Source organism: Podarcis raffonei, chromosome 8 (assembly GCF_027172205.1).
Source record: "Podarcis raffonei isolate rPodRaf1 chromosome 8, rPodRaf1.pri, whole genome shotgun sequence".
NCBI classification, from domain to species: domain Eukaryota; kingdom Metazoa; phylum Chordata; class Lepidosauria; order Squamata; family Lacertidae; genus Podarcis; species Podarcis raffonei.
This window is the reverse complement of record NC_070609.1, coordinates 13074956-13219134: the sequence shown is the minus strand read 5'-3', so window position 1 is coordinate 13219134 and position 144179 is coordinate 13074956. Positions and strand designations below refer to the sequence as shown.

General features: G+C 42.8%; 3 protein-coding genes across 3 annotated transcripts; all 3 read right to left on the bottom strand.

Annotated features, from left to right (window-relative positions):
* Window positions 1-48408: 48408 nt before the first annotated feature.
* On the bottom strand, window positions 48409-68647 carry LOC128420376 (phospholipase A2 inhibitor and Ly6/PLAUR domain-containing protein-like). The gene is made up of 6 exons (XM_053401977.1): window positions 68599-68647; window positions 67106-67204; window positions 65217-65303; window positions 60155-60301; window positions 49177-49308; window positions 48409-48902 (listed from the first exon to the last, which is right to left on the bottom strand). Exons 1-6 carry the CDS (start codon window positions 68645-68647, stop codon window positions 48745-48747), a joined length of 672 nt encoding a protein of 223 aa, XP_053257952.1. The 3' UTR covers window positions 48409-48744.
* A 16786-nt stretch (window positions 68648-85433) lies between these two features.
* On the bottom strand, window positions 85434-101942 carry LOC128420375 (phospholipase A2 inhibitor and Ly6/PLAUR domain-containing protein-like). The gene is made up of 6 exons (XM_053401976.1): window positions 101723-101942; window positions 100237-100335; window positions 99330-99416; window positions 91671-91817; window positions 86318-86449; window positions 85434-85736 (listed from the first exon to the last, which is right to left on the bottom strand). Exons 1-6 carry the CDS (start codon window positions 101769-101771, stop codon window positions 85579-85581), a joined length of 672 nt encoding a protein of 223 aa, XP_053257951.1. The 5' UTR covers window positions 101772-101942; the 3' UTR covers window positions 85434-85578.
* Window positions 101943-124530: 22588 nt separating this feature from the next.
* Window positions 124531-136750, bottom strand: LOC128419146 (phospholipase A2 inhibitor and Ly6/PLAUR domain-containing protein-like). Its single transcript, XM_053399534.1, has 6 exons — window positions 136702-136750; window positions 135232-135318; window positions 133375-133470; window positions 128766-128912; window positions 125458-125589; window positions 124531-124892 (listed from the first exon to the last, which is right to left on the bottom strand). Exons 1-6 carry the CDS (start codon window positions 136748-136750, stop codon window positions 124735-124737), a joined length of 669 nt encoding a protein of 222 aa, XP_053255509.1. The 3' UTR covers window positions 124531-124734.
* Between the last annotated feature and the right edge of the window lie 7429 nt (window positions 136751-144179).

Sequence of the window (144179 nt, the reverse complement as noted above, 5' to 3'; positions counted from 1 at the left end):
GAGCTTGTTTTTGTTCACGGTGAGTAGCACTGCCAGTCAATGAGTAGGAGGGATGGAATGGCTTGCCTGGTTCATACTCTCTCACATTTCTCAGATGAAAATAGTGGCTGGGGAAACTCAGCCAGATGGGCGGGGTATAAATAATAAATAATTATTATTATTATTATTATTATTATTATTATTATTATTATGTTCTTTTCTACATCAGGAATCTTCTCCCATGTTTGATCTCGCTGCACACAAATAAGTCATTACAAATATACGTCTATCACCTTAAGACTTTAACCAATTAGAACCTCTCCGTCTAACCTACCTCACGGGATTGTTGTAAAAATGTGCAAGGAAAAGGAGAATGTACACCTTCCACAGATAAATGGAATCAAACAAGATTTTAAATGTAAGCTGCCTTGAGCCCCTGTCAGAGAAAAAGTTGGATGATAATGATGATGATGATAGTAATAATAATAATAATAATAATAATAATAATAATAATAATAATAATATAATAATAGAACTGTGAGAATGATTAGAAACATACCAGAGAGTAAATCCTATTGAACCAAGTGGGACTTACATTTGAGTAAAAATTCTTAGGGCTGCAGTGTAAGACTGCCCAATCTTTACCCATTTACGTGGGAGTAAGCTCCATTTAATACAGTGGGCCTTATTTCTTAATAGACAATGTAAGACTCCATTTAAAATAAAGGAATAAACACCCCATGCTTTTCCTAAAAAGTGCCTGGCTGTTGAAGAATCTAAAGTAGATTGGTGACATTTTCCTTCAAAATGATAGGAAGGGCTTTGAATGCCAACTTCACCATTTTCTTCATTTGGTGCAGGTATTATATATTCAGTATAAACAGGACTCCATTTCTGCACTTAGACCCACCCACATAGAGAGAGCTCTTTTAATTATTGTCTGATATGCAGAGTGGAGGAAAAAGGAAAACTGGGGCATTCTGGGATCAAATCAGAAAGCGAGATAGCTTCTGTAATTCTGGGGCTGTCTGTGGCAGATTGGGACACTCAGAGGTTATGCAGGTTGGGTGTATGACGAAAGACCGAGGAGGAGTGCTGGGCCAGCCTCCTGTCCAAAAATAGACTGTGTGTATATTGGAGGTTGGGAAGCTTTTCCCCTCCTGTGAAAATATTACTATGTCAAAATCCCCTTTGTGATCAATGTATATAGATGAAGCTATGGGTTTCTGGAGGTGGTGTATGAGAAGACAGAGATGAATGATATAATGGTTAAATTACGTGAAAACTGTTTTTAAAATCGTATTTTAACTAGCCTTCTGAAGAAATCTAAGCAGCCATGGAGCCCAGAACTGAATGCAAAATTTGTGAGCATTGGGGCCCCTTCCCATTTTAAAAAAATGGATTTCTCCCCTAAATTTAACCTTCTGTGTCATATTCATTTCACGGTGTGTTTCTGACATGCTTTCTATCCTTGCATGATACAGTTAAAATATCTCTCGAGAGTTCACACACAAATGCACACCCATTACCACCCAGGTGCTCATATGACCATGACTCTTTCTCTTTTCTAGATAACCCTTCAGTTCCTGCTGATCTCATCAAAGGCTGTGCAACACCAGATTTTTGTGCGTTGGCCATGAAATCAGGCCACAGTGATAATTTTTCAGGCACTTTAACACAAGCAAAATGCCATGATCCTCTGCTTTCTCAGAGCAGCTCAACTTTGAAGGGCATTTAGGAGAGAACAATGTGTTCTTCCTTTGGGATCCCACTATTTTCAGCATCAGTGGAGGTGGAGGTTGCTTGCCTGATGGTGGGAGTGCAGAGTGAATGGGATTCACAGGACTCTTGAGTCCTCTATTTAACATTTAGTGGATGGTGAATGGGATGCAGGGGATAGAGAAGCTAATCTAGAAATGTGGGACTTGGGGACTCTAGCTCATGATAATATGGTATATGGGTTGTCCTTTGTTCATAATCAGAATAAATTGGTGTGGCAAATAAAAACTCTGTTCTGGGTTGATCTTTGTCAAATATAGAATATATTACACTCATAACCACCACCCCCGCCCCCTCCCCCGCCCCCAAAATATATTGGAAGCTATCTGTGTAACTACAAACTTGATCCAAGTACACTCCAGGTCTTTCAAAAGAGTGCAGTATGCAATCCACAATTCCTTCTGCAGATTCATTGGGATGTTCCAGCAAAGCAATCATTTTGTTCATCACTTCACTTTCAGGTGTAAAGCACTGCACTGCAAGGGGAAATATTTTTCTCTTTCCCTTGTTAAAGGCTTCAGTTTGAATAGAAAAAAATGGAGGTCTTTCAGATGTCAAGATTTTTGCTAAGTTCTCTGGTTCTTTTCTCCCACAACAAATTTTCTTGGCAATGTTTGAGTCAAACTCCTCCCGGACCCACCCACCCACTGTTCAATTACCACAATAAGTCTTGATCTCGCTTTACTCCACCTATGGACCAACTCTCTGTCTGCAGAAGTTCCTTCTCAACCCTCTCTCTCTCTCTCTCTCTCTCTCTCCTGTTTAATTTTACTTATATTTTTCAAAACCACACTCACATTTCCCCATACATATATTTCTGTAAATAAGCCAATAATTTATGACTTCCCTTCTTCGCCTTCCCTGGTTCCTTTAATTTCCCCACCTATCCCTCTATGATGGACAGCAGAGCCAGACCAGAGTCTTGGTGATGCAGTTCCTCAGAAACTCCACCAGAGCGCTGGAGCCTCTCTCTGATTTGCTACCTAGACGGCTAGCCAGAGGAGGGTGGAGCAGCACTTTGGGAGAGAGAATAAAAGGGGCAGTTTCTGAGGGAAAGTGTTAGATTGGGCTGGATTTGAGAAGAGATATGGCTTGACTTAAGAGGAGAGATAGGGAGTAGGATAGGATCTGACTGAGGGAGAACTGGTTCTGAGTTAAGTTAGATAGCCACACTGAGGAGACTATCCATAGTAAGAGGACAGAGCCTTGCAGCTTGGATAGGGGGAACCTGTTGAGGGTCTGGGAAAGATACTGTATATAGACAGGAGTGTTCTGAGAGGGTTGTGACTGAACCAGGAGAGGTAGAATCTGTGGGAATGCAGGCTACCTTGGTCTCAGTATAGCCAGGAGGGAAGAGTTATTTTAGGTGCATAAGACTCCCAACCCAGTAAACAAGGGGTGAGGGGATCCCCTGGGTCTGTTATACTATTTGGAGTGTGTGATTGCTGAGAGAGTGGGCAATTGATTTTGAGTAAAGAGAGGTTAAAAGAAGCTGTGACCATAACACTGTGTTTAAGCCTAAGACATCTTATAGTTAGTTAAAATAAATAAGTTAACTTCAACCTGAAAGAACACCTTTCCCGACCCACTTTGTTTCATAAAGTTCTCATTGTTTTCTTGTTTGTTTAATCAACTCCTGCCTGAGACTCTAATCACTAAGTTTTCCCTCACACAACTCCCCCACATGATAGCCCATGTCAATTGTAAAACTTGGTGTAATTGGCACACATTGAAGTGTGGGCTCTATGTTTAATAAGGGGGCAGTTAGTGGGGTGAGTCCACCGCATTATTAATTGGTGGCTAGCAGTGGGATCCACTACATATTAATTGGTGGCAGTGCCGTGATCCAAAATGAAAACCCATAAGGAAAATCATTTACCACAACATGTTCATATTTTGTGAGAGATTCCCGCCCCCCTAAAACTCCTGAAGTGAGTGGTGATAGTAAGGCAGAAGCGCAAACTGAGAGAAAAACTTCTACGGGGATTCCTAGTCATGAGATAGAAATGCTGAAGTTAAAAAATGTACTCGTGAAAATAAAGGTGGATACAGAAAAGGAAATTCAGTTAGTTAGAATTCAGGCAAAAGAAATGGAAAGAGAAAAAGAAGCTAGAATCAGGGTGAAAGAAAGCAAACAAGAAAAAGAAATGTTACTTCTCAAACTGAGGAAGATGCAGCTTGGGGCAGAGTTGCCCACACTACAGAGAAGTGAGGAATTTTCCTCAGTGGAACAGAGGGATAAAGACATAGAACACTTTTTTTGTTGGTTTGAAAGGATTTATTGCCCAAAAGTAGAGAGAATTGAAATCACGTCACTGACTAAAAATGCTAAGTTGGTTAAAGAAGAAAAATCTGTCAGAAATCATGTCCCAAACCCTGAATCAATTGAACACAACCCTGTGCGCTGGCTCCTCAGAAAGAGAAAGGGTTGGGTTTAAGGGTTTAAGTTGAAGAATGACAATGGGAGAGTGTGGTAGATCACTGCCAGTTTTCGATACTGGATAGTCATGGTTTAGTCATGCTGGCCACATGACCCGGAAAACTGTCTGGGGCCAAACGCTGGATCCCTCAGCCTGAAAGCGAGATGAGCCTTTGACTGGACCTAACCGTCCAGGGGTCCTTTACCTTTACCTATACATATATAGTTAGTTCCTTTATTTATTTGGGGTTTCCTTTTCCCCTCAGGCTTCCCTAAATGTAATACATAAATTCAAAGATTTCTGTGCTTTTGTGTTTCCTGTAATAACATTTGTACTTGACCAGGAGAAAATTCTCAAGCAATGGGATAGCTCAGTTGGTAGAACATGAGACTCTTATAATCTCACAGTAGTGCATACCACTCAACTGTCCCAAACTGAGCAGGACTTCGCAGATGAACAGATGCCCCCTGCTTCTGTTTAAATGACCCGCTTCTGCTACCTCACCTCCTTCTTCTTCTCGTGGGTGGCCAGGGCAGCTGCAGCCATGACCTCCTCACGAGAAGGCCTATGGCCAAGGCCTAGCCATGGAGGAGGTGATGGCGGAGAGACAGCTGGTGAAGGTAAGGTGGCGGGTGGTGGTGGTGGCTGCGAAGGATTAGGGTGGGGCAGGGGTGAAAAAACGTGCAATTTAGGGCAATTTAGGGCAGCGGGGGGCTGGGAGAAAGAGCAAGGATATCAGGTGATGGGGTGCAAGGTGTATTTGTCCCGCTTTCCCACCCAGAAACATTGGATGGTACAGAAAAAGAAGTAAAAAAGTGAGTGAGAAGAAAAAAAAGGAAAAGGAAAAATACTGTAACATTACCCTGTGTTAATATACAAATGTGTATATTTTCATTATCCTAATGCACATATAATTGTCAGTAGCCTAATATATTCTGTGTAAACTCAATCCAAATATCATTGAATTTATCCAAAGAAAATCTATAAGCTGTCCGTTCATATGTTACCAATGTTGTCATGTTGTCCAGCCATTGATTGAGGGGAATCTATCTCTGCTCTTCTGGAGTATCAGTCTCTTGGCCACCATTAGGGCACATATAATCCTTTTTTAAAAAATGATCTTTATTGGTTTTACAAGTTTTACAAGTTTCACAATCATAATACATATCTTATTTCTTTTAACCTTTATCTATCAAGCTTGTATTTCCCTTCCTCCTTCTTCTGGTTTCTCTATGTTTCCTTTTATCTTTACGCATTTGTTATATTTACATTCTATGTAAACTTAATACTATAGAATAAAACTGTCTAAGTTTTATTAATGTACACCTTCATTGTTGTATTATATTGTTTCAATTCTCAAAGTCCGACCAAATGGTTTTTAATAAACATTATGAGGTCTGTTTCAATCCTGTGAGTGTCTTTATTTGTGTACAGTTCTTCTCTGTGTATGTTATAAATTTCATCCATAGAATCCATTTTTGCTTTCTTGTTTTCAATTTCCATACAATGGGTATATAGTTCAAGAGCACAGTCAACTCTGAAAATCTTAATTTTTTGAGTAGTGTCTTTGGGAGAAAGTGCTTGTGTCCGGCGCTTTCTCCAAAAACTTAGTAAGTTTGGGAAACAGTAAAAGCATGTGTTTCAAAGAAGAATTGTCAATAATACATCTCCAACCAAGAGATACATTAGATAGACTTCTCTTATACAAATGCAAGGGAGACCAATAGATTCTAAGAAGGATTTTCTGTTGTATAATTCTTAGATTAAGATCCATTGATATGATACTGAAGCCAAGAAATTTTCCCACTATCCAGGTAATAGTGAACATTCCAATTCTTTATTCCAATCATTTCTTAAACTCTGCATATCAAACTGAGTTTCAAATTAATTATCCAATTGCTCCAAATTTCAAGTGTCTCAGATGCTGTGAAGGTAGTCAGACCAAACGAAGTTACTAAAATATGTTGTAGCTGCAAGTATTGCCATTGGACCACCTCTGATAGATGGTATTTGATGTATGTATTGTACGTATAGAAGTCTTCCTCATCTATCAGTTGGTCCAAGGTCATGACACCCATTGTCAGCTGCATCCCATTGCTGACAGAGGGGGAGAGCGTGGAGAGACAGGAGGAGGTAATTATGTAGGAATGCAGAACGAGGGAGGAGCAGCCTAGTTGCAGTAGAAGCCTGAGCTCCGAGAACAAGGAGAAGGGGGGAGTTCAAGGGGGAAGACAGTTTAAGCTCGGACTCAGAGGGAGGGCCACCGGAAATAGCCCATCCCATGATGCATAGGTGCACAAGAATTAATGAGAGGCGTGAACAGAAAAGGAAGCGAAAGTGGGGCTTTAAATGTGGGAATAGGAAGGGGCGGAACTCAGACTCAGCAACAGCTAATTTGGAAGCAGACACTGAGTGACTGGGCTCCAGAGTGATTTGTGTGTTTTGACCAATAAACCCGAGTTAATTACTGCCAGAGTTGTCTCGCTTCTATGGGAGAGACCCATTATCACACAGTTTTTCCATATTACCATTCCTCTCCGCACATTATTGAAGTAGGATTTAGCATGTGAAAATGAATTTATTTTTATTAGCTAATATATTCCATATCTTTCTAATTGGCTTGTTTCAAGAGTTGTAGGGACTTCAAATGTTTTGATCCTAATACTATCCACCCAAATAAAAGTGTTATATACTGTGTGTGTATTCTAAGGTTGCCAAACTGAGGAGATTATGACCATCAGCAGGTCTTCAATATTAGAAACTTGTCAATAAATAAGAACGAATGTATAATTCCAGTCTTGGAATTCCAGATTTACGTTATTGAAAGCCACTCAGATTTCTTTGAAATATGGACTGGAATATACATTTCCTAAATCAATAGGATAACTCATAATTACCCATTGTTTTTCATTCTAAAAACAGTGCCCTTCATCACCACTGCCACCAAATATTCTTAATTTGATAAATGCAGACAGTTTTGATTTGCTTCACCAATTTATTTTGATTATGAACAAAGGAATTTTTTACACATATCCCATGTTTTCATGAGCCAAACCCCCACATTTCTACTTTAGTTTTCTATTCCCTGCATCCCATCCACCAAATAGAAGCCTCAGGAGTCCTGAGAATACCAGTTGCTCTGGACTCCCATGTTCAGACAAGCAACCACCACTTCCACTGTTGCAGAAAATAGTGGAATCCAAAAGGAAGAAGACATTGCTCTCTCCTAACTACCCTTAAAAGCTGAGTTGGTTTGGTGAAACTAGAGTTTCACCGCATCGTGCTCGTGTTATCTTGCCTGAAAAGTACTTGTTAAGCACTGATGTCTTGGCCAATTCACAAAAAGCTGGTGATGCACAGCCTCTGACGACCTTATCAGGAACTTCACTGTTGTCTAGTAAAGAAAAAGAGACAAGGTCAGATGAGCATCTTGGTAGCAACCGGTGTTTGTGTGTGTGTGTGTGTGTGTGTGCAAAAGAAAAAATAGGAGCATCTTAATTTTTAACAACTATGTTGAGCAAGTATAGAAAGCATCTGAAAATCACCACATGAAATGAATATGAGAGAGGTGTTTAAAAGTTAGAAAGAAAAAGGTCTATTTTTTCTTCTTCTGGGGCAAGGGCTCATCTTCATTGATACTGCTTTCCAGATCAGGTCTCCATGGCTAATTTTACTTCTTTTAAAGACTGGTGAAAACACTCATTTAATAAATTCTACCTGTAATTTAACAAACAGACTGTTTCTCTCACCTTCTCAAACCCCCACCCCATAAATATACATACTCATCTATATACATACAAAGCAAATGTGATTTGAGGTGAGTTATGTTTTTAGGAAAAAGAAACTTTCCCCCAAATGCACAATAATCTATTTTCTGGAAGGAAGCCACAAACAGAATGAAATAGTAACACACACACACACACACACACACACACACACACACACATGTTTCCCTCCTCCCACTCATTGCAAGGCAGTTCTACTTACCATGAACAAGAACAAATTCAATGCACTGAGTCTCCTCATCGTAACACCTGATGGCATTTGAACCCTTAGGAACTTCTGATTCAGCTACACCAAGGTTTGGGCACTCCTGCCCATTCAAGTTCCTCGGTGGCACTGCCAGAAGTAAATACTAAAGTCAAGACATGATTCCAGCCCATTTATCTTTATTCTAATTCCTAGGCTTCAGTTCTTTAATCCTGTGAGAGGGTTGCAACATCTCTACTTCATTCTGTTTCTGCAATTAATGATATAGATATTTACACCTGAGATGAGCAGACAAGCAGTAGTATTTTTTAGGGGGTGAATTGAGGAGCTTATTGCTGTGAATGTGACTTATTGGCCACTGTTATTTTTGGTGCTTGGTTTATTATATATAGTGTTCAATCACTAACTACATATACTTATGTAGTGCTTATGACTATGAAATAGACTTAGGTATAGAATATTGCTTAAGTATAATATGTTGTATACTTTGTTACTATGTTGGAAACCCTCCTCAGATTAAGGTTACTGTGTAAAGTTTCTAAACAACAGACAAATAAAGAAATAAAGCCTTGGTGTGTATTTGTTTATTTATTAATTATTATTTTATATCTCTTAATACTAAAAAGAGTCTCCTAGTGGTATAGAAAACTCAGAAACTACAATAAAATAAAAATTAATTTTATACCTAAATGCATTACAATGCAATAAAATGTAAAATCTCAAAAAACCAAAAACATCAACATATACTGAAGTGTCTTTAAAGTGAAGGAACCCTTCTGTCTTCAGTGCTCCAATAATAATAAGAAGAAGAAGAAGAAGAAGAAGAAGAAGAAGAAGAAGAGGAAGAAGAAGAATTTATTTATTTTATTATTTCATTATTTATACCCTGCCCATCTGGCTCTGTTCCCCCAGCCACTCTGGGCAGTTTACAGCATTCATAAAGTATCTCCTAACTTACAAAATGTTACAGATCACACTAAGATTCTGCCTCTAATAGCCACAAAGTATAAAGTTATTACCTCTGCAGTTCTAACCCATCAAGACGAGTCCCAGGGTGAGCTGGGCTTTCAGGAAGCAAGGGGGGAAATGTTTTGTACACTTGTTGAGTCATCAAAACTCAGTTTCAATCTAAAATTTTATTTTTTTCTCACGGGCAGGTAGGGTTTCAGCCTGCATACCAGTTGGAGCTGGTAGACAGTTGCTCTGGACACAGAATTCACGTGCACCTCCATGGACAGGTGTGAGTCCAAAATGACTCCCAGGCTGCCCTCCTGGTCTTTCAGAGGCACAGTTACCACATTCAGGACCAGGGAGATCTCCACACCCACCCGCCCCCTGTCCCCCAAGTACAGTACTTCTGTCTTGTCAGGATTCAACCTCAATCTGTTAGCCACCATCCATCCTCCAACCGCCTCCAGACACTCATACAGGACCTTCACAACCTTCACTGGTTCTGATTTAAAAGAGAGGTAGAGTGGGGTGTCATCTGCATACTGATGAACACCCAGCCCAAACCCCCTGATGATCTCTCCCAGCGGCTTCATATAGATATTAAAAAGCATGGGGGAGAGGACGGACCCCTGAGGCATCTCACAAGTGAGAGCCCAGGGGTCTGGTCTGAACACTCATCCCCCTCCCCACCTTCTGAACATGGCCCAGGAGGAAGGAGCAGAACCACTGTATAACAGTGCCCCCAGGTCCCAGCCCCTCTAGACGGTCCAAAACAGAGGTAGGCAACCTAAGGTCCCCAATCACCTTCTCAACCTGGCCCACAGATGGTCCAGGACTCAGCGTGTTTTTACATGAGTAGAATGTGTGCTTTTATTTAAAATGCATCTCTGGGTTATTTGTGGGGCATAGGAATTCGTTCTCCTCCCCCCCCAAAAAAAAATATAGTCCAGCCCACCACATGGGCTGAGGGATGGTGGACCCAGGGGTCTGGTCTGAACACTCATCCCCCCACCACCTTCTGAACATGGCCCAGGAGGAAGGAGCAGAACCACTGTATAGCAGTGCCCCCAGGTCCCAGCCCCTCTAGACAGTCCAAAACAGAGGTAGGCTGGATGTGGCCCAATCACCTTCTCAATCCAGCCCACAGACGGTCCGGGACTCAGTGTGTTTTTACATGAGTAGAATGTGTCCTTTTATTTAAAATGCATCTCTGGGTTATTTGTGGGGCCTGCCCAGTGTTTTTACATGAGTAGAATGTGTGCTTTTATTTAAAATGCATCTCTGGGTTATTTGTGGGGCATAGGAATTCGTTCTCCTCCCCCCCCCCAAAAAAAAATATAGTCCAGCCCACCACATGGTCTGAGGGATGGTGGACCAGTACACAGCTGAAGAAGGTTGCTGACCCCTGGTTCAGGAGGATGTTATGGTCGATGGTATCAAAGGCTGTTGAGAAATCGAGCAGAACTAGGAAACAGCTTTCACCTTTGTCCCTAGCCCACTGGAGATCAACGGCCAGCATGACCAAGGCAGTTTCAGTCCCACCTTTTCATTCAGTATCACTCATCCCATTTTACTCCACAAATGTACACAGATACATCATCCATCCAGTCACCCCAGTCATCTCTCACTCAATCACCAGCAACCATTGCCAGTCACTGCAGTTTAAAAAAGTGAAAATCAGGACACCAAATTTGAAGTTTTTATGCATCCCCCCCATTTTGCTGATTTTCGATAATGCCCCCTGGACACGAGAAAACATCAATGTTTGGCAGACCTACTGCAGAAACCAATGAGAAAGAAAAAATGGTTCACTAATTGAGACATGAAATATAGTAATGGGAGGAACTGAGGGCTACCATATGTCCGCATTTTCCCATCAAGTAGGGTGATTTTTGTTTTTTTAAATGCTTTAAAAATCTCACCCCCCAAAACCCAAAAACTTATTTTTGTCTCCAAATATTTTTGTTCCCAAACAACAACTTTGCCCAAGCAGTGCGACTTTTGTTGTTCTCCAGTTAGATGGCATTCAGCAGCAATAGCCTCTGCAGTTCTGCCCCACCAAGATGAGTCCCAGAGTGAGCAAGAGGGGGCATGTGTTCTTATCTCTCTCTCTGTTTCCCCAATTTATCTGGGGGGGGGGGTTCTCTTCCACACATCCCGTGGTCATTTGAAACTCTTGGGGAGAAAGTGCTTCCCCATGACATACAGATGGTGATGCTGATTCCAAGAATTTTTCATACAAACTAGGTTAGGGCATGTACTGAACAACTCCAAGGAATTTCTGAAGTCCCATTGGGAGCTCAATATTTACTTATTTGTTTATTGGGAATTAAATTTGTATACTGCCCTTCATCCAAAAATCACAGGGCAGTTCACTACATATTTTTTTTGACATATCACAATTCTGTCCCTAATTACTGGCCAGGGAACATTGCACTGGCACCCAATCAATTGATACAACTTTTTTACCTCATGTCATCTAATTTTCTTTTGTCATCTTTTGTACACTTGTTGAGTGATCAAAACTAAGTTTAAATCTAAAATTGTAATTTTTTATCTCATCCCATTTTTGAGTTGTGTGGGTTTGAAATTTCAAAAAGAGAGACAGAAATTTGACCTTGCCAGAGTACACAAAGGCCTTAAAAGCTCAGCCCAGCATTGAGATACAGTGGTAAAGGTAAAGGTAAAGGTACCCCTGCCCGTACGGGCCATTCGTGTCCGACTCTAGGGTTGTGCGCCCATCTCACTTAAGAGGCCGGGGGCCAGCGCTGTCCGCAGACACTTCCGGGTCACGTGGCCAGCGTGACAAAGCTGCATCTGGCGAGCCAGCGCAGCACACGGAAACGCTGTTTACCTTCCCGCCAGTAAGCGGTCCCTATTTATCTACTTGCACCCGGGGGTGCTTTCGAACTGCTAGGTTGGCAGGCGCTGTGACCGAGCAACGGGAGCGCACCCCGCCGCAGGGATTCGAACTGCCGACCTTTCGATCGGCAAGCCCTAGGCACTGAGGCTTTTACCCACAGCGCCACCCGCGTCCCGAGATACAGTGGTACCTAAGGTTAAATACTTAATTCGTTTCGGAGGTCCGTTCTTAACCTGAAACTGTTCTTAACCTGAAGCACCACTTTAGCTAATGGGACCTCCCGCTGCTGCCTCCGCGCCAGAGCCCAATTTCTGTTCTTATCCTGAAGCAAAGTTCTTAACCTGAAGCACTATTTCTAGCTTAGTGGAGTGTGTAACCTGAAGCGTATGTAACCTGAAGCGTATGTAACCTGAGGTACCACTGTACGTCAAAACTAAAAACACAAATCCCTTCAGAACCTGAGCTTCATGATATGTCACATGATGGACTTACTCTAAATCTAAAAATCTAAGTTACCAAATTTTCAATTTTTAAAAAAGGATTAAAAAAAATAATATGATTTAAAAATTCCCAAAAATATTGATTATTTAATATTTCAAAGAGCCACCTGCAAATCTCACATTTTTCAAAATATATTTTGTACATAAATGTCTGCCTTATTGGATTCTATTTGGGATAAATGGGTCTTCTTGGAGTAAAATATAACAGAATAAACAAGATCTCAACTATAATATTAGTTGCTTCAGGCATTTCTTTAGAAAGTTATTCAATTAAAAGGTGTCTGAAAAGCTAGTTAGGCTTTTCTTTTAAAAATGTGTTTTAAAAATAGATAGATATACTTACTTTTAAGCAATGGCTTGTTGCACACATATTCTTGACAGCACTTGTAGAGATGCTTGACGTATTTATTTTCTACTGAAGAGAAGGTGGCATTTACTGAGATGCAATCTTTAGCACAACCCTTATTCCTGTAGGTCTCTACAGAGCCATCTGTTAGAAAGAATTGAAGGAATAGCAAGATATGCAAAAATTCAAATTGATGAACGTACAAATATAAATACATTGGGCAAATGGATGATTTAAGAGAAAATACCTGGCAACAACTGAATTCAGCAAACTAATCCATAAAGTAGTTTCTTTGAAGTATAATTTCTTCTGCAATACCATGTGAATATTCTAGGAACAACTAGACATAAAATATCAACTTGGACACAAATGGGGCTAGATGGACTTGCTTTTCTGCCCATACAAAAGAGCCTAGAATAGTTTGATCCACCACCCATCTCTACCTGATATACAGCTAGCTGATCCAGGGGCCTGACTCATGAAGCTTCCTTATATTATGTACTATATTTCTGAGAGACGGGAGAAGATGGTTTTTCACCTGTTTCCTCTAATTTTCTGATCTCTTAAACTCACTTCTCAATACAAGAAATCTTTTTTCACGCAACCTTCTATGGGGAGAAGCAGTTATATCTGTCTGAGTACGTTTTCCCTCCTTTTCCTTTTTAAAAAATGATTTCTGTGGCTTCATTTATCATCAGAGTATATCAGCATTTGATGCTATGTGCTGTTACTATATGTTGCAGGCCTATTTGGCATCAGCTAATAGTGCAACTAGATAAATAGGTTCCGCTCTGGCAGGAAGGTAAATGGCGTTTCCATGCGCTGCTCTGGTTCACCAGAAGTGGCTTAGTCATGCTGGCCACATGACCTGTACACAGCTCCCGCGGCCAATAAAGCAAGATGAGCGCCGCAACCCCAGAGTCGTCCGTGACTGGACCTAATGGTCAGGGGTCCCTTTACCTTAATTGGAGACTGCTTCTTAAAAGAGAGAGTGGGGTGGTGTTGTTGGGGACAATATTTATAAAATATGGCCTGGATCAGGTAAATTAATTCTGATTGGTCTGAGAATCTCCATTCACCCCTTCCTCCTTTTCAGGAGTGTTGTTTGCACCCAGTGTGACAGTGGATAGGCTGCGCCCCTGGTCATTGCCTGTTCTTGCCCAGGCACCATCCCAAATCTTGCAGACATGCCTGTGTAAGAAAAAAACTTAAAAGTACATGAGAGTGTAAAGCAGGCATGAGCTCAGAAAGACTTGATCGCTAACGGGCTTTGAGGGGAAAGACGCGAAGGCTACGCATCCCCCCAACCCCCAAGAGGGAGTCTTGGGGTCAACATAGAAGCGTTGTTGTCAAAGAGGAGTTTCTCAGTCTCTTCGTCTCTTTGTAAGGAGAGTTTAACAGAGCAGAAAAGGGAAATCTTACAAATGAAATTTAAAATTGAACAAATAAATCTGGCATGAAGAAAGGGGTTAAAAAAAAAGTCCCCTCTTACTTGGTAAAACATACTCTGCCTTGAGTAGTATATGCACCCAATATAATTATAAAGCTGATTTCTATAAACACCTGGAAGAAACAGTGTTAGACTACATGGAGGAGAAAATAATTCTCCTAGGAGATCTGAATGGAGTTGTTTCGAACATGATAGAACTCAGAGAAGTGTGGATAATAAAACAGGACGATTATCTCAAACTTTTTCCAGTTAATAGAAATTTAGTAGACGCTTGGAGGTTTAAACATCCAAGGGCAAAGGAATTCTCATATTATTCTGAGCCGAACCAGTATGCCAGCAGGCAAGATGGAATTTGGATCTCAAAAGAATTAACATTAAGAGTGAGAAAATTTGAAATTGATCCAAAGTCCCTATCAGATCACAATTCAGTGTCTTATTCCTGAAGGAGAAAGAAAGAGGGCAGAAAAGATAGAGGATGAATGAAGCATTACTTATTGATGAAGGAATAATTCAGATAGTTAAGAAAGCTTCCGAAGAATTCTTCAGATTTGATGTGGGAAAGACTATGGACAAAAACAATTAAATTCACTGCATGTATGGCATTAAAAGAAAATTTAATGAAGATGATGTATACCTATTTGACGCCGACTAAACTGCTAAAATTTAGAAGATAAGGTATGTTGGAAATATAAGGAGAAGGAAGGGAATTTCTTTCATATGTGGTGGACGTGTCCTAAGATTAAAGCCTACTGGGATATGATATATAATGAACTGAAAAAGATTTTCAAAATTACCTTAAGTAAAAAGGTATATGAAGGAACATTGTAAACATTTGAAAACACTTGCAGGGTTGATTTAAAATGTTGATAGGTTATGATTTGATACCTGTTTATAAAAATTAGAAGTAAGTCTTTTAAGTATGGAGATAAGATAAATAGGATGATTTAGAAATGCTAAGATAAAAGTGATAACAGATGGAAGTCAGGGGAGGGGGACAGGAGGAAGTCAAAGCTCAATTAGAGCAAAGATATATGTGATGAAGAAATTATATTTGTTTGTTATAAAGGGGGGAAGAAAATACTAATAATAAATATTATATTAAAAATATTTTAAAAATAGAAGAATTCTTCAAATTTAATATAAACAAAGGAACTAATATGAAGACTGTCTGGAAGACAGGGAAAGCACCCATGCGAGGATTTTTCATCCACCAGAATGCAATTCAGAAGAAACTGAAAGAAAAAGAAAGAATGGAAATATTAGAGGAGATGAAAAAAATAATAATAATGAAAAAGAAATAGCTAAGAACCCAAAGAACAAGATGTTAAATCAAACTATTAAAATGCTTCAAACTCAATTATCAGTTATCTTGAATCAGGAAACAGAATGGAAGATAAAAAATGTTAAAACAAATAATCGGACTAGTGTTGGAAATGTAAAGAAGTGGCAGGCAAACATATGTTTATTGGACCTGAAAAAATATGAGGGAATTTTGGGAGGGAATTTATAAATAATTTAAAAAGATGTTTAAAAGCTCATTCCCTAAAAAGCCCGAAGATTCCTCTTAGGGATCATGGGGGATGAAATTCCAAGAAACGTTAAGAAAGTATTTACGTATGCCACCACAGCAGCAAGAGTCTTGAATGCCCAGAATTGGAAAATGGAGACCTTATCAACAAAGAGAGACTAGCTGATCAAATTGATGGAGTATACAGAACTGGACAAGCGGACAGGTCAGATGAAAAGATCAAACAATACAAAAAATTAAAAATGATTGAAATATATTCAAACAGTATTTGAAAGACCATTATGGAGAATACATTTTTTAACCAGTTTAGAGTAATTCATGTAAGAAAAGGAGAAGAAAAAAGTAAAACATAATGGAATTAGGTTATTGAATAAATGGCTGTGTTAGGAGGGGCAGTCAACTAAGTAAAACTGAGGACTGAGGTAAGAAGGGGAGGGAAGTCAAACGGAAATGGATTACAAATCAATCAAATCAATCAATCAATCAATATGTATTTTTGTTCTTTTTTCTTTCATTATGTTTTAAAAATATATGTTTCATTAGAGGAAAATCAAGTTGTTACAATGTGATTTGATGAATGTATGTCTAAAGCAACCAATAAAAATGAATTACAAAAGAGAGAGAGAGTAAAGTGAAGTGACCAATGGACCCAAGTCACAGCAGACTGCTTTGCTTTCAGTGGAAAACATTGCAGGACTCAAGGGAAGAAGACAACAAATGAAGGAGGAGGAGGAGATTGGGTAGTCTGTGTGGGCCAAACACAGTAGGAGGACAAGGAAAATGCGTGTCTGTTGCTCGGTTAGCCCTCTGAATGGAAGAGGCAAGTGTGGAGGGGAACTGTCCATCCCATCTGAGTTAACAAGGACCAAGTAAGATGAACACAGTGACGAATCAAAATGTGCAAGCCCAAGGGGACTTTTTACAGGACAGATTATACACTACTAAGCAGCTGGCTGCAAGACGTGGCTAGTGGATATCCTTAATGGCATGCTGGACTTGTTCCAGGTGTTGTAGGTTTGGTAGTCACCTTCTATGCAACCTTCTATTTCACCACTTTGTGCAGCAGAAGAATCATTGGGCTGGATTGTTAGTGGGAATGGGAGGTGAAGCCCCACCCTGTCAGATGGGATCCCTCTCAGGGATCTTGGAAGAATGCATTCCTTGTCCATACATTCAGCTCAGGGGTTCAGGGGACAGAGCACCCCTTACCGGTGTCTACTTGAGGTTCACAGGATGCTCTTCATGCTGTTGATGAATGCTAATATTGGTCATCCCCAAGAGTCTATCAGTCAGCAGGCAGACTGGTTACATGCCCAGTGTCTGTGTCAAAGCTGTTTATCCCTGTAATCAGTAAAGTTGTGGACTAATCTGAACCCAATACATGTCTCCTTGTGTGCATTCACTTGCTGCGTACCTCATTGCTACATCAATGTGCCTGCACCAACAAAGAGTAGACTCTGATTTGGTTGCTTTCTAAGCAGTTGGGAATTATCATTCCCTGAGGGATTGTCATTTAGGAGTAAAAGGGGAGCTATGAGCCAAATGCCAGAAAAAGATGAGGCCTGAATATTTATGCACAGTTTCTTCACAGTAAGCAGCTGGTAAAAGTCAGAAGGTTACCAGTGGCTCTGTGGATCTATGAGGCTTCCCTGAGTCAAAGTATGAGAGAGTGAGAGGGGTTCCACACTCTGTTAGTTAATGATATGGAAATGGGCCATCTCAGTGGCTCCTTGCTGACTCTGGAACTCCCTTGCTGAGAGAGAGAGAGAGAGAGAGAGAGAGAGAGAGAGAGAGAGAGAGAGAGTTTTCAACATAGAGAGGGATGGATGGGTTTCAACACGAGGTTTGCTTCTTTATTTTATTTTTTGCTTTTATTGTACCTCACTCAAGAATCTAGAGTAAATCCCACCTTGTTGTCATTTTACAAGTGGGTCTCAACAGGTTTTTGGAGAATGTCTGCTTCTACTGAAAGGATTGGGGTTGTGTTGTTTTTATTGTAATTATTGGTACATTTTAAACAGATTTTTAATATAGTTTTAATTCTAATATTTAATTGTTGAAAAAGTTGAGTTCCTCAAGCTTGGTGAGATCAGCATTCTGTTGTTACACTAGATACCCCAGAGACCAAAGGATGCACCCACAAACATAGATTTAATATGACAGATAGGCTTCATACTCACTTAAATAGGTTTCAGTACGCTGATAAAAGCAACTTCCTCCTTCGATAATACAAGGCTTCCCATGGTTTTTTAAACATTGCACTCTTTTCACTGCAGACAGGAGAGGAGAGGAAACATAAGTTGTCCAGTCTTTGAGAAACAGAATATTCCAAGCCAAACACGAGCAATGTTAATGGTCTCGGGATCCACATGTAGTGGTGGGTTAGGGACTGCATGCACACCAACACACACCTCTCCTCCCCCCCATTCTTCATACAGGAACATCTCCAGACACAGAAATGGAAAGACACAAAGCCTTCTTCGTATTTGCTAGTATTTTTTCCTCCACTCCAGGCCTACTTTGCAGCTGCCCAGCTGCATAAAGCTTCATCATAGGTCTTCAATCCCCCCCATGAACTCCGAGTATGCTCCATAAATCCATAATTTGATATATTAATTCTGGCATAAATTTAAATACCCCAGTAACCAATTGGCACCTTCTTGTTCTTTGGTTTGCCTGCATCAATCTCACCTACAATGTCCTTTCCTTTCTTGGGAATTTCCCTATTTAAGTGAGTGAACACAACACAATATTCCCCTTTCCAAATCCTCTCCTTGGTAGTTGGGAGAAGATGGAAACCCAGTGGGGGCTGATGGCTCTGAAAATGGGATGGCGTCACCTAAACCGCATCCAAGGGATCAGGGTGGGGCAGCACTGATGATATAGACCCACCTTCTCCCTTCATTTCCCCTCAGAGCTGGTGGATGCTACTGGATGAAGGGGGGGGCATCAGAGTTATCCATGCAGATCAGGGTGATTGGTCACATCCACAGATCCTGGGCCCCTTTCCTGATTACAAGCATCCAACAAAGTGGCAGATCCCCCTGTATAAAGGGGGAATCCAGTGGAAGCCACAGCCACCACCGGAGGGGAGAAAGGCCACTGAGCTGGACTCCAACCCTGACAAATCCATGTCAATTGGGGATGCCATCCTGGCCAACTCCACTGCTGAGAATAAAATGCCTCACCTTTTGCCATGACTACCTCCTGTGTGCCTTCCACCTCTGGCACTTCCTGCGAAGCAAAACCAGTACTTACTTCCAAGGCATCCAAACCTGTTGAAATTAAATTAACAGCACCTTGGTTAGGATTTTGTGTTTCTTGCTTCTGCCAGCTGACAAGCACTTGAAGTTACAGCTACAGTAGGGCGGCCTTCTGCCTTCTCAGGGCCTCGAGGAACATCAATATAGTCCCCTAGTCTGACTCTTCCTCCACAGAACAGGAGGGGAATGGGATGCCTATGCATGCTCCCTCTGTGGTGCAGATGCTTTTCCTTTGCCCTTAGAGCCCACCTTAGCCTTGCCTTTACCTGGAGCCATGCTAAATGCAGCCCACTCCCCATAATAAGCCTGAGGCTCAAAAAGGCCCTGCAAATGTAAAAATTGCCTCTTGCCCCATTCCATAAGGAAATATAAGCACACTTTCTAAATGGACCCTCAGGACCCAACCACTAAACAAGACTCAATATCAGCTTTGTGGTTGAATGGGGAATTTTGAATCTGATCTCTCTCAGCTCCTGGGCTCAGTACGCTAACCACTACACCACACTACCTACCAAGAAAATATCAAAAATGTTGCCTATCCACAGGAAAATGGCTGGGGAGTTATGAAGAAAACCTCTTCACCCCTCTCTATACCACTCCTCCAGCCCAGGGCCCACAACAGCAGGGGCCATATTCCATCCCCGGTCACTGCTAACTGGCTACTTCCACCTAGGGAGATTTCCCCAAAAAAGTTAATCCCCTACCAGGGATGGTCCATGCACTGGTTTCCTGCTCTTGCAACTTAAAGGGAGGCACCAATTTCTGCCTGACATTGGGGTGCTCATTGTATGCACATGAGACCACAAGTACAACATATTCAAGGAGGTTGCAAGGAAGCACAATGGGGCCCCTCAAGTTTGGGGAATTTTCAGTCCCATCATCACATACTTGGGGAGGCAGAGATGTTCCCAAACCCATAGAGTGGCATCTATGATTAGAGGTCTCTCAGTGCCTCAAAGTACCATTGATCTGTTGCCTCCAGCAAGAGCCAGTTATCTGCAGCAAGCAGCTTACTGCAGGGCTAAAGTTACTCCTTTCCTCTCCACTGGCCTCCTCATGAGTAAATGGAACAGTAAGGAGAACCAGTCCCCTTGCCTCTCTAGACAGTTGGCTCTGCTGCTTTTATCTTCTCCTGCCAGCCTCCCTGCTCTGCTCTCCCTCATCCAGTCCTCTGATTAGCTAGACCTCCTCTCCTTCCTGCAGAGCTCTGTATGGCTGCAAGGCCGTAGGTAGCATCAACTGTGTTGGACTGGTCATGTTGTTCGGATGCCTGATTATTATCTTCCACAACAACTACTTTGCTTCTCCTGCTTCAAAATGTGGCATATGGACACTACTAGCCCCTTGACTGAATGTTCTTGGAGAAAGAATTCAAGATCTCAGGCTCCTACTCACCTGGGCAAAGGATGACCAAGAGGAGACAAGTACTCAGGAAAGTCGTCATAGTGCTGAAGAGATCAAAGTGCTCAGAACAAACAAGCAGGTGAAGGATGGAGGATGAGCCTAGTTTGGAGGGTTTTATAGGCCAAGAAGGGAGCCTGAGGGTTCCAGGTGGAAAGAACTAGTCCAGTAAGGGGGTGGGAAATGATGAAATTAGAGATTGCATGCTTTCCCAGACATGGTGCAATTTTATACTGGAACACAAAGCACAATGTGGAAATTGGATTAACTCTTTTTTGGAAACGGTATGAAATTCTGCCACCTGCAGTTTGCACTCCATCCCATTCTCAGGGTTAAGAGACAGGTATTTTACCTAATTGAATCCTTTTTGAGAACCCCTTTTAATTTCACCAAATAACCCCCTAGTATATCCTACCTCAATTATATCACAATGCTTCTGTGGAAATGCTTCTGTCCATGATCAGATACAGTGATCAGCAATTGGTAAATCACATCTATATTTTATTCACTATATTTTACCCATTATTTATAATGGGTACTATACGAGAATGAATTCCATTACAGTGGATGCTCGGATCGCGAACGTGATCCATGCGGGACGCCCGTTCCCAATCTGCAGCATTCGCAACCTGCAGCGTCGGGATTCAACTTTTCTGAGCATGCGCTAAGAGTGATCTAGTGCTTCTGTGCATGCATGAGACCAAAACCCGGAAGTAACCTGTTCCGGTACTTCCGGATTCGGCCTGGTGTGCAACCCGAAAACGTGCAACACAAAGTGTCTGTAACCCGAGGTATGACTCTATATAGTTGTCTGCACCAACATTGTCATATCAAACTGTGATTTACAAATAATATAACACAGGTTGTTTTAGCTAAAGGTGAGCATGCTGAGCTAGAAATGGATATTGATCAGGGAGAGGTAGTATGCTGACTTCCAGAGGTGGCTGGACTACAACGCTCATCACCTCAAAAGCCAGACATTCCAACTAGGGTTGATGGGAATTGTCTAGAGCACACTATGTTTGCCACCCCTGTCTCCATAATCCATCTCATTCAAGAAAGCTAGAAATTAACCAAATACATGAAGGAAGAAGGGCCGCACAGCCATATCTTTCAAAGCAGCTTTCAAACAGTTGCTGGGGCAACCCAGTCTGATGAGTTGGGTACAAATAATAAAATTATTCTTATTATAGAACCACACCTTCCCTTCTTCAATGAGGCAACAAAAACATCCTGGCCACTCTCTACCTAGGGAGAGATACAGTTAACCAAGATGCACAAAGGTCACGTAGAGAGGCTATCTGTTAAAGCAATGTTTACAAGCTCCGGCTACAACTAAAACTCATACAACTTTAACTTCTGAAAAATAAATCATATACATAGCAATTAAAAAAATATTTTGTTTATAAATATGGACTCATATGATTAACAGGGAAAGTCCCCATGATGTAACTCCCATTTGTTGCTTTTTAAAGTTATTGATGTTTTCAAAAGTTTTAAATACATTTCATTATATTTGAAACTCTATTCTTTTCTGTTGTTTGCTTCCTTACGTTTCTTTGACAGGATGTGTGGGACCAAATAAAAAAATGTTGAAATGCCCCCAAACCCAATACAGTGGTACCTCTGGTTACGTACTTAATTCATTCCGGAGGTCCGTTCTTAACCTGAAACTGTTCTTAACCTGAAGCACCACTTTAGCTAATGGGGCCGATGGAGCACAATTTCTGTTCTCATCCTGAAGCAAAGTTCTTAACCCGAGGTACTATTTCTGGGTTAGCGGAGTCTGTAACCTGAAGCGTATGTAACCTGAAGCGTATGTAACCCGAGGTACCACTGTATTGAGCATTGAGAGACCCCACTTCTGACCCATCTTCATTGAGGATACTGCAGGTTTATACTGCTTCCTATTCTTTACTGACCTTTCCTTGTCTTCCAGGACAGCCAAGCTTACTCAGTAATCTTTCATGTTGAACTTAGGGTTCCCACATCTCAAAAAGTAAAAGCCAGTACACTCAAAACTTGTTTTTTTAAGGAAACCACCAAAAATATTGAGCTTTTTGAAAGGAGAACCCAAAAGTTGTTGAGCTTTTTTCAGAGCTCAATTCCCTGTAATCTCTGGGAAAATCTATATGTTTGCTGGCCCTACATTATAATGTTTTTATCGTCCAATTTTGACTTGTGTGGGAGGAATGGTGGTATAGTAATTGGAGAAGAGAAGAGAAGAGAAGAGAAGAGAAGAGAAGAGAAGAGAAGAGAAGAGAAGAGAAGAGAAGAGACAGGATAAATTGGGATATTCAAATGAAAAACCATTTGACTATCCAGCCAGGGCTCCTTTGGCAAGAATGATGAGATAGAAATTTCATAAATAAAATCGATGATGAATAAGATATTCATTGTGGTGGCCCATATAGATAATAAAGCGGCTGTGCAGCTCTCAAGGTTTCACCTTTTTTGGTTTAGTGAAACTTCAGGTAAAGAGTTATGTGGGTGCTGCATTTGGCTCCCAGGCCAGGAGTTCTCAACCCCTGGAGCATATTAAAAAAGGACTTGATAGTGTCTCAACCTGTTTGCCCTTTTGGCTACCCTCACTCAGCCACATGAGCAGTCAAATTAGATAAAATTATGAAGCCAGACGTCTTCAGCAAGTACATTATGGAACATTGAACTCTGCAGCAGGTACACTGGGTGATCACCACTTGGAAGCAATGAGGAGTTTGGCTGCTGTAAGAAGATTTCCTATAAACTGCAACAGGATAGAACTTACATCAGCCTGTTGAATCAGGCCATCTGCCCATGAAAAGTATTTTTACAGTGGCCAACCACTTGACTGTGCATAGCCTGAAAATAGGACATGAGATAAACGCCACTCTCCCACTACTGTTTCCCAGCAACAGACATTCAGATCCACCTTCCCCCCAACAGCAGAGCTAGAACATAACCATCAAGTTTCTCAATTTCATTGCATGTCCACAGGTTCTCATATTATGAGAGACAGATGAGTACTAGTCACAATAGCTATATTTCCTCCCGTATAAGAGCCAATAAGCCTCTCAGTTAAGGTTCTGGAGATCACAGGTGGGAGAGGCTTCGCACAAGCATCTGTTTCCTAAGAATACTATGCTGGACTATATGAGTTTTTTGTGTGATCCATCAAGGATCTTCTTATATCTCTGACTCCTAAATCCCTCAGTGCATCTTCAGTGGTCTATCAAAGAGTAGTAATTTGCCCTACTTGCCTAGTGTTTTTTATCAGATTTCCAGAAAAGGGGGCATAATAGCCTAAAGTCATTCAAAGTTGATTATTTTATTCAGCCCTGACCACTTTGATAAGCAGATAGGGTGGATAAATTGTTACACTTCTGAACTTTTAACAATTTTAGTAGGGCTTTCCTCAGCTCCCTCTGTTCCCCAACCCCCTAAACCTCTCCCTTCCCATCCAATGCAACCATTAGTCATGAATTTAACCTTCCACTTCCGGTCGGCGCCAGCGATTAATGGCGGGTTCCCTCTGAGCTCCGGAGGGAACCGGCTCCACGAAGTTTGGGTCTGGCCGCTGCGGCGAAGCGGAGACCCGAAGAAATCACAGGCGGTGAAGCCTGTGAGCTTGGAGACTCGGCGGCCTCCATTTGCGCCCCCCCCGACTGCAAAGGAGCCTTTTTAAAGGCTTCTGAACGGAGCGGGGGTGAGCGGCGCGGAGCTGAGAGTCGTCTACCCTCTTCGCGGGGTGAAGCCGCAAGCCATTGTCGGAGAGTGCTGATTCCTTTCTGGACAATTGGGACTGAAAGCAACTACCCGTGAGTAGGAGCAAGAAGCAAAATTTTAAAAAAGAAACGATATAATTTTGGTACCGAAACGGGAGAAGTATAAACAGGAGGTCTGCTTCTCCCGGCTTGTAGATAGAGCAAAGCAAAGAGATTGTAAAGTAGTAACTTTGAAAGACTTTTTTTTAAAGATCTTAAATCCACCACCAAAAAAGAAGTATCCCCCTCCTTCTAGCAGGGGTGGAGGGGAGAGTTTTGGGCATTAACCTCCTGCAAGGACAGTGAGAAGTAAAGGTTTGTCTGCTGCCTCTAAAATCTGGGAACGGACTGCGTTTGACAGCTGTCAAAGTGTTAAGGACAAAGAATATTGATACTTTGTGAAAGGATACAATTGCTTTCAGAACGGATTTGGACTTAAAAGTAACTTTTGATTGAAACTGTGTACATTTAGAGAACAAAGGGGATCTACTAGGACTTTATTTGTTGCAATTGAAATTGGAAATGTGTCCCCCTAGAGGAGAATATGTTGTAGCAAGTACCAAGCTACTAAACAACTGAGCCTGGAAAATTCCTTTCCAAAACAAATTGACTAGGCGTGAGACTGACCTTGGATTGTTTATGGAAGTGCTATGGCAGATGAGAAGGGCAAGATAGAACAGACGCAAGAAAAGACGCTCAGGTCTGGTAGACAATACAAAACAGATATCGCTCAGCAGAGAAGGGCCTCAACATCCGGAGCAGTAAGTTCAGTAGGAGCTGCGGCTTCACAACTAAAGCCAAAGGCTATGTCATCACAAGATCTATTGGCTCAGGCACTTAGTAAAATTAATGCATCTCTGGAAAATCTAGCTAAACAGGTTGCAGAAACAAATAAACAAGTAGCTGAGGCCTCAGCAAAAATTGATTTGAACACTACAAGTATAATTGAACTGGGAAAGAAGGTGAATTCTAATACACAGTCTATTGATAAACTATTGGAGGAATCGGCCTCGACTCGGAAGTTAGCTGAGGAAGCGAAGGAGATTGCAACTGCTGCCCAGGAGAAGATACCACCAGTATACAAGAAACTTGAGGACCATGATTTGACATTGTCTATGATCGAATTGCAAGGGAAAGAGAGGAATTTAAGACTCAGGGCAGTACCGGAAAAGGAGAAGGACAATTTGGTGGACTACCTTACAAAGGAATTTACAGACTTTTGGCAAAAAGACCTGGGGAAGGAAGAATTCAAGATAGTGAGTGCATTTAGGATTGGCAGAAGACAAAGAAAGAATAGAGCAAGGGACTGTCTGATTACTTTAAGAACAAAAGAAGAAAGAGATAAAATTTTGAATCTACAGTATCAAAGAACCCTGGAAATTGAAGATTCTTTTGTGGAGATTTTCAGGGACATACCTAAACTTATACTGGATGTTAGGGCCCACTACAGAGATCTTGCGGGCCTATTGAAAAGAAATAGAATTCTCTTTAGATGGGAATTCCCCCAAGGCCTATCTTTCAAATTTAAAGGAAGGAAAATAAGAATAAGGACAGTGGATGATAAAGACAAATTTTTGAATGACCACGAGGAGGATCTACAGAAGGGGGTGGAAGCTGGAGAGGAGCCAACTGCATCAGAAAAAGGAATTGGGGACATAGCAAACTTATCATTTGGACTTCCTGAACCTGGGAAAGATACACCACCGACAGAAGAAGAACAACAACTTGGTGCAGTTGGTGGGAGGAGCAAATAACCCACTATGGCTCTGCAACTTCTAAGTTGGAATTGTAATGGACCTAATTCCCCTCGAAAGAGAAAAAGTGTTTTTCACATATTAAGAAAAGAACAATTGGATTTGATCTGTCTACAGGAAACACATGTAATGAGGCTACACAGGAAGATACTTATTAACAAGAGATTGGGACAAGAATTTATTTCATCTGATAAGGTCAAAAAAAGAGGAGTTGTGATATATGCAAAGGAGAAACTTTCACCGAAACAAATCTTCAAGGATGAACAAGGAAGATATTTGGCTATTGAAATTCAACTTCAAGGAGAGAAATTTCTGATTGTAGGGGTGTATGCACCGAACGAGGGGAAATCTGAATTTTTTAAGAAATTGCATGAAGTTCTTCTGGACTATATGGACTATAATATAATCTTAATGGGAGATATGAATGGAGTTGTCTCTACAAATATGGACAAGGCACAAAGACAGGTAATCACCAAAGATGGTAGATTACCAAAGACTTTTTTTGAATTGACTGACAATATGGACCTGATTGACATTTGGAGAACTAAGAACCCCCTAGGGAGAGAGGGAACTTTCTTCTCTGAAGCTAAAATGACCTGGACTAGAATTGACCAAATTTGGATTACTAGAGGAATGGCACCAAAGATAAAAAAAGTGGAAATCTGCCCTAAAACTTGCTCAGACCATAATGCAGTAAAGATGGAGATGAAGCAAATGACACCCGGCTCTTTTAGATGGAGGATGAATGACACTCTATTTAGAGACGAAGAAGTATATAAAAAGGCCCAAAAAACCTTGAGAGATTATTTCGAAATAAATATGACTACTAATGTTGAAAAAAGAGTAATCTGGGATGCCAGTAAAGCCGTGATGAGAGGGTTCCTGATTCAACAGAACGCAATAAAGAAGAGAAGCCGAAATGAGAAAAAGGATAAAATTCTGGAGAAAATAAAAGAAGGAGAGAAAAAATTGAGAGTAAAGCCAAAGTCACAGGAGATCTTGAAAGAAATAAAGTTATTTCAGGTACAATACATGGAATTGATGAATCAGGAAGTAGAATGGAAAATTAAACAAATGAGACAGAAGACATTTGAATCAGCGAACAAATGTGGGAAATTACTAGCTTGGCAACTGAAAAAAAGACAAAAATTAATTACTATTACAAATTTGGAAGTAGAAGGAAAAGATATACATAACCCAATTGAGATTAGAAACTGCTTCCAGAAATATTTTAAACAATTATATGCACAAGGGCCACAGAACGAAATGGACATAGACTGATTTTTGAAGATAAATGGATTACAAAAAATTTCACAAGAAAGTAAACTTATGTTGAACTGTAAAATATCTGACCAGGAGATAGAAGGTGCCATTCAAAATATGGAAGTAGGCAAGTCTCCAGGACCGGATGGGTTGACTTCCAGCTATTACAGATCCTTGAAAGAGTGGCTACTACAACCATTGAAGGAAGTCTGCAATGAAATCTTGGAAGGGAAAAGGGCACCAGAATCGTGGAAAGAGGCCTATATTACACTAATACCAAAAACAGAGACTGAAAAGACTCAATTTAGGAACTACCGTCCCATATCCTTATTAAATGTGGATTACAAAATCTTTGCTGACATTTTGGCTTAGAGACTGAAAAAAGTATTGATTGAGGAGATTCATAAGGACCAAGCGGGCTTTCTTCTGGGAAGGCATCTTTCTGATAACTTGAGGAATATAATTGACATTTTGGAAAAGCTAGAAGTGAACATAAATACTAAAGCAGTTTTGATATTTGTGGACGCGGAGAAAGCCTTTGACAATATTTCTTGGAGTTTTATGAAAAAGAACCTACAGGGTATGGGGGTAGGCCATGGTTTTGAGAATGGTATAGGTGCAATATATTCAGAACAAACGGCTAAACTAATTGTAAATAATGTGGTTACAGAACAATTTAAGATAGAAAAAGGGACACGACAGGGATGCCCAATTTCCCCTTTGCTTTTTATATCGGTCCTGGAGGTCTTGCTGAATATGATCAGAAGGGACCGGATGGTTAAAGGTATACAGGTCGGAGCTAAACAGTATAAATTGAGAGCATTTGCAGATGACCTAGTTTTGACACTACAGGAGCCAGAATCTAGCACTAAAAGAGTTTTAGAATTAATTCAAGAATTTGGTCAGGTTGCAGGGTTCAAATTGAACAAGTTAAAAACTAAGGTTCTTGAGAAAAACTTAACACCGATTGAAAGAGAGAAGTTTCAGAATGAAACAGGACTGACTGTGGTTAAGAAAGTGCATATTTGTGGTATGACAAGGTTAAAGCACATAAAGCATTTAAAAACCATTTTGTCAGGAAAGCATTGTTTAATGTTTGGATTAGATATAAGGATTTATTGGAAAATAAAACCCCAAGGTGGTTGTCACCAATGGAGGCTAAGGCCCAGAAAAAACTTAATATGGAGGCCAAATGGCCAAAATATTGGGAAATTTTGGAACAAGAAGGGGACAGACTGAAATTGCAGAGTTTTGAGAAACTGAAAGATAAAGTGCGAGATTGGCTTCATTATTACCAGATAAGGGAGGTTTACAATTTGGACAAGAAGGTTGGTTTCCAGGTGGAAAAATCTAAATTGGAAACAGAATTGCTAGAATCCAAAACTAAGACTTTGTCAAAAATGTATAACTTGCTGCTGAAATGGAATACTCAGGATGAGACGGTTAAATCTGTAATGATTAAATGGGCACAAGACGTTGGACATAATATCATGTTTCCTGACTGGGAACAGTTGTGGACCACCGGGATTAAATTCACGGCATGTAATGCCTTAAGAGAGAATATTATGAAAATGATATACAGGTGGTACATGACCCCAGTCAAGCTTGCAAAAATCTATCATTTGCCCGACAACAAATGTTGGAAATGTAAGGAAAAGGAAGGTACATTCTTTCACCTTTGGTGGACGTGCCCTAGGATTAAGGCTTTCTGGGAAATGATATATAATGAATTGAAAAAGGTACTTAAATATACCTTCTTGAAGAAACCAGAGGCCTTTCTCTTGGGCATGGCCGGCCAAGTGGTGCCAAAGAAGGACAGAACTTTTTTTATGTATGCTACAACAGCAGCAAGAATACTCATCGCAAAGTATTGGAAGACGCAAGATCTACCCACTCTGGAAGAATGGCAGATGAAACTGATTGACTGTATGGGATTGGCAGAAATGACGAGCAGAATACGTGACCAGGGAGAAGAGTCGGCAGAAGAAATTGGGAAAAAAAAATGACTATTTACAGAAATATTGTAAAATTAAGGAATGCTGAATGATGTTGGATTGAAATTGAGTGGTTTCTAGCTGTAATGATATAAAGGAACATGGATGAAAAAAAGGGTTTGGATAGAAAATAAGGAGATATTATAAGCTGTAATACTTTAAGTTAAGGATTTGCTGAACAAAGAATATAAAAGGGAATACAAGAAGGGGAGGTATGAGGAGGTCAGAGAAATATGTTACTGAAATAATTGTATTTTGAACTAGGTATATGTTGTTTTTTAATTTTCTTTTTGTTTGTTTTTTGTTTGTATAAAAAATTGAAATTTTTAATAAATATCTTTTTTAAAAAAAAAATGAATTTAACCTTCCAAACTCCATATCTCAAGCCACTTTTCTCTTCAATCCTGCAATCCTGCTCTCCACCCATTTTCACTTTAAAACCCACGTCCGTGTCCACATGAAACGTCCCCCTCCTTTTCTGCAACCCCACATTGAAAACAAACCAGCCTGTGATAACCTCCTGTATCTTCCTCCTGCCACACATTGCAGCTATTAAAGCCCCTTCTCACTTTCCACCCAATTATGGTGACACCAGCCTTCCTATTCTGCAGACATTTTCATACCCTCCTTTCCAAATTACCATGTCGCTATGCCTGATACTCTCTTTTTGCAAACCACTTGGCTCACTTATCTTCAGCTTCACCTCCTCTTCCTCCCTTCCTCTTTACTTATCTCATCGCTCCCTTGCACACATATTCCCCTATTTCCATTCTTTCTCCTCTCTCTTTTTCTGCAGTCTCCTTTTCACAGACACACCAACATTCACAATCACCCCCTTCACCCCCCTTTTCACCTTTCCTCTTTATTCTTACTCCCTTGCACATAAACCCCTCCCTTTTCCTGGTTTCCTGCTTTCTGCTATTTTGCACACATCTCATGATGATCTTTAATGTATATTTAAATTTATTTGGATCTTAAGAGGAACCCTGCATGTTGGTTGCTCAGTTAGAGAAAGTTAACCAGTTTACTGAAGTTGTGTGTATGAAAGAGAGTGAGTGTGCTCCCTTGTTATTGAAATATTGATTATAAATTACTACACTGAATTTGGAATTTCATGTTGAAGACAACACATTGTTCCAGGAAGTAAATACATTGTGCAAAGGTCCTATAGAGTTTTTGAGGGCTCCACATCCTTTCTCTCTCCTATGAAGCAGCCGAGGAATGGAAGAAAGACAACTGGGTACAGCAAGAAGAGTGAGACAATTAAAGAGAAAGAAAGGCTTGTTTTAAATAACAGCAGAGGTATAGGAGAGATGGGGAGACACTGATGGTTTTAATAATAATACTAAGTTATAGCAACGACAATATCCCCTCACCTGGGACCCTGGCTGATGATCACAGGATTATCGATCCCGTCACCCAGTCTTTAGTGGCCTGCCCAGAGGGGAGAAGTGGGCACGTTGCCTATGGTCCTTGATCTGGTTAGTTAGGTCTCTGTATTTCAGGGCTGGGGGCATGGGTGGCGCTGTGGCCTAAACCACTGAGCCTAGGGCTTGCTGATCAGAAGGTCAGCAGTTCGGATCCCCACAACGGGGTGAGCTCCCATTGCTCAGTCCCTGCTCCTACCAACCTAGCAGTTCAAAAGCATGTCAAAGTGCAAGTAGATAAATAGGTACCGCTCCAGCAGGAAGGTAAATGGCATTTCCGCGCTGCTCTGGTTTGCCAGAAGCGGCTTAGTCATGCTGGCCACATGACCCGGAAGCTGTATGCCTGCTTCCTTGGCCAGTAAAGCAAGATGAGCGCAGCAACCCCAGAGTCATCCGCAACTCAACCTAACGGTCAAGGGTCCCTTTATCTTTACCTATTTGAGGGCCAGGGAGGAATTTTCTCCTGCAAACAAATTAGCCAGTTTGCATGTTTTTGCCCGCCTTGTAGCAACTGTCACAGTTTTGGTGGATTAGGCATTGCACTGCATCCTTAGTCACAAGGGTACCCCATTAGAGGGGTCCAGGAAGGGTGACACTGGCAGCTTGTGTAGGGTTGGGGCATCCAATCCATTTTGCAGTTGACACTCCGGCAGGGGTTTGACCCCACCAGGTAGTTTAATCCTCTCAGGTAGCAAGCAGGCTGCCTGTTGCAGGATACATACCCAATGCCTTAGTCAAACCTACTCTTTTCTGTAATCAATAAAGTTGTGGTCTAATTCAACCCAATACCAGTCTCCTATGTCATTCTTGTGGCCCTCCTGTCACCTGCCATGTCCATGATATGCCTGTGCCAGGAAATTACAGAGATGAAGACAAGATAAGTGCCCCTTCCAGTCCATCTCACCCTTACTCTTGTAAAACAGGAATTGTGAGTAGATGAGTTCTTTTCTGGAGTTCCATGAAATTTCATCACATGCCCTCCTACTTTATCCTCAAATCAGTTTCATCACAATGTCGTTCGGACCAAGATGTTCTCAGTCAGCCACAAAGTAATCAACAATTAATGCATCACATGCTCATTCTTCCCAGCCATCTGGTGATACTGGAACCTAATGACATTCCTGGATCCAGCCAAATTTACGTGTTCAATTTTGTAGTTTCCCTGATTTAACTGGGCATAGTTAGAGAATCCACCTTCTTTTAAATGCGTCTGTGGGAAGGGGGGGTGTTGTTCTGATGTTTTGTTCTATTTCTTCCTTGTTTTTATCCTATATTTTATTCTGTGAACCACCCTGTGATCGTATAATGAAGGGTGGTATATAAATCTAATAAATAAAAGTACAAATAATTGTACCAAAGGAAGGAAATGGTGACACTGACATATGAAGCCCTTCTTACAATTTTGAAGGAAAAAGTCACCAATCCATTTTAAATTCTTTCATTGCAATACTTTAGTCGCCAACCACTTCTCAGAAAATGCAGCGTTAATTCCTTTATTGGTAATGGAGCCCTACACTGTTTACTCAGGCATCACATGGGACTTAACTTTTCCCCAGTTCTTTCCTATTCTAGTTGTCCTTTGCATCTGGGGAAACCATTTCAGGAATTCCAGGGTTTGCTTCTGTTCGGACAATGAAGCAGTAGTAAGGATTATAGCCAGGCTGTCAGCAAAGTCTGACCAGACCATCAGGATGTTGCACCTGTTCATGCTAGAATGCCTTCAGCACAACTTTTCCTTCATGACACGTTTCATACCAGGTCATAACAACGACATTACGCATGCTTTATCTCATTTCCAGATGGAGCATTTCCGCGAACTGGCACCCGAGGCAGCACAGATACCTGACCCCTTCCCAGACGACCTGTGGCAGATTGGATGAGAGAAGTAATGCAGGGAATATTTTTGGCATTAGCACCCTTCACTAGGCGCTCATATGCCAGAGCTTGGTCATCCTTGGAGCGTTTCTGTGGCCGCTATGGCTCGGCCTCAGACGTGCCTCTGACTCTGACATGCTAAAATTCTGGTTCCAACTAAAATGTAGAGGCTTGGCCATCAAAACGTTACTGCTCTACAAGGCAGCTATTTCATTCTTCTATAAATGTTTCCAGTGGCCTGACCCTTGTGAAAGCTTCCATGTCAAGAAGCAGCTCGTGGGGTGGCATTGTATTATCCCTCCCCGCCAAGATGGCAGGAAGCCTATAACAGCAGATACCCTGAGGTTAATTTGGGACAAGTTGCCAGAGCTGGGCTGGTTGAACTTCGAAATACACCTCTTCCATGCAGCATTTTTCCTGGTCTTCTTTGGGGCTCTACGCATTGGTGAATGTATTGTCAGTAGCCCCTCCTGTTAGGATATTTCCGTTCCACCTTAAAAGGGAGCAGGATGTTTGTGTCACAGCCTGCGTATTTCCAGTCTCAAAGGATGTTTCTGTTGTGTCAGTTGCTTTCGTTTCCTTCTTCTTGCCTGAACATACCGATGCAGGCGGTCATGGTTTCTTTGTTCTGACCAACGCTGAATAAACTGAAAATATGCTCTCCTGCTGTGCATCTTTCGCTGTGTGAATTCAGCTGATAGAGTGTGCACCAGCCTAAGAATGTGGCAATGTTTTCTGAGGCTTCGTGTCGCTATTTGCTGATACTGCATGTCTACGGGAGATCGATGGAACGTCCAGCAGGAGCTTGGGGACTCAGATGGACTTTGTCTCCCTGGCAGTATCCCAACAACAGGTTTCGGGCCCAGATTCACGGCACTTACAGGAGAGTAAGACTGCGACAGACTGCTGAGGTATGTGTTGGAAAAGCGAAAGCAGAGGCTTTTCTGAATGCCGCGGCAAAAGTCTTTGATGTCCGGCTGGTCTAATTGGCCTGGGAGCCGAGCCAGAGGCATCGTGATTAATGGGCTGCCGAGATAAGACGTCTTTGAAGGCATAAAGGCTCACGGCTCAAGTAAAAAGCTGGAATGGAGTTTCTCCAAGCTTCTGAGGCCACTGAGTGCCCAAAGTTAAATCGGCACAATTATCAGACCTGGGCAAAATGGTGTGAGAGTTTGCTGCGTCAGTTTGGAGTGTGGCACACTGTGTCTCAAGCCTCTCCAGATCCTCTGACAGAGAAATGGGAGGCCCAGAATTCGAGGGCCATAGACATATTAGTCTTGTCCGTCTCTCTGGAGGACATAAAGACGCTAGCTGGAAACGTGACGGCACGTGACATGTGGAATGCTTTGAAAGCTGCCCATCTGCCAATCATCCCAGCCCAGAGTTTGAATGCATCGGAGGTCCTGGCTGTTTCCCAGAAGGTGAGTGAATGCAGGGATGCTGAGGGCACCGGTTGCAAGCTGCAGGGGGAGCAGACTGTAACGTCATCCCAGGCAGCATTCCAGCCTCCAGGGGGAGCCAAGGAGTCGGCAGCTGTTAGCTCTGTTTCTCGTGAGAACTAAGGTCATCGCCTTTGCCGGAAGGCCAGAGGTAAACAGAGCAAGATGCCTGCAGATGGCCAGAAGCAGAGGGAGGGTGAAGAGCCCACGCCAGTGGAAAACAAGGCTTTGTTTGCTGGCACAGCTTCACCAAAGGCTAAAGGCACGTCTGATGGCCAGGAGCAGGGGGGTGGAAAGCCCAAGCCAGGGAAAAACAAGGCTTTGTTTGCTGGCACAGCTTCACCAAAGGCTAAAGGCAAGCTGCAAAAGCCCACGCCGGTGGGAAACAAGGTTTTGCTTGCTGGAAAACCTGCTCCAAAGGCTAAGGCCAGGTTTGTTATGGACTCTGGTGCCAGTCGCCATGTTTCAAAGGACCACCATCTGTTTATCTCCTTCACACCTCAAGATGGTGAGATCCACCTGGCTGATGGAAGGACTTTGCAAGTTTCAGGAGTTGGGACTGTGAAACTTGCAAGTCTGCAAACTACCATCAGAGATGTACTTTTTGTTCCAGGAGCTGCGGGCAATTTGCTTAGTGTCCCACAGCTTACTGGGCGTGGTTTTGAGATTTCCTTCAAGAGGAGCGTCTGTGCCATCAGAAAAGGCAAAGAGGACATTTTGCATGCAAAGTTTATGGATGGCTTATTCTGTATGACTTATGATGACAGTGCTGTTGCTGTGTCTAATGCTGATTCTTGTTGTGTTGCACAAACTAACAAGGTTCTTCATGCAGGATGCATTCACGATGCACATCAAAGATTTTGTCACCTGTCTTGGCAAGCGCTGGCCAAGATGCCTGGGTTGGTTGAAGGTTTGAACATCAAACCCTGTAAATTTCACATTAAATGTGTATCTTGTGCAGAGAACAAGGTGAAGGTTGCTCCAAAAGGCAAGGAGTCTACCAGGCAGGCTTCCAAACCCTACCAGCTAGTGCACGCAGACCTGGTTGGTCCTCTTGCGCCCTCTTTGGGAGGAGCAAGGTACTTCATGGTTCTAATTGATTCTTTTTCCAGGTACATTCATGTGTTTATGCTCGAGCAGAAATCGCAAGCATTTCCTAGGTTCAAGGCATTCTGTGCTTGGTTGGAGAATGCTCACGGTAAACGTATCGGCTGTCTGTTTACTGATCGAGGTGGGGAATTCACTTCTCAGCAGTTTGAAGCTTTCCTGACTCAGAAGGGAATCCAGCATGACTTGTCAACGCCTAGATCACCATGGATGAACGGGCTTGCGGAGCGAGCAAATCAAACGTTGCTGCAAGGGATAAAAACCTTGTTGCATGATGCAAACCGACCTGAGAAGTTTTGGGGGGAGGCTTTGGCGAATTTTGTTTATTCTTTTAACAGGAGACTGTCATCACCTATTGGTTGTACTCCCTATGAGAAGATGTTTGGTAAGAAACCTAACGTCAAGCACATGAGAATCTTTGGTTCTGACATGTGGGTACACACCCCACAGAGCAACAAGCTTGGGAAGCGTGGGGCACATGGTTTGTTCATGGGGTACGAAAAAGGTGCATACAGGGTATGGATGACTAACTCTAAATCCATTAAGTTCACAAGGAGTGTTGAGTACAATCCTAAGTGGGGGGGAAATGTGGGAATTTTCCAGAGTTACCCAGAAGAGGATGAAGGTGATGTGAAGAAAGCAGATCATGCTGAGGAAGCTGAGGAAACTGAGGATGATGATGATGATGATGATCAGAGTTCGGATTCCAGTTCAGTGGGCGGCGCTGCTGCTGCTGTCAGTGACAGTGATGACACAGCAGACTACAAGAGCGCAAAGGCCTCAGTCAGACCATCTGATGCGTCTGACAATGAACTGGAAGAACCACTGTTCACCATTGGTCATTTTTCTCCTAAGAAGGAGGAGATGAGTCCAGAAGACTTGCGTCTAGTTCGCAGGTCTGAAAGGGCGACCAAAGGCAGACCTCCGAAGAGATTTGCTGATGAGTTTGCTAAGACGGCAACTGCTGTTCTTAGTAGCTCAGAGAAGGTGTGGGAACCTTCAAGCTTCAAAGAGGTTCAGGAATTAACCTCTAAAGATGCTGAGCCTTGGCTTAATGCCATGAAGGCTGAAGTTGATTCCTTGAACAGGAACCAAACTTGGGAGCTGGTACCAAAAGTCCCAGGAATGCAACTGGTTGACAGCAAATGGGTCTTCAAGGCCAAGACAGACCAGAATGGCAAGGTTGTCAGACACAAAGCCAGATTGGTTGCCAGAGGTTTTTCACAGGTACCAGGACAGGATTACCACGAGACCTTCTCGCCCACCATCAAATATGAGAGCATTCGGCTGATGCTCAAGATCACTGCGGAGGAGAAACTGCATGTTTCCCATCATGACATTAATACAGCTTTTTGTACGAGATTTTGGGGGAGGAGCTGTACATGCTTCCACCTGACGGGATGCAGAGACAGAAGGGAATGGTCTGTAAACTGCGGAAATCCTTATATGGTCTCAAGCAGAGTGCCAGGTGTTGGAACACAAAACTCACTGAGACGTTGCTTTCTCTAGGTTTTCACCAGGGCAAAGCTGATCCGTGTGAGTTTGTCAAGGAGGAGGGGCAAAACAAACTGTATTGTTTATGTTTTGTTGATGATCTTCTGATGTTTTGGAAGAATCAGGCTTTTTACCAAAGCACCCTAGCTCAACTGAAAGAGCACTTTGACATGAAGGATCTTGGTGAGGTATCCAACTATCTTTCTCTGCAGGTGGAGAGGGACCAAGCAGGTAATTTTCTGGTACACCAGACACAGAAAATTGCTGATGTATTAACCAGGTTGAATTTGGTTGATGCAAACCCAGCAGACACACCGATGGTGACAGGTTACCAGGTAGATAGTACTGCTGAAGCGTTTTCTGACATTACGCTGTACAGATGTATTCTAGGCAAGCTGAATTTCATTGCTAGATGTTCAAGACCTGACATTGCTATAAGCACTAACCTGCTTAGCAGACATGCTAACAATCCTACTGTTCAGGACTGGAAAGCTCTGAAGCGCATAGCCCGGTATTTGAAAGGGACTATGCACTACAGGCTGAGGTTCACCAATCAGAAGACTGGAGGTCTTGAAATCTTTGCAGATGCGAGTTTTGGAAGTGACACCACGGATGGTACAAGCACTTCTGGAGTATGCTACATGTACAACCACTGTCTGTTTGACTGGTTGTGCAAAAAGCAGACGACACTTAGCCTAAGATCCTGTGAAGCAGAACTCAATGTGCTGTCATTTTCACTCATGGATTGTGAATGGTTGATGCAACTGTTTAAGGACATCGGGGTTTCTGTGAAATGTCCTATACAAGTGTATCAAGACAATAGATCTTGTTTGGCTTTGCTGAACTCAGAGAGTTGCAAGCAAAGAACCAAGTACTTGCAGATTAAGCTACATCGTGCAAGAGAGTGTATTCAGAAAGGACTCATTCAGGTGTCCTACATGCCAGGAAATGAAATTCCTGCTGATCTGTTGTCTAAGGTTGTTAACAGAGAACAACTTAAGGTTTACGTACAAAGGTTGCAATTGGGTTGAACCACAGGTTCCCTTAAAAGGGAACAGGATGTTTGTGTCACAGCCTGCGTATTTCCTGTCTCACAGGATGTTTCTGTTGTGTCAGTTGCTTTCGTTTCCTTCTTCTTGCCTGAACATACCGATGCAGGCGGTCATGGTTTCTTTGTTCTGACCAACGCCGAATAAACTGAAAATATGCTCTCCTGCTGTGCATCTTTCGCTGTGTGAATTCTGCTGATAGAGTGTGCACCAGCCTAAGAATGTGGCAATGTTTTCTGAGGCTTCGTGTCGCTATTTGCTGATACTGCGTGTCTACGGGAGATCGATGGAACGTCCGGCAGGAGCTTGGCGACTCAGATGGACTTTGTCTCCCTGGCAGTATCCCAACACCTCCTCACCACACTCGGGTTTAACAGACACTGATGTATGTTTCTTAGGGCTCCATCTAAAAATTAAGATTCGTTCATCCAAACCGAGCAGTTGTGGAGGGGTAACACCACAACACTGACCCCCTCTGAGCAGGATGGCCCCTGCCTGTGGCAAGACACGCGCAGGTTCCTTTGAGTGTGTCTAACCACTGGGGTGCCTTCCTCATCCATGCAGACAAACACCCTTGGATGTGCTGCCAGTTCACGGCAGTCTTACCTATGGCCATTGAGGCCTGTGGCGGCAATCCAAGGGAATTCTCAGGTCATTCCTTCCACATTGATGCAGCTACAACAGCAGCAGCCCAGGGTTGGGACTCTGCCAGTATCAAGGCTCTGATGTATACTGACTCTGCCAGTATCAAGGCTGATGGTGTTCTGCGCCCTACAAGGGCTGCATTCATCCCCACACATTTTCATTTACTGTTTCCCTTTGACTTTTATTGCAGGTGTGCCCGGCACAGAAATCTGGGTTGTTGGGCATAGCATTGTACCCTGGGCCATAATCCATGTCGCCTCACACATTTGGGGAACTAACCTTGACATCCACCCTAATGCCTGCATACATTGTATAGGACAACGAGGCATGCATTGGGGCGCACTGATGCCCATGCTACGCAGAGCTGTCACTGCCCACAACCCATTGATACTGCACCTGGGAGGAAATGACCTGGTAGTGCAAAAAGGCATCAGCCTTGTTCTATCTACGAAGGCGGACCACGAAAATGTGCATGCCCTATGCCCAGCAATGACCATGCTCTGGTCCGACCTCCTTCCCCGTCAGTGCTGGAGAGGGGCCAATAAACCTTCTCGCATCAATTATACAGTGCAAAAAATTAATAGGGCCATGGGAGGGCATGCTGTGTGTAAGTTCACGCTTTATAGTCCCCTCCCACAATGTCTGACTGCCCTGCGCATCCTCAGTCCCTGTCAATTATGAGAGGGATATCTTCCAAGGCCTAAGCCAAGGTCCCTATACCTGAAATTCAACAAAGTTGTGGCCTAATTTTAAACCCATCCATTGTTGTCATGTCTCCTTCCTGGGGGGTAACCTCCAGGGACAGGGTTTAGTGTGTGGGTTCGCAAAAGCTTCCTGAAAAAATATCCTTATTTTCATAGGAGAAATGTTACAGGGCATGGCCTGCAGGATCAGGCCGTCTCAAAATCTGCTCTGAACATATGTCATCCTAATATCTACTCCAGATTATGCATTCCATTTAGGAAGTATCCAGGTTCAAAAGACATAGAATCATCCTCCAAAAGATCCTTTGAATTGTAGTCCAGTGAAACCAAATCAAATTTGCTGTTAGAAGACATCACAGCACTGCAGTTCCCAGAGACTGCCCGGAAGAAAGTTTGCACTAAGGTTCTGATAGAAAATGATGATATGTGAATGTGTTTAAAAATGCAATTCTATCAACAGATCATATTATTTTAAATAGCAATAGTAATTTATTTAAAAGACCAAAGCCCAAACCACCCACAAGCAACTGCAGGCTGCAAGACTGCGAAGGGTCCATCACATGACACTGAACTAAATCAAATACGTGCCCAAAGTAAGGCGCTCCAGGTCACTGCCATCTGTACCACACCCACACTAACCAACGTGAGCCAGTTGAACAAGAATCATAGAGACTTTCAGTTGGAAGGGACGCAAATGTCATTTATTTGAGGGCTCCACATCCTTTCTCTCTCCTTTGAAGTACCCAAGGAATGGAAGAGAGACATTTGGGTGCAGCAAGAAGAGTGGGACAATTAAAGTGAAAGAAAGGCCTTTTTTAAACAACAGCAAAGGTAAAGGAGAGATGGGGAGACACTGAGGGTTTTAATAATACAGTGGTACCTCGGGTTACAAACGCTTCAGGTTACATATGCTTCAGGTTGCAGACTCCACTAACCCAGAAATATTACCTTGGGTTAAGAACTCTGCTTCAGGATGAGAACAGAAATTGTGCAGTGGTGGCACAGCGGCAGCAGGAGGCCCCATTAGCTAAAGTGGTGCTTCAGGTTAAGAACAGTTTCAGGTTAAGAACAGACCTCCAGAACAAGTTAAGTCCTTTACCCGAGGTACCACTGTAATAATGGGTGGTAGCAAGGACAATATCCCCTCACCTGGGGCGCTGGGTGGACAGCCATTGCCTTATGGAGTGGCTGGGATGGGTTCAGGGAGGCTGCCAACTTCCAGGTGCATCCAGGAGAGGGCATGGCTGGCACAGTCCACCTCCAGCTGCATTGGACCCTCAGGTAAGGGAAGTTAGTGCCTGATCAGCCAATCAGAGTCTGGGGATTGGGTCTGGGAGTAGCCCATCCCCAGCCTTTTTAAGGGGGCGGCCAGGTGTCAGCTGCCCTCTTGGCAGATTGTCACAGGATTTTCCACCCACTCACCCAGTCTTTAGGGCCCCACCCAGAGGAAGGAAGTGGGCACTTTGCTTATGGACCTTGCTCTGGTTAATTTGGTCTCCGTATTTCAGGGAGAGGGAGGAATTTTCTCCTGCAAGCAATTTGGCCAACTTGTAGGTTTTTGCCAACCTTGTAGCAACCATCATTACTTTGGTGGATTAAGCATTGGACTGCATCCTTAGTCACAAGGGCACCCCATTAAAGGAGTCCAGGAGGGTTGACTCTGCCCAGAAGTCCACCAATGGACCAATGGGCCAATACATTTCTCCCACTGGCAGCCAGTGTGGGGTTGTGGCATCCAATCCATTTTGAAGTTGACACTGCAGCACGGGTTTGACCCAGCTAGGCAGTTTGATCCTATCAGGTAGCAGGCAGGCTGCCTGTTGCAGGATACATGCCCAATGCCTTAGTCAAACCTACTCTTTCCTGTAATCAATAAAGTTGTGACCTAATTAAACCCAGTGCCAGTCTCCAATGTCATTCTTATTGTCCTCCTGTTACCTGCCATGTCCATTATGGCAAATACCAGAGATGGGTACAACACAAATGTCTCTTCCTGTTCATCTCACCCTCACCATCAGAAAACAGGAATCATGAGTAAATCAGTCCCTTTCTGGAGTTCCATGAAATTTCACACATGTCCTTTTACTTTATCCCCACCTCAGTTTTACCACAATGTCCGTGGACCCAAGATGTTCTCAATCAGGCACAAATCCATTAACAATTACCTGTAGTACATCACATGCACATATGTTTGTCTTCCCAGCAATCTTGTGATGCTGGAACCTAATGACATTCCTGGATCCAGCCAAGTTTATGTGTTCAGTTTTGTAGTTTTCCTGGTTTCACTATGTATGGTTTGAGATACCACCTTCTTTTAATTGTATCTGTGGAAAAGTTGTTTATGTGCTGGTTTGTTTTGTTTTACTTTTTTACTTATTTTTATCCTATATTTTATTCTGTGAATCACCCTGTGATTGTATGATGAAGGGTGGCTTATAAATCTAATAAATAATAATAAAATCATTCTAAATGAAGGAATCAGCTATTAAATCAATAGAAATTCATTTTTATTTCCAAAGCACAGGTCAAAAGTAACTGAAATATAAATGCATTCAGGTATATAGAGCCCAAAGACTCTATATAATTTTACCATATTATTTGAACCATAGTCTAAATATGTAATTCTATTAACAGATTATATTATTTTAAATAGTGAAATTCCAATTAAACTTTTTATTGCATGAGCCATCATTCAGAAGGAGAACAAAAAGAAAAACAACAAAAAACACGTTCCAGCTTGTCAACATCCTTCTTAAACTGTGGCACCCAGAACTGGACACAGTATTCCAGGTCTTACCAAGGCAGTATAGAGTGCTACATCGTGTTGCTTTTCCTTATAAACACAATGAAGAAACCTATTTGCCATAGTTATATTTTGGACGAGGACTGCGTTAGCGGTGCAAAAAGTGGATTGGCCAGAGTATAGGAGACGAACTGGAATGGATATATAAAATGTGTATGAGACAGGAAAGAGTGTGCTGCTTTGAGATTTTGAGGAGCAGTATTGTTTTTCATTGCTTGACATTTTCAGTGGGAGGGCAGTGCCCCAATCGTGAGCTGGACTGCATTGCTCTTTATACTAGTTACTGGAGATCCGAGGTGGGAGAGGGCTTTTGTGTACATGCCTTGTTTTTTGGGCTCCACGTAGACATATGATTAGACAATCTGGGAGCAGAATGCTGAACTAGATGGACCTTTGGTGTCATCCAGCAGGGATCCCCTTATGTTCCTGACTCCTGAATCCCATAGTGGCTCTCCAGAACTCTGTCAAACAGTAATAATCTGTTCTGGCTGCCTAGCGCTGTGTGGCAAATCTCCAGTAAAAGCAGCTACAAAAACCCACAGTGGGCTGCATTTTAGAGCTTTTTCAATGTTTTCCTCTTGATAATATGGGCAGGATGATTGCTCTTTTATTTGTTTTAATTTTTGTGATGTCCTTATGATATTGTAAGCCACTCAAAGATTACTTCAAAATATGGATTGGCATATACATTTCCTAAATCAATAAAATACTTAATAATTGCTTTCCATCACCACCACTAAATATTTGTAGTTAGCTAAATACAGCCACAGAACACAGTTTTTTCCGGGGGTTTTTCCATTTTGTACATTTTTTTTAAAAAAAATCGCCCCCGAGACAATTCCATTGTAACTATCCAACCTCCCAAAATTTCAACACCTCTTGCCGTGGTTTGACCCCATTCTGTTTTAACAGTACAAATTCTACAAATAGCTTCCATATCTCCTCTTAATCATTTCTCCTGCGTATTCCCCATCTTACCTTAATAGCACACATTCATTTCTCATTAATAACTATATCCCACACCTCTTTCTACCATTCTTCCATTTTGTACTTGCCTTGCCCCTTACACTTCCTAGCTATAATGGATAACAATGCTACCTCTGGACTTTTGGTCATTGTCAGCTTTAACCAAGTAACTTCTATTGTCTCTTTAAACACCCTTTTCAAAAAATAAATAAATATGCACATATTTACACCCCCACCAAATGTGAACATAAGTCCCCATTTCCTAGCATCCCCTCCAACATAACACCAAATATTCCTTGTTTATTTGATATAATCTTACTGGTATTAAAACCATCTCCATACTAACTTATAATAATTTTATTTTATCCTTATAAACAATATTTTCCAATGTGTCCCATACCCCCCACTACTTTGACTAGTTATCTGCCCTGTTGTCTCCTTTTCCCACACCTCTTTTAATTGATCTTGTTGATCCTCCATTTGTACTAAAATTTTATACATTTCACAGGTTTCCCCTTTTATAACTATATTTTATTCTTTATCTCTCCTTTTTATAATCATTTGTACTAATATTTTATAAATATCATGAATTTATTCTTTGCATTTCTTGTTTTCCTTTAACCACTTCTTTGTCCATTGCTCAAGTTGTATACAGCTAAAGCAAGTTATTTTATTTCCTGTTGGTGCGTCTCTTATTTGTTTGCTTCTCATTTTCTGCACCCATTCTTTTTTCTTCTCTTTTTCTTCTTTTTCAATTCTCTTTTTAAAATTTACTGGGAAGTCTTCTATCATCACCACTGGAGTTAGTGGGGAATTTACTGGTATCAATTTTCCTTTATATTTCGCCCGTATCACAATGCTTCTTAATAAGGGATTTTCAATATTCTGCCACCATTACCTATTGAAAAAATATTTTCACTAACTTCTCCCTCATTTCCTGTGTACAACTCTCTAAACATTCTAACATTCCTTCTTCTGTTATTCCATCTATGATATATCTTAGCAGATTTGCTATATAACATAACCTGATGTTGGGGAGACCCAGTCCACCTATTTTCTGGGGGTTTTATAATCTTCTTTTATTAATTTTAGGTTTCATATCCCCATTACCAAATTTATTAGTCATGCTTTGCCAACCCTTTATTTCTGTCTCTGATACATTAATTGGTACATTCTAAATAAAAAAATTATTCTAGACAAAATTTTCATTTTAATTATTGCTATTCTTCCAAACCATGAGAGCTTTATTTTCCTATATTGAACCAGCTTTTCCTTAATTTCCCTCTTTTATTTGGTAATTTTCACTTGTTCTAAATTTATTGTTATATTTATTTCCAAGAACTTTATTATATTTCTTAATTTTGTATCTATTTTTCCCCTTCAGAAATGAACTTCACAGAATCAGAACTGACACCACCCTGTTGAATCAGTCCATCTTCCCAAGTAAACTATGTTCATAGTGGCCAACCAGATGCCTGTGCATAGCCTGAAAGCAGGACCTGGGAGCAACACCACTCTCCCCACTACTAGGTTCCAGCAATAGATATTCAGAGTCAAACTGCCCTCAACATCAGAGGTTGAACATTGGATGAATTCATGAAGGAGAAGGCTAATCCGCCATTAAACACATCCAAGTTGTGGACCATCATTACTTCTTGTAAGACCAAATTCCAAAGATTAAACACATGCTGTGTGGAGCAGTTCTAGCTTTCTTCTCTCCTTAATTTTCCACCATTCCATTCCACAGGTTCTAGTATTATGGAAGACGGGTACTAGTCCCTAGTCCTGTATAAAAGACAATAAGCCTCTTAGGAACAGTTTCTGGGGTTCACAGGTGGGAGAGCTACTCTGCTCATTCATTATTTTCTGGGCTTCTCACAGGCACCTGCTTCCTGAGATATCTATGCTGGACTAAATGAGCCTTTTATGTGATCCAGCAGGGATCCTCTTTTGTCCCTGACTTTTGAATCCCTCAGTGCATCTCCAGAGGTCTGTCAAAGAGAAATTTACTCTGGTAGCCTACTGTTGTATGGCATATTTCCTGGAAAGGGAGCACAATAACCCAACATCAGCTGCACTTGACTACTTTGTCCAGCACCGCCCTCTTAATAAATGTCTGAAGCCACTTCTCTCTGCTATAGTCCTGCTTTGCATCCCTTTTCACATTAACACCCATTGTCAATGTCCTCATATGAAGGGAAACTCCCCTCAAGAGTAGAAATTGTATATTGGATGGATGGAAAGCTCTTTAATCTAAGCAGGCTGAAAGCAAAGAGTAAATTTACTGTAACTTCTGTCATAAAGCTTCAGTATGCTGAAGACAATGTAGTGTGCGCACACTTCAGAGGATGACCTCCAAACCATCCTAAATATCTTCTCAGAAGCTTACAAAATGGTTGGCCTATTGCTCAGCTTCCCAAAAACGAAAGTGCTGCACCAACAAGCACAAAACAACCCCTCTGTAGTACCACAAATCCAACTCAGTGGTGTAATGTTGGAAGTTATCCTTCCACAAGGGCCAACATTGATGCTGGAATCCAGTATCGCCTGAGCTCTACAAGTGCCTAGCTTTCTCCCGATTAAAGTGCAGAGTGTTTGAGGGCCGGGACATTTGCAGGGAAACCAAAATGCTTGTTTACAAAGCTATTGTACTACCAACCTTACTGTATGCTTGTGAAACCTGGACCATTTATAAACGCCAAATGAAGTGAAGGACATGAGGCAGGAGTTAATAATGCAGGTGAGCTACGCACAGGTGACCTGCAAGGAAGCTGCTGGCCAGCTCTGTGAAGGCTCCTTTTATTGACACATGCAAACCCAGGCAGATACATTTTGACCTTTACACTGTCAGCATATGAGCTCATCGCAGCTGCTGACATCCAGCTTGTTGATATCATGTGATGGAGCTGACTGGGAAACAGCGTTCCAGTCAGTTCACAGGGCAGTTCACCGGAATTTTCTCTGAGTGTAACTTGAGACCTTCCTCTTGCTATTGTACAGGAAGTCTTACTCATTTGTTTGCTGATGTCTGAAGAGAACAGACATCTTTTCTGTGATGCTGAAGAGTCAGAAATAAACCATGTAAATAAACGTTTCTGACTATCTCTTTTCCCTGCCTGGGGAGCAGGAAAGAGTGGGTGTGCTCTTCTCATGCTGGGAAGGGTCGCCAATTGAGACTTCTCCTGAGTTGCTGGGGAATGCAGCCAGGGAGGTCATCGGAACTCAAGCCGGGTGCTTGGGAGGGTTGCCAGCTCCTCCCGATAGAGGCTTGAATTCCAACATACACATGTTCCAGTCCCGAGATCATGGGGTGGTACAAAGTTATGTTGGCACCTGTTTCCACTACACCATTTTCCCCTTGCACAGTGTATGACGATGGAGACAAAGGTCTCAGAGGCAAAGGTCAGACAGGACACCACAGACTACTGAGACTGCAGAAGGCTAGACAGAGGGCACGATGTTCAGACAGTGGTGGCTTTGTCTGTGAGGGGGAGTGTGCTCCGCACCCCAAGGTCATGTGTGCAGGCAGACTGAGGCTGCCTGCGGCTGGGGAGTGTGCTCTGGACCCAGAAATGATCCCTACAGCCAAAGATCACCAGTGGTGAAGCAATGATTCTTCAACATCACCTTGCCACAACAATTTAATTGATTATGAACAAAGGAAAATTTAACCCATATCCCATATTATGATGAACCATCTCTCTCTGAAACTGTTGCTGGCATTTCTCTCTCTGAAACTGTTTTTGAGCTATGTACCCAGCCAGGGATCTGGCTGAGGATTTGCAACCACTATGCTTACTAAAACGCCTGAGTAAAGCACATCTGCTAATGAAATGCGGTATTCATGTGATTCATTGGCTGCCAACCCTGCTGAGTTGCTCTGCTGAACTCTTTATATGCCCTGAAGTCTGAGAGTGCAGGCATGCATACCAGGAAAGTCCTGGGGGCGTCAGGATGGTAAAACATACAATAATATACAAATGTGTATATTTTTTCTTGTTATCCTAATGCACTTATAATTGTCAGTAACCTAACATATTCTGTGTAAACTCAATCCAAATATCATTGAATTCATCCAAAGAAAATCTGTGCCTATACAGTAAGTTTTCCATTCATATGTTACCAATGTTGTCATGTTGTCTAGCGATTGAGTAAAGGGAATTAAATCTCTATTCTTCCAATTCATCATTATCAGTCTCTTGGCCACCATTAGGGTGCTGAGAATCCATTTTTGCTTTCTTGTTTTCGATTTCCATATAATGGGTATATAGTTCAAGAGCATAGTCGCTTCTGAAAATCTTAATTTTTTGAGTAGTGTCTTTGGGAGAAAGTGCTTGTGTCCAGCACTTTCTCCTAAAACGTAGTAAGTGTAGGACACAGTAAAAGCATGTGTTTCAAAGAAGAATTGTCAATCATACATCTCCAACCAAGAGATAAATTAGATAATCTTTTCTTATACAAATGCAAGGGAGACCAATAGATTCTAAGAAGGAATTTCTGTTGTATAATTCTTAGATTAAGATCCATTGATATGATACTGAAGCCAAGAAATTTTCCCACTATCCAGGTAATAGTGAACATTCCAAATCTTTATTCCAATCATTTCTTAAACTCTGCATATCAAACTGAGTTTCAAATTAATTATCCAATTGCTCCAAATTTCAAGTGTCTCAGATGCTGTGAAGGTAGTCAGACCAAACGAAGTTACTAAAATATGTTGTAGCTGCAAGTATTGCCATTGGACCACCTCTGATAGATGGTATTTGATGTATGTATTGTACGTATAGAAGTCTTCATCATCTATCAGTTGGTCCAAGGTCACGACACCCATTGTCAGCTGCATCCCATTGCTGACAGAGGGGGAGAGCTTGGCGAGACAGGAGGAGGTAATTATGTAGGAATGCAGAACGAGGGAGGAGCAGCCTAGTTGCAGTAGAAGCCTGAGCTCTGAGAACAAGGAGAAGGGGGGAGTTCAAGGGGGAAGACAGTTTAAGCTCGGACTCAGAGGGAGGGCCACCGGAAATAGCCCATCCCATGATGCATAGGTGCACAAGAATTAATGAGAGGCGTGAACAGAAAAGGAAGCGAAAGTGGGGTTTTAAATGTGGGAATAGGAAGGGGCAGAACTCAGACTCAGCAACAGCTAATTTGGAAGCAGACTCTGAGTGACTGAGCTCCAGAGTGATCTGTGTGTTTTGACCAATAAACCTGAGTTAATTACTGCCAGAGTTGTCTCGCTTCTATGGGAGAGACCCAACCATCACACCCACTATCATACAGTTTTTCCATATGACCATTCCTCTCCGCACATTATTGAAGTAGGATTTAGCATGTGAAAATGAATTTATTTTTATTAGCTAATATATTCCATATCTTTCTAATTGGCTTGTTTCAAGAGTTGTAGGGACTTCAAATGTTTTGATCCTAATACTATCCACCCAAATAAAAGTGTTATATACTGTGTGTGTATTCTAAGGTTGCCCAACTGAGGAGATTATGACCATCAGCAGGTCTTCAATATTTGAAACTTGTCAATAAATAAGAACGAATGTATAATTCCAGTCTTGGAATTCCAGATTTACGTTATTGAAAGCCACTCAGATTGCTTTGAAATATGGACTGGAATATACATTTCCTAAATCAATAAGATAACTCATAATTACCCATTGTTTTTCATTCTAAAAACAGTGCCCTTCATCACCACTGCCACCAAATATTCTTAATTTGATAAATGCAGACACACAACACAGTTTTGATTTGCTTCACCAATTTATTTTGATTATGAACAAAGGAATTTTTTATACATATCCCATGTTTTCATGAGCCAAAGCCCCACATTTCTACTTTAGTTTTCTATTCCCTGCATCCCATTCACCAAATAGAAGCCTCAGGAGTCCTGTGAATACCAGTTGCTCTGGACTCCCATGTTCAGACAAGCAACCACCACTTCCACTGTTGTAGAAAATAGTGGAATCCAAGAGGAAGAAGACATTGCTCTCTCCTAACTACCTTTAAAAGCTGAGTTGCTTTGGTGAAACTATAGTTTCATAGCATCGTGTTTGTGTTATCATGCCTGAAAAGTACTTGTTAAGCTTTGATGTCTTGGCCAATTCACAAAAACCTGGTGATGCACAGCCTTTGACGACTTTATCAGGAACTTCACTGTTGTCTAGTAAAGAAAAAGAGACAAGGTCAGATGAGCATCTTGGTAGCAACCGGTGTTTCTGTGTGTGTGTGTGTGTGTGTGTGTGTGTGTGTGCAAAAGAAAAAATAGTAGCACCTTAATTTTTAATAACTATGTTGAGCAAGTATAGAAAGCATCTGAAAATCAACACATGAAATGATATGAGAGAGGTGTTTAAAAGTTAGAAAGAAAAAAGTCGATTTTTTTTCTTTTCTTCTGGGGCAAGGGCTCATCTTCATTGCAAGGCGGTTCTACTTACCATGAACAAGAACAAATTCAATGCACCGAGTCTCCTCGTTGTAACACTTGATGGCATTTGAACCCTTAGAAACTTCTGATTCAGCTACACCAAGGTTTGGGCACTCCAGCCCATTCAAGCGCCTCGGTGGCACTGCCAGAAGGAAATACTAAAGTCAAAACATGATTCCAGCCCATTTATCTTTATTCTAATTCCTAGGCTTCAGTTCTCTAATCTTGTGAGAGGGTTGCAACATCTCTATTTCATTCTGTTTCTGCAATTAATGATGTTGATGATGCAGATATTTTGACCTGAGATGATCAGACAAGCAGTGCTGTTTTTTAGGGAGTGAGTTGGGGAGTTTATTGTTGCGTGGCGATTCCCGCCCCCTCCCACAGATGGAGTAAATAAAGACACCGGACACCAGAATTTAGGTTAATGGGCGAAAATGGCCACAACTTTATTGATAACAGGTAAGAGTGGTATTGGCTTTAGGCATTGGCCCTTACAGACTATCCGGTCTAACCGGGAAGGGTTAAGCACCAACAGGGGGAGCCCCCGAGATGCACATCCCTAGGCGCTCCCCAAGGGGTTACCGCTCGGGAGTGCGCTTTAGGCCCTAGCCTCCGTAGGTTTCGGACAAGGCGACGCCCCCCGGAGTCCTTTAATGAACTACCCTTCAAGATTTGGGGGAGGTGATGGCGCTCCTCCCCCCGATTTCATTTGCATATCAATACCCCTGCCAATGCCTACCGCCAAAACCAAGGAGTTATGACGTTTTGCTACGAGGTAGGCGAAAAAAGCAAGTGGCATCTAAAATACAGCCAATTAGCCAAATGGAAAAACTCCTACCAGGCCCCTTGCGGCGACCAGCCGAAGCCCAGAGCAAAGTCCGAATGCATACCTAGAGGGCGGGTGGGTGGGAAAACTGCAGCTGCTATAAGGAAAGAAAAGGGGCAAGTCAGGGCTGCCCCGACCTTAAGTGCCCTTTAGTACGCCCGCCCCTACCGCCAGCCGATTGGCTGGCGCTGTGGGTAATGAATAATAATCGGACTGGGGAATCCCTGAGTCCCGCGGGGTATATAATCTTGTTTAAGTATAATATCTTGCATACTTTGTTATTATGTTGGAAACACACCTCTGATTAAGGTTACTATGTAAAGTTTTTAAACAACTGTCAGAGGCTCAGGAGCAGAAGAGCAGGGGAGAGAGCAAATAGAGAGCAGAGGAGAGGAATCAGAGGGGAGCGTAGGGGAATATGACAGTGGCCCGAGAGATTCCATGAGCTTCTCCAGCGAATCAGAAGATTCCCAGGAGGGGGCGCCTATGGTAAGGGCGAGGGGAGTCCCAGGGGGGACGTTCCATAAACAAGGAACCAGAGGGGAGTCCCAAAGGAGTAGCGGAGGATCAGGAACAGTTCCCCCACCAGAGCACAGTGGGGGGGAAGAGTCACATGAGTCAGGACCAGCTTCTCCTCCAGCGGGGAGAGAAGATGAGTCAGGGGTAACCACGCCCCCATCGGGGAGTGGGGAAACGGAGGGAAGGCCAGGTCCAGCTAGCCTTCCCGAAAGAGGGAGCAGTGACACAAGTGTAACGGTCAGAAGGAAAGTGGGAGTCTGCGCGCGCGCGCCAAGTTCAAATGTGGAGGAGCGCGGGACAGCAGAAAACCCGGATTGGGAGCCAGGTCCTAAAGCCCGAAGGAGGGGGGGAGAAGAGTCGGCGGACTCAGCGTCAGAAGAATCTAGGAGGGCTGAAACTCCGACTAGCAGGAGGACCCAGAGAAAGAAGGAACAGAGGAAGAGGTGGAGTAAGGCTAGAATCTTAAGCTGGTGTCAGGGGGGAGGAGATTCAGATGGGACTTCTACGGTCTAGGGCATAGACGTAGCGTTGCGCGCTGCGCGTCTGGAAATGAAACTGAACTTCAATAAAGACTTTTTTACTTGAGGAAGAGGCAGCGTTGGTCTTGTGTGAGCTGGGACCTTGGGCAGCGCTGACAGTAAGTCCCATCTCCCTCTGCAAGCTCACGAAGATAGGCAAAGATGACTACAGAGGAGAAAGTCAAGCAACTGCAGGAGGCAGTCTCAACGCTCTACGCAGAATTGGCTGCATCTAAGAAAAAGGAAGGAGAAACAGCTGCGCTCTGCCAGGATCTGCAAGCCAGGTGGGACAGATGGGGAAAGGAGGGGCAGCTGGGAGCCAAGCCGGAGGGAGTTGGCCTCGGGAAAAGGGGGGCCAGTATTGTGACCCATTTTGACGGGAACCTGCAGCAGTACCCTAACTTCGGAGCAGAAGTAGTTTTCGCGCTCAAATTGCTTCGGAAAGACTTTAGGGATGAGGAGGAGAAAGTGGGTTTCATAATCACTCATCTGCATGGGGAAGCTAAGTCGTGGCTGCGAACCTTATTACGCGAAAATGACCCCGCCCTCAAAGATTCAAGCACCTTTATTGAAGCCATGGACGCTTGCTTTAAATCAACGGTAGATGTGGATGTCGCTAGAAGGGAAATGCATGGATTGCGGCAAGGAAAAGCGACGGTGCGCCAGTATCATTCCCGCTTTTTTGGGTTAGTAAATGTGCTGGGCTGGCAGAAGGACTCAGCTGCCGTCAGGGATCTGTTCTGGGAGGGGCTGAATGGAGCCGTGAAAGATGAGCTGGCCAGGGGGGAGAGACCCCAAGATACCACAGAAGTAGTCCAAAGGGCGCTCGCAATTGGGGTGCGCCTGGAAGAACGCCCGTGGAGCAGGGAGGAGGGGCGAAGAGCAAACACGTCAGTTAGAACGACTCCCTTCCTACCCAGAGAGACAGAGCGCGCTCAATCAATGCTTCCGCTGGGGAGGGGAGAGGAGCCGATGGAGATCGGAGGTGCAAGGGCTCAGACAGCAAGCAGAGCCCAAACACCAGGAGCAGTCAAGGCGAAGGCTCCTAGAGGGAGCAGGAAGTGTTACATCTGCGACAGTGCACTGCACATGGCCAAAGAGTGTCCCCAGAGGCTCCAGAAGCACACTGCAGCTTCAGCAACTGTAAAAGGAGCAATTCAGCAGGGGGAACAGCTGCAGGGAAACGACGAAGCCTGGTTGGAAACGGAGGCACTGGGGCTCAACCAGGCGAGTCAGTGAAGCAGTCCCCAGAGATTTTGCAGCCCACAGACCCCCTCCCACCCAAACCAGTGGTGCAACTCACTGCATCGCTCCAGTTGCCCGATGGGCTCACCCTGGAGGTCCCTATTACCATTGACTCTGGTAGCAATGCAGACTTTGTAGGGTTGGACTTCGTCAAGCAGCATTGCATAGCACTCCTGCCAGCCACGATGCCCCTAAATGTTGTCACGGTAGATGGCAGGAAGATACTGGGAGGAGAGGTGGTACAGCAGACACCGCCTCTGGTGATGCAAATTGGGAACCACCGTGAAGTCATCAGTTTCAACGTCACCCACCTGTCGGACACGCCCATAGTGTTAGGCATGAGTTGGCTGGATAGGCACAGCCCGGCATTAGCGTGGTACCAGCGGCAATTGACCTTCTGCTCTTCCTACTGCGCAGCGCACTGCATCCAGACCTGCCAGGAAGAAGAGGGGCAAGAGGATGCACCGCAGCTACACCTAGGCATGGTGCAAGCGGTACCCAACAAGTACAAGGCCTTTTTGGAAGTCTTCTGCGAGAAGGAAGCGGACAAGCTGCCTCCCCACAGACCCTACGACTGCAAGATTGACCTCCTGCCGGGGGCGACGCTGCCGACTGGGAGACTGTACTCCATGTCTGAAGACGAAATGCAAGAACTCAGGGAGTTCATAGATCGCAATTTGAAGCGGGGATTCATCCGGGAATCCAAAGCAGTGGGGGGCAGTCCCGTGTTTTTCGTGAAGAAGAGAGACACGCCCGAACGGAGGCTCATAGTGGATTATAGAATCATCAATTCCAGGACAAAGCCCACAGCATTCCCCATGCCCAAAATTGACGACCTGCTCGCGACGGTGAGGAAGGGACGGATCTTCACCAAGTTGGATCTACGAGGGGCCTACAACCTTATACGCATGTGGGAGGGCGACGAGTGGAAGACAGCCATGTTTACGCCTTTAGGAACCTATGAATACAGAGTCATGCCGTTTGGTCTCCAAAATGGCTCCCATTGTTTCCAAGCTTTCATGCACCACGTGCTAGCGGGACTCCTCTACAAGAAGTGCGTCTGCTTCTTAGATGACATCCTGATCTTTTCGGAATCGCAGGAGGCGCACGAGGAGGACGTCAAGGAGGTCCTGCAGCGACTACGGGAGCACAGACTTTACGCCAAACTGGAGAAGTGCCAGTTCGACACGACAGAGGTGGATTTCCTGGGCTACAAGCTGTCCGACAAGGGACTTGCCATGGACAGCGCCAAGGTCCGCTCAGTGTTGGACTGGAAGAGCCCGCGCAACCGGAAGGAGGTCCAGAAGTTCGCCGGTTTCGCCAACTTTTATCGCAAGTTCATCAAGGGGTTCGCGAAGGAGACGGCGGCCATCACGGACACCCTCAGCTCCAAGAAGAAGAGGTTCACCTGGACGGACCAGGCGGAGCAGTCCTTTCGGAGGCTCAAGCGTCTCTTCGCGTCCGAAGAACAGCTGCTACACGTAAACCCCAGCAAACCGATGAGGGTTGAAACGGACGCCTCGGACAGAGTGGTGGGGGCGGTCCTGTTGCAGCAAGATCCGCAAGGGGACTGGAGACCGTGCGCATTCTACTCCAGGAAGCTCAGCACGTCGGAGCAGAACTACACCATCTGGGACAGGGAGTTGCTGGCCATTCATGCAGCCTTCAAGGCGTGGCGGCACTTCCTCGTCGGAGCCAGACACACAGTGCAGGTCCGCACGGACCATAAGAACCTGGAGTACTGGCGCACGGCGAAGTTCCTGAACCAGAGACACATCCCCTGGCGGAGTTCTTTGCAGATTTCGATTTCCGGATAGAATACATCCCGGGAGACAACAACGTCATGGCGGATGCGCTATCTAGGAAGCCGCAGTATCTCGAGGAAGCGGCACCGGCAGCGGCCAAACACATTTTCGCACCAGAGGTGTGGGCGTGCGCTTCAGCCGCAGTGGACCTGGACGCAGTCCGTCGCGCGCTACAGGCGGATTCGTTTGCGCAATCCAAGATGGAGGAGGTGCGAAACGGCACAGCGAGGGACAACGAGTTCCAGATACGCGACGGACTACTCCTCCGCAAAGGGGCTCTCTACGTACCGGGAGACGACCTTCGCGCGAGAGTCTTGCAGCAGCTGCACGACGCGCCCAGCGCTGGGCACTTCGGCAAGGACAAGACGGCGGAATTAGTCACCAGGGACTTTTGGTGGCCCAAGGTGCGGGGAGAAGTTGCGGATTACGTTTCCAGGTGTGACACCTGCCAAAGGGCCAAGCCAGTATACAGGAAGCCGGCGGGTCTGCTGGAACCGCTGCAGACGCCGCTCGAACCATGGGAGAAAGTGGCCCTGGACTTTGTTACAGATCTGCCCAGTTCGCGTGGCAAAACAGCGGTACTCGTGGTCGTAGACCTCTTCACCAAGATGGCGCATTTCATTCCGTGCGCGAAGGTGGCCACAGCGGAACAGACCGCCAAGCTGTTCATAGACCACGTGTTCAAAGCTCACGGCTTGCCGCTGTCCATCCTGTCCGACCGGGGCCGCCAATTCATCTCGAACTTCTGGCAGAAGCTGCTGGGCATCCTGAACGTCAAGATCAACTTAGCGTCGGCACGACACCCGCAGACCAACGGACAAGCGGAGAGGGTCAACGCCATCATGCAGCAGTACCTGCGATGCTACGCCAATCAACAGCCCTCGACCTGGGTGGACTACCTACCGCTAGCCGAGTTTGCCTACAACAACACGAAGCACGGGTCTACAGGGGTGACACCGTTCTTCGCCAACAATGGGCGCCACCCCAGAACCTTCCCGGGGTTGGAGACCGAGGCAGAGGGGGAGCCACGGGGGGCAGAGCACTTAGCCGCAGAGTTACAGGAGGTCCATGAGCAACTCCGAAGGCACTTGGAACTCGCGAAACACGCCTACAAGATGCAGGCAGACAGGCACAGGAGGGTTGGGGAAGACATACAGGTAGGGGACTGGGTCTGGTTAGCAGCTCAGGCAGTGCCGGCCAGAACGCTAGCTAAGAGGAAGCTAGGACACAAGCAGCTGGGACCTTACCAGGTCGCGGCACAAATCAATCCAGTGGCCTACCGGTTGACACTCCCGGAGGGCTCCAGAATGCACCCAGTCTTTCACAGGTCAGTGCTCACACCTTACAAGGCACCCCACAGGTTTCAGGCGCCAGGGACCGCACCAGCCCCACGTAGCCCATCGTCAACAGGGGAGGGACCACAGAGGGCGACGCCACTCAACGAGGTCACGGAGATTTTGGACTCCAGATGAGGGGAGGAGGGAGTTGAATATCTCCTCGCCAGGGAGGGTACTCCGGCCAGCGCCAACGAGTGGGTGCCGTGTTATGCCGTGGAGGAGCACTACCTCAAAGACGAGTTCCATTCGATCTTCCCACACAGACCTATGCCGGCGGAGTATTTCGACGACTGGCTTTTCACACCCACACTGTCAGCCAGCACGTTCCAGGGTTTCTCCTCAGATGAGGAGCCGACGCCTGGGATGAGCTCCCCGTAGGGGTCGCTCTCGGGGTTTGCCACGGACCGCTCCTATTGGTGGGACACTCAACCAGAAGTGGGGTGGAGCAGGGAATTGCTGAGGGGGCCCTTGCACACAGCCTCACCCGAGGGATCGGGTGGAGAGGAGGACATGGACGTGTGGGGGGAGGATCTTGGTTTTGAGCACGACAGCAGAGAAATGGAAGCAGAGGAAGTCGACGTCGACGAACCCATCGTGGGGGGGCCTGATCCCGCTGGCCGGTTGCACACCAGGGGGAGAGAACGGAAGCCAGCACTCACACCCCCAGCGCTGGAGCACCTGGAACCCACACCCGAAGAGGGGGAGAGGGGGAGGGGGGCTTCGAGGGGGGGATGGATGTCAGAGGCTCAGGAGCAGAAGAGCAGGGGAGAGAGCAAATAGAGAGCGGAGGAGAGGAATCAGAGGGGAGCGTAGGGGAATATGACAGTGGCCCGAGAGATTCCATGAGCTTCTCCAGCGAATCAGAAGATTCCCAGGAGGGGGCGCCTATGGTAAGGGCGAGGGGAGTCCCAGGGGGGACGTTCCATAAACAAGGAACCAGAGGGGAGTCCCAAAGGAGTAGCGGAGGATCAGGAACAGTTACCCCACCAGAGCACAGTGGGGGGGAAGAGTCACATGAGTCAGGACCAGCTTCTCCTCCAGCGGGGAGAGAAGATGAGTCAGGGGTAACCACGCCCCCATCGGGGAGTGGGGAAACGGGGGGAAGGCCAGGTCCAGCTAGCCTCCCCGAAAGAGGGAGCAGTGACACAAGTGTAACGGTCAGAAGGAAAGTGGGAGTCTGCGCGCGCGCGCCAAGTTCAAATGTGGAGGAGCGCGGGACAGCAGAAAACCCGGATTGGGAGCCAGGTCCTAAAGCCCGAAGGAGGGGGGGAGAAGAGTCGGCGGACTCAGCGTCAGAAGAATCTAGGAGGGCTGAAACTCCGACTAGCAGGAGGACCCAGAGAAAGAAGGAACAGAGGAAGAGGTGGAGTAAGGCTAGATTCTTAAGCTGGTGTCAGGGGGGAGGAGATTCAGATGGGACTTCTACGGTCTAGGGCATAGATGTAGCATTGCGCGCTGCGCGTCTGGAAATGAAACTGAACTTCAATAAAGACTTTTTTACTTGAGGAAGAGGCAGCGTTGGTCTTGTGTGAGCTGGGACCTTGGGCAGCGCTGACAACAACAAATGAATAAATAAATAAATAAAGCCTTGGTGTGTATTTGTTTATTTATTAATGATTATTATATATCACTTAATACTAAAAAGAGTCTCCTAGTGGTATAAAAAACTCAGAAACTACAATAAAATTTAATTTTATACCTAAATGCATTACAGTGCAATAAAATATAAAATCTCAAAAAACCCCAAAAACATCAGAATATATTGAAGTGTGTTTAAAGTGAAGGAACCCTTCTGTCTTCAGTGCTCCAAAAATATTCTTCATAGTAATAATAATAATAATAATAATAATAATAATAATAATTTTATTATTATTTCATTCTCTATACCCTGCCCATCTGGCTCACTTCCCCCAGCCACTCTGGGCAGTTTACAGCATTCATAAAGTATCTCCTAACTTATAAAATGCTACACATCACACTAAGATTCTGCCTCTAATATCCACAAACTATAAAGTTATTACATCTGCAGTTCAAACCCATCAAGACAAGTCCCATGGTGAAATGGGCTTTCAGAAAGCAAGGGGGCATGTTTTGTACACTTGTTGAGTGATCAAAACTAAGTTTCAATCTAAAATTTTAATTTTTTCCTCATGGGCAGGTAGGGTTTCAGCCTGCATACCAGTTGGAGCTGGTAGACAGAATTGACCTGCACCTCCTTGAACAGCTGTGAGTCCAAAATGACTCCCAGTCTGCACACCTGGTCCTTCAGAGGCACAGTAATCCCATTGAGGACCAGGGAGTTCTCCACACCCACCCGCCCCCTGTCCCCCAAGAACAGTACTTCTGTCTTGTCAGGATTCATCCTCAATCTGTTAGCCGCCATCCATCCTCCAACTGCCTCCAGACAGGACCCATACAGGACTTTCACCACCTTCACTGGTTCCGATTTAAAAGAGAGGTATAGCTGGGTATCATCCGCATATTGAACCCCTTGATGATCTCTCCCAGTGGCTTCATGTAGATGTTGCAAAGCATGGGAGAGGGGAGGAACCCTGAGGCACCTCACAAGTGAGAGCCCAGGGGTCTGGTCTGAACACTCATCCCCCCACCACCACTTTCTGAACATGGCCCAGGAGGAAGGAGTAGAACCACTATATAACCGTGCCCCAGCTCCCAGCCCCTCTAGACGGTCCAGAAAAGGGGCAGGCAACTTAAGATCCCCAGGCCGGATGCGGCCCAATCGCCTTCTCAATCCGGCCTGCAGACGGTCCGGGAATCAGCATGTTTTTACATGAGTAGAATGTGTGGTTTTATTTAACATGCATCTCCGGCCCACCACATGGTCTGAGGGACGGTGGACTGGCCCACAGCTGAAAAATGTTGCTTTTAACACCCAGAAGGATGTTATGGTCTATGGTATCAAAAGCTGCTGAGAGATCCAGCAGTACTAGGAAATAGCTTTCACCTTTGTCCCTAGCCCACCAGATATTATCAGCCAGCATGACCAAGGCAGTTTCAGTCCCAGCTTCTTATTCATTATCACTCATCCCATTTTACTCCACAAATGCACACAAATACATAATCCAGTCACCCCAGTCATCTCTCACTCAATCACCAGCAACCATTGCCAGTCATTGCAGTTTAAAAAAGTGAAAACCAGGACACCAAATTTGAAGTTTTTATGCATCCCCCCCCCACCATTTTGCTGATTTTCGATAATGCCCCCTGGACACGGGAAAACGTCAATGTTTGGCAGACCTACTGTAGAAACCAATGAGAGAAAAGAAACAGTTCACTAACTGAGCCATGAAATATAGCAATGGGGGGAACTTAGGGCTACCATATGTCCGTATTTTCCCATCAAGTAGGGTGATTTTTGTTTTTAAAAATGCTTTTAAAATCCCCTCCAAAACCCAAAAACTTATTTTTGTTCCCAAATATTTTTGTTGCCAAATAGAGCTCAAAAACTTTGCCCAAGCAGTGAGACTTTTGTTGTTCTCCAGTTTGATGCCATTCAGCAGCAATAGATAGTTTCACTAACTACCTCTGCAGTTCTGCCCCTCCAAGATGAGTCCCAGAGTGAGCAGGGCTATCCGTGAGCAGGGGGGTGGGCATGTTTTCTTATCTCTCTCTCTGTTTCCCCAATTTTTCTGGGGTGTTCTCTTCCACACACCCAGTGGTCATTTGAATCTCTTGGGGAGAACGTGCTTCTCCATGACATACAGATGGTGATGCTGATTCCAAGAATTTTTCATACAAACTAGGTTAGGGAATTTACTGAACACTTCCAAGGAATTATTGAGGCCCCATTGGGAGCTCAATATTTACTTATTTATTTATTAGGAATTAAATTTGTATACTGCCTTTCATCCAAAAATCACAGGGCAGTTCACTACATATTTTTTTGACGTACTGTATATCAAAATTCTGTCCCTAATTACTGGCAAGGAAACATTGCACTGGCACCCAATCAAGTGATACAACTTTTTTACCTCATGTCATCTAATTTTCTTAATCTTTTGTACACTTGTTGAGTGATCAAAACTAAGTTTAAATCTAAAATTTTAATTTTTTATCTCATCCCATTTTTGAGTTATGAGTGTTTGAAATTTCAAAGAGAGAGAGAGAAATTTGACCTTGCCAGAATACACAAAGGCCTTAAAAGCTCAGCCCAGCATTGAGATACGTCAAAACTAAAAACACAAATCCCTGCAGAACCTGAGCTTCATGATATGTCACATGATGGACTTACTCTAAATCTAAAAATCTAAGTTACCAAATTTTCAATTTTTAAAAAAGGATTTAAAAAATCAATATGATTTAAAAATTCAAAAAATATACTGATTATTTAATATTTCAAAGAGCCACCTGCAAATTTCACATTTTTCAAAATATATTTTGTACATAAATGTCTGCCTTATTGGATTTTATTTGGGATAAATGGGTCTTCTTGGAGTAAAATATAACAGAATAAACAAGATCTCAACTATAATATTAGTTGCTTCAGGTATTTCTTTAGAAAGTTATTCAATTAAAAGGTGTCTGAAAAGCTAGTTAGGCTTTTATTGAGGTAAAAAAGTTGGATTATTTGATATTGAATGACCCAGGAATGAATCTTGGACTAGAACAGTATTGCTTGTCTTAGAGTAACAAAGAAAGAAATTTGAAAGCTCAGTGCTATTTAGCTGTGGCAATAGATAGATAGATAGATAGATAGATAGATAGATATACTTACTTTCAAGCACTCCCTGGTTGCAGTAATATATTTGACAGCAATAGTGGATATACTGGACGTATTTTCTTTCTACTGAAGAGAAGGTGGCATTTGCTGGGATGCAATCTTCAGCACAACCCCTGTTCTTGTAGGTCTCTTTAGAGCCATCTGTTAGAAAGAATTGAAGGAATAGCAAGATATGCAAAAATTCAAATTGATGAACATACAAATATAAATACATTGGGCAAATGGGTGATTTAAGAGAAAATACCTGGCAACAACTGAATTCAGCAAACTAATCCATAAAGTAGTTTCTTTGAAGTATAATTTCTTCTGCAATACCATGTGAATATTCTAGGATAGTTCCTTAACAACTTGCACATAAATGGGACTAGATGGACTTCCTTTTCTGCCCATACAAAAGAGCCTAGAATAGTTTGATCCACTACCCATCTCTACCTGATATGGAACTAGCTGACCCATGGGCCTGACTCGTGAAGCTTCCTTATATTTTGTACTATATTTCTGAGAGACGGGAGAAGATGGTTTAACAACTGTTCCCTCTAATTTTCTGATCTCTTGAACTCACTTCTCTCTGGCTATCTCAATACAAGAAATCTTTTTGCATGCAACCTTCTATGGGGAAAAGCAGTTATATCTGTCTGAGTATGTTTTTTCCATTTTTCCTTTTTAAAAAATTTCTGTGGCTTCATTTGTCATCAGAGTATTTCAGCATTTAATGCTATGTGCTGTTATAATAATAATAATAATAATAATTTATTATTTATACCCCGCCCATCTGGCTGGGCCTCCCCAGCCACTCTGGGCGGCTTCCATAGAAACCAAAAATACAGTAAAATATCACACGTTACAAACTTCCCTGAACAGGGCTGCCTTAAGATGTCTTCTGAATGTCAGGTAGTTGTTTATTGCTTTGACATCTGCTGGAAGGGCGTTCCACAGGGCGGGCGCCACTACCGAGAAGGCCCTCTGCCTGGTTCCCTGTAGCTTTACTTCTCGCAATGAGGGAACCGCCAGAAGGCCCTCGGCGCTGGACCTCAGCGTCCGGGCAGAATGATGGGGGTGGAGATATGGGGGTTACTATATGTTGCAGGCCTATTTGGCATCAGCTAATAGTGCAACTAGATAAATGGGTTCCGCTCTGGCGGGAAGGTAAACAGCGTTTCCATCCACTGCTCTGGTTCGCCAGAAGTGGCTTAGTCACGCTGGCCACATGACCCAGAAACTGTACGCCAGTTGCCTCGGCCAAAAAAGTGAGATGAGCGCGACAACCCCAGAGTCGTCCGTGACTGGACCTAATGGTCAGGGGTCCCTTTACCTTAATTGGAGACTGGTTCTAAAAAGAGAGAGTGGGGTGGTGGCATTGGGGACAATATTTATAAGATGTGGCCTGGATCAGGTAAATTCATTCTGATTGGTCTGAGAATCTCCATTCACCCCTTCCTCCTTTTCAGGAGTGTTGTTTGCATCCCAGTGTGACAGTGGATAGACTGCGCCTCTGGTCATTGCCTACTCTGGCCCATGCAGCGTCCCAAATCTTACAGACATGCCTGTGCAAGAAAAACTCAAAAGTACATGAGAGTGTAAAGCAGGGTTTGTCAACCTGGTCCCTACTACCCACTAGTGGCCATTTCAGGATTCTAGGTGGGCAGTAGGGGGTTCTACAGCGCAAGCTGAATCCTCCTTACCATCAAGAAAGATGGGCGGTAGTGGGCGGTAGGTATGACTACCCTGGGGTAAAGTGAAGTGACTTCTGGTTTCCCACAAGATGGAACATGGCATGAGCTCAGAAGGGCTTGATCGCTAACAGGCTTTGAGGGGGAAGACGCGAAGGCTACGCATCCCCCCAACCCCCAAGAGGGAGTCTTGTGGTCAGCATAGAAGCGTTGTTGTCAAAGAGGAGTTTCCCGGTCTCTTCGTCTCTTTGTAAGGAGAGGGGAAAGGGGGATGGTCCTGATGCAAGAGAGTAGCAGCCCATGATGCCGGTTCCAAGAAGCAGGAAATCTCCATATCCCCATAGTTTAACAGAGCAGAAAAGGGAAATCTTACAAATGAAATGTAAAATTGAACAAAAAAAATCTGGCATGAAGAAATGGGTAAAAAGAAAGTCCCCTCTTACTTGGTAAAACATACTCTGCCTTGAGTAGTATATGCACCCAATGATAATAAAGCTGATTTCTATAAACACCTGGAAGAAACAGTGTTAGACTATATGGAGGAGAAATTAATTATTCCAGAAGATCTGAATGGAGTTGTTTCGAACATGATAGAACTCAGAGAAGTGTAGATAATAAAACAGGACGATTATCTCAAACTTTTTCCAGTTAATATAAATTTAGTAGATGCTTGGAGGTTTAAACATCCAAGGGCAAAGGAATCCCCATATTATTCCGAGCTGAACCAGTCTGCCAGCAGGCAAGATGGAATTTGGATCTCAAAAGAATTAACATTAAGAATGAGAAAATTTGAAATTGATGCAAAGTCCCTATCAGATCACAATTCAGTGTCCTTATTCCTGAAGGGGAAAGAAAGAGGGCGGAAAAGATAGAGGATGAATGAAGCATTACTTATTGATGAAGGAATATGGAGACCTTATCAACAAGGAGAAACTGACTGATCAAATTGATGGAGTATACAGAACTGGACAAGTGGACAGGTCAGATAAAAAAATCAAAAGGCGCGGAAAGCGGAAAATATAGAGGATGAATGAAGCGTTACTTATTGATGAAGGAATAATTCAGAAAGCTAAGAAAGCTTTTGAAGAATTCTTCAGATTTGAAGTGGGAAAGACTATGGACAAAAACAATTTCACTGCATGCATGACATTAAAAGAAAATTTAATGAAGATGATGTATTGGACTAAACTTGCTAAAATTTAGAAGATAAGGTATGTTGGAAATATAAGGAGAAGGAAGGGAATTTCTTTTATATGTGGTGGACGTGTCCTAAGATTAAAGCCTACTGGGATATGATATATAATGAACTGAAAAAGATTTTCAAAAATACCTTTAGTAAAAAGGTATATGAAGGAACATTGTAAACATTTGAAAACACTTGCAGGGTTCATTTAAAATATTGATAGGTTATGATTTGATACCTGTTTATAAAAATTAGAAGTCTTTTAAGTATGGAGATAAGATAAATAGGGTGATTTAGAAATGCTAAGATAAAAGTGATAACAGATGGAAGTCAGGGAGGGGGACATGAGGAAGTCAAAGCTCAGTTAGAGCAAAGATATATGTGATGAAGAAATTTTATTTGGTTGTTATAATGGGGGGAAAAGAAAATAATAATAATAAATATTATATTAAAAATATTAAAAAATAGAAGAATTCTTCAAATTTAATATAAACAAAGGAACTAATATTAAGACTGTCTGGAAGACAGGGAAAGCATCCATGAGAGGATTTTTCATCCACCAGAATGCAATTCATAAGAAATTGAAAAAGAAAGAAAGAATGGAAATATTAGAGAAGATGAAAATAATAATAATAATGAAAAAGAAATAGCTAAGAACCCAAAGAACAAGATGTTAAGTCAAACTATTAAAATGCTTCAAACTCAATTATCAGTTATCTTGAATCAGGAAACAGAATGGATGATAAAAAATGTTAAAACAAATAATCGGACTGGTGTTGGAAATGTAAAGAAGTGGCAGGCACAAGATATGTTTGTTGAACCTGAAAAAAGATGAGGGAATTTTGGGAGGAAATTTATAAATAATTTAAAAAGATGTTTAAAAGCTCATTCCCTAAAAAGCCCGAAGATTCCTCTTAAGGATCATGGGGGATGAAATTTTAAGAAAGTATTTATGTATGCCAACACAGCAGCAAGAGTCTTGATTGCCCAGAATTGGAAAATGGAGACCTTATCAACAAAGAATTTTTTTCCTTCCAGTAGCACCTTAAAGACCAACTAAGTTAGTTCTTGGTATGAGCTTTCGTGTGCATGCACACTTCTTCAGATACACAGATGTATCTGAAGAAGTGTGCATGCACACGAAAGCTCATACCAAGAACTTAGTTGGTCTTTAAGGTGCTACTGGAAGGAAAAAAATTTTTTGTTTTGACTATGGCAGACCAACACGGCTACCTATCTGTAACTTATCAACAAAGAGTTACTGGTTGATCAAATTGATGGAGTATACAGAACTGGACAAGTGGACAGGTCAGATAAAAAGATCAAACAATAAAAAAATTAAAAATGATTGAAATATATTCAAACAGTATTCGAAAGACCATTATGGAGAATAAATTTTTTTGACCTGTTTAGAGTAACTCCTGTAAGAAAAGAAGAAAAAAGTAAAACATAATGGAATTAGGTTATTGAATAAATGGCTGTGTTAGGAGGGGCAGTCAACTAAGTAAAACTGAGGACTGAAGTAAGAAGGGGAGGGAAGTCAAACGGAAATGGATTACAAATCAATCAAATGATGCTCTTCATGCTGTTGATGGACGCTAATATTGGTCATCCCCAATAGTCTATCAGTCAGTAGGCGGACTGGTTACATGCCCAATGTCTGTGTCAAAGCTGTTTATCCCTGTAATCAATAAAGTTGTGGACTAATCTGAACCCAACACATGTCTCCTTGTGTGCATTCACTTGCTACGCACCTCATTGCTACATCAATATGCCTGCACCAACGAAGAGTAGACTCTGATTTGGTTGCTTTCTAAGCAGTTGGGAATTATCATTCACTGAGGGATTGTCATTTAGGAGTTAAGGGGCAACTATGAGACAAATGTCAGAGAAAGATGAGGCCTGAATATTTGTGCACAGTTTGTTCACAGTAAGCAGCTGGTAAAAGTCAGGAGAAGGTTACCAGTGGATCTGTGGATCTATGAGGCTTCCCTGAGTCAAAGTATGAGAGAGGTTCCACACTCTATTAGTTAATGATATGGAAATGGGCCATCTCTGTGGCTCCTTGTTGTTTAATTGTTGAAAAAGTTGAGTTCCTCAAGGTTGGTGAGATCAGCATTCTGTTGTTACACTAGATACCCCAGAGACCAAAGGATGCACCCACACGCTTAGAGTTAATATGACAGAAAGGCTTCATACTCACTTAAATAGGTTTCAGTAAGCTGAGAAAAGCAACTTCCTCCTTTGATATGACAAGTAATCTTCCTGTTTGTTACACATTGCAGTTTCACTGCAGAGAGGAGAGGAGAGGAGAGGAAACATAAGTTGTCCAGTCTTTGAGAAACAGAATATTCCAAGCCAAACACGAGCAATGTTAATGGTCTCAGGATCCACATGTAGTGGTGGGTTAGAGGCTGCATGCACACCAACACACATCTCCCCCCCCCATTCCTCACACAGGAACATCTCCAGACACAGAAATGGAAAGACACAAAGCGTTCTTCCCATTTGCTAGTATGCATGCTAAATCAGGGACATACACTTCCTCCCTATCCACTACATGTTGTTGGCCAGTGAATCGCAGAATGGGACTTCAGCAGTCTCATTACATACTTTTACATTCAGCACACTGGTAATGGTGCTTCCCCTTAACCAAACAAATCAATTTGGGGTCGATGAAGAGAGCATGGGGAGAATTGTACATGAGAGTGTCTTCCCTATTAACCACCCACCTCATGGAAATAATGTCCATCAAACCCTGCCAAGGACCTTAGCCATCTGAGGGAAGCACGATTGCCACAGCAGAGCAAGGGCTGAATCAACAAGTATGGAAAATTGGCAACCTGCAGATATATGAGGCCCACGGACCACAGTTAGGTGACCTCTGCTGAAAGCAATGGGAAGATGGCCGAGCCTTCATGAGATCAGCATGGAAATCCCTATAATTGTTGACTCTAAAACCAAACTCCCATTCACTTCCAATTTTCCATTTAATATTCCCAATCTTGGGCTCAGGAAGCAAAATTATGAACAAACCTAGGGTGTGTCTTTGTGAAGAGGCATTGCACACAGTGCACAGATGCAGTGGAGTAGCACCATGGGTGTTTGCCACAAATACTGAAGGAACTCTATACCCAACCCAACAGGTGGGGTTGAATTCCTTGCCCCTCTGATGTGGGTAACGTGGCTTGGGTTTGCCTAGGCATTAAGTGAGCTCAGTGTGTAAAGCATAAGACTCTTTATCTCTGGGTTGTTGATTTGAGCCCCATGTTGGTCAAAGGATTCTTGCATTGCAAAGGGTTGAACTAGATGGCCCTCCCAGTCCCTTCCAACTCTACAGCTCTAGGATTCTATGGGACATATGTGAGATACAAAATGGAGCCATAAGTCAGCCACCTTCCCCCCCCCCACTCCAGGCCTACTTAGTAGCTGCCCAGCTGCATAAAGCTTCATCATAGGTCTTCAATCCCCCCCATGAACTCTGAGTATGCTCCATGAATCCATAATTTGATATATTAATTCTGGCATAAATTTAAATACCCCAGTAACCAATTGGCACCTTCCTGTGCTTTGGTTTGCCTGCATCAATTTCACCTACAATGTCCTTTCCTTTCTTGGGAATTTCCCTGTTTAAGTGAGTGAACACAACACAATATTCCCCTTTCCAAATCCTTTCCTTGGTAGTTGGGAGGAGATGGAAACCTGGTAGGGGCTGATGGCTCTGAAAATGGGGTGGCGTCCGCTTAACCAAATCCAAGGTATCAGGGTGGGGCAGCACTGATGATATAGACCTGCCTTCTCCCCTTCCTTTCCCCTCTGAGCTGGTGGGTGCTACTGGATGAAGGGGGGGGCATCAGAGTTATCCCTGCAGATCAGGGTGATTGGTCACATCCACAGATCCTGGGCCCCTTTCCTGATTACAAGCATACAACAAAGTGGCAGATCCCCCTGTATAAAGGGGGAGTCCAGTGGAAGCCACAGCCACCACTGGAGGGGAGAAAGGCCAATGAGCTGGACTCCAAACCTGACAAATCCATGGCAATTGGGGATGCCACCCTGACCAACTCCACTGCTGAGAATAAAATGCCTCACCTGTTGCAGTATCAGCTGCCATGACCACAGCCTGTATGCCTTCCACCTCTGGCACTTCCTGCGAAGCAAAACCGGTACTTACTTCCAAGGCATCCAAAGCTGTTGAAATTAAATTAACAGCACCTTGGTTAGGATTTTGTGTTTCTTGCTTCTGCCAGCTGACAAGCACATGGAAGTTGCAGCTGCAGCAGGGCTGCTTTCCGCCTTCTCAGGGCCTCGAGGAACATCAATATAGTCCCCTAGTCCGACTCGCTCTCCACAGAAGAGAGGGGAATGGGATGGCAATGCATGCTTCCTCTGTGGTGCAGATGCCTTTCCTTTGCCCTTATGGCCCCCCTTAGCCTTGCCTTTACCTGGAGCCATGCTAAATGCACCCCACTCCCCATAATAATCCTGAGGCTCAAAAGGGCTCTGCAAATGTAAAAATTTCCCCTTGCCCCATTCCATAAGGAAATATAAGCACACTTTCTAAATGGACCCTCAGGACCTAACCACTAAACAAGACTCAATATTAGCTTTGTGGTTGAATGGGGAATTTTGAATCTGATCTCTCTCAGCTCCTGGGCTCAGTACACTAACCACTACACCACACTACCTACAATGAAAACTGTTGCCTGTACACCGAAAAAATGGCTGGGGAGTTCATGAAGAAAACCCCTTCACCCCTCCCTATACCACTCCTCCAGCCCAGGGCCCACAACAGCAGGGGCCATATTCCATCCCCAGTCACTGCTAACTGGCTACTTCCACCTAGGGAGATTTCCCCCCAAAAGCAAATCCCCTACCAGGGATGGCCCTTGCACTGGTTCCCCGCTCTTGCAACCAGTGCTTTCAACTTGTGGTTAAAGGGAGGCGCCAAGTTCTGCCTGACATTGGGTGTGCTCATTGTATGCACTTGAGACCACAAGTACAACATGTACAAGGAGGTTGCAAGGAGGCACAGTGGGGCCCCTCAAAGTTGGGGAATTTTCAGCCCCATCATCACATACTTGGGGAGGTAGAGGTGTTCCCAAACCCATAGGTTTGGCATCTATGGTTAGAGGTCTCTCAGTGCCTCAAAGTACCATTGATCTGTTGCCCCCATCAAGAGCCATAGTTATCTGCAGCAAGCAGCCTACTGCAGGGCTAAAGTTACTCCTCTCCACTGGCCTCCTCATGAGTAGATGGAACAGTAAAGAAGACCAATCCCATTGCCTCTGTAGGCAGTTGGCTCTGCTGATTCTATCTTCTCCTGCCAGCCTCCCTGCTCTGCTCTCCCTCATCCAGTCCTCTGATTAGCTAGACCTCCTCTCCTTCCTGCAGAGCTCTGTATGGCTGCAAGGGCGTAGGTAGCATCAACTGTGTTGGACTGGTCATGTTGTTCGGATGCCTGATTATCATCTTCCACAACAACTGCTTTGCGTCTCTTGCTTCAAAGGTGGCATATGGACACTACTAGCCCCTTGACTGAATGTTCTTGAAGAAAGAATTCAAGATCTCAGGCTCCTACTCACCTGGGCAAAGGATGACCAAGAGGAGACAAGTACTCAGGAAAGTCGTCATAGTGCTGAAGAGATCAAAATCTGAGAGCACTCAGAACAAACAAGCAGGTGAAGGATAGAGGATGAGCCTAGTTTGGAGGGTTTTATAGGCCAAGAAGAGAGCCTGAGGGTTCCAGGTGGAAAGAACTAGTCCAGTAAGGGGGTGGGGAATGATGAAATTAGAGATTGCATGCTTTCCTAGACATGGTGCAATTTTATACTGGAACACAAAGCACGATGTGGAAATTGGATTAACTCTTTTTTGGAAATGGTATGAAATTCTGCCACCTGCAGTTTGCACTCCCTCCCATTCTCAGGGTTAAGAAACAGGTATTTTCCTTAATTGAATCCTTTTTGAGAACCCTGTGTAATTTCACCAAATAACCCCCTAGTATATCCTACCTCAATTTCATCAAAATGCTTCTGGGGAAATGATGTCCAGGATCAGGTACAGTGATCAGCAATTGGTAAATCACATCTATATTTTGTTCACAGGAATCTGGTGATGCTGGAACATGATTGTATTCCTAGAACCAGCCAACAGAGCATGTTCAGTTTTGTACTATTTCACCATTTTCCAAAATATATTCTCTAGAAATATTTGGAAGTGTGGTTCCTTGAAGTTGAATCAAATATTCTGTCCATAGTCCTCACAAAAATGCCAACCCCAGAATCCTCTAGGGAGGAATAATGGGTACTATACGAGAATGAATTCCATTATAGTGGATGCTCAGGTTGCGAACGTGATCCGTACGGGAGGCATGTTCCCAATCCGCAGCGTTCGCAACCTGCAACGTCGCAATTCGGCTTTTCTGCGCATGCGCAAAATGTGATTTCGTGCTTCTGCGCATGCGAGACCACCAAAGCCCGGAAGTAACCTGTTCGGTTCGGTGTGGTGCGCAACCCGAAAACGTGCAACACAAAGCGACTGTAACCCGAGGTATGACTGTATATAGTTGTCTGCACCAACATTGTCATATCTAACTGTGATTTACAAATAATATAACACAGGTTGTTTTAGCTAAAGCTGAGCCTGCTGAGCTAGAAAGGGATATTGATCAGGGAGAGGTAGTATGCTGACTTCCAGAGGTGGCTGGACTACAACGCTCATCACCTCAAAAGCCAGACATTCCAACTAGGGTTGATGGGAATTGTCTAGAGCACACTATGTTTGCCACCCCTGTCTCCATAATCCATCTCATTCAAGAAAGCTAGAAATTAACCAAATACATGAAGGAAGAAGGGCCGCACAGCCATATCTTTCAAAGCAGCTTTCAAACAGTTGCTGGGGCAACCCAGTCTGATGAGTTGGGTACAAATAATAAAATTATTCTTATTATAGAACCACACCTTCCCTTCTTCAATGAGGCAACAAAAACATCCTGGCCACTCTCTACCTAGGGAGAGATACAGTTAACCAAGATGCACAAAGGTCACGTAGAGAGGCTATCTGTTAAAGCAATGTTTACAAGCTCCGGCTACAACTAAAACTCATACAACTTTAACTTCTGAAAAATAAATCATATACATAGCAATTAAAAAATATTTTGTTTATAAAATATGGACTCATATGATTAACAGGGAAAGTCCCCATGATGTAACTCCCATTTGTTGCAGACCCATGACAGGGAATGTCCACTCTGGTGCACTGCATTCATCTCTCCCATTATGATGTTTCACGAGTTTTTAAAATTCCTATTGATCCAGGGAGTTAAGGTTGCAATAATTTGAAGGCTATTAGCCTTCAAATTATTGACTTGGAGGGTGTGTTTCGGCTTTTTAAAGTTATTGATGTTTTCAAAAGTTTTAAATACATTTCATTTTATTTGAAACTCTATTCTTTTCTGTTGTTTGCTTCCTTACGTTTCTTTGACAGGATGTGTGGGACCAAATAAAAAATGTTGAAAAGCCCCAAACCCAACACAGTGGTACCTCTGGTTACGTACTTAATTCATTCCGGAGGTCCGTTCTTAACCTGAAACTGTTCTTAACCTGAAGCACCACTTTAGCTAATGGGGCCGATGGAGCACGATTTCTGTTCTCATCCTGAAGCAAAGTTCTTAACCCGAGATACTATTTCTGGGTTATTGGAGTCTGTAACCTGAAGCGTATGTAACCTGAAGCATATGTAACCCGAGGTACCACTGTATTGAGCATTGAGAGACCCCACTTCTGACCCGTCTTCATTGAGGATACTGCAGGTTTATACTGCTTCCTATTCTTTACTGACCTTTCCTTGTCTTCCAGAACAGCTAAGCTTACTCAGTAGTCTTTCATGGTGAACTTAGGGTTCCCACATCCCAAAAAGTAAAAGCCAGTACACTCAAAACTTGTTTTTTTAGGAAACCACCAAGAATATTGAGCTTTTTTAAAGGAGAACCCAAAAGTTGTTGAGCTTTTTTCAGAGGTCAATTCCCTGTAATGTCTGGGAAAATCTGTATGTTTGCCAGCCCTACATTATAATGTTTTTTATCATCCAATTTCAACTTGTGTGCGAGGAATAGTGTTACAGTAATTGGAGAAGAGAAGAGAAGAAGAGAAGAGAAGAGAAGAGAAGAGAAGAGAAGAGAAGAGAAGAGACAGGATAAACTGGGATTTTCAAATTAAAAACCATTTGACTATCCAGCCAGGGCTCCTTTGGCAAGAATAATGAGATAGAAATTTCATAAATAAAATCGATGATGAATAATATATTCATTGTGGTGGCCCATATAAAGGGGCTGTGCAGCTCTCAAAGTTTCACCATTTTGATTTAGTGAAACTTCAGGTAAAGAGTTATGTGGGGGCTGCATTTGGCTCCCAGGCCAGGAGTTCTCAACCCCAGGAGCATATTAAAAAAGGGCTTGATAGTGTCTCAACCTGTTCGCTCTTTTGGCTCCCCACACTCAGCCACATGAGCAGTCAAATTAGATAAAATTATGAAGCCAGACGTCTTCAGCAGGTACATTATGGAACATTGAACTCTGCAGCAGGTACACTGGGGAAACACCACTTGGAAGAAATGAGGAGTTTGGCTGCTGTAAGAAGATTTCCTATAAACTGCAACAGGCTAGAACTTACATCAGCCTGTTGAATCAGGCCATCTGCCCAAGAAAAGTATTTTTACAGTGGCCTGAAAATAGGACATGAGAGCAACGCCACTCTCCTACTACTGTTTCCCAGCAACAGACATTCAGATCCACATTTCCCCCAACAGCAGAGGTAGAACATAACCATCAAGTTACTCAATTTCATTCCATGTCCACAGGTTCTCATATTATGAGAGACAGATGAGTACTAGTCATAATAGCTATATTTCCTCACATATAAGAGCCAATAAGCCTCTCAGTTAAGTTTCTGGAGAACACAGGTGGGAGAGGCTTCTCAAAAGCATCTGTTTCCTAAGAATACTATGCTGGACTATATGAGTTTTTGGGTGATCCACCAGGAATCTTCTTATATCTCTGACTCCTGAATCCCTCAGTGCATCTCCAGTGGTCTATCAAAGAGTAGCAATTTGCCCTAGTTGCCTAGTGTTTTTTGTCAGATTTCCAGAAAAGGGGGCATAATAGCCTAAAGTCATTCGAAGTTGATTATTTTATTCAGCCCTGACCACTTTGATAAGCAGATAGAGTGGATAAATTGTTACACTTCTGAACTTTTAACAATTTTAGTAGGGCTTTCCTCAGCTCCCTCTGTTCACCAACCCCCTAAACCTCTCCCTTCCCATCCAATGCAACCATTAGTCATGAATTTAATCTTTCAAACTCCATATCTCAAGCCACTTTTCTCTTCAATCCTGCAATCCTGCTCTCCACCCATTTTCACTTTAAAACCCACGTCCATGTCCACATGAAACGTCCCACTCCTTTCCTGCAACCCCACAATGAAAGCAAACCAGCCTGTGATAACCTCCTATATCTTCCTCCTGCAACACATTGCAACTATTAAAGCACCTTCTCATTTTCCACCCAATTATGGTGACACCACCCCTTCCTATTCAGCAGACATTTTCATACCCTCCTTTCCAAATTACTATGTCCCCATGCCTGATACTCTCTTTTTGCAAACCACTTGGCTCACTTATCTTCAGCTTCACCTCCTCTTCCTCCCTTCCTCTTTACTTATCTCACCGCTCCCTTGCACACATATTCCCCTATTTCCATTCTTTCTCCTCTCTCTTTATCTGCAGTCTCCTTTTCACAGACACACCAACATTCACAATCACCCCCTTCACCCCCCTTTTCACCTTTCCTCCTTTTTCTTACTCCCTTGCACATAAACCACTCCCTTTTCCTGGTTTCCTGCTTTCTGCTATTTTGCAGTTTTCTTTCAGCGCACATCTCATGATGATATTTAATATATATTTAAATTTATTTGGATCTTAAGAGGAAGCCTGCATGTTGGTTGCTCAGTTAGAGAAAGTTAACCAGTTTACTGAAGTTGTGTGTATGAAAGAGAGTGAGTGTGCTCCCTTGTTATTGAAACATTGATTATAAATTACTACACTGAATTTGGAATTTCATGTTGAAGACAACACATTGTTCCAGGAAGTAAATACATTGTGCAAATGTCCTATAGAGGTTTTGAGGGCTCCACATCCTTTCTCTCTCTCCTATGAAGTGGCCGAGGAATGGAAGAAAGACATTTGGGTACAGCAAGAAGAGTGAGACAATTAAAGAGAAAGAAAGGCTTGTTTTAAACAACAGCAGAGGTATAGGAGAGATGGGGAGACACTGATAGTTTTAATAATAATACTAAGTTACAGCAAGGACAATATTCCCTCACCTGGGACCCTGGCTGATCATCACGGGATTATCCATCCCATCACCGAGTCTTTAGTGGCCTGATCAGAGGGGAGAAGTGGGCACGTTGCCTATGGAGCTTGCTCTGGTTAATTAAGTCTCTGTATTTCAGGGCCAGGGATGCAGGTGGTGCGGTGGCCTAAACCACTGAGCCTAGGGCTTGCTGATCAGAAGGTCAGCAGTTCGAATCCCCACAACGGGGTGAACTCCCAATGCTCGTACCCTGCTCCTGCCAACCTAGCAGTTCAAAAGCATGTCAAAGTGCAATTTTTTCACCCTATAAAACGCACCAGACCACAAGATGCACCTAGTTTTTGGAGGAGGAAAACAAGAAAAAAATATTCTGAATCTCAGAAGGCAGAACAGCAAGAGGGATTACTGCACAGTGAAAGCAGCAATCCCTCTTGCTTTTCTGGCTTCTGGGATAGCTGCACAGCCTGCATTCGCTCCATAAGGCGCACACACATTTCCCCTTACTTTTTAGGAGGGAAAAAGTGTGTCTTATAGAGTAAAAAATACAGTAGGTACTGCTCCAGCAGGAAGGTAAATGGCGTTTCCGCGCTACTCTGGTTTGCCAGAAGCAGCTTAGTCATGCTGGCCACATGACCCGGAAGCTGCATGCCGGCTCCCTCGGCCACTAAAGCAAGATGAGCGCAGCAACCCCAGACTCGTCCGCGACTGGACCTAACAGTCAGGAGTCCCTTTACCTTTACCTATTTCAGGGCCAGGGAGGAATTTTCTCCTGCAAGCAAATTAGCCAGTTTGTATGTTTCTGCCCACTTTGTAGCAACTGTCACAATTTTGGTGGATTAGGCATTGCACTGCATCCTTAGTCACAAGGGTACCCCCATTAGAGGGGTCCAGGAAGGGTGACACTGGCAGCTTTTTTAGGGTTGGCACATCCAGTCCATTTTGCAGTTGACTCCCCAGCAGGGGTTTGACCCCACCAGGTAGTTTAATCCTCTCAGGTAGCAAGCAGGCTGCCTGTTGCAGGATACATGACCAACGTGTTAGTCAAACCTACTCTTTCCTGTAATCAATAAAGTTGTGGCCTAATTCAACCCAATACCAGTCTCCTATGTCATTCTTGTGGCCCTCCTGTCACCTGCCATGTCCATGATATGCCTGTTCTGGCAAATACCAGAGATGGATACAACACAAATCCCCCTTCCAGTCCATCTCACCCTTACTCTTGAAAAACAGGAATTGTGAGTAGATTAGTACTTTTCTAGAGTTCCATTAAATTTCACCACATGCCCTCCTACTTTATCCCCACCTCAGTTTCATCACAATGTCTTTGGGACCAAGATGTTCTCAGTCAGGCACAAAGTAATCAACAATTAATGCATCACATGCTAATTCTTCCCAGCCATCTGGTGATACTGGGACCTAATGACATTCCTGGATCCAGCCAAGTTTACGTGTTCAATTTTGTAGTTTCCCTGATTTAACTGGGCATAGTTTGAGAATCCACCTTCTTTTAAATGTGTCTGTGGGAAGGGGGGGGGGTTGTTCTGAAGTTTTGTTCTATTTCTTCCTTGTTTTTATCCTTTATTTTATTCTGTGAACCACCCTGCGATCGGAAGATGAAGGGTGGTGTATAAATCTAATAAATAAAAGTACAAATAATTGTACCAAAGGAAGGAAATGGTGACACTGACATATGAAGTCCTTCTTACAATTTTGATGGAAAAGGTCACCAATCCACTTTAAATTATTTAATTGCAATACTTTAGTCGCCAACCACTTCTCAGAAAATGCAGCGTTGATTCCTTTATTGGTAATGGAGCCCTACACTGTATTCTCAGGCATGCAGCAGGCATCACATGGGACTTAACTTTTCCCCAATTCTTTCCTGTTCTAGTTGCCCTTCGCATCTGGGTAACCATTTCAGGAATTCCAGGGTTTGCTTCTGGTCGGACAATGAAGCAGTGGAAAGGATTGTCGTCAGGCAGTCAGCAAAGTCTGACAAGGCCATCAGGGTGTTGCACCTGTTCGTGCTAGAATGCCTTCGGCACAACTTTTCCTTCATGACACATTTCATAGCAGGTCTTAACAATGACATTGCAAGTGCTTTATCTCATTTCCAGATGGAGGATTTCCGCGAACTGGTACCCGAGGCAGCACAGATACCTGACCCCTTCCCAGACGACCTGTGGCAGATTGGATGTGAGAAGTAATGCAGGGAATATTTTTGGCATTAGCACCCTCCACTAGGCGCTCATATGCCAGAGCTTGATCATCCTTGGAGTGTTTCTGCGGCCGCTATGGCTCGGCCTCCAGACGTGCCTCTGACTCTGACATGCTAAAATTCTGGTTCCACCTAAAATGTAGAGGCTTGGCCATCAAAACATTACTGCTCTACAAGGCAGCTATTTCATTCTTCCGTAAATGTTTCCGGTGGCCTGACCCTTGTGCAAGCTTCCATGTCAAGAAGCTTCTCACGTGGTGGCATTGTATCATCCCTCCCCGCCAAGATGGCAGGAAGCCTATAACAGCAGATACCCTGAGGTTAATTTGGGATAAGTTGCCAGAGCTGGGCTGGTCGAACTTTGAAATGCACCTCTACCATGCAGCATTCTCCCTGGTCTTCTTTGGGGCTCTATGCATTGGTGAATGTATTGTCAGTAGCCCCTCCTCACCACACTCAGGGTTTAACAGACACTGATGTATGTTTCTTAGGGCTCCACCTAAAAATTAAGATTCATTCATCCAAACCGAGCAGTTGTGGAGGGGTAACACCACAACACTGGCCCCCTCTGAGCAGGATGGCCCCTGCCTGTGGCAAGACACGCACAGGTTCCTCTGCGTGTGTCCTAACCACTGGGATGCCTTCCTCATCCATGCAGACAAACGCCCTTGGATGTGCTGCCAGTTCACGGCAGTCTTACCTATGGCCATTGAGGCCTGTGGTGGCAATCCCAGGGAATTCTCAGGTCATTCCTTCCACATTGGTGCAGCTTCAACAGCAGCAGCCCAGGGTTGGGACTCTGACAATATCAAGGCTCTGGGCTGATGGTGTTCTGCGCCCTACAAGGGCTACATTCGTCCCCACACATTTTCATTTACTGTTTCCCTTTGACTTTTATTGCAGGTGTGCCCGGCACAAACATCTGGGTTGTGGGGCATAGCATTGTACCCTGGGCCACGATCCATGTCGCCTTGCACATTTGGGGAACTAACCTTGACATCCACCCTAATGCCAGCATACATTGGATAGGACAACGAGGCATGCATTGGGGTGCACTGATGCCCATGTTACACAGAGCCGTCACTGCCCACAACCTGCCAGAGGCATTGATACTGCACCTGGGAGGAAATGACCTGATAGCACAAAAAGGCATCAGCCTGGTTCTGTCTGCGAAGGCAGACCACGAAAATGTGCATGCCCTATACCCAGCAACGACCATCCTCTGGTCCGACCTCCTTCCCTGTCAGTGCTGGAGAGGGGCCAATAAAGCTTCTCGCATCAATCATACAGTGCAAAAAATTCATAGGGCCATGTGTAACACAATGCACCAAATCAGCGGTGTCTCCATTCGCCACCCCAAAATTACAATGGACAATTCCGAACTGTTACGTGTGGATGGAGAACATTTGACTCCCACCCCCGGTAATGCGCTTTGGTTGTGCGATGTGCGTTAGGGCCTCAAGGACTGGTGACTGGCAGGGCGCAGCCCTTCTCTTTAGGAGGGGGCTTTCAGCTGTAGGTATCTTGGTGCCTACAGTTTGGTGTCTTTTGTGGCAGTTCTAGGCCTTAGCAGGGTCCATTAAAGGGTGGATTGTTAAAGAGTGTGCTGCTTTGAGATTTTGAGGAGCAGTATTGTTTTTCATTGCTTGACATTTTCAGTGGGAGAGCAGTGCCCCAATCATGAGCTGGACTGCATTGCTCTTTATACTAGTTACTGGAGATCCCAGGAGGGAGAGGGCTATTGTGTACATGCCTTGTTTTTTGGGCTCCACGTAGGCATATGATAGACAATCTGGGAGCAGAATGCTGAACTAGATGGACCTTTGGTGTGATCCAGCAGGGATTCCCTTATGTTCCTGACTCCTGAATCCCATAGTGGCTCCCCAGAACTTGGTCAAACAGTAATAATCTGTTCTGGCTGCCTAGTGCTGTGTGGCAAATCTCCAGTAAAAACAGCTATAAAAACCCACAGTGGGCTGCATTTTAGAGCTTTTTCAATGTTTTCCTCTTGATAATCTGGGTAGGATGATTGCTCTTTTATTTATTTTAATGTTTGTGATGTCCTTATGATATTGTTAGCCACTCAGAGATTACTTCAAAATATGGATTGGCATATACATTTCCTAAATCAATAAAATACTTAATAATTCCTTTCCATCACCACCACTAAATATTTGTAGTTCGCTAAATACAGCCACAGAACACAGTTTTTTTCTGGTTTTTTTCATTTTGTACATTTTTTTAAAAAAACAATTTCACCCCCGAGACAATTCCATTGTAACTATCCAACCTCCCAAAATTTCAACACCTCTTACCGTGGTTTGACCCCATTCTGTTTTAACAGTACAAATTCTACAAATACATTCCATATCTCCTCTTAATCATTTCTCCTGCGTATTCCCCATCTTACCTTAATAGCACACATTCATTTCTCATTAATAACTATATCCCACACCTCTTTATACCATTCTTCCATTTTGTATTTGCCTTGCCCCTTACACTTCCTAGCTATAATAACTCATGTCAATAAATTTGTGAGCAAGTCCTTCATAGCCCGGGAACCATCCACCCCATCGTAAATGGATAACAATGCTACCTCTGGACTTTCGGTCAGCTATAATCCAGTAATTTCTGTTATCTCTTTAAACACCCGTTTCAAAAAAATAAAAATAAAAATATGAACATATTTACACCCCCACCAAATGTGAACATAAGTCCCTGTTTCCTAGCATCCCCTCCAACATAACACCAAATGTTCCTTGTTTATTTGATTTAATCTTACTGGTGTTAAAACCATCTCTATACTAACTTATAATAATTTTATTTTATCCTTATAAACAATATTTCCCAATATTTCCAATACCCCCCCCCCCAACTTGGACTAGTTATCTGCCCTGTTGCCTCATTTTCCCTCACCTCTTTTAACTGATCTTGTTGATCTCCATTTGTACTAAAATTTTATACATTTCACAGGTTTCCCCTTCTATAACTATATTTTCTTCTTTATCTCTCCTTTTTATAATCATTTGTACTAATATTTTATAAATATCATGAGTTTATTCTTTGCATTTCTTGTTTTCCTTTAACCACTTCTTTGTCCATTGCTCAAGTTGTATACAGTTAAAGCAAATTATTTTACTTCCTGTTAGTGCGTCTCTTATTTGTTTGCTTCTCATTTTCTGCACCCATTCTTTTATTTTAAGTTTTTTCTTCTCTTTTTCTTCTTTTTCAATTTCCTTTTTAAAATTTACTGGGAAGTCTTCTATCATCACCACTAGAGTTAGTGGGGAATTTGCTGGTATCAATTTTCCTTTATATTTTGCCCGTATCTCAATGTTTCTTAATAAGGGATTTTCAATATTCTGCCACCATTGCCTATTGAAGAAAATATTTTCACTAACTTCTCCCTCATTTCCTATGTACCACTCTCTAAGCATTCTAATGTTCCTTCTTCTGTTATTCCATCTACGATATATCTTAACAGATTTGCTATATAACATAACCTGATGTTGGGGAGACCGAGTGCACCTATTTTCTGGGGTTTGTACTATCTTCTTTTATTAATTTTAGGTTTCATATCCCCATTACCAAATTTATTAATCATGCTTTGCCAACCCTTTATTTCTGTCTCTGATACATTAATTGGTACATTCTAAATTAAAAAAAAAATATTCTAGACAAAATTTTCATTTTAATTATTGCTATTCTTTGAAACCATGAGAGCTTTATTTTCCTATATTGAACCAGCTTTTCCTTAATTTCCTCTTTTATTTGTTAACATCACTTGTTCTAAATTTATTGTTATATTTATTTCCAAGTACTTTATTATATTTCTTAATTTTGTATCTATTTTTTCCCTTCAAAAATGAACTTCACAGAATCAGAACTGACACCACTCTGTTGAATCAGTCCATCTTCCCAAGTAAACTATGTTCATAGTGGCCAACCAGATGCCTGTGCATAGCCTGAAAGCAGGACCTGGGAGCAACACCACTCTCCCCACTACTGGATCCCAGCAACCGATATTCAGAGTCAAACTGCCCTCAACAGCAGAGGTTGAACATTGGACAAATTCATGAAGGAGAAGGCTAATCCGCCATTAAACACATCCAAGTTGTGGACCATCATTACTTCTTGTAAGACCAAATTCCAAAGATTAAACACATGCTGTGTGGAGTAGTTCTTGCTTTCTTCTGTCCTTAATTTTCCACCATTCCATTCCACAGGTTCTAGTATTATGGAAGACAGGTACTAGTCCCTAGTCCTGTATAAGAGACAATAAGCTTTCTGGGGTTCACATGTGGGAGAGCTACTCTGCTCATTCATTATTTTCTGGGCTTCTCACAGGTATCTGCTTCCTGAGAACGCTATGCAGGACTAAATGAGCCTTTTATGTGATTCAGCAGGGATCCTCTTTTGTCCCTGACTTTTGAATCCCTCAGTGCATCTCCAGAGGTCTGTCAAAGAGAAATTTACCCTGGTAGCCTACTGTTGTATGGCATATTTCCTGGAAAGGGAGCACAATAACCCAACATCAGCTGCACTTGACTACTTTGTCCAGCACAGTCCTCTTAATAAGTATCTGAAGGCACTTCTCTCTTCTATAGTCCTGCTTTGCATCCCTTTTCACATTAACACCCATTGTCAATGTCCTCATATGAAGGGAAACTCCCCTCAAGAGTAGAAATTGCATATTGGATGGATGGAAAGCTCTTTAATCTAAGCAGGCTGAAAGCAAAGAGTAAGGTTTCTGTAACTTCTGTCATAGAGCTGAAGACAATGTAGTGTGTGCACGCTTCAGAGGATGACCTCCAAACCATCCTAAATATCTTCGCAGAAGCTTACGAAATGGTTGGCCTATCACTCAGCTTCCCAAAAACCAAAGTGCTGCACCAACAAGCACAAAACAACCCTTCTGTACCACCACAAATCCAACTCAGTGGTGTAATGTTGGAAGTTATCCTTCCACAAGGGCCAACATTGATGCTGGAATCCAGTATCGCCTGAGCTCTACAAGTGCCTAGCTTTCTCCCGATTAAAGTGCAGAGTGTTTGAGGGCCGGGACATTTGCAGGGAAACCAAAATCCTTGTTTACAAAGCTATTGTACTACCAACCTTACTGTATGCTTGTGAAACCTGGACCATTTATAAACGCCAAATGAAGTGAAAGACATGAGGCAGGAGTTAATAATGCAGGTGAGCTACGCACAGGTGACCTGCAAGCAAGCTGCTGGCCAGCTCTGTGAAGGCTCCTTTTATTGACACATGCAAACCTAGGCAGATACATTTTGACCTTTACATATCTTCCAGTCCCGAGATCATGGGGTGGTACAAAGTTATTTTGGCACCTGTTTCCACCACATCATTTTCCCATTGCACAGTGTATGACGATGGAGACAAAGGTCTCAGAGGCAAAGGTCACAGACAGGACACCACAGACTACTGAGACCGCAGAAGGTTAGACAGAGGGCACGATGTTCAGACAGCTGTGGCTTTGTCTGTGAAGGGGAGTGTGCTCCGCACCCCAAGGTCATGTGTGCAGGCAGACTGTGGGGAGTGTGCTCTGGACCCAGCAATCATCCCTACAGCCAAAGATCACCAGTGGCGAAGCAATGATTCTTCAATATCACCTTGCCACAACAATTTAATTGACTATGAACAAAGGAAAATTTAACCCATATCCCATATTATGATGAGCCATCTCTCTCTCTGAAACTGTTGCTGGCATTTCTCTCTCTGAAACTGTTTTTGAGCTATGTACCCAGCCAGGGATCTGTCTGAGGATTTGCAACCACTATGCTTACTAAAATGCCTCAGTAAAGCGCATCTGCTGATGGAATGAGCTCTTCATGTGATTCATTGGCTGCCAACCATGCTGAGTTACTCTGCTGAACTGTTAATATGCCCTGAAGTCTGAGAGTGCAGGCATGCATACCAGGAAAGTCCTGGGGGCGTCAGGATGGTAAAACATACAATAATATACAAATGTGTATATTTATTCTTATTATCCTAATGCACTTTTAATTGTCAATAACCTAATATATTCTGTGTAAACTCATTCCAAATATCATTGAATTCATCCAAAGAAAATCTGCGCCTATACAGTAAGTTTTCCGTTCATATGTTACCAATGTTGTCATGTTGTCTAGCGATTGAGTAAAGGGAATTAAATCTCTATTCTTCCAATTCATCAGTATCAGTTTCTAGGCCACCATTAGGGTGCAGAGAATCCATTTTTGCTTTCTTGTTTTCAATTTCCATACAATGGGTATATAGTTCAAGAGCATAGTTGCTTCTGAAAATCTTAATTTTTTGAGTAGTGTCTTTGGGAGAAAGTGCTTATGGACTTCCGGGTTGGCGCCATTGTTTAATGGCGGATTCCCTCCGAGCTCCGGAGGGAATCGGCTCCGTAGCGTCTGGGTCTGGCCGCTGCGGCGAAGCGGGGACCCTTAAAATCACAGGCGCGGATGCCTGTGAACACAGAGACTCGGCGGGCACCATTTGCGCCCCCCCAATCCGCGACGGAGCCTTTTTAAAGGCTTCGGAACGGAGGCAGGGTGAGGCGTGGTGCTGAGAGTACTCCCTCGCCTACGGAGTGAAGCCGCAAGCCATTGACAGAGAGCGCCAACTTCTTCCAAGATCGACTGGACTCTAAAATACTAACCCGTGAGTAATACGGAGATTGGGACTTTAAAAAAAAATTTAATTTTGAATTTGGAACGAGCGGGAAGGGGCTAAAAAGGAAGTCAACCCCCCCCCCTCTTTGTAAACAAGTTAAAGCAAAGGACTGGGCAACCAAGGTCGAGAGAACCTGTTTTCTAGTGAAAAGATCTTGATTTCACGGTTTTGACACTATAAGGATTTACTGGAGGATAAAAAGAATTTGGGGACTGGAATTTCACCCCCCCCCCGAGACCCGGGAACGCCCCAAGAGAAAGTCTGTTGCATGGAAGATTTTGACAGCTGTCAAGAGAGCTGCTAGTCAGCTAGTTGCCAGCTGGAAAAAGAGAACATTGTTTCTGCTGTTTTTGTGGGTTCATCTGGTATAACTTTGTTGAAAACAATGAGGGCTGATACAAAATAACTGGACCTTTGGTTTCGAGCTGAAAGGAACATTAAGGAACTAAAATCCCCCTAGAGGGGTAATAGGGATACTACACTACAAAAATGACTGGAGTATGTAAATTCCAAGCAGAACTGGACAGAGCGCTCGTTCTCTTGGGAAATTTGAAAGATGAATACAATGTTATGTCTACAAAGATATCACTACTACACCGGTCAGTAAACAACAGTTTTGAGCTGGATAAAGATTTGAAACAGGAAGCCTACTCAACTGAACAAATAAATGAAACTGAAAGTGCAGAAATGATGGAGCAAGGTGGATGTGGAAAGCCTGGTCTGAATGGGAGCCTGGAAAATGGAGAGATCTCCCTTGGAGGAGATCTGAAGACCTGAGGATTATAAATCTGCGGAAGGTGAAAGCTGGAGCCTTGGGGACATCTGGATCTGTAAGAAATTTGAAACAAAAGTTGGAGCCCCCCATAGGCTTTGCCTTTAAGTATGGAAGACTGGCTGGAAGCAACAAGGACTCTGCTGGTCCGGAGCCCCTTCGAGACTTGGGGTTTAACATTAAGGACCATCAAAGAGACCGGAAGAAAGGAACTGAGAGAGATAAAAGGGCCTCAGATGTGAGGTCTCCAGGTTAAATAAATAACACAAAGACTGATGGACATTGGTCGGGGATTGGAACCGGGAAAAGGGTGGGTAGAGGTTGGGAATCCAAAGGGCACATAAGGATAATTTGTTTTCTTTTTTTACTTTTAATTAATGGTAAGGAAATTGGGTAAATCGTGGAAGGGAAATTTTGGTCGACTTTAGGAAAAAGGTCTAAGAATAGATAATGAGGTATAAGTATTGATGTGTGTTTTAAATAAGGTAAAATTGGTTTCTTCTTTTTTAAATTAATTGAAAATAAGATTGTTAAAAATAAATGGAGGAAATGGAAAAAAGGAAGTAAAGTAAAATATGGTATGTTAGAATAAATGTATAAGTTAAGGTAAAGAAATAAGTTAAGGACTTGCTGAACTGACAACTTAAATTGGAATACAAGAAGGGGAGGTGTGAGGAAGTCTGAGAAATAAGGTTAAGAACGATAACTTTATGTGTTTTTTCTATTTTTCTTTTGTTGTTTAATTTTGTTATGTATTTTTGTATTTTTCTTTTGTTCTGTTCATTTTTTGTTCTTGTTTGTTTTTTGAAAATGCTAATAAATATTATTTAAAAAAAAAAAAAAGAAAGTGCTTATGTCCAGCACTTTCTCCCAAAACGTAGTAAGTGTAGGACACAGTAAAAGCATGTGTTTCAAAGAAGAATTGTCAATAATACATCTCCAACCAAGAGATACATTAGATAATCTTTTCTTATACAAATGCAAGGGAGACCAATAGATTCAAAGAAGGATTTTCTGTTGTATAATTCTTAGATTAAGATCCATTGATATGATACTGAAGCCAAGAAATTTTCCCACTATCCAGGTAATAGTGAACATTCCAAATCTTTATTCCAATCATTTCTTAAACTCTGCATATCAAACTGAGTTTCAAATTAATTATCCAATTGCTCCAAATTTCAAGTGTCTCAGACGCTGTGAAGGTAGTCAGACCAAACGAAGTTACTAAAATATGTTGTAGCTGCAAGTATTGCCATTGGACCACCTCTGATAGATGGTATTTGATGTATGTATTGTACGTATAGAAGTCTTCCTCATCTATCAGTTGGTCCAAGGTCACAACACCCATGTCAGCTGCATCCCATTGCTGACAGAGGGGGAGAGCGTGGAGAGACAGGAGGAGGTAATTATGTAGGAATGCAGAACGAAGGAGGAGCAGCCTTGTTGCAGTAGAAGCCTGAGCTCGGAGAACAAGGAGAAGGGGGGAGTTCAAGGGGAAAGACAGTTTAAGCTCAGACTCAGAGGGAGGGCCACCAGAAATAGCCCATCCCATGATGCATAGGTGCACAAGAATTAATGAGAGGTGTGAACAGAAAAGGAAGCGAAAGTGGGGCTTTAAATGTGGGAATAGGAAGGGGCGGAACTCAGACTCAGCAACAGCTAATTTGGAAGCAGACACTGAGTGACTGAGCTCCAGAGTGATTTGTGTGTTTTGACCAATAAACCTGAGCTAATTACTGCCAGAGTTGTCTCGCTTCTATGGGAGAGACCCAACCATAACACCCATTATCACACAGTTTTTCCATATTACCATTCCTCTCCGCACATTATTGAAGTAGGATTTAGCATGTGAAAATGAATTTATTTTTATTAGCTAATATATTCCAAATCTTTCTAATTGACTTGTTTCAAGAGTTGAAGGGACTTCAAATATTTTGATCCTAATACTATCCACCCAACCGAAAGTGTTATATACTGTGTGTGTGTTCTAAGGTTGCCCAACTGAGGAGATTATGACCATCAGCAGGTCTCCAATATTTGATACTTGTCAATAAATAAGCACGAATGTATAATTCCAGTCTCGGAATTCCAGATTTACGTTATAGTAAGCCACTCAGATTTCTTTGAAATATGGACTGGAATATACATTTCCTAAATCAATAAGATAACTCATAATTACCCATTGTTTTTCATTCTAAAAACTTTGCCCTTCACCACCACTGCCACCAAATATTCTTAATTTGATAAATGCAGACACACAACACAGTTTTGATTTGCTTAACCAATTTATTCTGATTATGAACAAAGGATTTTTTTTACACATATCCCATGTTTTCATGAGCCAAAGCCCCACATTTCTTCTTTAGTTTTCTTTTCCCTGCATCCCATTCACCAAATAGAAGCCTCAGGAGTTCTGTGAATACCAGTTGCTCTGGACTCCCACGTTCAGACAAGCAACCACCACTTCCACTGTTGCAGAAAATAGTGGAATCCAAGAGGAAGAAGACATTGCTCTCTCCTAACTACCCTTAAAAGCTGAGTTGGTTTGGTGAAACTAGAGTTTCACCGCATCGTGCTCCTATTATCTTGCCTGAAAAGTACTTGTTAAGAATTGATGTCTTGGCCAATTCACAAAAAGCTGGTGATGCACAGCCTTTGACGACCTTATCAGGAACTTCACTGTTGTCTAGTAAAGAAAAAAAGACAAGGTGAGATGAGCATCTTGGTAGCAACCTGTGTTTGTGTGTGTGTGTGTGTGTGTGTGTGTGCGTGTGCAAAAGAAAAAATAGGAGCATCTTAATTTTTAACAACTATGTTGAGCAAGTATAGAAAACATCTGAAAATCACATGAAATGAATATGAGAGAGGTTTTTAAATGAGGTGTCTAAATAGTCTATTTTTTTTTCTTAAGGGGCAAGGGCTCATCTTCATTGATATTGCTTTCCAGATCAGTTCTCCATGGCTAATTTTACTTCTTTTAAAGACTGATGAAAACACTCTTTTAATAAACTTTTATATGTAATTTAACAAACAGACTATTACTCTCACCTTGTCAAACCTCCACCCCGGATATATACATAGTCATCTATATACATACAAAGCAAATGTGATTTGAGGTGAGTTATGTTTTCAGGAAAAAAGAAACTCTTCCTCAAATGCACAAATAATCTATTTTCTGGAAGGAAGCCACAAACAGAATGAAATAGTAGCACACACACACACATCCCATTCCCCCCCCCTCACTCATTGCAAGGCAGTTCTACTTACCATGAACAAGAACAAACTCAATGCACTGAGTCTCCTGATCGTAACACCTGATGGCATTTAAACCCTCAGAAGCTTCTGATTCAGCTACACCAAGGTTCGGGCACTCCAGCCCATTCAAGTTCCTCGGTGGCACTGCCAGAAGTAAATACTAAAGTCAAGACATGATTCCAGCCCATTTATCTTTATTCTAATTCCTAGGCTTCACTTCTCTAATCTTGTGAGAGGGTTGCAACATCTCTACTTCATTCTGTTTCTGCAATTAATGATGTTGATGATGCAGATAGTTAGACCTGAGATGAGCAGACAAGCAGTGGTATTTTTTAGGGAGTGAGTTGGGGAGTTTATTGTGGTTCAAGGACCCGACCCCCGCAATGTGAAATGAATACACAAGGACACATGATATAAGGTTAATGGGCAAGGAAAGGCCACAACTTTATTGATTACAGCAGTGAAAAGGTATTGGCTTAGGCATTGGATCTCTAAAACAAGTGGGTTTATTCACCAGTAGGTGGAGCCTGTTGATGCTAATCCAACTATAGGCTCACCCCTGATGTCACTGAGGGTCGTGCCATGGCCTCCCGCCAAGCAGGCATCGGACAGAATACACAACCGCCAGATTCCTTTAACGGAATACCCAAAAACTGAAGGCATAGGCGATGGCCACACCTAGCCCTTCGACACACCACAACACATTATTCCAATGCCTAACCTACCCACCAATACCACAAAAGTTGTGACGATTGCTACGAGGTAGGCGAAAAAACCAAAAGGCCTAATGCCAAATGGAAAAACTCCTACCAGGCCCCCTGGACAACCAGGGCGACCAACCTAAGGTCCATAGCAAGGCCAATGACCTAAGCCCTAACTCAAAGGGAGTGAAGGGTGGGTGACTCGCGACGAGACGACGGCGAAGAATGAGGCCGGGGAGAGGCTGGCGCTGCAGCAAAAGGCTGCTGAGCACGCCCCCTCGGAGGCACCTGGTTGGGTGCCTGCCGAGGGGCGTGGGCGCCATCCAGGAGAGGTGGAGGCAGGGGGCTAACGCCCCCTGCTAGGGGCGGTGTTCGGGCTCCCGCCCACAACCACTCCCCTCTATTCCAGGGAGGAGAGTCTTTGTGGTTCGAGGACCCGACCCCCGCAATGTGAAATGAATACACAAGGACACATGATATAAGGTTAATGGGCAAGGAAAGGCCACAACTTTATTGATTACAGCAGTGAAAAGGTATTGGCTTAGGCATTGGATCTCTAAAACAAGGGGCACTTGGGGGGGAGGAGGGGGTAAAATGAACACTCAGGGCAAGGAAAAGTTTAGAAGAAAAGGAAAATAGCTGTCCTTTACAGTGAGCCAAAATGAAGTGGAAATATAAACCGTGGGTTAGCCTGGACTTTTCAGTAAGGGTCCATAAGCCACAACCTTTTGTTTGTTTGTTTGTTTAAAAGCGGTTTTCTTTAGGAACCCTGTACTGGCAAGTGAAGCCAATGACAAGAACCAGGCAGAGGTACACCTTCAAAGGTTCTAAACGTATAAATGTACAATGCTGAGGAATGGTTGCCTGATCAGAAACCCTGAATTGTCCGCCCCAAGCCCTGCCTTATTTCTTCCCCCAAATGCCAAGCAAAGAGGGGTGTGTGGCTTAGATAAAGTAAGAGGGGTGAGGTTTAAGTGGTACCAATGGAAGGGATGGCAGGGTAAATCAAACCCACACTAAAAGAGTAATAAATCAACAAACGGCCGGCACAAACACACACTGCCAGCACACACACACACGACTTAAAATTAGAGAGGAACAGGCAAGGGCAAGGGAGGGGGAAAACGTACAAGCACCCTGGCCAACAAATTAAAATGTAAGGCAAACCCACTCAGTCACCCAGACCAGCCAGGCAATCGGACGGGCAAGGGCAATAGAGGGGAAAAACATACAGGCACCCTGGCCAAAATTAAAATAAAACGCACAGCCACCAAGGCAGAGGCCAGGGAAGGAAAGTGAGGAGACAAGGGAGATAGAAAGACGGCACTCACACTCAGACCTCGCTGGTGGTGGAGAGACCATGTGCTGCGCAAAGGAAAAAGCTGCAGCTTAAGAAAGGTAATTCACACTTAAACCACCCAAACAAATCCAGCACCAGGAGTGGGGGAAAATAAAATGTAGGTTTTTACACAGAAAAGAGGACACAGCAAGACAGCAAGGCAAACTTGGGTGCCTAGGTTTTTTAAAAGCAGTAAAGCAATGAGCGCACACAAGCCTCCTAAATTTAAAAAGGCAAGCCAGGAACCAGACAGCCTCCACACACACAAACACCCCCCAACTCCAAACCTCATGGCTGAGCTCTTCCCTGCGATGACTTTCCGTGCAATGACTCGCGGCGAGACGACGGCGAAGAATGAGGCCGGGGAGAGGCTGGTGCTGCAGCAAAAGGCTGCTGAGCACGCCCCCTCGGAGGCACCTGGTTGGGTGCATGCCGAGGGGCGTGGGCGCCAGCCAGGAGAGGTGGAGGCAGGGGGCTAACGCCCCCTGCTAGGGGCAGTGCTCGGGCTCCCGCCCACAACCACTCCCCTCTCTTCCAGGGAGGAGAGTCTTTGTTGTGCATGTGACTTCTTGGCCACTGTTATTTTTGGTGCTTGGTTTATTATATATAGTGTTCAATCTCTAATTACATATACTTATGTAGTGCTTATGACTATGAAATAGACTTAGGTATATAATCTTGTTTAAGTATAACATGTTGCATACTTTGTTACTATGTTGGAAACCCTCCTCAGATTAAGGTTACTATGTAAAGTTTTTAAACAACAAATGAATAAATAAATAAATAAATAAAGCCTTGGTGTGTATCTGTTTATTTATTAATGATTATTATATATCACTTAATACTAAAAAGAGGCTCCTAGTGGTATAGAAAACTCAGAAACTACAATAAAATTTAATTTTATACCTAAATGCATTACAATGCAATAAAAAAAACAAACAAACAAAAAACATCAGCATATATTGAAGTGTCTTTAGAGTGAAGGAACCCTTCTGTCTCCAGTGCTCCAATAATATTCTTAATAAATAATAATAATAATAATAACTTTATTTTTATTTCATTATCTATACCCTGCCCATCTGGCTCGGTTCCCCCAGCCACTCTGGGCAGTTTACAGCATTTATAAAGCATCTCCTAACTTACAAAATGCTACCACATCACACTAAGATTCTGCCTCTAATATCCACAAACTATAAAGTTATTACCTCTGCAGTTCTGCCCCAACAAGATCAGTCCCAGGGTGAGCTGGGCTTTCAGAAAGCAAGGGGGCATGTTTTGTACACTTGTTGAGTGATCAATCTAAAATTTTATTTTTTTTCCTCATGGGCAGGTAGGGTTTCAGCCTGCATGGCAGTTGGAGCTGGTAGACAGTTGCTCTGGACACAGAATTGACCTGTACCTACATGGACAGCTGTGAGTCCAAAATGACTCCCAGGCTGCACACCTGGTCCTTCAGAGGCACAGTTACCCCATTCAGGACCAGGGAGTTCTCCACTCCCACCCACCCCCTGTCCCCCAAGAACAGTACTTCTGCCTTGTCAGGATTCATTCTCAATCTGTAAGCCGCCATCCATCCTCCAACCGCCTCCAGACACCCATACAGGACCTTCACCACCTTCTTATTCATTATCACTCATCCCATTTTACTGCACAAATGCACACAGATACATAATCCATCCAGTCACCCCAGTCATCTCTCACTCAATCACCAGCAACCATTGCCAGTCATTGCAGTTTAAAAAAGTGAAAATCAGGACACTAAATTTGAAGTTTTTATGCATCCCCCCCGCCAATTTTGCTGATTTTCGATAATGCCCCCCGGACATAGGAAAACGTCAATGTTTGGCAGACCTACCGTAGAAACCAATGAGAGAAAAGAAACAGTTCACTAACTGAGACATGAAATATAGCAATGGGAGGAACTTAGGGCTACCATATGCCCATATTTTCCCATCAAGTAGGGTGATTTTTGTTTTTAAAAATGCTTTTAAAATCCCCTCCAAAACCCAAAAACTTATTTTTGTTCCCAAATAATTTTGTTCTCAAATAGAGCTCAACAACTTTGCCCAAGCAGTGAAACTTTTCTTGTTCTCCAGTTAAATGGCATCCAGCAGCAATAGATAGTTTCACTAACTACCTCTGCAGTTCTGCCCCTCCAAGATGAGTCCCAGAGTGAGCAAGAGGGGGCATGTGTTCTTATCTCTCTCTCTGTTTCCCCAATTTTTCTGGGGTGTTCTCTTCCACACACCCAGTGGTCATTTGAATCTTTTGGGCAAAAAGTGCTTCTCCATGACATACAGATGGTGATACTGATTCCAAGAAACTAGGTTAGGGCATTTACTGCACACCTCCAAGGAATTATTGAGGCCCCATTGGGAGCTCAATATTTATTTATTTATTTATTTATTTGGAATTAAATTTGTATACTGCTTTCATTCAAAATCACAGGGCAGTTCACTACATATTTTTTTAACATACCGTATATCAAAATTCTGTCCCTAATAACTGGCAAGGGAACATTGCACTGGCACCCAATCAAGTGATACAACTTTTTAATCTCATGTCATCTAATTTTCTTAATCTTTTGTACACTTGTTGAGTGATCAAAACTAAGTTCAAATCTAAAATGTTAATTTTTTATCTCGTCCCGTTTTTGAGTTATGAGGGTTTGAAATTTCAAAAAGAGAGAGAGAAATTTGACCTTGCCAGAATACACAAAGGCCTTAAAAGCTCAGCCCAGCATTGAGATACGTCAAAACTAAAAACACAAATCCCTGCAGAACCTGAGCTTCATGATATGTCACATGATGGACTTACTCTAAATCTAAAAATCTAAGTTACCAAATTTTCAATTTTTAATAAAGGATTAAAAAAATTAATATGATTTAAAAATTCAAAAAATATACTGATTATTTAATATTTCAAAAAGCCACCTGCAAATTTCACATTTTTCAAAATATATTTTGTACATAAATGTCTGCCTTATTGGATTTTATTTGGGATAAATGGGTCTTCTTGGAGTAAAATATAACAGAATAAACAAGATCTCAACTATAATATTAGTTGCTTCAGGCACTTCTTTAGAAAGTAATTCAATTAAAAGGTGTCTGAAAAGCTAGTTAGGCTTTTCTTTTAAAAATGTGTTAAATGAGGTAAAAAAGTTGGATTACTTGATATAGAATTACCCAGGAATGAATCTTGGACTGGAACAGTATTGCTTGTCTTAGAGTAACAAGGAAAGAAATTGGAAAGCTCAATGCTATTTATCTTTGGCAGTAGATAGATAGATAGATAGATAGATAGATAGATAGATAGATATACTTACTTTCAGGAAATCCCAGGTTGCACAAAAATGTTTGACAGCAATAGTGGATATACTGGATGTATTTTCTTTCTACTGAAGAGAAGGTGGCATTTGCTGGGATGCAATCTTCAGCACAACCCTTGTTCTTGTCGGCCTTTCTAGAGCCATCTGTTAGAAAGAATTGAAGGAATAGCAAGATGTGCAAAAATTCAAATTAATGAACATACAAATATAAATACATTGGGCAAATGGGTGATTTAAGAGAAAATACCTGGCAACAACTGAATTCAGCAAACTAATCCATAAAGTAGCTTCTTTGAAGTATATTTTCTTCTGCAATACCATGTGAATATTCTAGGATAGTTCCTTAACAACTTGCACATAAATGGGACTAGATGGACTTCCTTTTCTGCCCCTACAAAAGAGGTTAGAATAGTTTGATCCACCACCCATCTCTACCTGATATGGAACTAGCTGATCCAGGGGTCTGACACATGAAGCTTCCTTATATTTTGTACTATATTTCTGAGAGACGGGAGAAGATGGTTTAACAACTGTTCCCTCTAATTTTCTGATCTCTTGAACTCACTTCTCTCTGGCTATCTCAATACAAGAAATCTTTTTGCACGCAACCTTCTATGGGGAAAAGCAGTTATATCTGTTTTTCCCCTTTTTCCTTTTTAAAAAATTTCTGTGGCTTCATTTGTCATCAGAGTATTTCAGCATTTGATGCTATGTGCTGTTACTATATGTTGCAGGCCTATTTGGTGTCAGCTAATAGTTCAACTAGATAAATAGGTTCCACTCTGGTGGGAAGGTAAACGGCGTTTCCATGCGCTGCTCTGGTTTGCCAGAAGCGGTGTAGTCACGCTGGCCACATAACCACGAAGCTGTACGCAGCCCCCTTGGCCAATAAAGTGAGATGAGCGCTGCAACCTCAGAGTCGTCCATGACTGGACCTAATGGTCAGGGTTCCCTTTACCTTAATTGGAGACAGGTTCTAAAAAGAGAGAGTGGGGTGGTGGCATTGGGGACAATATTTATAAGATGTGGCCTGGATCAGGTAAATTGATTCTGATTGGGCTGAGAATCTCCATTCGCCCCTTCCTCCTTTTCAGGACTGTTGTTTGCATCCCAGTGTGACAGTGGATAGACTGCGCCTCTGGTCATTGCCTACTCTGGCCCATGCAGCGTCCCAAATCTTACAGACATGCCTATGCAAGAAAAACTCAAAAGTACATGAGAGTGTAAAGCAGGGGTTGTCAACCTGGTCCCTACTACCCACTAGTGGCCATTTCAGGATTCTAGGTGGGCAGTAGGGGGTTCTACAGCGCAAGCTGAATCCTCCTTACCATCAAGAAAGATGGGCGGTAGTGGGCGGTAGGTATGACTACCCTGGGGTAAAGTGAAGTGACTTCTGGTTTCCCACAAGATGGAACATGGCATGAGCTCAGAAGGGCTTGATCGCTAACAGGCTTTGAGGGGGAAGATGCGAAGGCTACGCATCCCCCCAACCCCCAAGAGGGAGTCTTGGGGTCAGCATAGAAGCGTTGTTGTCAAAGAGGAGTTTCCCGGTCTCTTCATCTCTTTGTAAGGAGAGGGGAAAGGGGGATGGTCCTGATGCAAGAGAGTAGCAGCCCATGATGCCGGTTCCAAGAAGCAGGAAATCTCCATATCCCCATAGTTTAACAGAGCAGAAAAGGGAAATCTTACAAATGAAATGTAAAATTGAACAAAAAAATCTGGCATGAAGAAAGGGGTAAAAAGAAAGTCCCTTCTTACTTGGTAAAACATACTCTTCCTTGAGTAGTATATGCACCCAATGATAATAAAGCTGATTTCTATAAACACCTGGAAGAAACAGTGTTAGACTATATGGAGGAGAAAATAATTCTCCTAGGAGATCTGAATGGAGTTGTTTCGAACATGATAGAACTCAGAGAAGTGTAGATAATAAAACAGGACGATTATCTCAAACTTTTTCCAGTTAAAAGAAATTTAGTAGACGCTTGGAGGTTGTCGTAATTCAAGCCAAAAGTCAGAGCCTCCAGCTTAGCTCTTAGTCCAGAGGAATTTGGCCACCCTCCAGGTGCCCGGCTTGAATCCTTATGACCTCCCGTCTGCGACTCCCGGCAAGATCAAAGGAGGTCTCCAATCGGCGATTCTCCTCAACGTGAAGGAGAACACACCACTCCTCCCCCAGGGAGGGGGGAAAGAGACAGACAGAAATATATCTACATGTCTTTATTTCTGTCTTTCAGCAGTACAGAGAAAACATGTCTGCACACTCTGCTTCCCCACTGCAGAGAGAGAAAATAAACTCCACCCATGTACTTCCAGTACAGGGTCATGTGCTGCTCTGAGGTAACATCCGGCTCTCAGAGCACTTTACAAACAGTCCCAGTTTCCCACGGGACAATCCAATAACATCAGTTTCCTGTTTACCATTCCAGCCACCTGGTGCTTGCTTCTGCATTGCTCCTTTTTCGTAACATCCTCCCCCAAAAGAATCAATGCGTGTTGCAGCAAGCAAAGCATGATCCAGAGAAGAAAACAAACAGTTGTTATACACATAACACTCCCCTGTTGTTTCAGTTCCACCCTTGGAACTCCCCGCCACTGGTTTCCCCAGTGTACCTCTCTGGTTGTCTGGTTTCCAAGGAATGAGTGCACCTACATTACCTTGGCTAGCAGCTCTCTGTTGTGTCTTTGTCTCTGACTTAGACACAGCTTCAACCTGTCCTCGGTTGTTTACAACAGCAACACATGCAACAGCTAAGTTAGCAAACTCTTTTGAGTACCTCTTGGGTGGTTGACCCTTTGTAACTCTCTCAGACCTACGTATGAGGTGCTGATCCTCTCTGCTCACTGGTCCAGTCTCAGGACTCTTTGGAGAACCAGTTCCAATGGTAAACAGTGGTTCATCCTTCTTTTGCGAAGGCCTATCTATTGTGTGAGATTTCCTCTCAATGACTGTGACAACTGAGCTCTCCGAGCTATCAGTGTCATCACTTTCTGTACAGCTGAAATCAGTGAAATCATCATCATCTGAATCGTCCTCAGTGGGAAATGTGTGTACTATCACTCTCTCCTGTTCAGGAGCACTCTCTAGAAATTTTGTGAGAATCACCTGACCAGATTCAGACAAAATTACTCTGTAGAGACCCTTTTCATACCCCACAAAAATGCCTCTGGCATTCTTAACTCCACCTGGAGCTTCTGTTCTCACCTGAGACCCAAAAACCTTGAAATGGGCAACAGAAGGTTTTCTGTGGAACAGTTTCTCAAAAGGAGAACTTCCCAACTCTTTTGAAACCTTTCTCACTTTAGTATAACAGAACGACATTAGAGACTCGGCCCAGTACTCATGTGGCAGATGTGAACTAAGCAATTGCGCTTCCATCCCCTTTTGCAATTCTCTGTTCACCCGTACACAGACACCCCTGTTCCACGCTTCCGCTGAAACAGAAACCTTGTGTCTGATCCCCTTCTTCTGCAGGAACCGCTGGAAATCCTGTAAAAGAAAAATCTGCTTCTCATCTGTGAATAAACAATCAATGTTAGCATCATGCATACTCTTAACTTTGTCACAAAACTCCTGAAACCTCTCTAAGGCTTCCTTTGGCTTTCTCAACACATAAACCCAGACATAGTTAGAGAAATGATCCACACACACAAGATAATATCTTGCATTGCCTCTAGATGGTTCTAGAGGACCAATCACATCAGCATACACCCGCTGAAATGCTCTGTTGACTCCGGTCTTCTTCTTGCTCACACCTGCAAGAGAAACTAGGTTAGACACAGATGAATTACATTCCATGTAATCACTTTGTGCAAAAGTCAACAAATAAAGTCCATCCTTCTGTTTGGCAGAAAGATATAGCTCTCCATCTTTGTAGATCTTGCAGCTCTCAGCATCGTAGGACAGTTTCAGTCCTTTCTTTGCAATCTGCGAAACACTCAGCAGATTGAACTTCAATTCAGGAACCAAGTAAACATTGTTTATTGTCAAGTCCAGACTCTTAAGATAGACAGTCCCCACGCCGGCCGCTTCTAGCTCCTGACCATTGGTCTGTGTCACAGTGAAGCTTTGCTTCTTAAACGTTGAAAAGAGTCCTCTGTGTGGGGACATATGAACCGTCGCTGCAGTGTCGATAATAAACGCGTTCCCAACATCTGGCGTGGTTCCTTTCACCATCAAAGCCTTTGCAGGTTCCACCATAGGCTTGGTACGACATTTGCCTGACGCCTCAGGCTTTGCTGAGCGGCCCTTCGCTCCTTTTGGCTGACGTGGCTTCTTGCAGCTCCGCTGAAGATGCCCAGCCTGTCCACAACTGTAACACTGGACAACATTCAAAGCTACAGCATCCTTTCCAGTAGCCTCATCGGTGGGGGAATTAGAACTCCGTTCCTCCCTCCCCCTGTCCTTTTCTTCCAGTGCAGCATGCCGGCTGTGTTCATCTAGAACCACAGCACTCAGGGGCACTCCCCCCTTCTTGGCATCCATGCTGAATCCAAGGGCAGCTTTACACTCAATCTCAAGCCAGCTTTCACTTTTCAAGCCAGTAAAACTCCAAAAGTCTTTGTTTACTGCTTCACTGGCAGGCAAACCTTTGGGTTGTTTTTTCAAAACCCTTGCACAGCTGCGCAGATACACTTTCGATTTCCCAGGCTCTTTTTAGGCCACTCAGTAACTGGCAGACGTTGCCTAGCAACCTGCTCAGGACGGAACTCCTTATCTAAACCACAGGAATTCCTGGTATGCAAGCTTGCTCTTTCAGAGCTGTTTTTCTTACGCAGCTTGTGAACCAGAAAATAAGCCTTTCTGCGTTCATTCTCTCTTGCCCGAAATGCTGCATACCTTTTCCGTTGCCTTGAAACACACTCCTCTCGGTGTCCAGCTGTCTGTTCTGTTTAGCCTCTGGCTGCAGGCAGACGCATTTCTTTATCTCCTTAGGTGCAGAGGATGGCAACGATTCATCGACCTCTCACCTCTCATGCAGATTCTCATAGATCAGATATCCAGCGTTCTGCTACCAGTTGTCGTAATTCAAGCCAAAAGTCAGAGCCTCCAGCTTAGCTCTTAGTCCAGAGGAATTTGGCCACCCTCCAGGTGCCCGGCTTGAATCCTTATGACCTCCCGTCTGCGACTCCCGGCAAGATCAAAGGAGGTCTCCAATCGGCGATTCTCCTCAACGTGAAGGAGAACACACCACTCCTCCCCCAGGGAGGGGGGAAAGAGACAGACAGAAATATATCTACATGTCTTTATTTCTGTCTTTCAGCAGTACAGAGAAAACATGTCTGCACACTCTGCTTCCCCACTGCAGAGAGAGAAAATAAACTCCACCCATGTACTTCCAGTACAGGGTCATGTGCTGCTCTGAGGTAACATCCGGCTCTCAGAGCACTTTACAAACAGTCCCAGTTTCCCACGGGACAATCCAATAACATCAGTTTCCTGTTTACCATTCCAGCCACCTGGTGCTTGCTTCTGCATTGCTCCTTTTTCGTAACAGTTTAAACATCCAAGGGCAAAGGAATCCCCATATTATTCCGAGCTGAACCAGTCTGCCAGCAGGCAAGATGGAATTTGGATCTCAGAAGAATTAACATTAAGAGTGAGAAAATTTGAAATTGATGCAAAGTTCCTATCAGATCACAATTCAGTGTCCTTATTCCTGAAGGGGAAAGAAAGAAGGCGGAAAAGATAGAGGATGAATGAAGCATTACTTATTGATGAAGGAATATGGAGACCTTATCAACAAGGAGAAACTGACTGATCAAATTGATGGAGTATACAGAACTGGACAAGTGGACAGGTCAGATAAAAAGATCAAACAATACAAAAAATAAAAAATGATTGAAATATATTCAAACAGTATTTGAAAGACCATTATGGAGAATAATTTTTTTTGACCACTTTAGAGTAACTCCTGTAAGAAAAGAAGAAAAAAGTAAAACATAATGGAATTAGGTTATTGAATAAATGGCTGTGTTAGGAGGGGCAGTCAACTAAGTAAAACTGAGGACTGAGGTAAGAAGGGGAGGGAAGTCAAACGGAAATGGATTACAAATGAATCAAATCAATCAATATGTATTTTTGTTCTTTTTTCTTTCATTATGTTTTTAAAATATATGTTTAATTAGAGGAAAATCAAGTTGTTACAATGTGATTTGATGAATGTATGTCTAAAGCAACCAATAAAAATGAATTACAAAAGAGAGAGAGAGCGCAAAGTGAAGTGACCAATGGAACCAAGTCACAGCAGTCTGCTTTGCTTTCAGTTGAAAACATTGCAGGACTCAAGGGAAGAAGACAACAAATGAAGGAGGAGGAGGAGATTGGGTGGTCTGTGTGGGCATAACACAGTAGGAGGACAAGGAAAATGAAGCAAAATGTGCAAGCCCAAGGGGACTTTTTACAGGACAGATTATACACTACTAAGCAGCTGGCTGCAAGACGTGGCTAGTGGATATCCTTAATGGCATGCTGGACTTGTTCCAGGTGTCGTAGGTTTGGCAGTCACCTTCTATGCAACCTTCTATTTCACCACTTTGTGCAGCAGAAGAATCATTGGGCTGGATTCTTAGTGGGAATGGGAGGTGAAGCCCCATCCTGTCAGATGGGATCCCTCTCAGGGATCTTGGAAGAATGCATTCCTTGTCCATACATCCAGCTCAGGGGTTCAGGGGACAGAGCACCCCTTGCTGGTGTCTACTTGAGGTTCACAGGATGCTCTTCATGCTGTTGATGGACGCTAATATTGGTCATCCCCAATAGTCTATCAGTCAGTAGGCGGACTGGTTACATGTCCAGTGTCTGTGTCAAAGCTGTTTATCCCTGTAATCAATAAAGTTGTGGACTAATCTGAACCCAACACATGTCTCCTTGTGTGCATTCACTTGCTATGCACCTCATTGCTACATCAATGTGCCTGCACCAACGAAGAGTAGGTTCTGATTTGGTTGCTTTCTAAGCAGTTGGGAATTATCATTCACTGAGGGATTGTCATTTAGGAGTTAAGGGGGAGCTATGAGACAAATGCCAGAAAAAGATGAGGCCTGCATATTTGTGCACAGTTTGTTCACAGTAAGCAGCTGGTAAAAGTCAGGAGAAGGTTACCAGTGGCTCTGTGGATCTATGAGGCTTCCCTGAGTCAAAGTATGAGAGAGTGAGAGAGGTTCCACACTCTGTTAGTTAATGATATGGAAATGGGCCATCTCAGTGGCTCCTTGCAGACTCTGGAATTCCCTGCCTGAGAGAGAGAGAGAGAGAGAGAGAGAGAGAGAGAGAGTGTTTTCAACATAGAGAGGGATGGATGGGTTTCAACACGAGGTTTTCTTCTTTATTTTATTTTTTTGCTTTTATTGTACCTCACTCAAGAATCTAGACTTGATCCTACTTTGTTGTCATTTTACAACTGGGTCTCAACAGGTTTTTGGAGAATGACTGCTTTTACTGAAAGGGTTGGGGTTGTGTTGTTTTTATTGTAATTATTGGTACATTTTAAACAGATTTTTAATATAGTTTTAATTCTAATATTTAATTGTTGAAAAAGTTGAGTTCCTCAAGGTTGGTGAGATCAGCATTCTGTTGTCACACTAGATACCCCAGAGACCAAAGGATGCACCCACACGCTTAGAGTTAATATGACAGAAAGGCTTCATACTCACTTAAATAGTTTTCAGTAAGCTGAGTAAAGCAACTTCCTCCTTCGATAATACAAGGTTTCATCATGGTTGTTACACATTGCAGTTTCACTGCAGAGAGGAGAGGAGAGGAGAGGAGAGGAAACATAAGTTGTCCAGTCTTTGAGAAACAGAATATTCCAAGCCAAACACGAGCAATGTTAATGGTCTCAGGATCCACATGTAGTGGTGGGTTAGAGGCTGCATGCACACCAACACACAACTCTCCCCCCCCCCATTCCTCACACAGGAACATCTCCAGACACAGAAATGGAAAGACACAAAGCCTTCCTCCCATTTGCTAGTATTTTTTCTTCCACTCCAGGCCTACTTTGTAGCTGCCCAGCTGCATAAAGCTTCATCATAGATCTTCAATCCCCCCCATGAATCTCACCTACAATATCCTTTCATTTCTTGGGAATTTCCCTATTTAAGTGAGTGAACACAACACAATATTCCCCTTTCCAAATCCTTTCTTTGGTAGTTGGGAGACGATGGAAACCCAGTGGGGGCTGATGGCTCTGAAAATGGGATGGCGTCCACTTAACCACATCCAAGGGATCAGGGTGGGACAGCACTGATGATATAGACCCACCTTCTCCCTTCATTTCCCCTCAGAGCTGGTGGGTGCTACTGGATGAAGGGGGGGGGCATCAGAGTTATCCCTGCAGATCAGGGTGATTGGTCACATCGACAGATCCTGGGCCCCTTTCCTGATTACAAGCATCCAACAAGATGGCAGATCCCCCTGTATAAAGGGGGAGTCCAGTGGAAGCCACAGCCACCACTGGAGGGGAGAAAGGCCAATGAGCTGGACTCCAAACCTGACAAATCCATGGCAATTGGGGATGCCACCCTGACCAACTCCACTGCTGAGAATAAAATGCCTCACCTGTTGCAGTATCAGCTGCCATGACCACAGCCTGTATGCCTTCCACCTCTGGCACTTCCTGCGAAGCAAAACCGGTACTTACTTCCAAGGCATCCAAAGCTGTTGAAATTAAATTAACAGCACCTTGGTTAGGATTTTGTGTTTCTTGCTTCTGCCAGCTGACAAGCACATGGAAGTTGCAGCTGCAGTAGGGCTGCTTTCTGCCTTCTCAGGGCCTCGAGGAACATCAATATAGTCCCCTAGTCCGACTCGCTCTCCACAGAAGAGAGGGGAATGGGATGGCAATGCATGCTTCCTCTGTGGTGCAGATGCCTTTCCTTTGCCCTTATGGCCCCCCTTAGCCTTGCCTTTACCTGGAGCCATGCTAAATGCACCCCACTCCCCATAATAATCCTGAGGCTCAAAAGGGCTCTGCAAATGTAAAAATTTCCCCTTGCCCCATTCCATAAGGAAATATAAGCACACTTTCTAAATGGACCCTCAGGACCTAACCACTAAACAATATTAGCTTTGTGGTTGAATGGGGAATTTTGAATCTGATCTCTCTCAGCTCCTGGGCTCAGTACACTAACCACTACACCACACTACCTACAATGAAAACTGTTGCCTGTACACCGAAAAAATGGCTGGGGAGTTCATGAAGAAAACCCCTTCACCCCTCCCTATACCACTCCTCCAGCCCCGGGCCCACAACAGCAGGGGCCATATTCCATCCCCAGTCACTGCTAACTGGCTACTTCCACCTAGGGAGATTTCCCCCCAAAAGCAAATCCCCTACCAGGGATGGCCCTTGCACTGGTTCCCCGCTCTTGCAACCAGTGCTTTCAACTTGTGGTTAAAGGGAGGTGCCAAGTTCTGCCTGACATTGGGTGTGCTCATTGTATGCACTTGAGACCACAAGTACAACATGCACAAGGAGGTTGCAAGGAGGCACAGTGGGGCCCCTCAAAGTTGGGGAATTTTCAGCCCCATCATCACATACTTGGGGAGGTAGAGGTGTCCCCAGCCCCATAGGTTTGGCATCTATGGTTAGAGGTCTCTCAGTGCCTCAAAGTACCATTGATCTGTTGCCCCCATCAAGAGCCATAGTTATCTGCAGCAAGCAGCCTACTGCAGGGCTAAAGTTACTCCTCTCCACTGGCCTCCTCATGAGTAGATGGAACAGTAAAGAAGACCAATCCCATTGCCTCTGTAGGCAGTTGGCTCTGCTGATTCTATCTTCTCCTGCCAGCCTCCCTGCTCTGCTCTCCCTCATCCAGTCCTCTGATTAGCTAGACCTCCTCTCCTTCCTGCAGAGCTCTGTATGGCTGCAAGGCCGTAGGTAGCATCAACTGTGTTGGACTGGTCATGTTGTTCGGATGCCTGATTATCATCTTCCACAACAACTACTTTGCGTCTCTTGCTTCAAAGGTGGCATATGGACACTACTAGCCCCTTGACTGAATGTTCTTGAAGAAAGAATTCAAGATCTCAGGCTCCTACTCACCTGGGCAAAGGATGACCAAGAGGAGACAAGTACTCAGGAAAGTCGTCATAGTGCTGAAGAGATCAAAATCTGAGAGCACTCAGAACAAACAAGCAGGTGAAGGATGGAGGATGAGCCTAGTTTGGAGGGTTTTATAGGCCAAGAAGAGAGCCTGAGGGTTCCAGGTGGAAAGAACTAGTCCAATAAGGGGGTGGGAAATGATGAAATTAGAGATTGCATGCTTTCCTAGACATGGTGCAATTTTATACTGGAACACAAAGCACAATGTGGAAATTGGATTAACTCTTTTTTGGAAATGGTATGAAATTCTGCCACCTGCAGTTTGCACTCCCTCCCATTCTCAGGGTTAAGAAACAGGTATTTTCCTTAATTGAATCCTTTTTGAGAACCCTGTGTAATTTCACCAAATAACCCCCTAGTATATCCTACCTCAATTTCATCAAAATGCTTCTGGGGAAATGATGTCCAGGATCAGGTACAGTGATCAGCAATTGGTAAATCACATCTATATTTTGTTCACAGGAATCTGGTGATGCTGGAACATGATTGTATTCCTAGAACCAGCCAACAGAGCATGTTCAGTTTTGTACTATTTCACCATTTTCCAAAATATATTCTCTAGAAATATTTGGAAGTGTGGTTCCTTGAAGTTGAATCAAATATTCTGTCCATAGTCCTCACAAAAATGCCAACCCCAGAATCCTCTAGGGAGGAATAATGGGTACTATACGAGAATGAATTCCATTATAGTGGATGCTCAGGTTGCGAACGTGATCCGTACGGGAGGCATGTTCCCAATCCGCAGCGTTCGCAACCTGCAACGTCGCAATTCGGCTTTTCTGCGCATGCGCAAAATGTGATTTCGTGCTTCTGCGCATGCGAGACCACCAAAGCCCGGAAGTAACCTGTTCGGTTCGGTGTGGTGCGCAACCCGAAAACGTGCAACACAAAGCGACTGTAACCCGAGGTATGACTGTATATAGTTGTCTGCACCAACATTGTCATATCTAACTGTGATTTACAAATAATATAACACAGGTTGTTTTAGCTAAAGCTGAGCCTGCTGAGCTAGAAATGGATATTGATCAGGGAGAGGTAGTATGCTGACATCTAGAGGTGGCTAGACTACAACTCTCATCAACTAGGGTTGATGGGAATTGTCTGGAGCACACTATGTTGTCTACCCCTGTCTCCATAATCTATCTCATTCAAGAAAGCCTGAAATTATCCAAATCCATGAAGGATGAAGGGCCGCACAGCCATTGTTCTTATTATAGGACCACACCTTCCCTTCTTCAATGAGGCATTAAAATCATCCTGGTCACTTTCTACCTAGGGAGAGATACAGTTAACCAAGATGCACAAAGGTCAAGTAGAGAGGCCAGCTGATAAAGCAATGTTTACAAGCTCCAGCTACAACTAAAACTCATACAACTTTAACTTCTGAAAAATAAATCATATACATAGCAATTAAAAAATATTTTGCTCATAAAATATGGACCCATATGATTAACAGGGAAAGTCCCCATGATGTAGCTCCCATTTGTTGCTGGCCCATGACAGGGAATGTCCACTCTGGTGCACTGCATTCATCTCTCCCATTATGATGTTTCACGAGTTTTTAAAATTCCTATTGATCCAGGGAATTAAGGTTGCAATAATTTGAAGACTATTAGCCTTCAAATTATTGACTGGGAGGGTGTGTTTCGGCTTTTTAAAGGTATTGATGTTTTCAAAAGTTTTAAATACATTTCATTTTATTTGAAACTCTATTCTTTTCTGTTGTTTGCTTCCTTACGTTTCTTTGACAGGATGTGTGGGACCAAATAAAAAATGTTGAAAAGCCCCAAACCCAACACAGTGGTACCTCTGGTTACGTACTTAATTCATTCCGGAGGTCCGTTCTTAACCTGAAACTGTTCTTAACCTGAAGCACCACTTTAGCTAATGGGGCCGATGGAGCACAATTTCTGTTCTCATCCTGAAGCAAAGTTCTTAACCCGAGGTACTATTTCTGGGTTAGTGAAGTCTGTAACCTGAAGTGTATGTAACCTGAAGCATATGTAACCCGAGGTACCACTGTATTGAGCATTGAGAGACCCCACTTCTGACCCGACTTCATTGAGGATACTGCAGGTTTATACTGCTTCCTATTCTTTACTGACCTTTCCTTGTCTTCCAGGACAGCTAAGCTTACTCAGTAGTCTTTCATGGTGAACTTAGGGTTCCCACATCCCAAAAAGTAAAAGCCAGTACACTCAAAACTTGTTTTTTTAGGAAACCACCAAGAATATTCAGCTTTTTTAAAGGAGAACCCAAAAGTTGTTGAGCTTTTTTCAGAGCTCAATTCCCTGTAATGTCTGGGAAAATCTGTATGTTTGCCAGCCCTACATTATAATGTTTTTTATCATCCAATTTCAACTTGTGTGCGAGGAATAGTGGTACAGTAATTGGAGAAGAGAAGAGAAGAGAAGAGAAGAGAAGAGAAGAGAAGAGAAGAGAAGAGAAGGGAAGAGACAGGATAAACTGGGATTTTCAAATGAAAAACCATTTGAATATCCAGCCAGGGCTCCTTTGGCAAGAATGATGAGATAGAAATTTCATAAATAAAATCGATGATGAATAATATATTCATTGTGGTGGCCCATATAAAGGGGCTGTGCAGCTCTCAAAGTTTCACTATTTTGATTTAGTGAAACTTCAGGTAAAGAGTTATGTGGGGGCTGCATTTGGCTCCCAGGCCAGGAGTTCTCAACCCCAGGAGCATATTAAAAAAGGGCTTGATAGTGTCTCAACCTGTTTGCTCTTTTGGCTCCCCACACTCAGCCACATGAGCAGTCAAATTAGATAAAATTATGAAGCCAGACGTCTTCAGCAGGTACATTATGGAACATTGAACTCTGCAGCAGGTACACTGGGGAAACACCACTTGGAAGCAATGAGGAGTTTGGCTGCTGTAAGAAGATTTCCTATAAACTGCAACAGGATAGAACTTACATCAGCCTGTTGAATCAGGCCATCTGCCCAAGAAAAGTATTTTTACAGTGGCCTGAAAATAGGACATGAGAGCAGCGCCACTCTCCTACTACTGTTTCCCAGCAACAGACATTCAGATCCACATTTCCCCCAACAGCAGAGGTAGAACATAACCATCAAGTTACTCAATTTCATTCCATGTCCACAGGTTCTCATATTATGAGACATAGATGAGTACTAGTCATAATAGCTATATTTCCTCACATAAAAGAGCCAATAAGCCTCTCAGTTAAGTTTCTGGAGAACACAGGTGGGAGAGGCTTCTCAAAAGCATCTGTTTCCTAAGAATACTATGCTGGACTATATGAGTTTTTGGGTGATCCACCAGGAATCTTCTTATATCTCTGACTCCTGAATCCCTCAGTGCATCTCCAGTGGTCTATCAAAGAGTAGCAATTTGCCCTAGTTGCCTAGTGTTTTTTGTCAGATTTCCAGAAAAGGGGGCATAATAGCCTAAAGTCATTCGAAGTTGATTATTTTATTCAGCCCTGACCACTTTGATAAGCAGATAGAGTGGATAAATTGTTACACTTCTGAACTTTTAACAATTTTAGTAGGGCTTTCCTCAGCTCCCTCTGTTCACCAACCCCCTAAACCTCTCCCTTCCCATCCAATGCAACCATTAGTCATGAATTTAACCTTTCAAACTCCATATCTCAAGCCACTTTTCTCTTCAATCCTGCAATCCTGCTCTCCACCCATTTTCACTTTAAAACCCACGTCCATGTCCACATGAAACGTCCCCCTCCTTTCCTGCAACCCCACAATGAAAGCAAACCAGCCTGTGATAACCTCCTATATCTTCCTCCTGCAACACATTGCAACTATTAAAGCACCTTCTCATTTTCCACCCAATTATGGTGACACCACCCCTTCCTATTCAGCAGACATTTTCATACCCTCCTTTCCAAATTACTATGTCCCCATGCCTGATACTCTCTTTTTGCAAACCACTTGGCTCACTTATCTTCAGCTTCACCTCCTCTTCCTCCCTTCCTCTTTACTTATCTCACCGCTCCCTTGCACACATATTCCCCTATTTCCATTCTTTCTCCTCTCTCTTTATCTGCAGTCTCCTTTTCACAGACACACCAACATTCACAATCACCCCCTTCACCCCCCTTTTCACCTTTCCTCCTTTTCCTTACTCCCTTGCACATAAACCACTCCCTTTTCCTGGTTTCCTGCTTTCTGCTATTTTGCAGTTTTCTTTCAGCGCACATCTCATGATGATATTTAATATATATTTAAATTTATTTGGTTCTTAAGAGGAAGCCTGCATGTTGGTTGCTCAGTTAGAGAAAGTTAACCAGTTTACTGAAGTTGTGTGTATGAAAGAGAGTGAGTGTGCTCCCTTGTTATTGAAACATTGATTATAAATTACTACACTGGATTTGGAATTTCATGTTGAAGACAACACATTGTTCCAGGAAGTAAATACATTGTGCAAAGGTCCTATAGAGGTTTTGAGGGCTCCACATCCTTTCTCTCTCTCCTATGAAGCGGCCGAGGAATGGAAGAAAGACATTTGGGTACAGCAAGAAGAGTGAGACAATTAAAGAGAAAGAAAGGCTTGTTTTAAACAACAGCAGAGGTATAGGAGAGATGGGGAGACACTGATAGTTTTAATAATAATACTAAGTTACAGCAAGGACAATATTCCCTCACCTGGGACCCTGGCTGATCATCACGGGATTATCCATCCCATCACCGAGTCTTTAGTGGCCTGATCAGAGGGGAGAAGTGGGCACGTTGCCTATGGAGCTTGCTCTGGTTAATTAAGTCTCTGTATTTCAGGGCCAGGGATGCGGGTGGTGCGGTGGCCTAAACCACTGAGCCTAGGGCTTGCTGATCAGAAGGTCAGCAGTTCGAATCCCCACAACGGGGTGAACTCCCAATGCTCGTACCCTGCTCCTGCCAACCTAGCAGTTCAAAAGCATGTCAAAGTGCAATTTTTTCACCCTATAAAACGCACCAGACCACAAGACGCACCTAGTTTTTGGAGGAGGAAAACAAGAAAAAAATATTCTGAATCTCAGAAGCCAGAACAGCAAGAGGGATCACTGTGCAGTGAAAGCAGCAATCCCTCTTGCTGTTCTGGCTTCTGGGATAGCTGCACAGCCTGCATTTGCTCCATAAGGCGCGCACACATTTCCCCTTACTTTTTAGGAGGGAAAAAGTGTGTCTTATAGAGTAAAAAATACAGTAGGTACTGCTCCAGCAGGAAGGTAAATGGTGTTTCCGCGCTACTCTGGTTTGCCAGAAGCAGCTTAGTCATGCTGGCCACATGACCCGGAAGCTGCATGCCGGCTTCCTCCGCCACTAAAGCAAGATGAGCGCAGCAACCCCAGACTCGTCCGCGACTGGACCTAACAGTCAGGAGTCCCTTTACCTTTACCTATTTCAGGGCCAGGGAGGAATTTTCTCCTGCAAGCAAATTAGCCAGTTTGTATGTTTCTGCCCACCTTGTAGCAACTGTCACAATTTTGGTGGATTAGGCATTGCACTGCATCCTTAGTCACAAGGGTACCCCATTAGAGGGGTACAGGAAGGGTGACACTGGCAGCTTTTTTAGGGTTGGCGCATCCAGTCCATTTTGCAGTTGACTCCCCAGCAGGGGTTTGACCCCACCAGGTAGTTTAATCCTCTCAGGTAGTAAGCAGGCTGCCTGTTGCAGGATACATGACCAATGTGTTAGTCAAACCTACTCTTTCCTGTAATCAATAAAGTTGTGGCCTAATTCAACCCAATACCAGTCTCCTATGTCATTCTTGTGGCCCTCCTGTCACCTGCCATGTCCATGATATGCCTGTGCCAGCAAATTCCAGAGATGAATACAAAATAAATGTCCCTTCCAGTCCATCTCACCCTTACTCTCGTAAAACAGGAATTGTGAGTAGATGAGTACTTTTCTAGAGTTCCATTAAATTTCACCACATGCCCTCCTACTTTATCCCCACCTCAGTTTCATCACAATGTCCTTGGGACCAAGATGTTCTCAGTCAGGCACAAAGTAATCAACAATTAATGCATCACATGCTCATTCTTCCCAGCCATCTGGTGATACTAGGACCTAATGACATTCCTGGATTCAGCCAAGTTTACGTGTTCAATTTTGTAGTTTCCCTGATTTAACTGTGCATAGTTTGAGAATCCACCTTATTTTAAATGTGTCTGTGGGAAGGGGGGGGTGTTGTTCTGAAGTTTTGTTCTATTTCTTCCTTGTTTTTATCCTATACTTTATTCTGTGAACCACCCTGCGATCGGAAGATGAAGGGTGGTGTATAAATCTAATAAATAAAAGTACAAATAATTGTACCAAAGGAAGGAAATGGTGACACTGACATATGAAGCCCTTCTTACAATTTTGAAGGAAAAGGTCACCAATCCACTTTAAATTATTTATTACTTGCAATACTTTAGTCGCCAACCACTTGCAGCGTTGATTCCTTTATTGGTAATGGAGCCCTACACTGTATTCTCAGGCATGCAGCAGGCATCACATGGGACTTAACTTTTCCCCAGTTCTTTCCTGTTCTAGTTGCCCTTCGCATCTGGGTAACCATTTCAGGAATTCCAGGGTTTGCTTCTGGTCGGACAATGAAGCAGTGGTAAGGATTGTAGTCAGGCAGTCAACAAAGTCTGACCAGGCCATCAGGGTGTTGCACCTGTTCGTGCTAGAATGCCTTCAGCACAACTTTTCCTTCATGACACATTTCATAGCAGGTCTTAACAACGACATTGCAAGTGGTTTATCTCATTTCCAGATGGAGGATTTCCGCGAACTGGTACCCGAGGCAGCACAGATACCAGACCCCTTCCCAGACGACCTGTGGCAGATTGGATGCGAGAAGTAATGCAGGGAATATTTTTGGCATTAGCACCCTTCACTAGGCGCTCATATGCCAGAGCTTGGTCATCCTTGGAGTGCTTCTGCGGCCGCTATTGTGAGGAGAATCAGAACTTACAGGGTTAAACAGTTCTGAGTGACGTCTAACATTCTGAGGCGTGGCTATGTTCACATACGGGAATGTTTCTCTGTGTGTTCTTTTTCTTTCGCTTTTGCCGAGAAGCGGAGAGGATGCCTGCCTTTTCGCCGGGCTGAATTTACGATGTTATTCTACTCATTAAAGGCTATTGGAGATAAGAGAAAAGCCTGCATTGCAGTCTGAGTTATTACCCACACAAGCAACAGCTTTCCCCGCTGTGTAAACTCTGCTAAGAGGGCCAGAAGAGGCTGGAAGAGGTTTTTACCGGCACGGACAGCAGTGACGCAGCTAAGAAGGGTGCCGGACGCCATTCTGGGCCCCATAGCTATGGCTCAGCCTCCAGACGTGCCTCTGACTCTGACATGCTAAAATTCTGGTTCCACCTAAAATGTAGAGGCTTGGCCATCAAAACATTACTGCTCTACAAGGCAGCTATTTCATTCTTCCGTAAATGTTTCCGGTGGCCTGACCCTTGTGAAAGCTTCCATGTCAAGAAGCTTCTCACGTGGTGGCATTGTATCATCCCTCCCCGCCAAGATGGCAGGAAGCCTATAACAGCAGATACCCTGAGGTTAATTTGGGACAAGTTGCCAGAGCTGGGCTGGTCGAACTTTGAAATGCACCTCTACCATGCAGCATTCTCCTTGGTCTTCTTTGGGGCTCTATGCATTGGTGAATGTATTGTCAGTACATTCACCTCCTCACCACACTCAGGTTTAACAGACACTGATGTATGTTTCTTAGGGCTCCACCTAAAAATTAAGATTCATTCATCCAAACCGAGCAGTTGTGGAGGGGTAACACCACAACACTGGCCCCCTCTGAGCAGGATGGCCCCTGCCTGTGGCAAGACACGCACAGGTTCCTCTGCGTGTGTCCTAACCACTGGGGTGCCTTCCTCATCCATGCAGACAAACGCCCTTGGATGTGCTGCCAGTTCACGGCAGTCTTACCTATGGCCATTGAGGCCTGTGGTGGCAATCCCAGGGAATTCTCAGGTCATTCCTTCCACATTGGTGCAGCTTCAACAGCAGCAGCCCAGGGTTGGGACTCTGCCAGTATCAAGGCTCTGGGCTGATGGTGTTCTGCGCCCTACAAGGGCTACATTCGTCCCCACACATTTTCATTTACTGTTTCCCTTTGACTTTTATTGCAGGTGTGCCTGGCACAAACATCTGGGTTGTGGGGCATAGCATTGTACCCTGGGCCACGATCCATATCGCCTTGCACATTTGGGGAACTAACCTTGACATCCACCCTAATGCCAGCATACATTGGATAGGACAACGAGGCATGCATTGGGGTGCACTGATGCCCATGTTACGCAGAGCCGTCACTGCCCACAACCTGCCAGAGGCATTGATACTGCACCTGGGAGGAAATGACCTGATAGCGCAAAAAGGCATCAGCCTGGTTCTGTCTGCGAAGGCAGACCACGAAAATGTGCATGCCCTATGCCCAGCAACGACCATCCTCTGGTCCAACCTCCTTCCCTGTCAGTGCTGGAGAGGGGCCAATAAAGCTTCTCGCATCAATCATACAGTGCAAAAAATTCATAGGGCCATGTGTAACACAATGCACCAAATCAGCGGTGTCTCCATTCGCCACCCCAAAATTACAATGGACAATTCCGAACTGTTACGTGTGGATGGAGAACATTTGACTCCCACCCCCGGTAATGTGCTTTGGTTGTGCGATGTGCGTTAGGGCCTCAAGGACTGGTGACTGGCAGGGCGCAGCCCTTCTCTTTAGGAGGGGGCTTTCAGCTGTAGGTATCTTGGTGCCTACAGTTTGGTGTCTTTTGTGGCAGTTCTAGGCCTTAGCAGGGTCCATTAAAGGGTCGATTGTGGGAGCCACTGGCCCTGGAGTGGCGTCATAAGGGTAAACTCACAGCTTTGGTGAAGTGGGAGGGTATGCTGTGTAAGTTCACATTTATACTCCCCTTCCACAATGCTTGACTGTCCTGCGCATCCTCAGCCCCTGTCAGGTATGAGAGGGATACCTTCGAAGGCCTAAGCCAAGGTCCCTACATCTGAAACTCAATAAAGTTGTGGCTTAATTTTAAACCCATCCATTGTGGTCATGTCTCATTCCTGGGGGGTAAGCTGCAGGGACAGGGTTTAGTGCGTGGGTTCGCAAAAGCTTTCTCCTTTTCATAGGAGAAATGTTACAGGGCATGGCCTGCAGGATCAGGCCATCTCAAAATCTGCTCTGAACATATGTCATCCTAATATCTACTCCAGATTATGCATTCCATTTAGGAGTTATCCAGGTTCAAAAGACATAGAATCATCCTCCAAAAGATCCTTTGAATTGTAGTCCAGTGAAACCAAATCAAATTTGCTGTTAGAAGACATCACAGCACTGCAGTTCCTAGAGTCTGCCAGGAAGAAACTTTGCACTAAGGTTCTGATAGCAAATGATGATATGTGAATGTGTTTAAATATGTAATTCTATTAACAGATCATATTATTTTAAATAGCAATAGTAATTTATTTAAAAGACCAAAGCCTAAACAACCTACAAGCAACTGCAGGCTGCAAGACTGCCAGGTCCATCACATGACACTGAACTAAATCAAATACGTGCCCAAAGTAAGGCGCTCCAGGTCACTGCCATCTGTATCACCCCCACCCTAACCAACGTGAGCCAGTTGAACAAGAATCATAGAGACTTTCAGTTGGGAGGGACCCAAATGTCATTTATTCGAGGGCTCCACATCCTTTCTCTCTCCTGTGAAGCAGCCAAGGAATGGAAGGGAGACATTTGGGTGCAGCAAGAAGAGTGGGACAATTAATGTGAAAGAAAGGCTTGTTTTAAACAACAGCAGAGGTAAAGGAGAGATGGGGAGACACTGAGGGTTTTAATAATACAGTGATACCTTGGGTTACATACGCTTCAGGTTACATATGCTTCAGGTTACAGACTCCGCTAACCCAGAAATATTACCTCGGGTTAAGAACTTTGCTTCAGGATGAGAACAGAAATCATGCAGTGGCGGCACAGTGGCAGCAGGAGGCCCCATTAGCTGAAGTGGTGCTTCAGGTTAAGAACAGTTTCAGGTTAAGAACAGACCTTCAGAACAAGTTAAGTTCTTTACCCGAGGTACCACTGTAATAATGGGTGGTAGCAAGGACAATATCCCCTCACCTGGGGCGCTGGGTGGGCAGCCATTGCCTTATGGAGTGGCTGGGATGGGTTCAGGGAGGCTGCCAACTTCCAGGTGCATCCAGGAGAGGGCATGGCTGGCACAGTCCACCTCCAGCTGCATTGGACCCTCAGGTAAGGGAAGTTAGTGCCTGATCAGCCAATCAGAGTCTGGGGATTGGGTCTGGGAGTAGCCCATCCCCAGCCTTTTTAAGGGGGCGGCCAGGTGTCAGCTGCTCTCTTGGCTGATTGTCACAGGATTTTCCACCCACTCACCCAGTCTTTAGGGCCCCACCCAGAGGAAGGAAGTGGGCACTTTGCTTATGGACCTTGCTCTGGTTAATTTGGTCTCCGTATTTCAGGGAGAGGGAGGAATTTTCTCCTGCAAGCAATCTGGCCAACTTGTAGGTTTTTGCCAACCTTGTAGCAACCATCATTACTTTGGTGGATTAAGCATTGGACTGCATCCTTAGTCACAAGGGCACCCCATTAAAGGGGTCCAGGAGGGTTGACTCTGCCCAGAAGTCCACCAGCGGACCAATGGGCCAATACATTTCTCCCACTGGCAGCCAGTCTGGGGTTGTGACATCCAATCCATTTTGCAGTTGACACTCCAGCACGGGTTTGACCCAGCTAGGTAGTTTCATCCTATCAGGTAGCAGGCAGGCTGCCTGATGCAGGATACATGCCCAATGCCTTAGTCAAACCTACTTTTTCCTGTGTTCAATAAAGTTGTGGCCTAATTCAACCCAATACCAGTCTCTTATGTCATTCTTATGACCCTTCTGTCACCTGCCATGTCCCTTATATGCCTGATCTGGCAAATACCAGAGATGGGTACAACACAAATGCCCCTTCCAGTCCATCTCACCCTCACTGTCAGAAAACAGGAATCATGAGTAAATCAGTCCCTTTCTGGAATTCCATGAAATTTCACACATGTCCTATTACTTTATCCCCACCTCAGTTTTGCCACAATGTCCGTGGACCCAAGATGTTCTCAATCAAGCACAAAGCCATTAACAATTACCTGTAGTACATCACATGCACATATGTTTGTCTTCCCAGCAATCTTGTGATGCTGGAACCTAATGATATTCCTGGATCCAGCCAAGTTTACATGTTCAGTTTAGTAGTTTTCCTGGTGTTGGTATGTATGGTTTGAGATACCACCTTATTTTAATTGTATCTGTGGAAAAGTTGTCTGTGTGTTGGTTTGTTTTGTTTTACTTTTTTACTAATTTTTATCCTATATTTTATTCTGTGAACCACCCTGTCATCGTATGATGAAGGGGGGCTTATAAATCTAACAAATAATAATAAAATCATTCCAAATGAAGTAATCAGCTATTAAATCAATAGGAATTCATTTTTTATTTCCAAAGCACAGGTCAAAATTAACTGAAATAAATGCATTCAGGTATATAGAGCCCAAAGACTCTATATAATTTTGCCATATTATTTGAACCATAGTCTATATATGTAATTCTATTAACAGAGTATATTATTTTAAATAGTGAAATTCCAATTAAACTTTTTATTGCACTAGCCATAGGCCATGTCATCATTCAGAAGGAGAACAAAAAGAAAAACAACAAAAACCATGTTCCAGCTTCTCAACATCCTTCTTAAATTGTGGCACCCAGAATTGGACACAGTATTCCAGGTATGGTCTGACCAAGGCACTATTACTTCCCTTGATCTGGACACTCTACTTCTGTTGATGCAGACTGGAATAGTGTTAGCTTTTTTTCCTACTGCACACAATGTTGACACATTTAAGATTGTGGCCAACCAAGACCCCCAGATCCTTTTCACATGTACTGTTAGTAAACCAGATGTCCCTCATCCTGTATTTGTGCATCTGGTTCTTTCTGCCTAAGTGGAGAACCTCACTTTTGTCCCTATTGGAATTCATTTTGTTAGCTTGAGCCCACTTCTCCAATCTGTTAAGGTCATTTTGAATTCTGATTCTGTCTTCTGTGGTATTAGCTACCCCTCTCTGTTTGGTGTCATCAGCAAATTCAATGAGTATCTGCTCAGATGGACAGGGTGTCAAGAATATAATGGAGGAGGAGGAGGAAGAGAATGACATCCCTATTTTTATCGGAAAAAACGGTGGAGGGGGTTCACTACAAGCAGTCACATTGTGCTGCTTTTCCTTATAAATGCATGGAAGAAACCTATTTGCCATAGTTATATTTTGGACGAGGACTGCGTTAGCGGTGCAAAAAGTGGATTGGCCAAAGTATAGGAGACTGACTGAAATGGATATATAAAATGTGTATGAGACAGGAAAGAGTGTGCTGCTTTGAGATTTTGAGGAGCAGTATTGTTTTTTCATTGCTTGACATTTTCAGTGGGAGGGCAGTGCCCCAATCGTGAGCTGGACTGCATTGCTCTTTGGATTTGGATTTGATATCCCGCCTTTCACTCCCCTTAAGGAGTCTCAAAGCAGCTAACATTCTCCTTTCCCTTCCTCCCCCACAACAAACACTCTGTGAGGTGAGTGGGGCTGAGAGACTTCACAGAAGTGTGACTGGCCCAAGGTCACCCAGCAGCTGCATGTGGAGGAGCGGAGACGCGAACCCGGTTCCCCAGATTATGAGACTACCGCTCTTAACCACTACACCACACTGGCTCTTTATACTAGTTACTGGAGATCCCAGGTGGGAGAGGGCTATTGTGTACATGCCTTGTTTTTTGGGCTCCATGTAGGCATATGATTAGACAATCTGGGAGCAGAATTCTGAACCAGATGGACCTTTGGTGTGATCCAGCAGGGATCCACTTTTGTCCCTGACTTTTGAATCCCTCAGTGCATCTCCAGAGGTCTGTCAAAGAGAAATTTACCCTGGTAGCCTACTGTTGTATGGCATATTTCCTGGAAAGGGAGCACAATAGCCCCACATCAGCTGCACTTGACTACTTTGTCCAGCACAGCCCTCTTAATAAGTATCTGAAGCCACTTCGCTCTTCTGTAGTCCTGCTTTGCATCCCTTTTCACATTAACACCCATTGTCAATGTCCTCATATGAAGGGAAACTCCCCTCAAGAGTAGAAATTCTATATTGGATGGATGGAAAGCTCTTTAATCTAAGCAGGCTGAAAGCAAAGAGTAAGGTTACTGTAACTTCTGTCATAGAGCTTCATTATGCTGAAGACAATGTAGTGTGTGCACACTTCAGAGGATCACCTCCAAACCATCCTAAATATCTTCTCAGAAGCTTATGAAATGGTTGGCCTATCACTCAGCTTCCCAAAAACCAAAGTGCTGCACCAACAAGCACAAAACAACCCATTTGTAGTACCACAAATCCAACTCACTGGTGTAATGTTGGAAGTTATCCTTCCACAAGGGCCGACATTGATTCTGGAATTCATTATCGCCTGAGCTCTACAAGTGCAGCTTTCTCCCAATTGAAGTGCAGAGTGTCTGAGGGCCGGGACATTTGCAGGGAAACCAAAATGCTTGTTTACAAAGCTATTGTACTACCAACCTTACTGTATGCTTGTGAAACCTGGACCATTTATAAACGCCAAATGAAGTGAAGGACATGAGGCAGGAGTTAATAATGCAGGTGAGCTACGCACAGGTGACCAGCAAGCAAGCTGCTGGCCAGCTCTGTGAAGGCTCCTTTTATTGACACATGCAAACCCAGGCAGATACATTTTGACCTTTACACATCTTCCAGTCCCGAGATCATGGGGTGGTACAAAGTTATTTTGTGTTTTTTTTAAATGATATTTATTAAGATTTTTCCATTATAATACATCAAAAAATAAAAATAAAAACCGAAAGAAAAAAAATTAAAAACACATAAAATTCAAAGTCCTTATTTTCAATGACATATTTCCCTGACTTCCCCACACCTCCCCCTCTTGTATTCCAGTTCGAATTGTTGGTTCAACAAGTTCTTGTCCCCAATTTTTAACCTTTTTATATTTCATTCATTTTAGAAAAACCAATTTTAACTTATAAACATCAATAATTATACATCTGTGCTTATTCTTAAAGCCTTTTTCTAAAGTCGACCTAAATTCCCTTCCACGATTTCCTCAATTCTCATACAAGTAACAAAACAAAATAAAAGCAAAACAAGTTATAATTATGCACCCTTTGGATTCCCAAACTCCACCCCCCCTTTCCAATCCCCAATAATCGTCCATCAGTCAATCTACTCTCAGCCTGGGGATCTCACGTCCGAGGCTCTTAATTCTCTTTCAATTCCTCTCTGCCGGCTTTTTTGATAGTCCTTAGTATTAAACACCAAATCTCGGAGAAGCTCTAGTCCAATAAAGTCCATATTTCTTCCAACCAGACCTCCATACTTAAAAGTGGAGCCTAAGTCTTGTTTCTTACTCCTTTTGGACTTAAAAGGAGTAAGAAACAAGACTTAGGCTCCACTTTTAAGTCCCGAAAGCTCCAACTTCCACCTTAATCAGATTTGTAATCCTTAGGTCTTCAGATCTCCACACAAGAAGATCTCTCCATTCTTCAGTCTCCAATTCAAACCAAATTTTCACCATCGAGTTCTTATTTTCCTTTGCAGCCATCATGCCAGGCCTCTGGCTCTCCTTTATCATCTGTAAAATTACAGCTCCTCCTTCCTTTTTCTCAGGAACAACATATATCTCTTTCTTCACACTCTCTCTTTTTTTTAAATTAATTTTTATTCAAATTTCCAATAACCATTCCAATTATAATTTAACATCCAATTTAACTTATACATCTTTTAGACTTCCATCAACCTATCTGACAATTTTCATATTTATCACAGCTTCTCACATTTCTTAAATTTATGTTGCACTTTAACAATCCTTATTTTATCTTCTCCTTTAAGCGACATTCCTATCTATTCTTTTCACAGAGCTTCCTGAAATCCAACAAGCGTTATTTCCTGATCACACACAGTTTTGATATACTCTGTAAATTTGTTCCAGTCCTCGGTGAATCTCTGATCGCGTTGGTTTCGAATTTTCCCCGTTAATTTGTCCATTTCTGCATATTCCATCAGTTTCATTCTCCATTCTTCCCTCGTTGGCATTTCTTCCTGTTTCCATTTTTGGGCCAACAGAATTCTGGCTGCTGTAACTGCATATCTAAATAACTTCACATCTTTCTTTTCAACATCATTCCCTAATATGCCTAGTAACAATGCTTCTGGTTTCTTAACAAAAGTATATCTCAACATTTTTTTCATCTCATTATAAATCATTTCCCAAAAGCATTTCACTTTCTTGCATTCCCACCACATGTGATAAAATGTTCCTTCTTTCTCTTGACATTTCCAACATTTATTACTAACTTTAAACATCTTTCCAAGTTTCACTGGAGTTATATACCATCTATATATCATTTTCATAACATTTTCTTTTATCGTAGTACATGCGGTGAATTTCATTCCCTCTTTCCATAATTTTATCCACTCCTCTAATTGTATGTTATAACCAAAATCTTTGGCCCATTGAGTCATTACCGTTTTTACTTCTTCATCTTTTGTATGCCATTCAAGTAATAATTTATACATTTTTGACAATATTTTTACATCACTATTCAAAATTTCTTGGTGAAACCTTGATTTTCTTTCCGAAAAACCTTTTTCTCGCATCTCTTTTTTAAACATTGCATTCAACTGGAAGTAATGCAGCCAATCATTCACCTTTTCTTTAACCTCTTCATATGGTTTCAAATTCAACTTATCTCTTTCTTTGATTATCAGATTTTCATATGTAATCCAATTCCCTGTCATATTGACTTTTTTCATACTCATTATCTCCAGTGGTGATAACCACATCGGAGTTTTAGGCTCTAATAGGTTTTTATACCTATTCCACACTTCGATTAACGTTCCTCTAAAAATATGGTTTTCAAAACCTTTATGCATTCTGTTCTTATCACACCATAAATACGCATGCCACCCAAATCTATTGTCATATCCTTCTAAATCCAATAATTCTGTGTTCTCTAATTTTATCCATTCTTTCAACCAGCGAAGACATGAAGCCTCATAATATAACTTTAAGTCTGGCAGGGCAAAGCCTCCTCTTTCTTTTGCATCTGTTAATATCTTAAATTTAATTCTTGGCTTTTTGCCCTGCCATATATATCTTGACACTGTTCTTTGCCATTCTCTAAATATTGTCACACCTTTAATTATTGGTATTGTTTGAAACAAAAACAACATTTTCGGTAGCACACTCATTTTTATCGTTGCAATTCTTCCCCATAATGATAATCTCATTCTTGCCCATACATCTAAGTCACGTTTGATCTTATTCCAGACTGGTACATAATTATTTTGAAATAAGTCAATATTTCTAGGAGTTAACGTAATTCCTAAATATTTTACTTTTTTTACCACATTCATTTCTGTTTGTTGCTGTATTTCTTCTATAATTTCTTGATCTAGGTTTTTGGCCATTATTTTAGTTTTTTTCCTATTTAGTTTAAAACCCGACACCTGACCAAAATGTTCAATTTCTTCTAACACCTCTTTAACACTCTGTATAGGATCTTCTATAGTTATAACCAAGTCATCAGCAAAGGCTTTAACCTTGTATTGATTACCACCCACTGTTACACCTTTTATATTTTCATTGTTTCTTATTGTTCTTAGGAAAACCTCCAGGACCGAGATGAATAACAGCGGAGATAACGGACATCCCTGTCTTGTACCCTTCGTTATGGCAATATTTTCTGTTATAACATTGTTCACAATTAGTTTTGCTCTCTGTTCTGAATATATTGCCTTTATACCACTCAAAAAGGATTGACCCACATCCATATATTCTAAATTCTTTAACATAAATTCCCAGAAAATATTATCAAAGGCCTTCTCAGCATCTACAAAAATCAACATAGCTTGTTTATCCTTCCCGCTGGACAGATATTCAATTATATTAATTACATTTCTTATATTATCTTTCATTTGTCTACCAGGAAGGAAACCCGCTTGATCTTTATGTATCATTTCATTTAACACCTTTTTCATCCTGTTTGCTAAAATATTTGCAAACATTTTATAATCATTATTCAATAATGAGATTGGCCTGTAATTTTTGACCTGCATTAAGTCCGAGTCTTGTTTGGGAATTAACGTTATGTATGCTTCTTTCCAAGTTTCAGGTATTTCTCCTTTTTCCAGTATCTTATTCATTACTTCTTTCAACAGTACAAGTAGGATGCTTTCTTCACACTCTCAAAGCTCTCAAGTTTCTCTTCTTGTTCAGCTGCATGAGCTTCCTGAGTCAATTCCTTGTCAGATTCAATGAATTTGTTTACTGTTAAGTCCAGAGTTGTAACATTTGTAGCCAAAACATCAATTTGGCCTTGTAACTTTCCCAAGAGAACAAAGACTCTGTCCAGTTCAGCTTGAATTTCCCCTTCTTCAGCCATTCTTGTAATGTCCCAAAACCCCCTCTAGAGGGATTTTGGTTACTTAGTGTTCTTTCCAGTTCAAATCCAAAAATCAAATTAGTTTGTATCAGTTCTTCCTTGTTTTCAACAAAATATAGTCAAATTGTAACAAGTATAGCCAGCAGAAGCAACAGAAACAAAGTTCTCTTTTTCCTTCTGACAGCTAATTTGACAGCTGTCAAACTCTTCCAATACCTTCAACAGGCTCTCTCGCGGATCACTCCCGGGTCCGGGGGGTGGTGGCACTTCAGCTCCCAAAATTAGCTCTTATCCTCCAGTAAAGTTTCTTCTAGTGCCAAATCGTGAAATTAATGTCTTTTGCCAAATGATAAAAGAAAAAATTCTCTCGACCTTAGTTAGCAGGTCCTTGCTTTAGATTATTTACAGGAGGAGGAGGCTGACTTCCTGTTTACACCTCCCCCGATCGTACCTAATTCACCGAAAATTTTTCTTTAAAAATCCAATTCCCGTACTACTCACGGGTTGTTATTTTGAAGTCCAAATCACAAGAAGAAGTCAGCGCTCTCCGGCCATGGCAGCGCGGCTTCACTCCACAGGAGAAGCAGACGACTCACAGCACCGCGCCTCTCACGCCGTCGGAGGGAATCCGCCATTAACCGTTGGCGCTAACCCGGAAGTTCCCGATACAAAGTTATTTTGGCACCTGTTTCCACCACATCATTTTCCCATTGCACAGTGCATGATGATGGAGGCAAAGGTCACAGACAGGACACCACAGATTACTGAGACCGCAGAAGGTTAGACAGAGGGCACGATGTTCAGACAGCTGTGGCTTTGTCTGTGAGGGGGAGTGTGCTCTGCACCCCAAGGTCATGTGTGCAGGCAGACTGAGGCTGTCTGCGGGTAGGGAGCTTGCTCCGGACCCAGCAATCATCCCTACAGCCAAAGATCACCAGTGGCGAAGCAATGATTCTTCAACATCACCTTGCCACAACAATTTAATTGATTATAATAGATTTTATTGCATTAGCCGTGTGGCCATAGCATGATATACATAGAAATAACAACATAAAATGGGGGTGGGGAGGTAAAGGTAGATATCGTCCTGGGCAAATACTTACAGGGAAAAAAGAAAAAGAAAAGAAAAAAGGAGAGAGATAACAGAAGCGACAAGGGATTTAAAACATCGAGTGACCGATAATACAAAAACAAAAAGACAAAAAACTGCTGAGGGTGGAGGAGGATCGTTAAAGGGGTCCTTCAGCTCCTCAGATTTGTCCTAGCTCCGTTGACCTTGTACAATAAAGCTACTTGGAACTTCGTTTGATTGTGCAGCGTAACGACTGCAGCTGTGGTGTTAAAAAAGAAGTTAGTGCCGCTTTCCTCTTCATCACACTGAGCAGGAAGTTAGCTGTCATCTCGGTAATCCAACAATCAGAATCCTGCAAAAAAAGGGACACTATCCAAGGCTGGATTGGGAGATGAAGCTTGTTCATGAGAGGAGTTAAAAACCGAGATCTTTCATCTGTCCAGTTGGGACAGAAGAGCATTACATGTTCCATAGTCTCCAGAGCCGTGTCATTACAGGTGCATGTTCTGTTTGCGATGGGGACTCTGGAATAACGACCCGACAGAATTGCTGTAGGAAAACAGTTGAGACGGGCACAGGTAAAGGCCCTTCGCTTAGGCTCCGAAGAAATTGTGAAGCAGTATAGAGGGATCCCTTCAGGGGGAGGAATAGCTAGGGCTAGGCCTGAACACGGCCCTCTTGCATCGGCAGCTGTGTTAGAGAAGTCAAGTTGCTGTAGCTTCTTTTTAATTGAAGGTAGGGCCGCCGGACTGATACACTCTAATTTAAGAACAGTTTTGCAATTCAGATTGGAAAGAGAGCGGAGTTTGAGGTTAATTGTAGTTTTCCAAGGGGAATTATGAATATCTCTTAGGATCAGATTGGAAAAACCACCTCTAATTCGAGCATCCGATGCTAGTAGATGGGAGCTATAGGAAATGGCTCGACTCCATGCTCGTTTTACAATTGAGGGCTGGGCGAACTCAAGTCGTAGGGCTGCACCTGAGACGCATCTCGGGACACCGGAAAGAGATCTCAGGAACATATGAAGTGGGCGATGCAAGTTACCTGATATTGCTGTAGTCCATACTTCACAGCCATATAATAATTTAGGAACAACTTTGGCATTGAATATTTGAATTGCTGCTGGAAGGTGTTTGCCGCCCTTCTGGTGGTAAAATCGGACAATGGCATTGGAGGTCGTGGTTGCGGCGAGAAAGGCAGATTGTAGATGGGTGGTCCAGGAGAGATTATAAGTGAATATTAAGCCTAGATATTTAAAGGCTTTTACCTTTTCTACGTAGCCACCTGTGATCTTAAGCGGCTCCAGCTTGAGTTTGCGGGAACGAGTGAAGTGAAGGACTTTCGATTTTTTATAATTAATATTAAGAGCTTCCGCCTTACAATAGGCGATAAATGCATTAACTGCATTTGCCAGGTCCGCAGCTGTTCTGGATAAGATGACGGCATCATCTGCATAGAAAAGGGAGGCAACGGGGTGACCTGCTAAGTGAGGAGGATACTTAGTTGCTAGCTTCAAAGGGGAAATTGCATCATGAAGATAGAGATTAAACAGTAAAGGGGCCAAGAGACAACCTTGTCGGACGCCCTTGGCCGTTGGGAATGGAGTGGTAAGGGAGCCGTTGGGACCACTTCGGACGCAAGCTGTGGTGTTTGAATAAAGGGAAATAATTAGGGAGAGGAGGTGCGGATCAATTCCCAGATGGGCAAGTTTGGACCATAATCTCTGCCTAGGAATGGAATCAAAGGCGGCCTCCAGGTCCATGAAAGCGGCGAATAGGTGGCCTTGCCTTGGTGCGGAGTATTTACTGGCAAGGGGATAAAGAGTTAGACAGTGGTCCATGGTTGATGCTGACTTTCGGAAGCCAATCTGTTCTAGCGGTAGAATGTTCCTCTCCTGGACCCATGAAAGAAGTTCTTCCAGTAAAACAGTGGCAAATATTTTCCCCGGGATAGATAATAAACTGATGGGGCGATAGTTCCTAGGGATGTTTGGCTGGCCGCCTTTGAAGATCGGAACTATTATAGCTTCTCTCCAGGAGTCGGGGATGTCTAGGGCGGAGGAGATAATTTAATTGATTATGAACAAAGGAAAATTAAACTCATATCCCATATTATGATGAGCCATCTCTCTCTCTGAAACTGTTGCTGGCATTTCTCTCTCCGAAACTGTTTTTGAGCTATGTACCCAGCCAGGGATCTGGCTGAGGATTTGCAACCACTATGCTTACTAAAATGCATCAGTAAAGCACATCTGCTGATGAAATGAGGTATTCATGTGATTCAATGGCTGCCAACCCTGCTGAGTTGCTCTGCTGAACTCTTTATATGCCCTGAAGTCTGAGAGTGCAGGCATGCATACTAGGAAAGTCCTGGGGGCGTCAGGATGGTAAAACATACAATAATATACAAATGTGTATATTTATTCTTATTCTTTATTCTTATCCTAATGCACTTATAATTGTCAATAACCTAATATATTCTGTGTAAACTCATTCCAAATATCATTGAATTCATCCAAAGAAAATCTGCACCTATACAGTAAGTTTTCCGTTCATATGTTACCAATGTTGTCATGTTGTCTAGCGATTGAGTAAAGGGAATTAAATCTCTATTCTTCCAATTCATCAGTATCAGTCTCTTGGCCACCATTAGAATCCATTTTTGCTTTCTTGTTTTCAATTTCCATACAATGGGTATATAGTTCAAGAGCATAGTCGCTTCTGAAAATCTTAATTTTTTGAGTAGTGTCTTTGGGAGAAAGTGCTTCGGTCCAGCACTTTCTCCCAAAATGTAGTAAGTGTAGGACACAGTAAAAGCATGTGTTTCAAAGAAGAATTGTCAATCATACATTTCCAACCAAGAGATACATTAGATAATCTTTTCTTATACAAATGCAAGGGAGACCAATAGATTCTAAGAAGAATTTTCTGTTGTATAATTCTTAGATTAAGATCCATTGATATGATACTGAAGCCAATAAATTTTCCCACTATCTAGGTAATACTGAACATTCCAATTCTTTATTCCAATCATTTCTTAAACTCTGCATATCAAACTGAGTTTCAAATTAATTATCCAATTGCTCCAAATTTCAAGTGTCTCAGATGCTGTGAAGGTAGTCAGACCAAACGAAGTTACTAAAATATGTTGTAGCTGCAAGTATTACCATTGGACCACCTCTGATAGATGATATTTGATGTATGTATTGTATGTATAGAAGTCTTCCTCATCTATCAGTTGGTACAAGGTCAATTCACATGTTATCATAGTTTTTCCATATTACCCCCCCCCCCCGATTATTAAAGTAGGATTTAGTATGTGAAAATGAATTTATTTTTATTAGCTAATAAATTCCATATCTTTCTAATTGACATAATTGTTTCAAGAGTTGAAGGAACTTCAAATATTTTGATCCTAATACTATCCACCCAACCAAAAGTGTTATACAGTGGTCCCTCGGGTTACATACACTTCAGGTTACATACACTTCAGGTTACAGACTCCGCTAACCCACAAATAGTACCTTGGGTAGTTTGCTTCAGGATGAGAACAGAAATTGTGCTGTGGTGGTGTGGCAGCAGCAGGAGGCCCCATTAGCTACAGTGGTGCTTCACAACAGTTTCAGGATAAGAACGGACCTCTGGAATGAATTAAGTACTTAACCCGAGGTACCACTGTATATGTATATTCTAAGACTGCCCAACTGAGAAGATTACAGCCATCAGCAGGTCTCCAATATTTGATGCTGGTCAATAAATAAGCACAAATGTATAATTCCAGTCTTGGAATTCCAGATCCACCTTCCTTAATTTGTAATTGCATGCCTTATTTTCTGGGTTTCTTGTAGGAATATGGTTAAGTACTCTGGCACCAGGATAGGGAATTAGATATGTCCTTTGTGTGATGCAGCAGGGATCGCCTTGTGTTCCTGACTCCTGAATCCCGTGATTGTAAGCCAATCAGATTTCTTTGAAATATGGACTGGAATATATATTTCCTAAATCAATAAGATAACTCATAATTACCCATTGTTTTTCATTCTAAAAACAGTGCCACCACTGCCACCAAATATTCTTAATTTGATAAATGCAGACACACAACACAGTTTTTATTTGTTTCACCAATTTATTTTGATTATGAACAAAAGAATTTTTTACACATATCCCATGTTTTCATGAGCCAAAGCCCCACATTTCTACTTTAGTTTTCTATTCCCTGCATCCCATTCACCAAATAGAAGCCTCAGGAGTCCTGTGAATACCAGTTGCTCTGGACTCCCATGTTCAGAGAAGCAACCACCACTTCCACTGTTGCAGAAAATAGTGGAATCCAAAAGGAAGAAGACATTGCTCTCTCCTAACTATGCTTAAAAGCTGAGTTGCTTTGGTGAAACCACAGTTTCACCGCATCGTGCTAGTGTTATCATGCCTGAAAAGTACTTGTTAAGTGCTGATGTCTTGGCCAATTCACAAAAATTTGGTGTTGCACAGCCTTTGACGACCTTATCAGGAACTTCACTGTTGTCTAGTAAAGAAAAAGAGACAAGGTCAGATGAGCATCTTGGGAGCAACCAGTATCTGTGTGTGTGTGTGTGTGCAAAAGAAAAAAATAGGAGCACCTTAATTTTTAATAACTCTGTTGAGCAAGTATAGAAAGAATCTGAAATCACCACATGAAATGAATATGAGAGAGGTGTTTAAAAGTTAGAAAGAAAAAAGTCTATTTTTTTCTTCTTCCGGGGCAAGGGTTCATCTTCATTGATACTGCTTTCCAGATCAGGTCTCCATGGCTAATTTTACTTCTTTTAAAGACTGGTGAAAACTCTCTTTTAATAAACTTTTACATGTAATTTAGCAAACAGACTATTTCTCTCACCTTCTCAAACCCCCACCCCATAAATATACACACCCATCTATATATACACAAAGCAAATGGGATTTGAGGTGAGTTATGTTTTCAGGAAAAAAGAAAATTTTCCTCAAATGCACAAATAACCTATTTTCTGGAAGGAAGCCACAAACAGAATGAAATAGTAAAACACACACACACCATTCCCCCCCCCCACTCATTGCAAGGCAGTTCTACTTACCATGAACAAGAACAAATTCAATGCACCGAGTCTCCTCGTTGTGACACTCAATGAAATTTGAACCCTCAGAGACTTCTGATTCAGCTACACCAAGGTTTGGGCACACCAGCCCATTCAACATCCTCGCTGGCACTGCCAGAAGTAAATAATAAAGTCAAGACATGATTCCAGCCCATTTATCTTTATTCTAATTCCTAGGCTTCAGTTCTCTAAACTTGTGAGAGGTTTGCAACATCTCTACTTCATTCTGTTTCTGCAATTAATGATGTTGATGTTGCAGATAGTTAGATCTGAGATGAGCAGACAAGCAGTAGTATTTTTAAGGGAGTGAGTTGGGGAGTTTAATGTTGTGCATGTGACTTATTGGCCACTGTTATTTTTGGTGCTTGGTTTATTATGTATAGTGTTCAATCACTAATTACATATACTTACGTAGTGCTTATTAGTATGAAATAGGTATATAATCTTGTTTAAGTATAATATGTTGTATACTTTGTTATTATGATGGAAACACTCCTCTGATTAAGGTTACTATGTAAAGTTTTTAAACAATAAATGAATGAATGAATAAATAAATAAATAAAGCCTTGGTGTGTATTTGTTTATTTATTAATGATTATTATATATCACTTAATACTAAAAAGAGGCTCCTGTTGTTGTTTAGTCGTGTCCGACTCTTTGTGACCCCATGGACCATTGCAAGCCAGGCTTGGAAACTACAATAAAATTTAATTTTATACCTAAATGCATTAGAATGCAATAAAATATAAAATCTCAAAAACAAAAACATCAGCATATATTGAAGTGTCTTTATAGTGAAGGAACCCTTCTGTCTTCAGTGCTCCAATAATATTCTTAATAAATAATAATAATAATAACAACAACAACAACAACAAATTTATTATTATTTCATTATCTACACCCTGCCCATCTGGCTCAGTTCCCCCAGCAACTCTGGACAGTTTACAGCATTTATAAAGCATCTCCTATCTTACAAAATGCTACACATCACACTAAGATTCTGCCTCTAATATCCGCAAACTATAATGTTATTACCTCCGCAGTTCTGCCCCATCAAGATCAGTCCCAGGGTGAGCTGGGCTTTCAGAAAGCAATGGGGGGGCATGCTTTGTACACTTGTTGAGTGATGAAAACTAAGTTTCAATCTAAAATTTTTTTTTTTTTCTCATGGGCAAGTAGGGTTTCAGCCTGCATACCAGTTGGAGCTGGTAGACAGTTGCTCTGGACACAAAATTGACCTGCACCTCCATGGACAGCTGTGAGTCCAAAATGTCTCCCAGGCTGCGCACCTGGTCCTTCAGAGGCACAGTTACCCCATTCAGGACCAGGGAATTCTCCACACCCACCCGCCCCCTGTCCCCCAAGAACAGTACTTCTGTCTTGTAAGGATTCATCTTCAATCTGTTAGCCGCCATCCATCCTCCAACCGCCTCCAGACACCCATACAGGGCCTTCACCACCTACACTGGTTCCAATTTAAAAGAGAGGTAGAGCTGGGTATCATCCGCATATTGATGAACACCCAACCCGAACCCCCTGATGATCTCTCCCAGTGGCTTCATGTAGATGTTACAAAGCATGGGGGAGGGGATGGAACCCTGAGGCACCTCACAAGTGAGAAACCAAGGAGAGAAAAGAAACAGTCCACTAACTGAGACATGAAATATAGCAATGGGAGGAACTTAGGGCTACCATATGCCCATATTTTCCTATATGTATGCCAAGTAGGGTGATTTTTGTTTTAAAAAATGCTTTTAAAATCCCCTCCAAAACCCAAAAACTTATTTTTGTTCCCAAATATTTTTGTTCTCAAATAGAGCTCAACAACTTTGCCCCAGCAGTGTGACTTTTGTTGTTCTCCAGTTAGATGGCATCCAGCAGCAATAGATAGTTTCACTAACTACCTCTGCAGTTCTGCCCCTCCAAGATGAGTCCCAGAGTGAGCAAGAGGGGGCATGTGTTCTTATCTCTCTCTCTGTTTCCCCAATTTATCTGGGGGTGTTCTCTTCCACACACCCAGTGGTCCTTTGAATCTCTTGGGGAGAAAGTGCTTCTCCATGACATACAGATGGTGATGCTGATTCCAAGAATTTTTCATACAAACTAGGTTAGGGCATGTACTAAACACCTCCAAGGAGTTATTGAGGCCCCACTGGGAGCTCAATATTTACTTATTTATTTATTAGGAATTAAATTTGTATACTGCCCTTCATCCAAAAATCACAGGGCAGTTCACTACATATTTTTTTGACATACCGTATATCAAAATGCTGTCCCTCATTACTGGCAAGGGAACATTGCACTTGCACCCAATCAAGTGATACAAGTTTTTTACCTGATGTCATCTAATTTTCTTAATCCTTTGTACACTTGTTGAGTGATCAAAACTAAGTTTAAATCTAAAATTTTAATTTTTTATCTCATCCCGTTTTTGAGTTATGAGGGTTTGAAATTTCAAAAAGAGAGAGAAATTTGACCTTGCCAGAGTACACAAAGGCCTTAAAAGCTCAGCCCAGCATTGAGATACGTCAAAACTAAAAGCACCAATCCCTTCAGATCCTGAGCTTCATGATATGTCACATGATGGAATTACTCTAATTCAAAAATCTAAGTTACCAAATTTTCCATTTTAAACAAAAGGATTAAAAAAATAATATGATTTAAAAATTCCAAAAATATATTGATTATTTCATATTTCAAAGAGCCACCTGCAAATTTCACATTTTTCAAAATATATTTTGTACATAAACGTCTGCCTTATTGGATTCTATTTGGGATAAATGGGTCTTCTTGGAGTACAATATAACAGAATAAACAAGATCTCAACTATAATATTAGTAGCTTCTGGCATTTCTTTAGAAAGTTATTCAATTAAAAGGTGTCTGAAAAGCTAGTTAGGCTTTTCTTTTTAAAATGTGTTAAATGAGGTAAAAAAGTTGGATCACTTGATATTGAATGACCCAGGAATGAATCTTGGACTGGAATAGTATTGCTTGTCTTAGAGTAACAAGAAAAGAAATTTGAAAGCTCAATGCTATTTATCTTTGGCAATAGATAGGTAGAGAGATGATGATAGATAGATGATAGATAGATAGATAGGTAGGTAGGTAGGTAGGTAGATGATAGATAGATGATAGATAGATGATAGATGATAGATAGATAGATAGATAGATAGATAGATAGATAGATAGATAGATAGATGATAGATAGATAGATGATAGATAGATAGATAGATGATAGATAGATAGATAGATAGATAGATAGATAGATAGATGATAGATACTTACTGCCAAGTACTTTCATGTTGCACAAAAGTATTTTACAGCAATCGTGGATACGCTGGATGAATTTTCTTTCTACTGAAGAGAAGGAGTATTTTGCTGAGATGCAATCTTTAGAACAACCCTTATTCGTGTCGATCTCATTAGAGCCATCTGTTAGAGAGAATTGAAGGAATAGCAAGTTATGCAAAAATTCAAATTGATGAACGTACAAATATAAACACATTGGGCAAATGGGTGATTTAAGAGAAAATACCTGGCAACAACTGAATTCAGCAAACTAATCCATAAAGTAGTTTCTTTGAAGTATAATTTCTTCTGCAATACCATGTGAATATTCTAGGATAGTTCCTTAACAACTTGCACATAAATGGGGCTAGATGGACTTGCTTTTCTGCCCATACAAAAGAGCCTAGAATAGTTTGATGCACCACCCATCTCTGCCTGATATGGAACTAGCTGATCCAGGGGCCAGACTCATGAAGCTTCCTTATATTATGTACTATATTTCTGAGAGACGGGAGAAGATGGTTTTTCACCTGTTTCCTCTAATTTTCTGATCTCTTAAACTCACTTCTCTTTGGCTATCTCAATACAAGAAATCTTTTTGCACACAACCTTCTATGGGGAAAAGCAGTTATATCTGTCTGAGTATGTTTTTCCCCTTTTTCCTTTTTAAAAAATGATTTCTGTGGCTTCGTTTGTCATCAGAGTATTTCAGCATTTGATGCTATGTGCTGTTACTATATGTAGCAGGCCTATTTGGCATCAGCTAATAGTGCAACTAGATAAATAGGTTCCGCTCTGGCGGGAAGGTAAACGGCGTTTCCGTGCGCTGCTCTGGTTTGCCAGAAGTGGCTTAGTCATGCTGACCACATGACCCAGAAGCTGTAAGCCAGCTCCCTTGGCCAATAAAGTGAGATGAGCACCGCAACCCCAGAGTTGTCCGCGACTGGACCTGGATCAGGTAAATTCATTCTGATTGGTCTGAGAATCTCCATTCACCCCTTCCTCCTTTTCAGGAGTGTTGTTTGCATCCCAGTGTGACAGTGGATAGACTGCGCCTCTGGTCATTGCCTACTCTGGCCCATGCAGCGTCCCAAATCTTGCAGACATGCCTGTGCAAGAAAAAACTCAAAAGTACATGAGAGTGTAAAGCAGGGGTTGTCAACCTGGTCCCTACTACCCACTAGTGGCCATTTCAGAATTCTAGGTGGGCAGTAGGGGGTTCTACAGCACAAACTGAATCCTCCTTCCATTGAGCACTGGTGGGTGGTAAGGAAATTTTACCATCAAGAAAGATGGGCGGTAGTGGGCGGTAGGTATGACTACCCTGGGGTAAAGTGAAGTGACTTCCGGTTTCCCACAAGATGGAACATGGCATGAGCTCAGAAGGGCTCGATCGCTAATGGGCTTTGAGGGGGGAGACGCGAAGGCTATGCATCCCCCCAACCCCCAAGAGGGAGTCTTGGGGTCAGCATAGAAGCGTTGTTGTCAAAGAGGAGTTTCCCGGTCTCTTCGTCTCTTTGTAAGGAGAGAGGAAAGGGGGATGGTCCCGAAGCAAGAGAGTAGCAGCCCATGATGCCGGTTCCAAGAAGCAGGAAATCTCCATATCCCCATAGTTTAACAGAGCAGAAAAGGAAAATCTTACAAATGAAATTTAAAATTGAATAAATAAATCTGCCATGAAGAAAGGGGTAAAAAGAAAGTCCCCTCTTATTTGGTAAAACATACTCTGCCTTGAGTATTATATGCACCCAATGATAATAAAGCTGATTTCTATAAACACCTGGAAGAAACAGTGTTAGACTACATGGAGGAGAAAATAATTCTCCTAGGAGATCTGAATGGAGTTGTTTCGAACATGATAGAACTCAGAGAAGTGTAGATAATAAAACAGGACGATTATCTCAAACTTTTTTTCCAGTTAATAGAAATTTAGTAGATGCTTGGAGGTTTAAACATCCAAGGGCAAAGGAATTCCCATATTATTCTGAGCCAAACCAGTCTGCCAGCAGGCAAGATGGAATTTGGATCTCAAAAGAATTAACATTTGAAAGAAAATTTGAAATTGATCCAAAGTCCCTATCAGATCACAATTCAGTGTCCTTATTCCTGAAGGGGAAAGAAAGAGGGCAGAAAAAATAGAGGATGAATGAAGCATTACTTATTGATGAAGGAATAATTTGGAAAGCTAAGAAAGCTTTCTAAGAATTCTTCAGATTTGATGTGGGAAAGACTATGGACAAAAACAATTAAATTCACTGCATGTATGGCATTAAAAGAAAATTTAATGAAGATGATGTATTGCTGGTATTTGACGCTGACTAAACTTGCTAAAATTTAGAAGATAAGGTATGTTGGAAATATAAGGAGAAGGAAGAGAATTTCTTTCATATGTGGTGGACGTGTCCTAAGATTATGTGGTGGACGTGTTCTAAGCCTACTGGGATATGATATATAATGAACTGAAAAAGATTTTCAAAAATACCTTTAGTAAAAAGCTATATGAAGGAACATTGTAAACATTTGAAAACACTTGCAGGGTTGATTTAAAATTTTGATAGGTTATGATTTGATACCTGTTTATAAAAATTAGATGTAAGTCTTTTAAGTATGGAGATAAGATAAACAGGGTGATTTAGAAATGCTAAGATAAAAGTGATACCACATGGAAGTCAGGGAGAGGGACAGGAGGAAGTCAAAGCTCAGAGCAAAGATGTATCTGATAAAGAAATTTTATCTGGTTGTTATAAAGGGGGGAAAGAAAATAATAATAATAATAAATATTATATTTTAAATATTAAAAAATAGAAGAATTCTTCAAATTTAATATAAACAAAAGAACTAATATTAAGACTGTTATAGGATATTGAATAAATGGCTGTTTTAGGAGGGGCAGTCAACTAAGTAAAACTGAGGACTGAGGTAAGAAGGGGAGGGAAGTCAAACAGAAATGGATTACAAATGAATCGAATCAATCAATCAATCAATATGTATTTTTGTTCTTTTCCCCCAGTATGTTTTAAAAATATATGTTTAATTACAGGAAAACCAAGTTGTTACAATGTGATTTCATGAATGTATGTCTAAAGCAACCAATAAAAATGAATTACAAAAGAGAGAGAGAGAGAGAGAGAGAGAGAGAGAGTAAAGTGAAGTGACCAATGGACCCAAGTCACAGCAGTCTGCTTTGCTTTCAGTGGAAAACATTGCAGGACACAAGGGAAGAAGACAACAAATGATGAAGGAGGAGATTGGGTGGTCTGTGTGGGCAGAACACAGTAGGAGGACAAGGAAAATGCTTGTCTGTTGCTTGGTTAACCCTGCGAATGAAAGAGGCAAGTTTGGAGGGGAACTGTCCATACCATCTCAGTAAACAAGGACCAAGTAAGATGAACAAAGTGATGAAGCAAAATTGCAAGCCCAAGGGGACTTTTTACAGGACAGATTATATACTACTAAGTAGCTGGCTGCAAGATGTGGCTAATGGATATCCTTACTGGCATGCTGGACTTGTTCCAGGTGTTATAGGTTTGGTAGTCACCTTCTATGCAACCTTCTATTTCACCACTTTGTGCAGCAGAAGAATCATTGGGCTGGATTCTTGGTGGGAATGGGAGGTGAAGCCCCACCCTGTCAGATGGGATCCCTCTCAGGGATCTTGGAAGAATGCATTCCTTGTCCATACATCCAGCTCAGGGATTCAGGGCACAGAGCACCCCTTGCCAGTGTCTACTTGAGGTTCACAGGATGCTCTTCATGCTGTTGATGGACGCTAATATTGGTCATCCCCAATAGTCTACCATTCAGTAGGCGGAATGGTTACATGCCCAGTGTCTGTGTCAAAGCTGTTTATCCCTGTAATCAATAAAGTTGTGGACTAATCTGAACCCAACACATGTCTCCTTGTGTGCATTCACTTGCTGCACACTTTATTGCTACATCAATGTGCCTGCACCAAAAAAGATTAGACTCTGATTTGGTTGCTTTCTAAGCAGTTGGGAATTATCATTCACCGAGGGATTGTCATTTAGGAGTTAAGGGGGAGTTATGAGACAAATGCCAGAAAAAGATGAGGCCTGCATATTTGTGCACAGTTTGTTCACAGTAAGCAGCTGGTAAAAGTCAGGAGAAGGTTACCAGTGGCTCTGTGGATCTATGAGGCTTCCCTGAGTCAAAATATGAGAGAGTGAGAGAGGTTCCACACTCTATTGGTTAATGATATGGAAATGGGCCATCTCAGTGGCTCCTTGCAGACTCTGGAACTCGCTGAGAGAGAGGGGGGGGGGAGTCTAGATTAGACTCTCAAGAATCTAGACTAGAATCTAGACTAGATCCCACCTTGTTGTCATTTTACAAGTGGGTCTCAACATGTTTTTGGAGAATGACTGCTTTTACTGAAAGGGTTGGGGTTGTGTTGTTTTTATTGTAATTATTGGTACATTTTAAACAGATTTTTAATATAGTTTTAATTCTAATATTTAATTGTTGAAAAAGTTGAGTTCCTCAAGGTTGGTGAGATCAGCATTCTGTTGTCACACTAGATACACCAGAGACCAAAGGATGCACCCACAAACATAGATTTAATATGACAGATAGGCTTCATACTCACTTAAATTGGTTTCAGTACGCTGATAAAAGCAACTTCCTCCTTCTCCTATTTTGATATTACAGCTTTTCAATTGGGTTATTGCACATTGCAGTTCCCCTGCAGAGAGGAGAGGAGAGGAAACATAAGTTGTCCAGTCTTTGAGAAACAGAATATTCCAAGCCAAACACGAGCAATGTTAATGGTCTCAGGATCCACATGTAGTGGTGGGTTAGAGGCTGCATGCACACCAACACACATCTCAAGACACAGAAATGGAAAGACACAAGGCCTTCTTCCCATTTGCTAGTATGCATGCTAAATCAGGGACATACTCTTCCCCCCTACCCACTACTTGTTGTGAATCACAGTGAATCGCAGAATGGGACTTCAGCAGTCTCATTACATACTTTCACATTCAGCACACTGGTAATGGTGCTTCCCCTTAACCAAACAAATCAATTTGGGGTCAATGAAGAGAGCATGGGGAGAATTGTACACGAGAGTGTCTTCCCTATCAACCACCCACCTCATGGAAATAATGTCCATCAAACCCTGCCAAGGACCTTAGCCATCTGAGGGAAGCACGATTGCCACAGCAGAGCTGAATCAACAAATATGGAAAGTTGGCAACCTGCAGATATATGAGGCCCACGGACCACAGTTAGGTGACTTCTGCTGAAAGCAATGGGAAGATGGCCGAGCCTTCATGAGATCAGCATGGAAATCCCTACAATTGTTGACTCTAAAACCAAACTTCCACCCACTTCCAATTTTCCATTTCATATTCCCAATCTTGGGCTCAGGAAGCAAAATTATGAACAAACCTGGGGTGTGTCTTTGTGAAGAGGCATTGCACACAGTGCACAGATGCAGTGGAGTAGCACCATGGGTGTTTGCCACAAGCACTGAAGGAACTCTATACCCAACCCAACAGGTGGGGTTGAACTCCTTGCCCCTCTGATGTGGGTAACGTGGCTTGGGTTTGCCTAGCATTAAGTGAGCTCAGTGTGTAAAGCATAAGACTCTTTATCTCTGGGTTGTTGATTTGAGCCCCATGTTGGTCAAAGGATTCTTGCATTGCAAAGGGTTGAACTAGATGGCCCTCCCAGTCCCTTCCAACTCTACAGCTCTAGGATTCTATGGGACATATGTGAGATACAAAATGGAGCCATAAGTCAGCCACCTTCCCCCCACACACTCCAGGCCTACTTAGTAGCTGCCCAGCTGCATAAAGCTTCATCATAGGTCTTCAATCCCCCCCATGAACTCTGAGTATGCTCCATAAATCCATAATTTGATATATTAATTCTGGCATAAATTTAAATACGCCAGTAACCAATTGGCACCTTCCTGTGCTTTGGTTTGCCTGCATCAATCTCACCTACAATGTCCTTTCCTTTCTTGGGAATTTCCCTATTTAAGTGAGTGAACACAACACAATATTCCCCTTTCCAAATCCTCTCCTTGGTAGTTGGGAGAAGATGGAAACCCAGTGGGGGCTGATGGCTCTGAAAATGGGGTGGCGTCCGCTTAACCAAATCCAAGGTATCAGGGTGGGGCAGCACTGATGATATAGACCTGCCTTCTCCCCTTCCTTTCCCCTCTGAGCTGGTGGGTGCTACTGGATGAAGGGGGGGCATCAGAGTTATCCATGCAGATCAGGGTGATTGATCACATCCACAGATCCTGGGCCCCTTTCCTGATTACAAGCATCCAACAAAGTGGCAGATCCTCCTGTATAAAGGGGGAATCCAGTGGAAGCCACAGCCACCACCGGAGGGGAGAAAGGCCACTGAGCTGGACTCCAACCCTGACAAATCCATGGCAATTGGGGATGCCACCCTGGCCAACTCCACTGCTGAGAATAAAATGCCTCACCTTTTGCCATGACCACCTCCTGTGTGCCTTCCACCTCTGGCACTTCCTGCGAAGCAAAACCAGTACTTACTTCCAAGGCATCCAAACCTGTTGAAATTAAATTAACAGCACCTTGGTTAGGATTTTGTGTTTCTTGCTTCTGCCAGCTGACAAGCACTTGAAGTTACAGCTACAGTAGGGCTGCCTTCTGCCTTCTCAGGGCCTCGAGGAACATCAATATAGTCCCCTAGTCTGACTCTTCCTCCACAGAACAGGAGGGGAATGGGATGCCTATGCATGCTCCCTCTGTGGTGCAGATGCTTTTCCTTTGCCCTTAGGGCCCACCTTAGCCTTGCCTTTACCTGGAGCCGTGCTAAATGCACCCCACTGCCCATAATAATCCTGAGGTTCAAAAAGGCTCTGCAAATGTAAAAATTGCCCCTTGCCCCATTCCATAAGGAAATATAAGCACACTTTCTAAATGGACCCTCAGGACCAAACCACTAAACAAGACTCAATATCAGCTTTGTGGTTGAATGGGGAATTTTGAATCTGATCTCTCTCAGCTCCTGGGCTCAATACGCTAACCACTACACCACACTACCTACCAGGAAAATATCAAAACTGTTGCCTATCCACAGGAAAATGGCTGGGGAGTTATGAAGAAAACCCCTTCACCCCTCTCTATACCACTCCTCCAGCCCAGGGCCCACAACAGCAGGGGCCATATTCCATCCCCGGTCACTGCTAACTGGCTACTTCCACCTAGCGAGATTTCCCCTAAAAAGCTAATCCCCTACCAGGGATGGCCCTTGCACTGGTTCCCTGCTCTTGCAACTTAAAGGGAGGCACCAAGTTCTGCCTGACATTGGGGTGCTCATTGTATGCACATGAGACCACAAGTACAACATATTCAAGGAGGTTGCAAGGAGGCACAATGGGGCCCCTCAAGTTTGGGAATTTTCAGTCCCATCATCACATACTTGGGGAGGCAGAGATGTTCCCAGCCCCATAGGGTTGGCATCTGCGGTTAGAGGTCTCTCAGTGCCTCAAAGTACCATTGATCTGTTGCCTCCAGCAAGAGCCAGTTATCTGCAGCAAGCAGCCTAGTGCAGGGCTAAAGTTACTCCTCTCCTCTCCACTGGCCTCCTCATGAGTAAATGGAACAGTAAGGAGAACCAGTCCCCTTGCCTTTCTAGACAGTTGGCTCTGCTGCTTTTATCTTCTCCTGCCAGCCTCCCTGCTCTGCTCTCCCTCATCCAGTCCTCTGATTAGCTAGACCTCCTCTCCTTCCTGCAGAGCTCTGTATGGCTGCAAGGCCGTAGGTAGCATCAACTGTGTTGGACTGGTCATGTTGTTCGGATGCCTGATTATTATCTTCCACAACAACTACTTTGCTTCTCCTGCTTCAAAATGTGGCATATGGACACTACTAGCCCCTTGACTGAATGTTCTTGGAGAAAGAATTCAAGATCTCAGGCTCCTACTCACCTGGGCAAAGGATGACCAAGAGGAGACAAGTACTCAGGAAAGTCGTCATAGTGCTGAAGAGATCAAAGTGCTCAGAACAAACAAGCAGGTGAAGGATGGAGGATGAGCGTGTTTGGAGGGTTTTATAGGCCAAGAAGGGAGCCTGAGGGTTCCAGGTGGAAAGAACTAGTCCAGTAAGGGGGTGGGAAATGATGAAATTAGAGATTGCATGCTTTCCCAGACATGGTGCAATTTTATACTGGAACACAAAGCACAATGTGGAAATTGGATTAACTCTTTTTTGGAAACGGTATGAAATTCTGCCACCTGCAGTTTGCACTCCATCCCATTCTCAGGGTTATGAGACAGGTATTTTACCTACTGGTAATTTAATCCTTTTTGAGAACCCCATTTAATTTCACCAAATAACCCCCTAGTATATCCTACCTCAATTATATCACAATGCTTCTGTGGAAATGCTTCTGTCCATGATCAGATACAGTGATCAGCAATTGGTAAATCACATCTATATTTTATTCACTATATTTTACCCATTATTTATAATGGGTACTATACGAGAATGAATTCCATTACAGTGGATGCTCGGATCGCGAACGTGATCCATGCGGGACGCCCGTTCCCAATCCGCAGCATTCGCAACCTGCAACGTCGGGATTCAACTTTTCTGAGCATGCGCTAAGAGTGATCTAGTGCTTCTGTGCATGCGTGAGCACCAAAACCCGGAAGTAACCTGTTCCGGTACTTCCGGATTCGGCCTGGTGCGCAACCCGAAAACGTGCAACACAAAGTGTCTGTAACCCGAGGTATGACTCTATATAGTTGTCTGCACCAACATTGTCATATCAAACTGTGATTTACAAATAATATAACACAGGTTGTTTTAGCTAAAGCTGAGCCTGCTGAGCTAGAAATGGATATTGATCAGGGAGAAGTAGTATGCTAACTTCCAGAGGTGGCTGGACTACAACGCTCATCACCTCAAAAGCCAGACATTCCAACTAGGGTTGATGGGAATTGTCTAGAGCACACTATGTTTGCCACCCCTGTCTCCATAATCCATCTCATTCAAGAAAGCTAGAAATTAACCAAATACATGAAGGAAGAAGGGCCGCACAGCCATATCTTTCAAAGCAGCTTTCAAACAGTTGCTGGGGCAACCCAGTCTGATGAGTTGGGTACAAATAATAAAATTATTCTTATTATAGAACCACACCTTCCCTTCTTCAATGAGGCAACAAAAACATCCTGGCCACTCTCTACCTAGGGAGAGATACAGTTAACCAAGATGCACAAAGGTCACGTAGAGAGGCCATCTGTTAAAGCAATGTTTACAAGCTCCGGCTACAACTAAAACTCATACAACTTTAACTTCTGAAAAATAAATCATATACATAGCAATTAAAAAAATATTTTGTTTATAAAATATGGACTCATATGATTAACAGGGAAAGTCCCCATGATGTAACTCCCATTTGTTGCAGACCCATGACAGGGAATGTCCACTCTGGTGCACTGCATTCATCTCTCCTATTATGATGTTTCACGAGCTTTTAAAATTCCTATTGATCCAGGGAGTTAAGGTTGCAATAATTTGAAGGCTATTACCCTTAAAATTATTGACTGGGAGGGTGTGTTTCGGCTTTTTAAAGTTATTGATGTTTTCAAAAGTTTTAAATACATTTCATTATATTTGAAACTCTATTCTTTTCTGTTGTTTGCTTCCTTACGTTTCTTTGACAGGATGTGTGGGACCAAATAAAAAAATGTTGAAAAGCCCCCAAACCCAATACAGTGGTACCTCTGGTTACGTACTTAATTCATTCCGGAGGTCTGTTCTTAACCTGAAACTGTTCTTAACCTGAAGCACCACTTTAGCTAATGGGGCCGATGGAGCACGATTTCTGTTCTCATCCTGAAGCAAAGTTCTTAACCCGAGGTACTATTTCTGGGTTAGCGGAGTCTGTAACCTGAAGCGTATGTAACCTGAAGTGCATGTAACCCGAGGTACCACTGTATTGAGCATTGAGAGACCCCACTTCTGACCCATCTTCATTGAGGATACTGCAGGTTTATACTGCTTCCTATTCTTTACTGACCTTTCCTTGTCTTCCAGGACAGCCAAGCTTACTCAGTAATCTTTCATGTTGAACTTAGGGTTCCCACATCTCAAAAAGTAAAAGCCAGTACACTCAAAACTTGTTTTTTTAAGGAAACCACCAAAAATATTGAGCTTTTTGAAAGGAGAACCCAAAAGTTGTTGAGCTTTTTTCAGAGCTCAATTCCCTGTAATCTCTGGGAAAATCTATATGTTTGCCGGCCCTACATTATAATGTTTTCTATCGTCCAATTTTGACTTGTGTGGGAGGAATGGTGGTATAGTAATTGGAGAAGAGAAGAGAAGAAAAGAGAAGAGACAGGATAAATTGGGATATTCAAATGAAAAACCATTTGACTATCCAGCCAGGGCTCCTTTGGCAAGAATGATGAGATAGAAATTTCATAAATCAAATCAATGATGAATAAGATATTCATTGTGGTGGCCCATATAGATAATAAAGGGGCTGTGCAGCTCTCAAATTTTCACCTTTTTTGGTTTAGTGAAACTTCAGGTAAAGAGTTATGTGGGTGCTGCATTTGGCTCCCAGGCCAGGAGTTCTCAACCCCTGGAGCATATTAAAAAAGGACTTGATAGTGTCTCAACCTGTTTGCCCTTTTGGCTACCCTCACTCAGCCACATGAGCAGTCAAATTAGATAAAATTATGAAGCCAGACGTCTTCAGTAAGTACATTATGGAACATTGAACTCTGCAGCAGGTACACTGGGTGAACACCACTTGGAAGCAATGAGGAGTTTGGCTGCTGTAAGAAGATTTCCTATAAACTGCAACAGGATAGAACTTACATCAGCCTGTTGAATCAGGCCATCTGCCCATGAAAAGTATTTTTACAGTGGCCAACCACTTGACTGTGCATAGCCTGAAAATAGGACATGAGATAAACGCCACTCTCCCACTACTGTTTCCCAGCAACAGACATTCAGATCCACCTTTCCCCCAACAGCAGAGCTAGAACATAACCATCAAGTTTCTCAATTTCATTGCATGTCCACAGGTTCTCATATTATGAGAGACAGATGAGTACTAGTCACAATAGCTACATTTCCTCCCGTATAAGAGCCAATAAGCCTCTCAGTTAAGTTTCTGGAGATCACAGGTGAGAGAGGCTTCTCACAAGCATCTGTTTCCTAAGAATACTATGCTGGACTATATGAGTTTTTTGTGTGATCCATCAAGGATCTTCTTATATCTCTGACTCCTAAATCCCTCAGTGCATCTTCAGTGGTCTATCAAAGAGTAGTAATTTGCCCTACTTGCCTAGTGTTTTTTATCAGATTTCCAGAAAAGGGGGCATAATAGCCTAAAGTCATTCGAAGTTGATTATTTTATTCAGCCCTGACCACTTTGATAAGCAGATAGGGTGGATAAATTGTTACACTTCTGAACTTTTAACAATTTTAGTAGGGCTTTCCTCAGCTCCCTCTGTTCCCCAACCCCCTAAACCTCTCCCTTCCCATCCAATGCAACCATTAGTCATGAATTTAACCTTCCACTTCCGGTCGGCGCCAGCGATTAATGGCGGGTTCCCTCTGAGCTCCGGAGGGAACCGGCTCCACGAAGTTTGGGTCTGGCCGCTGCGGCGAAGCGGAGACCCGAAGAAATCACAGGCGGTGAAGCCTGTGAGCTTGGAGACTCGGCGGCCTCCATTTGCGCCCCCCCGACTGCAAAGGAGCCTTTTTAAAGGCTTCTGAACGGAGCGGGGGTGAGCGGCGCGGAGCTGAGAGTCGTCTACCCTCTTCGCGGGGTGAAGCCGCAAGCCATTGTCGGAGAGCGCTGATTCCTTTCTGGACAATTGGGACTGAAAGCAACTACCCGTGAGTAGGAGCAAGAAGCAAAATTTTAAAAAAAGAAACGATATAATTTTGGTACCGAAACGGGAGAAGTATAAACAGGAAGTCTGCTTCTCCCGGCTTGTAGATAGAGCAAAGCAAAGAGATTGTAAAGTAGTAACTTTGAAAGACTTTTTTTTAAAGATCTTAAATCCACCACCAAAAAAGAAGTATCCCCCTCCTTCTAGCAGGGGTGGAGGGGAGAGTTTTGGGCATTAACCTCCTGCAAGGACAGTGAGAAGTAAAGGTTTGTCTGCTGCCTCTAAAATCTGGGAACGGACTGCGTTTGACAGCTGTCAAAGTGTTAAGGACAAAGAATATTGATACTTTGTGAAAGGATACAATTGCTTTCAGAACGGATTTGGACTTAAAAGTAACTTTTGATTGAAACTGTGTACATTTAGAGAACAAAGGGGATCTACTAGGACTTTATTTGTTGCAATTGAAATTGGAAATGTGTCCCCCTAGAGGAGAATATGTTGTAGCAAGTACCAAGCTACTAAACAACTGAGCCTGGAAAATTCCTTTCCAAAACAAATTGACTAGGCGTGAGACTGACCTTGGATTGTTTATGGAAGTGCTATGGCAGATGAGAAGGGCAAGATAGAACAGACGCAAGAAAAGACGCTCAGGTCTGGTAGACAATACAAAACAGATATCGCTCAGCAGAGAAGGGCCTCAACATCCGGAGCAGTAAGTTCAGTAGGAGCTGCGGCTTCACAACTAAAGCCAAAGGCTATGTCATCACAAGATCTATTGGCTCAGGCACTTAGTAAAATTAATGCATCTCTGGAAAATCTAGCTAAACAGGTTGCAGAAACAAATAAACAAGTAGCTGAGGCCTCAGCAAAAATTGATTTGAACACTACAAGTATAATTGAACTGGGAAAGAAGGTGAATTCTAATACACAGTCTATTGATAAACTATTGGAGGAATCGGCCTCGACTCGGAAGTTAGCTGAGGAAGCGAAGGAGATTGCAACTGCTGCCCAGGAGAAGATACCACCGGTATACAAGAAACTTGAGGACCATGATTTGACATTGTCTATGATCGAATTGCAAGGGAAAGAGAGGAATTTAAGACTCAGGGCAGTACCGGAAAAGGAGAAGGACAATTTGGTGGACTACCTTACAAAGGAATTTACAGACTTTTGGCAAAAAGACCTGGGGAAGGAAGAATTCAAGATAGTGAGTGCATTTAGGATTGGCAGAAGACAAAGAAAGAATAGAGCAAGGGACTGTCTGATTACTTTAAGAACAAAAGAAGAAAGAGATAAAATTTTGAATCTACAGTATCAAAGAACCCTGGAAATTGAAGATTCTTTTGTGGAGATTTTCAGGGACATACCTAAACTTATACTGGATGTTAGGGCCCACTACAGAGATCTTGCGGGCCTATTGAAAAGAAATAGAATTCTCTTTAGATGGGAATTCCCCCAAGGCCTATCTTTCAAATTTAAAGGAAGGAAAATAAGAATAAGGACAGTGGATGATAAAGACAAATTTTTGAATGACCACGAGGAGGATCTACAGAAGGGGGTGGAAGCTGGAGAGGAGCCAACTGCATCAGAAAAAGGAATTGGGGACATAGCAAACTTATCATTTGGACTTCCTGAACCTGGGAAAGATACACCACCGACAGAAGAAGAACAACAACTTGGTGCAGTTGGTGGGAGGAGCAAATAACCCACTATGGCTCTGCAACTTCTAAGTTGGAATTCTAATGGACCTAATTCCCCTCGAAAGAGAAAAAGTGTTTTTCACATATTAAGAAAAGAACAATTGGATTTGATCTGTCTACAGGAAACACATGTAATGAGGCTACACAGGAAGATACTTATTAACAAGAGATTGGGACAAGAGTTTATTTCATCTGATAAGGTCAAAAAAAGAGGAGTTGTGATATATGCAAAGGAGAAACTTTCACCGAAACAAATCTTCAAGGATGAACAAGGAAGATATTTGGCTATTGAAATTCAACTTCAAGGAGAGAAATTTCTGATTGTAGGGGTGTATGCACCGAACGAGGGGAAATCTGAATTTTTTAAGAAATTGCATGAAGTTCTTCTGGACTATATGGACTATAATATAATCTTAATGGGAGATATGAATGGAGTTGTCTCTACAAATATGGACAAGGCACAAAGACAGGTAATCACCAAAGATGGTAGATTACCAAAGACTTTTTTTGAATTGACTGACAATATGGACCTGATTGACATTTGGAGAACTAAGAACCCCCTAGGGAGAGAGGGAACTTTCTTCTCTGAAGCTAAAATGACCTGGACTAGAATTGACCAAATTTGGATTACTAAAGGAATGGCACCAAAGATAAAAAAAGTGGAAATCTGCCCTAAAACTTGCTCAGACCATAATGCAGTAAAGATGGAGATGAAGCAAATGACACCCGGCTCTTTTAGATGGAGGATGAATGACACTCTATTTAGAGACGAAGAAGTATATAAAAAGGCCCAAAAAACCTTGAGAGATTATTTCGAAATAAATATGACTACTAATGTTGAAAAAAGAGTAATCTGGGATGCCAGTAAAGCCGTGATGAGAGGGTTCCTGATTCAACAGAACGCAATAAAGAAGAGAAGCCGAAATGAGAAAAAGGATAAAATTCTGGAGAAAATAAAAGAAGGAGAGAAAAAATTGAGAGTAAAGCCAAAGTCACAGGAGATCTTGAAAGAAATAAAGTTATTTCAGGTACAATACATGGAATTGATGAATCAGGAAGTAGAATGGAAAATTAAACAAATGAGACAGAAGACATTTGAATCAGCGAACAAATGTGGGAAATTACTAGCTTGGCAACTGAAAAAAAGACAAAAATTAATTACTATTACAAATTTGGAAGTAGAAGGAAAAGATATACATAACCCAACTGAGATTAGAAACTGCTTCCAGAAATATTTTAAACAATTATATGCACAAGGGCCACAGAACGAAATGGACATAGACCGATTTTTGAAGATAAATGGATTACAAAAAATTTCACAAGAAAGTAAACTTATGTTGAACTGTAAAATATCTGACCAGGAGATAGAAGGTGCCGTTCAAAATATGCAAGTAGGCAAGTCTCCAGGACCGGATGGGTTGACTTCCAGCTATTACAGATCCTTGAAAGAGTGGCTACTACAACCATTGAAGGAAGTCTGCAATGAAATCTTGGAAGGGAAAAGGGCACCAGAATCGTGGAAAGAGGCCTATATTACACTAATACCAAAAACAGAGACTGAAAAGACTCAATTTAGGAACTACCGTCCCATATCCTTATTAAATGTGGATTACAAAATCTTTGCTGACATTTTGGCTTAGAGACTGAAAAAAGTATTGATTGAGGAGATTCATAAGGACCAAGCGGGCTTTCTTCTGGGAAGGCATCTTTCTGATAACTTGAGGAATATAATTGACATTTTGGAAAAGCTAGAAGTGAACATAAATACTAAAGCAGTTTTGATATTTGTGGACGCGGAGAAAGCCTTTGACAATATTTCTTGGAGTTTTATGAAAAAGAACCTACAGGGTA

Excerpts from the sequence above, each read along its gene's own strand:
- LOC128420376 (XM_053401977.1), bottom strand. The coding sequence starts at position 68,647 with ATGACGACTTTCCTGAGTACTTGTCTCCTCTTGGTCATCCTTTGCCCA. Across the intron at positions 65,304-67,105 it reads GGCAGCTGATACTGCAACAG|TGAAACTGCAATGTGTAACA; the intron begins GTGAGGCATTTT and ends TCCTCTCTGCAG. Across the intron at positions 60,302-65,216 it reads GCTTACTGAAACCTATTTAA|ATGGCTCTAAAGAGACCTAC; the intron begins GTGAGTATGAAG and ends TCTTTCTAACAG.
- LOC128419146 (XM_053399534.1), bottom strand. The coding sequence starts at position 136,750 with ATGACGACTTTCCTGAGTACTTGTCTCCTCTTGGTCATCCTTTGCCCA. Across the intron at positions 135,319-136,701 it reads CTTGGTCATCCTTTGCCCAG|GTTTGGATGCCTTGGAAGTA; the intron begins GTGAGTAGGAGC and ends TAATTTCAACAG. Across the intron at positions 124,893-125,457 it reads TGAATTTGTTCTTGTTCATG|ACAACAGTGAAGTTCCTGAT; the intron begins GTAAGTAGAACT and ends TTTCTTTACTAG.
- LOC128420375 (XM_053401976.1), bottom strand. The coding sequence starts at position 101,771 with ATGACGACTTTCCTGAGTACTTGTCTCCTCTTGGTCATCCTTTGCCCA. Across the intron at positions 100,336-101,722 it reads CTTGGTCATCCTTTGCCCAG|CTTTGGATGCCTTGGAAGTA; the intron begins GTGAGTAGGAGC and ends TAATTTCAACAG. Across the intron at positions 99,417-100,236 it reads GGCAGCTGATACTGCAACAG|TGAAACTGCAATGTGTAACA; the intron begins GTGAGGCATTTT and ends TCCTCTCTGCAG.